At 42.6% G+C, this 126,692-nt stretch overlaps 4 protein-coding genes and 1 long non-coding RNA gene across 12 annotated transcripts; 3 read left to right on the top strand and 2 right to left on the bottom strand.

Annotated features, from left to right (window-relative positions):
• Nucleotides 1-7,534: 7,534 nt before the first annotated feature.
• Nucleotides 7,535-25,804, top strand: LOC139334064 (uncharacterized). Of its 3 annotated transcripts, XM_070966806.1 has the most exons (7): nt 7,535-7,790; nt 19,444-19,536; nt 20,029-20,088; nt 20,782-21,147; nt 23,353-23,592; nt 25,010-25,106; nt 25,428-25,804. In XM_070966806.1, exons 3-7 carry the CDS (start codon nt 20,037-20,039, stop codon nt 25,486-25,488), a joined length of 816 nt encoding a protein of 271 aa, XP_070822907.1. In that variant the 5' UTR covers nt 7,535-7,790; nt 19,444-19,536; nt 20,029-20,036; the 3' UTR covers nt 25,489-25,804. The 3 variants fall into 3 exon arrangements, with proteins under 3 accessions (XP_070822907.1, XP_070822906.1, XP_070822908.1); XM_070966805.1 differs by lacking the exon at nt 7,535-7,790 and having other exon boundaries at nt 17,930-19,536; nt 25,428-25,803; XM_070966807.1 differs by lacking the exon at nt 7,535-7,790 and having other exon boundaries at nt 17,930-19,536; nt 20,032-20,088; nt 25,428-25,795.
• Nucleotides 25,805-38,466: 12,662 nt separating this feature from the next.
• On the bottom strand, nt 38,467-74,688 carry ago3a (argonaute RISC catalytic component 3a). Of its 2 annotated transcripts, none has more exons than XM_070966760.1 (19): nt 74,553-74,688; nt 58,886-59,057; nt 58,511-58,631; nt 58,047-58,255; nt 56,955-57,091; nt 54,291-54,425; nt 54,036-54,123; nt 53,391-53,538; nt 53,036-53,155; nt 51,221-51,364; nt 50,250-50,383; nt 49,444-49,628; nt 48,967-49,126; nt 48,713-48,803; nt 48,384-48,578; nt 47,778-47,912; nt 47,096-47,197; nt 46,495-46,694; nt 38,467-46,304 (listed from the first exon to the last, which is right to left on the bottom strand). In XM_070966760.1, the coding sequence occupies exons 1-19, from the start codon at nt 74,569-74,571 to the stop codon at nt 46,196-46,198; spliced, it is 2,604 nt and encodes an 867-aa protein (XP_070822861.1). In that variant the 5' UTR covers nt 74,572-74,688; the 3' UTR covers nt 38,467-46,195. The 2 variants fall into 2 exon arrangements, with proteins under 2 accessions (XP_070822861.1, XP_070822862.1); XM_070966761.1 differs by having other exon boundaries at nt 51,242-51,364.
• Nucleotides 74,689-75,664: 976 nt separating this feature from the next.
• On the bottom strand, nt 75,665-95,780 carry ago1 (argonaute RISC component 1). Of its 2 annotated transcripts, none has more exons than XM_070966762.1 (19): nt 95,307-95,780; nt 91,557-91,743; nt 88,697-88,817; nt 87,375-87,556; nt 86,649-86,785; nt 86,144-86,296; nt 85,823-85,910; nt 84,572-84,719; nt 84,308-84,427; nt 84,068-84,190; nt 83,828-83,961; nt 83,379-83,563; nt 83,095-83,254; nt 82,650-82,740; nt 79,554-79,748; nt 79,236-79,370; nt 79,040-79,141; nt 78,642-78,841; nt 75,665-78,385 (listed from the first exon to the last, which is right to left on the bottom strand). In XM_070966762.1, exons 1-19 carry the CDS (start codon nt 95,329-95,331, stop codon nt 78,277-78,279), a joined length of 2,595 nt encoding a protein of 864 aa, XP_070822863.1. In that variant the 5' UTR covers nt 95,332-95,780; the 3' UTR covers nt 75,665-78,276. The 2 variants fall into 2 exon arrangements, with proteins under 2 accessions (XP_070822863.1, XP_070822864.1); XM_070966763.1 differs by having other exon boundaries at nt 86,162-86,296.
• Nucleotides 95,781-97,132: 1,352 nt separating this feature from the next.
• Nucleotides 97,133-104,629, top strand: dhdds (dehydrodolichyl diphosphate synthase). 3 transcript variants are annotated; one of them, XM_070967400.1, is made up of 9 exons: nt 97,135-97,168; nt 97,534-97,614; nt 99,125-99,241; nt 99,348-99,490; nt 101,502-101,618; nt 101,744-101,845; nt 101,954-102,068; nt 102,793-102,900; nt 103,893-104,629. In XM_070967400.1, the coding sequence occupies exons 2-9, from the start codon at nt 97,552-97,554 to the stop codon at nt 104,133-104,135; spliced, it is 1,008 nt and encodes a 335-aa protein (XP_070823501.1). In that variant the 5' UTR covers nt 97,135-97,168; nt 97,534-97,551; the 3' UTR covers nt 104,136-104,629. The 3 variants fall into 3 exon arrangements, with proteins under 3 accessions (XP_070823503.1, XP_070823501.1, XP_070823502.1); XM_070967401.1 differs by lacking the exon at nt 97,135-97,168 and adding an exon at nt 97,242-97,260; XM_070967402.1 differs by lacking the exon at nt 97,534-97,614 and having other exon boundaries at nt 97,133-97,168.
• Nucleotides 104,630-105,869: 1,240 nt separating this feature from the next.
• Nucleotides 105,870-109,797, top strand: LOC139334455 (uncharacterized). Of its 2 annotated transcripts, none has more exons than XR_011602377.1 (6): nt 105,870-106,056; nt 107,451-107,468; nt 107,795-107,824; nt 108,072-108,116; nt 108,373-108,429; nt 109,169-109,797. It is a non-coding gene; the product is annotated as an uncharacterized lncRNA (long non-coding RNA). The 2 variants fall into 2 exon arrangements; XR_011602378.1 differs by having other exon boundaries at nt 105,875-106,056; nt 108,069-108,116.
• The last annotated feature ends 16,895 nt before the right edge of the window (nt 109,798-126,692 follow it).

The following is a 126,692-nucleotide window of genomic DNA, read 5'->3' as shown; positions in this document are numbered from 1 at the left end:
AGAGACGATGCAAACACATTTGACTTCACTTGATAATGCAATCAGAAATGTTTAATGAGTTGCTTAAACGGAGATAAATTCATTACGGTTGACAAATCTTTCAATTAAATCCATTCTCAATTCTTCCTGTGGGTGTAAGAGATATATTTAGAATTTGAGAGCAGTCAGGCTGAGCTGCTGAGCCCCAATAAGTAGGGCAACACATCTATATCAAATAACACACATTCACACACGCAGGCCACAGACTGTATTTAATAAGGATGCAGGGACGTACATGAGAGGCTGACCAGTGCTATCAGCTGATCACAGGTTAATGATTCATGTATTGACATGGATTATGGCTGAAACTGTATACATGGTGCAGGAAGAGCACGAGGTAATTTGGAAACAATGGCATCACTGTTTTATTAGACTCCGTAGTTTATAGTAGTCTGCAGCACGTGAGCTGGCAGAGCAGCATATCAGCAGCTGCAGCTGTGCAGATGTTTGTGCAATAAAACACCCTGCCTTCAGTGCATACACTATATCTTTGTCATGACTCTATGATAAGCAAATCCGAGGGATCCCTGCTCTTTCTGTATTGTCCCAGCTTTAACCCACCTGCAGAGTGAAAGGTTTTCCAAATGTATCCTTAAACCTGGCATGTGGATTAGGGTGAGGAAGTATTTTTGAATGTGTGCGTTAAACCAGTCAAAGGGTGGATGAAATCTATCCAGCTGGTGTTATGTCAAATATAAGTCAAGCCAATAGCAGAGTCCCTGTGTCCTGCAGGGTATTTAAGGAACCGCTGATGGACTTAAGATAAAAGGCATGCATGCAGGACATGCAGGGGTCCTTCTGCGCAAACAGCACCATACCTCACCCTGACGCTGTCAAAGGATCAATCAGCTCAACTGATAGATACATATCTGCACAACTAATCACACACTTGACTCAGTTTATGGTAACTTGTCTGAGCTGTCTGTCCTTCACCTGCTGCTCGTTTGCTGCTGGACTAATCCTCAACCTGTGGTTGATATGCTGGGATATTTAAATCTCTTGTCGACTTTACGGCGTGTGGGTTGGTGAGCTGGCCTGCAGTGATGTTCGGTGTAATGCCAAGAGTAGCTAAGGCTATACAGTTTACTGGAGTGTGTGTTTTTACTGCATGCAGAACTATTGCTACAGACGAAAAGAAAACATTCGTCTTCTTACAAATGAAAAGTATTTGGCAGAAATAGAGCGCACTCTTGCTCCAGGCGGCACACTCAGGGGTTTTGCTGCTTCAGCCTCATTTAGACCAGTGTGATCGCTGTTTCATGTTAGTGGTTACACAGTTAATGACTCAGTTCAACTGCATAAAAGACACTTATGATGGCCGTTAATATGCAAGAGTTACATGAGGTGAGTCTCACTTTAAATGAAGAGCTAACAGTCTAACATCCATCGCCTTGTTTTTGTACCAGGATCTTCTATGAAACCCTCCTTCCTCAGAAAAGTCTATATTGAGTCTTCATAAGAGTCTGAAAACTAATTTGTTCACATCGAGGCAGCAGGTAGACAGACAGAGCTGTAAAGACACAAACAGTTGACCAAAAAGCACTAAATGCAACATGAAATTTTCCACAACAGAAACGATTTACAACAAAAGTCATGAACCCAATTTTGTTAAGTATCCCTCCTCGAACTGTGAGGCTTTCCTTTCCGTTCTTGGCTCACATATATTTTTAATGACTCGTGCATCTGCTCCGTTTTGTACGATCATCTTTCTTTTTTCCTGCTGACTTTGGATTTTTTCTGTAACACACTGGCTTAATTATGAGAACTATCTGCAATGCAGTTCGAAGACACAGCTCTTTCTTTGAACTTCTAACAGAAGACGTCTATGCACTTATCCTCTGGCCACTTCTTGTCTGTGCCGTCTGTGAACCTCTGTTTACTCTACAATACTTTGCCGGTGTGAGGTTCAGCGTCGTTGCAGGTCGGTGTGATGTCTATTGTTGCTGCAATTTCATTTTCAGTCCTTTCACTGCAGTGCATTGTGTTCCAACACTACAATATATCTATGACAAATAGGTTTTTTCATTGTTGAATTTTAATGCCGCAGGGGATATCAAAGATCTATTGAAAAAGCTTTAAAATGCAGAATTTCTCCAAAGACGTCTCAGGTTTGTTTCTGATTTATTTTACTGAGGAATACCAGTGAAGGAGCCCATCTTTATTTGAAAGAGAAAGCATGCTGGCAATGTGAAACACATCATGAGACGCTCAATTGAATCAACAAAAGATTACGATAAAACACGAAGCTCTTTGAAGTTATTGTGTTTGATATGTATCCCCGAGGGCAGCAGTTCACCTTTAAGCATCTAAAAACAAGCCTGTGACAACTGAGGATTTCCTTGTTGCTGCACACGACTGTATTTTTTTTTTTTCTTGTCCTTTTTGTGTGCTGGACTGCAGAGAGGAGTAACTTTGCCTATGGCTTGTTTTTTAATTTCAGCACTCATCATCAAAGTTGCACAGATGGCGAAGGCCTTGAGGAGAAAAAATGGTGGAAAGTGATCAATAGATAACGTCAAAAATCCTCTCCCATGGCTCCCCCTTGTGGGATGACGGGGAATAGGGACCATAGCTGCCACAGTTTGGGGGTATGATTTGCATTTGAGACACTCCCATGCAGAGCGATTTACAGTTAGTGAACTGTTGGGGATTCACTGTCCCGCTCAAGGACATTTCCTGGATAGATGGCTGTGGCACAGACTGAAGCTATAAATTCAGGGTCATGCTGTCACACTCTAAAATGTTTAGTATTTTTCCAGCTGCCCTGGCGTGCAAAGTTTAATCATAAAATTGTTTCATTTCATTTTCCTCTGAGACTCATATTCATGCGACATTTCACTAAAGGGGGTCAGTGCACGGGGGCAGTGGGTCCGTGTCTTGCTCAAGGACACTTTGACAGGGATGGACACATGGCTCTCAAAGGACTTACCACTTCATTTCAATGATGATACAGACTTATGAGGACTATCATCACTGACCTCTTTCTTTTCCCTGGTGGCGGGGCAAAATCGCCATCACTGCAGTGAACAAAAAAAGGCGGCATCATGAATTTTCATTCACTTGGAGGCGTTAGGTAATTCTGTCTGGGCCTTATGGTGCCTCCTATGTTATTTCAAACTATAAAATGTCATCAAATCTGCAAAAATATGAGTGCCTGCTGAGCTAGACTGAATTCAAATTAAAATTGGATTAGGATTATATTGGCCATCTTGTGGTATTAAGTTTTCCTGAGCAAATCGAGTGCAGTCTCCTGAGTAAAATCAACACTGGCTCTCTACACACTTGAGTCAGGAAAGCTCTCTGCTACTGTTTGACACCCACCAAACCGAGCATTCATCAATACAAAAAATGCCCTATTTGCAAACACTGCACTTGAGTTATGTTTGCCTGTAATTTATGCCTCCAAAGGGATGCGTAAACAATTACAATTACTTGCGGCAGTCACAGTAAATCACGGTAAATCAGTGTACTAAAACAACACGAGCAGATTTACATGCAAATTGGCCCAGGGAAGGTGGCCACATCAGCGTTTGAGGTTTACAGTGTTTTGTGTTTCAAGACTTCAGAGTGTCTTGTAATTTCAGTTGTTTAGGCCATAAACAACACACTTCACTCCAAAGACAGCAGGAACAGCACAGTATACAAAGTACTGCATTTGTAAAACTGCTCCAAACTTTTCATAAATCAAAGCTTTCATCTGGATCCGGTAGGCAATGCCATAACCTTTTCTAGTACCAGGTACTCAAATGCACTCCATCCCCACTCATTACAGTGCTAGACTACCGTGAAGTGTCTCCAATAGTGAGCAGCAGGACTGTTCATCAGAGGTGACGTACAAGTGGGAGCAGGGGATTGGGAGACTGATGAAGCTGTGATCCAAACACACGCTCTGCACCTCCACAACAAGCCGAAGGAACAGATTCATCTGAAGAGAATCAACAACAGTGCTCGGTGTACCCAGGCGCCATGCATAATTAGCACTATAGACACAGTGAGCGGAAATATGCTCACACTGCAAACAGCTCTGTGATTCAGAGGAACACCAGAATAAATAGGTGCTTTTGTGGTCTGACTTACTGTCAACAGGCACGAGGAGCTATTTTGTACTGAAAATCAAAAGATGCTCCTGTTTGGAAGAATGCATTCGCTTTGAAAAGTAGAGGCAAAATAAAGCCATAATTGTGCATTCTGCTGTGAACAGACTAGACAAGTGACTTCCACTGCGATGGAAATAAGACAAACAATGAGCTGAATATGAAAGTTCTTTTGGTTTTGTTCACCCAGGTTATATGCAAACACACATGATAACAAAAACCTTTATTATTATTCACAACATCAGATCTTGGAACAATTGATAAACACCAAACAATGTACAAATCCTTCCTGAGGAGCAAAGACTAATACTGTGCTTATACATTCTTACATATTCAACATCTACATGAAATATTTACAAGCATTAATTTTCCCAAAACAACGACAATTTTTCAAGGCAGTAAAGTAAATCTCTTGCTCCAGATGTTTGGTTGGAGCCAGAAGATGTGCATTTTGTGTGTATTTTAATATTGAATATTGGCTAAGGTTTGTTCAGCTTATTGTCAGCAAGTTAAAAGACAAAAAACAAGTAAGCATTAGTCCGTCACTGAGCGGTTTGTGGTTCTCAGCCAAGACGTAAACCTTTAAAAACAGGTCGCAAATATACAGTTTTGTTCCAAACAAAGTAATTTCCTGCCACAGTTGGACACTGTAGCTTTTATCAAATAGTGCATTTGTCAGGGACTACTTTCATTGGGGGATTAATACACATTTGGTGCTCTAGTAAGAATTTACAGCAGCACAATGAATGTAAAAATCGACTCCAATAAATTATAGTGTCCATGTTTGATATCCGTTGGTGCAACCTAAATAATCAATTTTACAAGCACTCCCCTGAGTTTAAAAAAGAACATTCTAAATCAATAAATACGTAATAATATATTGAAGTAATAATGACATCCCATTGTCTTTAATGTGCTGTCCATGACCCAGTGGAGACAATGAATTGTTCAGTGTGCTTCTTCAGCACAAAGCCTGGCAGCCCAGGTCTTTGTGCTGACCTCTTTCGTGCACGGGTGTGATTATTTTCCGAGTCATTTAAGTCGCATAAAATCATTTAATTAATAAGCGCCCATCCATTCGTCGGATCCCCTTCATAGTTAGCTGAGCATTACTTCTGAGCGCCACTGAGGCGAAACCCCTTAATTGAGAAGTGTCATGAGAGGCATCTGTAAACAGAAGGCGCAAAATAAATACTTCCACGTACATTAGGACCACCCCCACGGCTTAATTTCGTCTTTCATAAATGTCACTGCTCCCGGGGGACAAGTCCGTCTTGAGCAGAGTCCCTTCTCATTTACTGTCTGTCGCTATTAGATCTTTTTAAGTGTCAGACGCACACAGAGAGTCATGCAGGCACCTCAAATGCATTTTGGCAAGGTAGTGTTGTTTAGTTTTGATGATGAATGGATGAGGGGATGTGAGCTTGGTCAAGAGCTATGGATCACTGAACCTGTCTACTCTGAGCAGGCTCTTGGCAAAGCGTGATGCATGACCGGTGCTTCAGAAGTCAAAATAGCACATGTGGGTGATGGTATCAGTGTGTGTGTGTGTGTGTGTGTGTGTGTGTGTGTGTGTGTGTGTGTGTGTGTGTGTGTGTGTGTGTGTGTGTGTGTGTGTGTGTGTGTGTGTGTGTGTGCATTGGAGAAGGAACTGAATGAGGAGCATTTCTTTTATGGAGAAATCCTTCAGTATAATTTACCTTATTTAATTTAGCAATTTCTAAAAAGGGCAGATCAAGCCTCCTTCTTTGAGATAATATGTCATTTCTTTCAAGGAAAGCAGGACTGAGTTCTAAAAAGTTAAATTTCATCATCCCCATGGGAGACATGTTTATATCTTTTATAAAAAAAAAACTGACTTAAGGACTGAGAAACCAGGGTATGACAGCTTTTTTGAGTGCAGAACCTTGTGCAGTCAGTCTTGCTTGGTGGTATATTGGATCACATCTGTCAGCTGTTTGTTTGTGTCAGTGGATGCGGGACATTGTGGAGTGTAGTCTGCTGACATCTGTCATCATCTTGGTCTCCCTCTGTGAGCCTGTTGCTGGAAAGACACAACAAGCCCTTCATTGCCAACATGTCATGCAGAAGAAGAGGCCGAACCTCTGACACACGATGCTACTTCTAAAAACTGCCACAGTGTCACAAACACTCAAGACTAAATACATTTTTATGGCATTGAGAAGACTGTCAATCGTAAAAATCCAGGGGCTGTCAAGCATCCTTCAAGAAACACGCACTACAGACAGGAGCACAAAGTGTTGAGGAGGCACTGCAGGTAGAGGCAGGCCTATAATACTGCACACATGCAAGAGAACAGCAAGTGTGACACGATATGACAGCTGTAAGTGCTCATCTGAGAGAAAACCGTGTGCTGGAAATCTGCAGTACCGCTAAACATATGGCATCTGTTGGCTGCAGTTTCAAACCATCATGCTGTGTCTCACTCACCTGCCGTGGGTGGGTGAAGTGGGCAGGCTGCCCGTGGCCGCGGGCAGGGGCGTGAGCATGCCTGCCTGCACTGACATGCGTGCGCCCATTTCCAGGATGGTGAAGATGGCTGGCTGGCATCGTGGCAGGGTGGTGCTGCACATTGGAACGCTGTTGTACTTGTAGGTGACGTTGAGCCACTGGTATGTTAACAGGAGGCCTGGGGGGCTGAGGACCTCTAGTTGGAGATTTGTGCTGGGTGTGCTTCTTGGGGAGGGTCTGGAACTGTGCGAGGGGGATAACAGGAGGAGGAGTGGGTCGGTGCTGAGCCCCAGCAGCGGGAGCTTGCACCTGTGGTCCAGGGTGAAGCAGGGCAGCACGGGTCTGCTGTTTCCGATTCTGAAATGTTTGAGCCCTCTCAGTGTGGGCTTTAAGTGTAGCCTGGGTTAGGTTACTGGGATTAGGCTGGGCAGAAGAGTTTGGGACTGGAGCAGTGCCTCCTTGGCGAGGCTGATTGGCACCATGTATGACAGGCGCTGTCTGTGTGCCCGGACCTAGCGGTGGTTTTTGGATCGGTGCTGCTCTATGTTGCTGGGCCATGTGTGCCTGTGGAAGGTGATTAGGATCAGCCAAAGCTCTTGTATCTCCTCCCCGCAGTGCAGTCACTTCCTGTTGTGTCATGGGTCCTTGTGACACAGCGGAGTGGCCTCCAGAGGCCCGCTGGCTCATGAGAGGCCTTGCCTGTGGGTTATTGCTGTGTGTGGCTTCCTGCCTGGGGGCAGTCTGGCTAGCGGGCGAACCTCTGATGTCTCGCTGAGCGCTCTCCCTTTGTGTGCGGGGGCTTCTCTGTATGTGGTGTGTAGCCTCAAGCTGTGTCACATTGCCAGTGTTTGGGACTTGAAGATCAGCTGAACGGCTCCGTGTCCGCCTGTCCGCTGACGGTGCATCTTCTCTGGGTGGAGCTCTGCCTCGCGAGGCGGTTAGACTCTGATGTGGAGGCTGAGATCTGTTTCGTGCTCTTTCCTCTCGTATGGGGGGGTGGGTAGTGTAGTCTGTAGTGTCAGAGGTGAACTCAGGTGATGTCCGTCCTCTTTGAAGCGTGCCAGCGGGATACGCTGGCGTCCCTCTGAGGCGATCCCATGGCATCTGACGATGGGAGGAGCTGACAGCGGTATCACGTCCGCCTGAGTTTCTATCAGTCCTGCTATGAGGCTCTGGCTCCTGCTGGTATGTCTGTGTGTTGGCGTTTCGCTGAGAAGCGTTATTACTGTTATAGTGAGTGTGTCCAGTCGGGATAAGTGCAGGCTGATCTCGGTGACCATTCAGCTGGGGGTCACTACGATAGGACTGCCCACTTTGCATTCTGGGATTTGAGTGCCCTGCATGTATCAAGCTTTGTTGGGTTTGTGAATCGTTATTATTTGCTGTATTACTAAGAGGAATTGAGCTGTCTTGCTGAGTCTGTTGGCCATTGGTTGAGTAGGAGTTAAGATTGACATGAATTGTGGGCATTTGTGCATTGTTGCTTTGCTGGGCAGTCTGTGGCAGCGTGTTAAGGCTGAGGTGGACCACCGGCAGCTGGGCGCCACCCTGGGCAGTACCAGTCTGTATGAGAATGTCCGGATTTCGCTGCTGTGTGTTTGGGAGTGTGTTTGCATTCAGAGCATCAGTGTGTGTGAAAGCGGGGTTGTCAATGCCATTGTGTGGGTATGAATTAGTGTTCTGAATAGAATTGTGTAGGAGTCTATTTGTGTGGGTGCGACCATTGTGTTGGTGTGTGTCGGAGTTATGCAGGCCGTTCAGCGGCACTGTCCGTAGGCGGTCACGATCTTCACGCGGGGCTGTGTATAAGCGGTCAGGGTGGTGCGTGTGTGCATTCAAGTGATAGAGGGGGGGATGGGGACCTTGGCCCAAATCCCTTGGACCATTAGGTTGTGGATCTGGAGGCTTAATGGGAGCAGATGAAAAATGAGGGAAGGGAGAGAAGAGACAGCAAAAGAAAGATGGAATGAGGAGCTTAATTTGTGAAAAGCCCTTTAGCACCATCACATGGACAAGATAGACACAAAATCAATAGTGAACCGTATGTAAACTTTACTGTGGCTTACTGTAGGCCTGGGATTTGGGTTGGTCTTCTGTACAACATCCCGTCTCTGCTCTGCTGTAACAGTAGAAATAAAGAATATACACATATATCACTTGCCTCAGCTGTTATATAAGTATATATTGACATAAAGATCATGTCACAATGTGTTTGTGTCATTACAATACACAACAAAAAGACAAAATAGACACAATGTCCACGATCAGACTTACCCCTCCTCCTTCGCACGAGGAAGACAATGAGCAAGATGAGTAGCACGATGATTATAATCAGCAGCAAACAGCCAATCACAATCCCCGCCACTTCCCCTCCATTTAGACACGTGTCTGAAATAGAAAGAATGGTGTCAAAGGGGGAGAATTAATAAAGATAACGAGTCTGGAGCTCAGACGGACAAGAAGAGGAAGAGATGGAAAGAGGAGAGGAGGGGAAGATACTAAGAAAGGATGATAAAGTAATAGTAAGGAGAGGGAGACAGGGAGAGAAAGAAATGAAAATAAAGGGAGGAGAAAGTATGTGTGAAAGTCACTGAATGACTTTGACCACATTCTCACCAGATCAATCTCCCAGGATACTTTCTGTCCCTCTCCTGTCGAGAAGACAGATACAGGGACGGAGTCCAAAACCAACCGTCATCATTATCAGTCACAGAGAGGTCAGCATCCACCATAACTCACCTACGATGGCCAAGTCTGTCCCCTGCTCCGACGTGCCTCCAGTAATGCTGTTTGTGGCCGTGCAGACGTACCGGCCGCTCTCATTGGTTGAGAAAGTCTGAAGGCTGAGCACCCCGCTGTCCGGCTGTCCGGATGCGACCGGCTGTCCGTCACGTTGCCATGAGAAGAGGGCAGGGGGCAGTGAGTCAGACATGCAGGTGAGACGCACCGTCTGTCCCACCAACACATCCCCTCCCCCGACACAGTCTTTCGGGGCGTCCTTGGTCAGCACAGGGGTGTCAGGGCCATCTGGTTTGGTGATGATCAGAGGACATTGTTATCAGCATCATAAACATTTGGTTCACAGGCAAAACAAGGAAAATCTGTACCCTGAAGAAGCTGACTTAAATGCACAGATTATATATTCTGTTTATAGGCTTATCACTTTGCCAGTTTTGGGTTTAAGTCTTCTCCTCGGGCTAACACATTTTGATGAGCCCTCTTTGACCTTGTTAGCATATTACTCAGCTAATGAAGGAGCCGTGCACTTTCTGGTTGGATGTTAAATCTAAAAATCACAATGGCTGCCACCTCCTATATCAATATGTTTCTCAATGAGTCCCGTTCACAGTAGAATCTAATTGGCGGGCGAGGGGCATTGTGCATCTAAAATCCTGCACAGAGGCTGAAGAAAGTCCTGCCGAAAGAGGAGACGCTTCCCAGGAAAGACTGCAGCCTGCAGTTCAGCACAGTTCAGCGTTGGTGAGCCTACAGTTTACAGTACAGCACTGTCCTTTTTGTGTATTATTACGCTCATAAATAGTCCAAGAAATAGTCCAGCAAATAATCCCCCATGTAAAACCACAATTTGTTTAACATGTCAGTTTTTATACAGATTAAAGAAGCAGGAAATAACGTGATAAACGGTGAACATTTCGCTGCTAGTGGGCAGATTTAGTAACCTTTGGACAAAGACAAGCTAACTGTATCCCCTCACTTCCAGTCTTCATGCTAAGCTAAGCTAACTGTCGGCTAGTTTCAGCTTCATATTGAACGGGCAAACACAGGAGTGGTATCAATTCAGGCAAGAATAAGCACATTTGCCAAAATGTCAAACTATGCTGATCAACAAAAAATCTGCCTGATCGTATCATTCGAGTAATTTATCAAACAAAAAGGCCAAATATTTGCTGATTCTAGCTTCTCAAATGCTAGGATTGTCACCTTAGCCTCTGGGAAAGTGTGAGGGGTGTGCTTCACTATTTTCTGATCATTCATAGACTGAGCAATTAATTGAAAAAAATATCTAAGAAATTAATCAATAATGAAAACACTGCTCGCTGCACCTCCAGTTTTATGAGCTTCAATCAGAATGCAGGACTGCAACAGCCTCTGCGATTGTGTTATCACGGATTCACACCATATGAGCAAATTAAAGTCTGGGATGAACACTTCTGTGGCCACAAGAGGTGGTGGCTGAAAATGAACACGGCTTACAAGTGCATACATTTCTGGTATGCATAGCCCCGGCTGATTACAACACCCATAATCTGATGTTTTTCATCTGGGTAAAAAAGCTTTGATGTTCGAGGACAACGGGCCATTTTAGTATGCTGCTGGGGTGATTGGGAGTGTTGCAATATGACAGCGAGGCTGTCACAGAAATAAGGATATGATCAAGACAAAGCTAGATGCAGTGCAATAAGCTTTTGGGGGAACGTCCTGTGCAATCCAAGTGCAATTCAGTACACTGTATGCATTGCAGTGTGGATAACAGATAAGCAGCAGCATATTAGCTGCCATTTGTCTTGGTCACTCACTGCAAACTCACAGTAGACGGTGAGCTTCTGTGTGGCCGTTTGGGCGCTGACAGGGTTGCTGACGGTACACGTGTACTCCCCGGCATCACCCCGTCTGGCTGGGTTGATGACCAGAGAGCCGCCAGAGATGGTGATCCTGGAGTCAGGGGTGATGGTTGCGCCTCCTTTGCCCCACTGGACTGTAATCTCCGTCCCAGCAGTCCACGTACACCTCAGAGACACATTTTTCCCCTCCACCGCTATCGTGGGAACAAACAGACTCACCCCAGCCACTGCATCTACAGGGAGGCAAAAAAATCATTTGTGTCACAGAGCTGCAAAAGAAGAATTACCCAGAAAAGGTTTCTAAAGGCGCTATTACTATAGGTATAGAGAACTAGAGTGTGAGAGAGCTCACTTCAAAAGTTGAAGTGACAGAACAATAGAGGGCAGTTTTATGTTTCTGTTGAGGATAATTTGCTGTAATCAAAGCAAGTGAGAGCTGAGAAGGGACAGGATTCAGACAGAGGCACAGATGGTGAATAAGGGGGCAGACGGTATGAGTGGTAGCCTAGATGCCTCTTGGCGGGCAGCCTAAGTTAAATAATTGGAGAGGGAGAAGAGGGGGCGTGCGGACCGAGGAGGCTGTGACTAAGAGAGAACCGCAGCAGCAACAGCAAACAAACAAAAACAAGCAACTACCAAATAGCTCTAATCACTTGCATTTTTCCACAGTTTCCGCTCGCCTGTGACTCAGCAGAAGCATTTTGAGCTTTTTTCTTCTTTTTCTTTTTTTTTTTTTTTTTTTAGGATTTTAGCTGGCTCTCATTTCCAGAGTAAGTTATGCGAGTAAGTAGGAGGGTGAGAGTCGTGCTCAAGGACGCGAGATGTTCCGTGACACGAACGAGCTGTTGTGAGTTTGGAGGATGCGACCTTTCAGCAATAACAGGCTAGTGCTTCTACCAATTTGGTGACCCTGCCACCCCATTAGCGCTGATGGTAAGAGGGACGAGGAAGACGTCATCCCTCCAGCGTGGGCTGATAACTGAAAATAAAGAGAGACACTCAGCTGTTCAGTCTCCATGACTGTACTGAATATAAATGCATGCAAATGCTGTATGTGCTGTATGTAACAGTGACGCTACATTTAGACTGCTACAATATCAAACATCTAAGAGCATGAGCACTGCATATCAAATCAGTTTTAATTAGCATAAAGCCCTCAGCCACTAGCGTCATCCCCTCCTCCTATTTCATTAATTTTACCTCGCCTACTATGGGTCACTAATTTCATTATACCTCCCAGACTAATTCTCTTACTCCCCAAATCCTCCCTCTTCTCTCTTAACTCCCTTCTGTTCCTCCTTAACATTATCACTTCCCTCAAAACCTCCCTCTCCTGCACACTTCACCACCCCTCCCACCTTCGCTTCCCTCCTCTTCCTCTTTCTTAAGTGAACTCACAGGCACACCTCTTTATCTCTTACCGAACACCCTCAGCTGTATTGATCTGGAGTTAGAGTCGAGGCCTGTCGTAGCCAGGGGGGTCACTTCTACCGTGTAGTTCCCCGCATCCCGGAGCTGGGCGCCTCCAATTCGGAGCTGCGTCGCAGAGATGGTGACCCTTCCCTGGAACTGGGGCACTGTGTTAATCACCGGGGCTCCTCCGACCCACAGACCCAGAGTGACTCCTTTGTACTGCCATGTCATGGACAGGACCTGGGACACTGTCTGCACCGTGAACACTATCTCAGTTCCAGTTTGAACCAGCACCGGGTCTGTCTGGAACTGGATCTGTACCTGGTCCTGAGCCAGCACACTGGCAGAGACGAGGACTAAACAGGAAACAAAAGGAGAGAGAAACTGTTGAAAGTTACTAAGTACAATAGTTAAAAGTACAAACTTTTTGGGTTGACCACGTCCAAAAAAAACCCAGTGTCTAAATAAGCTGTTTGTTTTGGTGATGACTCTTACTCCCTCTGTGCTGTTTGCTCATTGCATTAAAAATAAAACATGCTTATTTATGGTGGAGGGAGGATCAAGGAAAAAATATTTGTAGCTCTGGCAAAGGCCAAGGCACAAAAACTTCACAAAAGAGCAATTTGCCCTTTAAACTTCTCAGATTTATCATTTAAATAATGTTCACGGCCCAAAAGGTAAAATTAGCAAATATTCCACAACAATATTAGGAATCTACAGCCTGCAAGGAGCTCACTGGTGCTTTAAGCTAAATGCTAACATGAGCATGCTAACATACTCACACTGACAATGCTGACATGCTGATAGTCAGGAGGCACAATATTTACCATGTTCATCTGCTGAGTTTAACATGTTAGCATGCTAACCTCTGATAATTAGCACCAGCACCAATGAGACTGATGGGACTGTCATTAATTTTGCAGGTATTTTAAACCCAAGATTCTGTGAGATGGTGGTCCAAGCTAAAAAGATGAGGGATGACCAAAGTGATAACAAATCATCCTGAATTGCACATGAATGTTTGTACCAAATTTCAGGGCAATCCATCGAATGGCTGTTACATATTTCAGTCTGCACCAACGTGGTGGACAAACCCGCCGACCAACAGTCGCCAACTGTAAGCATAGCTGAAAACCTGATAAGCTGATGAAGTACGAGATACTGTTAAAGATCAAACTGCTTGCTGAGGTCACGACCCATCACAAAACAGCAGAGGCAAGCTGGGGCGTGTGACATTTCTCTGCTAAACTTATCTGATGGTTGCGTCTCAATACCCGTTCCAAGCCAAGAGAGGTGAAATTATCCCTCATTTCACACAAAGAAGCATGGGTTAAAGACAAAAAATGAAAACAAATGGGTGCAGCAAATAATCAAATTATGACCTAACAAATACATGAATGATCACAATCGACTTCTTGGTTGGAACCACTTGACTGTACTTGTAACTGTATATAAAGTAGTTAAAAGTAGCTCCACATCGCTAAAACAGAGTACTTTAGGTACATGTTGCTCATAATACTTCTATACTTATGTAATGCAGGACTTTTATGTGTAATAGAGTATTTTTAAACTAATGTACTTTAACTTAAGCAAAAGATGTGAACACTCCTTTCACCACTGCAGAGAACAAAATCTATAGATACACACAGACTGGGCTCAGGGGGAAAAACCCATTAGTAAGGTACACACTCTTTCCTCCCTCATAGATTTCACACCATGTTTTTTGGATTGTAAGTGATCCCAAGCTAAACATCTATTTTGTGTTTTTGTGAGCCTGACTTATCGTAAGCCCAAAATCAAAATCATATTTGCTGTCTCTCTTCTCAAGAACCACTGGTGCATAGGCAATTTTTCAAAAACAGTGTTGTAAAGAACCATTGATTTTACACATTCAGGCGTTTAACCGTTGTGTGCCGTTTGATCATTTCCGTGAAGATGGAAAAAATCTGTGTTTTTGTGTGTGGCTGCCAGTCCTCCCTCATTTTTGTGTTGGTACTACAGACTCAGGCAGGCAAACACAGGCTGAATTTCAAATGCCCTTTTACTGGCATATAAAGCTACCACGCAAGAGCGCTCTGGCCAATGAATTACAGTGAATCAAATCAATATGGTCCTGATCAGTCTCACTGGACCGCCTTTACATGATTTTCACAGGGGGGCAGAGTATAAAATGACAGCAGCCACCAGCGAGATGGATTCCAGGTCCCCACAATGATTCCTTAAAGTCAACAAAGGTGCTTCGGCATTTGGCCTTGTTGCTTTTTCAGCAGAGACAGAAACATAAAGAGTGATGACTCAGAGGTGAGAAACATTCATGAGCTCAGTATCGATGATGGTTGTTTTTACAAGGCCAGAACGCAAGAGCAATTCAAGTAAGCTGTAAGTATGACTGTGCAGAGTCGTATTTAACTGTTTAATTAAAATAAAACTATAAAAGTGCTTTGGTTGCAGACATTGAATAAATAATGGCAGAGAGCCCAGAGGTCATGCAGTCACATTGGACTGATTAAACTGTGAACCGCACACATTAACTGGCAGCCAGAAAAGTTTTTACTGTCTGTTGCTCAGCTTTGTGAGTCTTTATCTGCTCATTCGAACAATCTGTTTCTTCAGTTTATTCCGGTCTAACTATTGTTTCAGGAAATGTAAAATAAACTGCTTCTCGTGTGCTTTCTGTCAGACACATCCACCACACCGCAGGCATTTGGAATAAAAAAAAGGGAAAAAGCTTTTATAAACTGTGTAGGTTGAATCGCTAATTCTTTATATCAATTGCCGATAGATAGCAGCAAAATGAATATCTAATTGCATGAGAGTGTTGCTGATTATTACTTTAATTATTATCTTTCATGCATGAACAACAACCCTTAGTGAACGAATTAAAATATCATTTACATTCTTGATGCTAATTTTCCGTGCTCATGTTGCTGCAGCAGCACAAATACCTAAAGCAGATCTTTTTCTGCTTGATCTTTTTCATTATCGCGCATCCAACAACATATTATACCAGGGTAAAGAGTAACGACCTGTAAACTCACAGGTACGCTACTCATTTGATACACATAATCTAGATCTTCACAAATGCAGTATAATACATACATACATACATATATGTGTGTGTGTGTGTGTGTGTATATATGTATGTATGTATGTATCTTGAAAAACTGCTCACATTGTTCATTTGGTTTGAAAAGAATAGCTAATTTCCAGCAGGAATAAATAGCGCCTTAGGGCCTACTTTAATCTGCGGAGTAATACACATTGGATGCTCTTGCAGGGATTTACAGCCGGAGGACGGTGCATGTACAGTAGGATTGATTCCCAATAACGTGTCCGTCCACGGTGTGGCTCACTCTTGTGTTTTTAATTGTTTTTGGACGACACAGAGGCACAGAGGAAAAAGCCGTATGAGGCTTCAGAGACACAGACAGTGGTTGCTAGTGGGAGGATCAAATCATTGTTGCTTTTGGTTCTTTCATGGACAATAATGAAAATACTGAATATTATTTTTAAAACTGCGCATGATGAGCAGACCATTTCTTCATATCTATGTGGCCTATTACATAGATTTAAAAAATATTTAAAAGCGCGAAAGCTTGTGTTATTATTTTGTTCATATATTTATGTCATTTTTCATTATTTTATTACCAAGTAGTTATGGATGCGCTCAGTGACTTTTGTCATTCAAAGCAGGCCGACCTGAAGTAAACAATAATAATTCTCCTAAAGTCGCATTTTCATAAACAACAGTGAAGTATCCGTATTGACAGTCGGCCAGTTGTTCATGCATGAACAACCATGTCGACAGAATACCAAACGGCACCGCCTACAGAAACAATAACCTCCCAGTCAGCACAGAGTTCAGATGTAGGAGCCTGGGAGAGGGGCCGTGAAGGCACCACGTCACTCAGCACTCACGGCACAGACGGGAATGCAGCCGCGCAGGTTTAAGAGCGGTTAAAACAAGCTTTCTGCTTCAAATGCAATTGTTTCATGAACGTGCCTGGCATACCACACCTTCTCTTTCCTGGCCTGTTTTTTTTTTTTAGTCACACACAGTACAACTACCTCTACTCTGTTTTCAGAGACATTTGTGAGCTGTTTGAACGTTACTGCCGGAACAGGTGGCGGAAACTGTCAGTGCACGGATTGTTTTACCTGCCAGCGCCAGCCTGATAAGAAGCAAAGGTTGTCTCATGTCGTCAGTCAGGCCGGTCTGCAGAGAGATTAAACTTTTTAGTATTCAGAATCACTTTTGAGTGACGCCTTTTAACAATTGTAGCAGTTTTTTAAAAAAACAATAAAGGCTGTGCATTAGCCCAGCTACTATTAATGTGCTGATTCAATTCAGATTATTCTGGACAAACACAAACTTCCTGTCCTGAGCAGCGATAAGAGGAATGAGCTTTCTGAAACTTACCAAAGTATTTTTCCCTTGTTGTCACGTTCATTTTTGTGCTGAAGTAAAGCTCCGTTCGGTGTGTTTGCTATCTACTGAGTCTACTTCCTGTTGCTCCACTATTACCTGTCAAGGACGCACCTGTTTTCTTAAAGAGCCCGCAGTCACTTGTCTGAACAGACAAACCAGTGCAGGAAAGTAACTATAATTCACTCCAGCGCCAGATTTGAGGTACATTTCAGAGGCAAATAATCTGTTTTATTCCAAATTATATATAAAGTACTTAGCTCATTGACCAGCTACAACAGTGAAGTGTTGTTTATGCACTGATGCTTCAGCCTAAAAATGTAATATGTATTAATATAAATAATAAATGTAGGCTAATAAATAGCAGGTGTCATTTTTGTGCAGAGGGAGTACTTTGATACTTTAAGTTATATTTGCTGATAATACTTCTTTGCTTTTACTTGAATAAGGTTTTGAATGCAGCACTTTTCCTTGTAATGGTGTCTTTTTTACATTGTTTTACTGGTACTTTGTACTAATACTTAAGATAGTGTTGGCATTTTCATCAATAAAAGTGTATCAAAACACAAGATGATGAGGTGTTTTATATGTTTCAGTCATATAAATTTAGATGTATAACATATAAAACAGTAAAGTAAAATCATGTAGTAGTACAAGTACCTCAAAGCTGTATTTAAGCACAGTAGCGCTTGAATAAATGTGCCTTGTTTTTTTCCTCGACTGTGTTTAATGATAACGTTGAGCATGGAGGAGCAAATGCCAAAAAGAAAATTATTAGATGCTTTTACACAACCTCAAAGACATGTTCAAAGAGCATCAGAAGATATAAAGGTTGCATTTAACTTGTTCTGTCCTTTTAAACGACAGTGCTGGACGTTAAGCAGACACCATATCACATTTTGTGTTCTCATCATGGTAATCATTTTGCTTTTAACATTCATGACTGAAGGTCATTTTTTTGTTTGTCCTGCTGCAGTGTTACATGGCAGCTATGATCTGAAGTGGCTGATGAAATTATACGAGGTAACAACGTCTTTGTGCATTCAATTCTTTGCTTAATTACGCAATGATATGGATTAATGTGAAGCAAAACCAGACTTAAATGAATTTGCACATGGAACCAGAAGCACATGATGGTGTCTGCTGCGGAAAAATGAGGCTGAAGCGAGGGCCAAGTGTTGATGTTGTTCAGCTGATGTATCAGTGCCACCCACTGGTTAATTCCAGCTAACAGCACTCCTCTGTAGACAAAGAACTCAGTGGGAGCCACAGCTGTGATTCCCATGATTATTCATAAACCCTCTGCAAATACAAATGGATTTATAATCAGTTTAAAATCACTCGTTAAATCTGTGCCCCAGGATGCATTTCACAAAGTGAGGAACTGCAGCGCTAAACCCCGAATAAGTGATGTCATTATGTTTCATTGCTCTCGTAGTGTGAAAGATGTGTGTAGCTGACAAAACAAACTCATCTGAACATCTATTTAGTAGCTTTTCTGGAGCTTTTCTGGAGCTTTTGATCATACTACTTCATCTTCCTTGTTTCTGAGAGTTCTTCCAACCAGCTGAGGTTTAAATTCTCATTTATATGCGTGAGAAAAGGCCAGAATACGACCTTAATTTTAACGTGACTCCACTAAATCTGCAGCCCATTTATTGTCTGTGAAGTTTGAATGTAAGTTTTTTTTTCCCAATTTCACAGACACTGCTGAACTTTCCCTGGGGAACGAGAATGAAATCGTCTGCATTCCCCTTTATGTGCTCGAAGGTGTTTGTCAGTTGCATGCGAGAGAAAATTATTAGAAAAAATAAGAAGAAGAATGGAGTAATTCATGTATTACCTCGTCTTTACAATCCAAAGCCAAGACAATGTATTGTGTCTGCAGGGCAAATAGTGTTCATGCTGGATAAGAAGCCTGCAGTACAAAGCGTATTTCATAAGACCCAGTTCCAACATTGTCATTGGGTTTCCCTTCAAAAGAATACCATTGCATTTTATATGTGTTTACAAACAGTGGTGTGAACATCCAAATTGAACATGTTTTATTGTAATGCAAGCATGTCTTTGGACAAATGCCGGGGGGGGGCTGGCAATAAGACAGAGTGCCTTTACAATGGAAAGTTCACTTATTTAAAGCACAATGTAGAACGTCTATAGTGTACAGGAAAGGGGGGGAGTCAGGGGGAGGAAGCTGCTTGAAAACAAGGTGACGCCTACAGTATATGACTCAGTGACTGGACATGACAAGCAGAGAAGAGGAAGAAGAAACATTTAGCTTTACGTCCCTTCGAAGGCGCTTGCAGAAACGGCTATAGATCTAGGAAGTGTCATCTTTAACCACATCCATTTTCAGAATGCAATGGCAACTACTTTGAAGATACTGTTTCATTCTGGGCCTTAAATCTGCTCGCAGTGGGCTTTGCGCTGCACCTTAACCTCTGAAGAAGTGAAGAGAAGCGTGGCAGGGCTCTGGCTCGACTGCTTTGTTTGTCTCAACTTTGTACAGGTAGGTGAAAGCCACTGGGGGGGGGGGGGGGGGGGGGATGTGGATGAGTTCAAGGTATAAAGTAGGCTAATGGGAATTCCAGGTTAAATTTAATGCATGCAGTTTGGGCTGTGTTGTTGCACTGCTATCAGTGTTTGCTCTCTGTCTTTTTGTTGTAGCAGCTGTGCTTGAGGGGGTTCATTTTTAGTTTTGGCATTAGACCCGACCCTATTTTGTTCCAAGTTTTGAGTCTAGTGCAGTCTGCGGTGCCAGTGCTGTTGTTCTTTTGGATACTTCGCAATTAAATTAGGAAAAAAAGCGAATACCCTAAACATTTGGATTACATTTTTTTAAAAGAGGGACATGCTTCTTTAATTGTTTTTCTGCTCTCGTTTTAATTTCACACATCTAGAGATGGTGTTATTATTCTTGCTGTAGTGGCACCCCTGCTGCATGGTGTGCTGCTGCTGAGGTCATGAACAAACTCCCCTCTCTGTTCTCTGTCTACATCAGCAGGTGTTATGGATCTCCACTGTTTCCTGTGCTGGGGAGTTGCCCTGCTGCTTCTTTTGAGTAAGGCTTTTTATTGTAACCACCATCCGAATGATTTCTGTTTAAAAACCGGCTTCAACATGTGGGAAGAAAACAAAAGATGTCCTAATATTCTCCTTCTGTTTCTCTAATGTTTTCCCGTATGCAAGATAAGACAGCAGCGTTCTTTTATTCTCTGAGAACATAAAGAAAGATCACAGTAGCCGTTCAGTGTTCATGCTGACACAAATGCAAAAGAACGCCTGTAAACTGACTTCTGCATTAATGCCCACACGTGCGTTATTTTCATCTCCATCAAGTTGAGAGGCGTGATTAATACTGCTGGTGGTATATGCATGGAGGCTTACCGGGTCCACTTCAGCTTTGACACAGATTTTAGGATACTGATGTGGTTTGATGGATATCGCATTAGGCATGGCTGTCATGCACCATAAATCATTGCTTGACATTGTTTGACAGGAAGCAGCTATACATATTCATAAAATACAAGCTGAGGATAGAGATGAAGTATTGTGCCATTGTTTGTTTCATTAGCTTCCCATTCTGCCCAAACACTGCAAACCCTCCGAGGGCCAAGAGGTCAACACTGATGAATATGAAATACTGTGGATCATACTGGTCATCTGAATATAAATACAAACTACGTGAGGCAAGTTGATGTTGAAGCTTCATTCTGATGAGCATGCACTAACAAGCGGTCCAATCTCTCCCCAGTGCCATGTGGGCACCAGTGTTTGTCAGTGCGCATCCTCAATCAGGAGCCCGTCTATGTAATCCCCGGCTCCAGCCTGGTTCTGCGAGCTCGAATCGAGCAGGGGCCCCTGGAGGAGATCTCCATGATATCCTGGGAACGGGAGTCCGAGACTGGAGTCGATCCTGGGAAAGTGACACTGGCCACGTGCCCCGGCTCAAGCCTCAAGTGCGCCGGTACGAGGCCAAATGTCCGCGCGAATGCAGAGCAGAAGGAGACGACACTTCAGATTGATGGATACAGCAGCACAGACAGCGGCGTGTACGCTGTGACTCTGACGGATCACAAAGGGGCCGAGACCACCGCGCACTGCATCGTCAGGATGTATGGTACAGTATCATATGCAGCACTCAAAGAATTTAGTGTCAAATCTGTAGTCAACATTTTACATATTGCTGAAACAATTGGTTGATCAACTCTGCCTGAGAAATTATGTTTATGTACACCTCATTTGCATTCACAAATATGTCGTGCTGACAAACAAAATCACTGTCTGGATTATGTTCAGAGGCAACGTTTGTCTGAGTGAATGAAGCAGCACTTTTTATGTAACGAGCTGGAGTCACAGCGACTGTAGTGTGAAGTGCAGGACTGGGGTGGGTTTCCTCACGTGGAGGGCCAGGGGGGAGCAATTGTATCAGGGTGGACATGACCCCCCCACCACGGAGCAATAAGATAGGCTGATCGGTCACTATCATTAATCAAGTGCTATCAGCGCCTACGCGTGACCATATGAAACTTGAACAATGCTGGAATCACCACGAGAGATTAGTGCATTGCAAGTTTGCTTATTCTGGCAGAAGACAAATGAAATACAGTCCGTAAATGCACATTCAGTATCGACATTTTTGCAACTTCCCCAGAAAGTTAATTAACAGTTTCTCATTATGTTAATACAAAATGAAACTCAGTCAGCAATAGAAAGTACTTTTCTTTTTCCTCTAAGTCTGTCCTCTAGACCCTAAAAACTGCACAAATCCAGAACCCCCCCCCCCCCCCCCCCCCCCCAAAAAAAGTCAGTACGCTGTGCAAAACATAAACATAACAGAATGTGATCATTTGCTTGTCCTCTTTGGCATATACTTAAAAAGTACAAAGACAATATATTTAATGTTTGAGCTCATCAGCTTCATTGATTTTTGTAAATATCTGCTTATTCTGAACTTGATGCCAGCAAAACAAGTTGGGACAGGAGCAGCTAAAGACTGGGAAAGATGTGGAACGCTCCAAAAACACCTGTTTGGATCATTCCACAGGTAAACAGGCTCATTGGTAACAGGTGAGAGTATCATGAGTCGTTCACAAGCGAGGATGGAGCGAGGTTCACCACTTTGTGAACACATGACTGGATAAAGGATGTCACTACATGGGCTCAGGAACACTTTGGAAAACACAGTTTGTTTGCAAATGATTGCATTTGGTTTTTATTTACATTTTACACACAGCTCCAGTTTTGTGGAGTTTGTCTGTAGACTCTCAAATTTCTGTTTTTTCTGGGCACTTTTCACCTCTGTTGGCATAAGAGTGGAGATTCAACGTTCAGTTTTGACATTGGGAACAACATTAGTTATTGAACGCCTTTGGCTGTTTGACTTTCGTTTTTTTTTTTTGTTGTTTGTTATTCTGAAATGTGCTCTGTGAAATTGGGATTTGCAATTGTGCAAATTCTCTGATAGGCTAAACATTTGAATAATTGCAAAAACAGGATGCTAGCCTAACAGATAGTACAAATAATCAGTAGCTGCAGCCCTAATAACAAATGACTGTGTCCTCCAAAATCTATAGGCAAGAAAAAGGTCATAAGGTTAGAAGATCAGTGGATGTTTATGGCTGTTGGAGGCTTCCAGTGTGAAGACGTGAACATAAATACTGCCATCTTTTCTCACTTTGAAGAGCTAACAGAGGCAATTCATGTAGTAAGAGTAATGATATGAAAGTGAATATTTCTATGTCCTGGCCTTTCTAGTGTTAACTCCAACAGCTCCCAACAGTACAGCCTAATGAATGTGTTTTAATTTCACGCCAGTGTGCATTGTTTCTTTCTGATAGCGGATGTCTCATTTTAACAAAACACTTTAAATTAAAATTTGCCTGTAGGCTTTGCTATCTGGGTCTTCCTTTTGTTTTCAGCTCTTCTGGATGATTCCGGTCTCGCCGTAGTTTTCTGGTTTCGTGTCAAAGCTTCTTTGCTTTTGACTCTCATCCGTCTGCTCTAACAGTATCAATTCATCAGCTCCACTCTTCTCTACATCTGCTCTCGCGGCTTCCAGGGTTTTCCATCATCCCATTCGCAGACATTATGCCTCACTCGCCGGCCTCATTATTGTCTCTGAAACTGAGCCAGTTTCTCCTGACAGCATTAAACGTCTCTCATGATTCTTTGTGTTCGACCCTCTTGGACAGCCATGTGCCATTATTCTTATTTTATAACAGATGGACGCCCACGGCTGAGCGCCTCACGTCTCCTCCTTTCTATGCCGCTCTTGAGTTTTTACCTCCATCCTTATCGCTGCTTTTCATTCTTATCCTCACAGAGGCGGTGCACCATGTCTCGGTCAGCATCAACGTGTCCCACTCCTTGCTGGTTTGTGGCGAGGCCTGGGGGACCGAACCACACTTCAGCTGGCTCTATGAGAGAGTCGCCATCACCAAGACTGTGGGAAGCGTCTCCAAAGATGGAACAACATTGCTGGTGACCATGACTCCATTCTGTGGCCACTTCACCTGCGTGGTCAGCAACAAGCTAGGCTACAGTTCAGCCACCTACACCGCAAGTAAGAGTTGACGCCATATTGTCCCTCTGTCTTTCTATATGAAACAAATAACACGTACAGGTAGAGTACAGTTTGCAATAAAGCAGATTTATTTACATTATTCAAAGCTGCACTAATCAGTGTTTTTATGCATATTTCAGCTCATTGTTTTGGTTTTACAGCCCACACCTTTACTGTTTTGGTTCACTCTCGCAGCCATAATAGCATTGTTTGGAGCAGCAGGCAGCTGTTTTCGGTGAAAAAACATAGAAAAAGCACATTGTACACTACCTGCCCGACACCCAACAGCACACACAAAACGTTAGCAGCTAGCTGGTGAACACAGTGGAGCATTTAGCAGCCACATGTGTCCCCCAGGAGCTGGTGGAGAACAAAACTGAGCTAATTTAGATTCGCCAGGTGGGCAAAAATTCAACTCTAAATGAATGCTTTTGTTGCCATATGTGCTGAAATCCCGCTCCTGAAGTACTTCACTTGAGTGTTTCCATTTTTCAGTTTTTCCATTCAGCGCTCAATTCCAGAATAAAATCTTGAGCTTCATAGTGACAGCTGAAAATTGAGATTTTTGCATCCAAAAAACGATCAACTGACAAAATACATGCAAGTCACACATTGTTATGGATTAAACCAACCAGCTGTGTATAAAGTAGTACAATTTACTCAATTTCAGGCAGAGAAAATTACACATGCTGCTTACACCTTAATGCATTGATTATATGATATATGTAACAATAAAACACTTTGAAAGTGGACGTTCTCCAAGCATGCCGAATGAGATAAAGATAAACATCTTTTATGCCAGCAAACATTCTTCAGTGCAATCCTTTGACCTGTGAGGTCTCTCACACTGCTCTGTTGCTACCTTTACTTACATAATTAGACCTGAATGCTTATTTCACCACTGAGAGATTATCAGATCATCTTAACGTTTAATCTTTATTTGTCTGATCTCGTTGATTGGATGAAACGGTGACTATGCCTATTAACGTCTTACTTAAAGTCAGCTCACAGCGCTGCGTCATGGATATTCAGAAATCAGGCTCCTTTATACCGTGCCTTGTCTGTCTTGAACCGTGTCCTGATTGCACTTTGTTCTGTGAATGTATCACTGGTGGTGTTTCAGTGATAAAGGATTTTCCACAGTGCGATCAATAAATCACTACTGCCACTACTGCTACTGCTGCTACCACTGCAGCTAAACAGGCGAGACAAATGCAATTCTTTGCATCTGCCAAGAAGCGTGATGCTCCGAAGACAGTCAGGGTATTTTAGGATTCCTCCTGTTAGCTCTTGCTGCTCCAGTCAGTTTAGTTACTGTACAGACGTAGTGCAAGGGACCTTTTTGGCCTTTTGGGGCAGCCATGTCAGATGACTTGTGTTTTTTCCCCTCATCGGGTGTCTTTTTCCTGGTTGACAGCACCATGTGAGACGGAGGGCAGAGGGACAACAGCTGCTGTAGTGTGTCTTGTCGTCCTGCTGCTGCTTGGAGGAGTGCTGGCATTTCTGCTGTGGAGGTACAGTTATGCACATGCACACTGGCAGCCACAGACACAAATCTCATTTCAGGCTATGCTCTGGTGATAAAGCCATACGCTGCGAGAAAATAAGACACTGGTAGTCGCAGCTCTAAAAGGACAAAAAAAAAAAACTAAGGGTGCAAAATGATAACAGCAAAATGCAACGCAGTTAGTGTCCTCCCACATGAGAAGTGACACACACAAGGCATGACAGGCCAGTGTGTGTCTGCTGACAAAACAATTGTCATGTTAACTCGAGCCAGTGCACGGTTTGTCACTGCTGTTTGATCTAAATTGGACGCTTGGCTCTCTTTCCAGGAGACACAGGCACAGCAGCAGAGGAGAGAGGCTGCACGAACATTTGGATGACACCATCTAAAAAAGGTCTAAGATACACTTCTATTACTCAGAGGTCTCAGAGAGGAGAACAGGAAATGGACTGGAACTTCCTGTTCTGTGAGCAGTATGACCTTTCACTGCACTGGAACAATGTGAAGAGTGAACTGCTTGTTGGTAAAGAAAAAAATATCTAAAAATGGACATACAGCCTGAAGTGCCAGCAATGTCTTTACACTTCCTCCTGCTGGGCTGCACTTTATACTGTGCATTCCATGAAGTAACCAGTTTGTATCAGCTCTCTATTGTATTGAAATATACTGCATTGCCTTCATAATAAAATGCCTCGACTGAATGTGACAAAACTGGGTGATTCAGCAGTTTTGAAAGACCGTTTCAGTATGAAAACTGTTTTGACAAGGTGTTCATTTTTCATCAGGGATGTAATCCCTAACATCCTTTTTCTCATCTACTATCAGATGTTGGATTAGTCTGATGCGTCACTATGAACCACTTTCAATAAATGCTGATGTAGGAGTTTTGGATAGCAAGTTCAAAGGCATGGATGAGAAATGAGAAGAAGATGAAATGTAAACGAGCTAGACCACATTGTAAAAATGAATTAGTATAAAAGTGTATAGTAGCTGTCAAACTAGTCGCATTGTCCCTTATGTTGGGAAGACCAATGCATTCCTATAACACAGGAAGTGTAACACTATAATTAATCCAGTGAAGACTCCACAAGAACAAAGATAAAAAGAGTAAAATACATAACAGTCGGCCCAACAGTAATTTCACAGTACTTAGATGATTGTAGTAGGAACACATTCGCCTCAGACAGCTTGTATAATAACTGCCAGCTTTGTTAGCAGTCAACTGATCACAAGAAAGCAGCTGTAATAAAGAGAATCTGTAGATAAAGCTTCAACAAGGAAATCAGAAAGATGTCACAACTTGTTTTTGTTTGGTCACAGATCTGATGAAACTGGATGTACCAACATCAGTTCAAAACCCTTCCTGTCCTGTCGGTGTGTGTTTGTACAGCTTCCATTTATCAGCCTCTCAAAGCTTCTCCTTTTCTGCAACATGTACATTTTCTTTTTCAGAAAAACAGATGCCAAAATACTTGCATTAAAGATTTATGGCGGATTATATAAACGTGTAGAGTTTAAGGTCAACTGGAAAAAAATGTTGGAAAATTCAGAAGCTGCCAAATATGATAGTCCAAAATGTCAGGAGCGACGAGCTACAAAATCCTAGTAAGGAATGAATAAAACAGGCAAAAATTGAAAGTAAAATAAAGATTTACTCAAAGTAAACTTTTCTCAGGTTTCAAACGATGTCGCTCACCTGTTTGACTTCACAGGAATCGAGGTGCTATAACAGCACACAGGGACAGCTTACAAGCAGCCATGATGGCTCATTCTGCTTAGAAGGAGCAGGGCTATTGATATATTGATTGACAGTGAGATAGACCAGTCACTGTGTGTGCAAGTCTCAGGTAAACAGTGAGCGGGTCGCAGGCGTTGTGCCGGGACTGAAGCTGCAGTGTCCAGAGCGGTTGCTACTAGCAACTGAATGTTCAGATGAAACCTACTACTGAGCAGGATAATTATTTTTTCATTACTTTCCCCCCAATGCATATTTTAAATATTTGTTGTTGTTCAGAAAAAATGCTATTTTGTACAATTTTCTGTATTTGATTTGTCTTTCTTAGGATGCCAGTGAATATGATGAATATGAAGTCTGTATGACTCAGTAATGGATAAAAATGAATGTGGTGCATGAAAGTATACTAAACACCTACTAGAATTGAAATATAAAAATGAAATTTGATTATTTATTGGAGAAGATTTCTTGATATTTGGGTCTTTCCAGCACTATAATAATACTTTGAACTGAGGTTCCTGTAGAAACTGTGCATTGATCAGATGCACCTAAAAATGGGCCTTGATATGTACTGGTTTAACTGACTCACTATGGAAGCACTTTTTATTTTAAGTGTTATTTGTGTAAATCCAAAAACTGCAAACTGCGTGTGAAAGATAAAAAAAAACTCTAGATGCATTACCGTCTATACTGGCGATGTTAACTTTCACAGTACACCCATCACGCCACATGGGAAATGAACCCTCTAACCCCCTACAGTGTCACGGCTGGGCTGTGTGGAGCTGCACGGGACCACGTGGAGGAAATGGGACCAAGGAGCCAGAGGCCAAATACAGGACAAGTTATGTTGGGTGTGGGAGGAAAAAGCAATTGAACATCTGTCATGAAAGTTTAGGGGTTTTTGCCAAAGATCGTTGCTGCTTTCTTTGCCTTTAATTTGAAAAACATCAAGGAAAACAGGCTCCATGTGCAGTTAAAAATTCCTCAATATTGCCAAAACTTTAAAACTGATACAAGAATAGCAGATACAGCTGCCGGAGGCTACATTTATCCTGAAGTGGGAAAGACAATGATGAAATATTATGAAAATGGAATGAGAACTAGAGTGATGGGAGTGGAATGAAAATCAGCCACTACTGAAGTCAGACTTTTTCTAAGTTTCTACGCACCATCTAAAGCTTTCTCAGCTTTGTGTGAGTTTGTAAAGCTGCAAATGTAGGAAATATATAAAACACACATCACCGTGTGCAGATTATCCCTCTCAAGAGCACTTTTGACAATATAGGCATAAAAGGAGGGCAGAACATTTCTCAAATGGCTCCCTCAAACAGGTCTGTGCCAAAATCCCCCCACTGTTCCCATTGTATTGTTCATCTACCCTGTGCTACGTTGCATTCATGTGCCTCCCATCAGACTACAGAGGAGAAGGAGGTGCAGGAGAGGCACATCCATCATGTGGAGCTAAACCTGCAAGCCACAGAGCCTCCTCTGAAGCTGGCTCAAGCGGGATGTACAAAAGGTAATAATACCAAACTACCATTACCATTACTCAAGCTGCAGCCTGGTGAATAATGGTTTAGAAGCTCAGCCACGTAGCTTGGTGCCATGCTACGCAAGGCCTTAAAAGTCAAGATTGAAATTTTTTAAATCTGTTCTAAATGGACAGGCAGCCAGTGAAGGGAAGTTAAAATCGGGAAGATGATGCTTTGGTGATTTAGTCAAAAGTCTGACGGCTGCATTTTGGACACCATGAAGCCGAGTAGTCGTGTTTTGCCCAAGGCAGGTAAACACAGCATTACAGTAATCCTAAAGAGAGGTGATAAAAGCAGGAATAACTCTTGACGATCACTGAAAGTAAGAAAAGATTACATTCTGGAGATATGTCTCAAGTGGGAAAAACACGTCTGAACTGGCCTTTTGACGTTGGACTCGAGATTGAGGTTGTGATCTAGACTGACTCCAAGGTGCTCACCAGTGGGTACAATATGATGAGCTAGAGTGCCACAAGCAGGCAGAACTTAGCCACGAGTGTGCTCAGGGCCATAATAAGGATTTCCATTTTAGATAAGTTCAGCTGATAAATATTTTCCGCCATCCAATCCTTGAACTGCACCTAGGCAACTAGGCAGGGAAGATAGCTTAGCTGATTTCGAGGGTTTGCATGACAAGCACAGCTGAATATCTGCATAGCAATGAAAAGAAATATCATGGTGTTTGATAATGTGGCCCAAGGGGAGTAAATAAATAGAAAATAAAATTGGTTCTAGAAAGGAGCCCTGTGGCACTCCATAATTATATAAAGCCTGAGAGGAGGTAAAGCCATCAACAAACACAGCGAATTTTCTGAGAGAAAAATATGACGAGAACCACCGGAGGGCAATCCCGCAGATACCAACTCGTGTTCTCAACCTTTCATTAATAATGCTGTGATCCACCGTTTCAAAAGCAGCGCTAAGATCAAGCTGAACCAAGCCTCAGCATTCACTTGTATCAGTCTCTTTCAAAATATAATTGGTTAGTCTTATGAGGGTGGCCTTAGTGCTCTGTTGCTGTCAGATAACATTGAAATATTATTACTGATAAAGGCTTCCAGCAATTTATTCGAAACAATTTCTGGATTTTTGAGACAAAGGGAAGCTTGAAGATTGGTCTGTATTGCTAAGATCAGAGGGATCAGGAGTTACGCTATTCAGAACCTCTCATCACAACTTGGTAGGTGTTATGTCCGGTGGACCTGAAGATGCTGTCAGGAGTGAGCTTCATAAACACACTAAGTGTCCAGCTGAGGCAAGATACATCTGATTAAGAAGATCAAAATTCCTCAGTTTTGTCCATAAAAAGTCTAAAAATCTATCAAGTGAATCAGGGTTGACTGATCTCTGAAAAATATTTTGTTCTTGCATCTTTAATTTCACTGTTATAAAACTGAAATAAAAATTTAATCTGCTCATAGAGTACTCAGAGCTCTGATTTATTTCAGAATCTCTGCTCTCCTCTTTCATGCCACAGATTCTTTCAGTAAAAAGGTGACGTTGCAGATTAATTAGATTTAGATCTATGTTTTAATGGGGCAACATAATCCAAAGCAGCTGAGCACATATCAATGAAGCAGTTCACAAAATCATTAGAAAACAGATCTAAGGATTCACCATGCTTCACAAATAAGGAGGAAAATGCATTAAATATGCATGACCAAATTTCCCATTTATTAGGATTTCTGTTCAGATGAAAAACAAAGTTAAAAGGCGAAGATGGTCAAAGATAAAATTGTCTCTTAAAACCAAAGATGATAAATTCAGCCCAAAGTAAAAATCTTACAGCTCCGCCAAGAGGCATAGATTTAAAGGACCCAAAGACGTGAAAGACATTGTATCAAACGATAAATCTGGTGATATTCTATATTTTTATTACAGTCTACACATCCAAAGACAAGACCAAAGCCAACAATGTGCCTGAACACATTGTGACAGACTTGTTTTTGGTCCTTTCATGGGATTTGTTGACAAAAACAAAAGAATATTATATTGCCAGCCTTGTACTTTATGGAAAACTGACAGAAATGTAGAACTTGAAGTCAACAATTGAACTGTGTTTCTTAGAAAAGTTGCGTCAGTAGTTCCCCAAAAGTAGCTGAATTATTTTTGCTCTATAACAGATTGGAAAATATTTGCCCAGACAAGCTGTCTGCAGAGACAGGGTAAAAAATGTCAAACATCTCTGAAACTCTGACTGAGAAATTACTTCATAAATCTGCTGCTGTAAAATCAAGAGACTACAGCCATGTTAGCTGTTCTGAGAGGCTGTACTGAGCCACAGTGGTGCTTTGAGCTAAATGCTAACAGCAGCATGCTAACATGCCCACAATGACAGTACTAACATGCTAATGTTTAGCAGCTAATGTTTACAGCTAATGTTCATAATTGTAGTATAGGACATTAGCATGCTAACATTTGCTAATTTGACATAAACACAATGTGCAGCTGAGGCTGATGGGAATTTTGTGGGTATTTGGTTGGAAAGTATCAGACAAACAGACGTTTTGACCTGATGGTGGCATTCAAGTCTGGATCAAAGACTGCCTATCAGACTGGTATTAGCACGCCACTAGCATGGCTATAGTCATAATATGACATTAACTAACTGTCTTGGATGAGAAAAGACTAGAGTGGGTACGTTCTTATTAATTTTGTACAATAACTCCATCAAAATTATCTGTAAATGATCATAGATACAGAGCCATACTCTGAGGACTGACAAGTGTACAATAACTGAAGAATGGCTGGGAACTAAGTGTTAGAATGGTCCATCATAATTCATGCAGTCCATAAAACAGAAAAGACTGCCTGCTGATCCCTGACAGCTCAATATTATCTTATCACTGTGTCTGCTTCAGTGGCACACGCACACACTCATGCGCACACACCCACACACACACGTGTTTTCATCACTTTTGAGGACACTGCATAGACTTACAGTCATTTCCTGGAGACTTAGCATTACAATAACTCAACTTGCCTAGCCCTAACCCTTATCTTAACCCTTAACCGAAATCTACACTAATCTTATACCAAGTCTTCACTCTAAAAATCAATGATTTACATTATGAGGACTTGCATTCTGTCCCCATAAGGAAGGCAAGTCCCCACAACGTGACTGCATAAACATATTTATGTCCCCACAATGTGACCAATACATGTCCACACACACAATAGCTGAGTCATAGATTCAGACTCTTGTTTATGGCATGCTCCGTATGCTGGAGCTGCATATAACGAGCAGCGCACTGATTCATGAGACACCCATGAGAAACATCAGCGAGCGGTCTTCCCTCGTTTGACCCTCAATTATTCAGTGTCTTTCAATGCATTCCATGTTTGTCTTATCACAGCTGGATTTCCTTCCCAGAACTATACGTATTCATGTTTATAGAGATGGGGACCAGTGAAGGTCTAACAGAAGGAAAATGGGTGGTCTGGTGTGATTAGAGAGAAACGTGACTGGCTTTTTATAGTCGGGGCCTCAGAGTTGCTCATTTCATAGTCTAAGCTTATTATGAGCTTCTTAGCACTTTGTACAACGACATTTTGGGAAATGTGCGTATCAGCTTTTTTTCCCCCAAAGTTAGATTTGAAGATTAATACCAATCCCATTCTTATATATACGGTAATTATGAAGCTACAGCCATTAGACAGTTACCTTAGCTTAGCATTGCATGGCATAGCATAGGGGAGGGCAACATAAGCCCCTGTAAAACCACAACATCATTTTTAAACTTTGTTTTTTGTTTTTACATGTTGTTAATTACCACAATTTAGACGTGCTGCAAGGTAGACATATTTTGTTACTTTTGGACAGAGCCAGACATTCTCCAGAAGGGTTTCAAAGAGCCAAATATTCACTCAGCAGACAGTCAATCATAGGCTATGCTTACATACACAACGGTTGTGGTATTACTAATTCAATATTTGCTGCTGACTGTGCCCAGCAGACGCCAAGTCCTGTGCAGGGATGGCCTTCTGGAGCTGGCGGATCCTCTTTTGCAGGTTGACATCTGTGCTGTGTAATTTCTCATCTGTGGGACAGAGGATATAGTAGTGTGCAGCCTGTGAGTGAAGCTGTTTTCCATGTATATCATCATCCACCCGCCTGTCAGAGCGGAGGTTAAAGGTCAAATAAAAACGTGACTCTCAAGATACAGCACTGACGTCAACATCCTGTGAGGTTTTTAAAAAAGTACTTTGGGAATCATGACATCAGTCCTAATCTTCTCCATAAGTCTCAATCTAACATGTCAACACATCCTTCCATTCTTCTGGTGCCTTAATGTTTGCAGTTCAGGCCTCCTCGTGAGTTCTCTTTGCTACCTGACCTCTGGCTTCACCTCCCAAAACACAGACACACCCTTCACATCCTACACGTGAGCCCTGACACAGCACTACAGTCCTTCCTCACCAGGCCTGGCTTTCTCTTGGTGAACTGCTCCTTCTCCTGGTGAGAGGTGGAACTGCAGAGCAGGTTATAAATCCAACAAAGCAGACTTTACAACTAAAATGAATCGCAAATCAAACTGAGGTTAGAAACAGACATTCCTTCGAGAGGCTTTGTTAATATTTTACTGTAAAAAATACTGCAATTAATACATCTGTGTGTGTGTGTGTGCGTGTGTGTGTGTGTGTGTGTGTGAGAGAGAGAGAGAGAGAGATGGTTTGTTTGTGTGACTGACTCTTGCTGTAATGTTGTACATTGGTGGAAGAAACAGGAATACCACAGTGGACAAAGTTCAGCATTTCAAATGTTTCTTAAGTGCAAAAGTATTACTGCCAAAATTTACTTATAAAAATTAAAACTACTCATTTTGCAGAATGGCCCATTTCAGAATAATGCATATTAAATTACTGGATTAAGATTATTGAGACTTTAGTACTCTCATCACTCTAATGTTGCAGCTGGTAAGGATGGGGCTCATTTTACATTTATTTAAATATATTTTATGTTTATTACTTTACATCCTTTTGGGTAGCTTGTGAATTCCCCCTGATGATTCATAAAGTCTTACTGACATAACATTATCATTTATTTGTCAAGATCGTCACTCAGAACTGTTGGTGGCTGCTGCATGTTTGTGAATATATTACATACATATACATTTTTCTCATGACAACACATAGTGTTTACCAAACAAATGGAAAGAAGGGAAACTTTTTTTTTCCTCAACTACACACATCATCACAATTACACAAGCTTCTGCAATACCTACGATCAGTAGATCTTGAGTTAATTTGTCATACATCCTGTTAAGCTGCAGTTTAGTTTCAGATGAAACTCAGCTCTTTTTCTAGCTCAGTAACCAGGTTCAGGTTAGCAAGCAGCTGCTTTTTAAACCCCTGCAAGTTCCAGTTTAGCTGGAACTGTTCTAAACAACAGCTTGACACAATTTGACAGAAAATACACTTTATGCATTTTATTATTTTTGGCAACCAGAAATCTCCAACAAAACTGCAGTGGGTGAGAAAGACACACATTCTTGAGCAGGGAGCTCCCACTCTTTTGCTCCAAATCCTTTGTTTTATAGCTGCCAGGTCCAAGTGTTGCACAGATGATCATCGTTAGCTCATTAGGGAAAACAAAGAAAAGAAAAAAGTTTTCAGTCAAAACAGCCTTTAAATAGAAGAAAGACGAAACAATAGATGGAAAGGAAATGCAGCTGTCTGTCCCTTTCACCTAATCAGCTGTATGAGAGACACCTGTGTAGTTCAGGCAGTGGTTGTCAGACCTATTTGCACATTCAGATGCCTGGTAAACTCATTTATAAAAAGGGTGATTCTGAGCTATATTAAAGCTGACACACATTCAGTGGGTATTTATTTTAATTAGAATCATTTATGTAGCTGCTGTGGAAATTATGATAAAGTATTGGCTGCCTGAATTGCCAGTGCATCAGTAGTTGACTTTCCAAAATTATGTAATGTGGCAAGGGAGAAATTCTCCAATCAACATGACAGATCCCACCTACACTGAGTGAAAGACTTTTAAAGGGATCTGCCAAACACTTTAATGAACCTCAGCCTCAGAAATGCCTGAATAAACACCTTTGACAGTCTAAAAATAAAAATGATGATGGTTCCTGTCACAAAACAGCAGGGCTTGGCTGCAGTTTTTATTTCCCTCATCATTTGGTGACAGTGGTTGATCATTTCCAGCCTGACTTAGATCTTATGTTGTTTTATGAGATGTTTGTGCAAGTTGTCAAAATCTGCCATGTGGCTATGAGAGCTGACTGACAGAGCCAAATATTTACTGGCATTTCACTTGATATATGAAATCACTAACATCTAACAGTGTCAAGCTGCAAAAATTAACTGTATCCAACCCATCCAGCACCAAATGGCAGATAAAGTTAGCAACTGGCTGGTGAAGATAGTGGAACATTTACTACCTGCTAAAGGACTCGATATGTCTTTCAAAGTTGGTGGAGACCGAGCCTCATCTGACACGTTAGCACTCCGCTAATTCAGCAGACATTAAAAGGTAAGAATTACTAGTATGGCTACAATCCACTGCTGGCTAAAAGTAACCTGAACCAGATGACTAGGAGGAGAGCGCTGAAGAGGAAACAAGGTGCAGTCTGAGGAACCCTGAAAGCTAGCAAGCAGTCAGTGTAGCTAGCGAAGGTAGCTAGCATGTTGGTGGGACATTCTTGTTTTTCCCTGTTAGAAAAACCAACATAGACCAGCATCATTTCCATGCTGGTCTATGCTGGTTTATGCTGGATTGATGTTGGTTTAGCTGGTGAGTCAACATAGCTATGCTGGTACACCAGTATGGTGTTGCTAATAACACTGGTGGACCAGCATGTTGTTACTAGTGATGCTGGTGAATCAGCATCAAAACACAACATATGCTAGTACAGCATACCCTATGCTGGTTTTGCTGGTGGCACCATGCTGGTGTACCAGCATAGCTATGTTGACTCACCAGCTAAACCAGCATAGAGCAGCATGGAAATGATACTGCTCTATGCTGGTTTTTCTAACAGGGTTGTAAGGATAATTTGCACGGGTTTTGCCAAAAAAAACATTTGATTCAAAGGAGGCAGCGATGAGGAACGTGTTAATGAACTGCAAATAGATGCTTGGGGGAACAGAAGATAATTTTGCCATTTTCAGAAGATGGAAAAGAAGCAGAGAAAGTAAGAAGCCCAGAAGCCTCAAGTTCAACCACAGAGAAACGGCTACCTTGTGAGGCAGCTGGGGTAAAACAGGGAGCCGACACTTTCAAAGGCACCAAGGTTTATTAAAAGATGTGTGTCCAAAACCAGAGCAGAATAAAGTGTACTAACAAACAGAGCATTGCAAATAGTATCCAGTTCAATGTGGGGCTGTTATTGCTCAAAGGTCATCTATGTTAGCTTGACAATCCTGCAGGATCTGGGAACATCACATGATCTCCTGATCTCACGAATCCAGCTGCCTCACAAGGTAAGGATAACAGGTGAAAAAGAACATTTGACTTTTCTCTGGCAGTTTCATCATGAAATGCTAACAAAGATAAAAGGAGGCTGAATATTGATATGCATGCACCAAGTATCCAGAAACACAACACCAAATGAATGCTAATGCTGCTCAGTGTCTGCGGGATGTGTAAGTAGGTTGTAATGTGAAAATGTTCTTCTAACAGTTTACAGCTCAAACCCAGCCTAACCTAATCAAATGTCTGGCCTTAGCTGTTGTCTGTGCAACCATTTGTTTCTTATTGGGCAAACCTGATTTGACAGCAATGATGGCCAGAAGTGCAATTACAGAGCTGTTTCTGTTTCACTTTTCTGTTCCATGTGATTAAGTGCTGATTTAACAGAGCGCTTGGTCACAGTGCTCCTGTACCAACGTGAGCGAGAAACTGTGGCAGCTGTATTTAGGCCCACGTAGGGACACCTGTTTGACTAAACAGTGGCTCTCAATGATGTACGGAAATTAACACCATCATTTTGTCAGTTGGATGTTGTTGGGCGCAGGGGGACCGGGCTGTTTATGACAGTTAGGATGTGAACATAATCAGTGTTGAGTCCCACCCTGCAGAGCATCTGGTTTCTCACGGAGCATCCATCTTTTTGTGTTTTTAATGATGGGAACTGTTGCTGCTCAGCAGTTGGTTATGATTCTCTCATTACGCTGTGCTCCAACTTAATGCATCCCTAGTTTCTTACAAATTTCCTAAAGTGAAGAAACGTTTCCACAAAAGAACAGATGATGAGTAAACCAATGCTGATGCAAGCGTGACCTGAATTCAGCACAATTCCACACTTTCATATTATTATACTATCTGCATTCTTCTGAGGAGTTGCTTGGTGTCCAGTACCTGAGGTCTGTAGAAATACATAAAATCAGAGCATGTGTTTAAATGTTAAAGAGCTATCAAATTACAGGGCCGATCCTTCCTCAAAGTGTGAATTTCAGAATTAGCATGGTACAAGGTCTATTCTTCCACCTTGATGGGAAACCTACTGTGAAATGAGGAAAAGAGCTATTTTGTACGACCTTCTTGATAATACTGCAGGGCTGCGATTTCTTAAGCCCTTAACATTAACATTAAGATTTTGCTCATAAAACCTGTGCACATATTAAATGGTTTTCAGTTATTTAAACATTACTATTATTCGAGATTCCTTTCAAGGCAACTGCACATTTTATAAGCCCCACTCGCCCACACAGGTGTTCTCAATTATTGTGGCTGATTAAAGCTCTGCTCGCACTGACGTCGTGTGGTTATAAGTGAAACCCAACTTCATGTACTAACAAGAACAACGTAGGTATAATTTGTCGCAACAGGTGCAACAAAGGCAAAGAGGCCAAAGGCTGTGGGTATTTGCCATGGCTGCGTGAAGAGGCTTTAAATGCAACAGATCTAATAACTGTCCTCACTACTTCTGTACACCGTGCTCATACGTCTCACCTGGAAACACACTGGCTCGTCAGTGGAAACAGCTCTGCAGACTGTCACTTTGGTTGTTTTTAGGTGCTAATTAACCGTTGCTGACTACACTGACTGCTTGCTTGGTTGCGGTCCTCCATTTGCTGCCTGCTGAAATAAATCTGTTTTTAAACTGTATTCCTTTTAAAGTATTCCTCTTGACAGACAGACACTGGTGATTGTAACACATACATTGTAAATATAAAGTGAGAATTTTACATATTTTGTGTTGAAACAACAACAATCTGGTAAATTGAGTTTCCTCCTGGGTAGTTCACTCAGTTGCATTTTGAATCTTCCTGTTTCTCGGTTATTCAAGGCAAAGACAAATGCAAGCTTCATATTTTCATCATTGTACTCTTTATGTGGCTTTTTTTTGTTCTTAGCCTTGCTAAGAACATGGCAGCTGACATCGCCATCCAGTGGAGGTGAAGGGATAGCAATGTATTGAGTGGATTGCCATTAAAATGTGTTTAGACCATTGATTGTCATGGTGTGCAGATGATGAATCCTAATGACTTTGGTGACTTTTCCTCTGGCACCCCCATGAGGTCACTTTTACTTAAAATAATGACCAAATTACCTGCAAAGCTAATATCATTCACATCAGATTTAAACTAAGATGATGAACATGGTTAACATTATTGTTGTGTCCCAAATCCAGTCTACATGCTGATTCTAAGCAGGTTCATAGGATGAAGTGTGTTCACACCAGAAACCTAAAAATATACCACAAAATATAGTTTACTCAAAGCAGACAGCAGTCATACTCAGTACTCCCACGTTGCAATGCATAGAGGAAATATAGGATCTGTTCACAGCTGCGGAGTGGTGGTTTAATAGCTCAACATCAGTGTGTTATTGTCATTGTGAGCTTGTAAGTATATTGATGTTAGCATTTAATTTAAAACACAGCTGTGCCTAAGTACAGCCTCGCAAAGCTGCTGCAGTGTGGGTTCAAAGAAACAAGGTTAGATTTAAATTTACGTTACTTAAGATGAAAATGCACTTGTTATTGTGACAGATCTACATGTTTCTGCTGCTACTGAGTGCACTCCTACATATTTGGTTCCTTTTATTTCTTATTACCTAAAATATTCCTCTATTTTATACATACAAAATGGCGTTTTATATTTCAAACACTTTCTCACCAAGACAAGCAAGGTAAAGCAAAGCATTTTATTGCAAGTATTAGTCAAAGATACACTTCAAACTGAAGCAAAGCAACACTAAAAGGCCAACAACCTATAAGAGAGAATTACAAAAGAAAGACATTTAAAACTGAAAGGAATAGAGCTGTTGGTACAACAGAGCCTTTGCAACATACAGAGAGACTGAGACATGGATCATCTGGTGCTGAAGGTTCGCTGTTCCACGAGTACGTCCATTTGCTGGTGCCTCCCTCAGAGGTATCAGAGCCCAAGATCATTAGCTTGAAATAAAACTGACACAAGAGTGAGATGCTACATTGAAAAAAATTATGACAATCTGAACAATCAGCACACACAGAAAAAAGTTTTAAATCCTTGGCCACTGTCAAATATCTGTCTTCAAAAACCATTATGTGTATACAAGGGAAAAACAGCATCAGGAGCCTAATCTCTTGTGCAATATTTGGTTCAAAGTCATTATTGGAATGCTAATGGGATGAAAACAGGTTAAACATCTGATAGCCATGGGAGTAAACATTACAGTAAACATTTCTTAAACCAAAATGATTTGGTTTAATGGACAGAGGGCCCATTTACTTTGGAACAGGACTGACAACACTAGACGCTCCATGTCTCTGATCCTCCAATGGGGTGAGGGACAACCAACAAAAAGATTACGATACAAAAAAAAGGAAAACGAAAAGAACAGCAATTCACAACACAACTCATCCTTGGTTCATTATACAGGCACAGGTCTCTGTAATCCAGCACTCTGGGGAACGTCCTGGTTCCAAGTCAGGCCTGGGTCAAACCATCTGAAAACACTGCTCTTTGGATTTGCCATCATCGACAACACAATGACAACCAGCAAGTTTACACAAAGACAGGGAAGTGTATCAAAGTCAAATTAGCATAAGGATTTCATGCATTCAGAATTTCTATGAAACCATGAATGTGCAGTGATGGATGGATGGATGGATGGATGAATGGGCGGGCTCTCTGAATTGTCCTGAGGCAGTAAGCACTGCTCATCTGGTTAAAACAAAACGCCAAGAACGGTTTCCAAACGCCGTTTGACCCAGACCTGTTTTCTGTTCAGACATCAGTAAAAACGGGACAATCATCTCTGAAAGCTTACAAGTGTTCGTACATCAGAGTTCTCTAAGTTCTGTAGAAATGTTAGTGGTTTACATGAGAGATGAGAGGAGATGAGGATGCCGGTTGGGGAATCAGGGCAGATCAAGTACGTAGGCTTGTTTTCTTGGTAGGCCACCCAACACAGGCATTGCAAAGTCACACAGAAATCTGACGACTACGTAAGAGCGCACTTAAGGCTGAGGCATGTCTTTTCTTGTGGAATGAGACCTGTTCCTGCTGTAAAATGTTCTGGCACAAGGAAAAAAAACTGACAGGAGACAATTTAAGAGGAAAGAAGCAACACCTACGCTAAAATTTTCACCGTGATCCAAAGAATTCTGCCTGTCCGACATCTTTCCTTCCTTCCCCCGCCGCTTCTTCGTTTTACCTCTTTCACCTGCCCCTTACTGGCTCGGGGAATTTACGTGGATAACGTACCAATTAGCAGCTTGGGATGAGCAAAAAAAGTCAGCTATTCAACACTCAAGTCAGTGTGGTTCATAAATGGTTCCCTTCGTCAGAGATGAGCTGCAACATGTGGGGGTTGACGTTCGGCCTTCTCTGGTGGTAAAAGAAAGGTGGAGGGTAAAAAAACATTCAGAAAAGGAGGACGGAGAGTTGACCTGTGAACATCAACCAGCGCCTGACACACGGCGCTGCATCGCCAGGTCAAATCCACCTCCTCTCTTTCCTCCACCTCGCACCCCCCTCCATATTGTTGTGCTTGCGTGTCGGAGAATAAGGCGTCAACATGGAGGGGGAGGGGCTAAAGGCCTCGTCCTCCTGGCTCCGCCCCCACCATGCTGCAATATGATGCGGAGACTCCAGCCGCTTGAACGCACTCTCAATAAATACACCATAAAATATTCCGCATATATATATTTCATATATAAATTTAAAGAACGACACATTTAAATAGGACAACAAAATAAAAGTCGGCTCAAGAACAATTTCTCAAAATCGGATAAGTGTTAAGACAAAACAGAGAATATTTTTACAGTTATACTTATTTTGACTCTAAAATAGTTACTGTATAAGAATATCGCAATCAGGCATTACTCAAGCATTATATGTCATAATAAAAGCAATTTGCAGTTTTCTTTCATGTAGTATAACATATGCAGCATACCAAGGTAAGTGAGGTGCAGTGTTTTTAGAGATCTCTTGTAATAGAAAGGTTTCACCCCCTGGACTGAAAAGGTACCCACAGAACAACAGACCACCCTTGGTTTTTCAGTCCACACCCTACCGGCTCAAGACAGGGATACTGCTGGGCACATATTCCCTCCATCGGGGACGAGACACATGGCAGGGCATTGCACTAAGATGACAGAATACCATGGGCTGCTACCAGGGCTGGGCATCGTGGGAAAAGCTTCAATACTGACACTGGTTCTGTTGATTGCATCTCTACACCTGCTGTAAAATGACACTTGATTGCTAGCACTCTTCGCTACGCAACAGACTACATTATTTTCTGTCAGTCATGCATTTTTCCTCCTGATGTTGGTTTCCTTAGTAAAAAAAATGCCCTTCAAGAAGAAAAAACTCGATTCCTCAGTGCAAGAATCCACTGCTGTGAAATTATTTTTGGGGATGCTTCAAAATTCTGATGCCGAAATCTGATATCGTGGTTTGACACCCAGCCCTAGCTGTAACAAAGTGTCAAGCGGCAACTCCAGAAGGAGAACCGCTATCCGAGAGCGGGCTGACTCAACCATGCCGCCGACAAAGTCACGAGAGCATGAGGCACACTTTTAATGACCGACTGCTTAGTTTGGTAACGCGCATCCCTTCGACTCCTCGTTTACACTGAGGTTTGGATCCTCTCCTCCTCCCTTCACGAGGTAGAAGGGGGCTGGAGGGACAGAGATCGAAACCTCTTGGCTATGTGTCTGAGTGAGAGTGGCAGTCTCTAAAGTGCTGTGCTATGTTTGTCATTCGTGGGCTGGGTTGCGTCACACCACGCTAGTGTCAGCTACGACCCCCCGACCACCCCGCCGCCCTCCCACCCGAGCTCACATTCCACTGTACCAACGACACCATTGGTCCAAGACACTAAATGCACTAGGAAGCGAAAGCTCAACCACAACCATATACTTGGCATATATTCTACTTCTATGTAGGCTTAATATCTAAATACATGAAACACGAGTTTGCATTTGCTGTCTCTAAAAAAACAAACGTGTACAGTGAGTGTGTGGAAACGCAGCCATTCCTGCGCTGCAACGTGTTCTTGAAAAGGAGATTCTACTTGTTTGATTTTACATTTCATCTTTCAATTGACAGCACCATCAAGAGGAAAGGCACTTTCTGTGGACTTTTTCTCACTCCGTTGCTACCTTCCACTGCAAATAGAGAGCAACCAAAATCAGGGATATTCATCGATTACTCGAAATGGAATACACCTTTACTTCCATTTACAAAAGGGAGACACTGACCTTTTTAAGTTAATTTAGCCATTTCTCTTCACCAGACAGTTGTCACTTTGTGGGTAAGACGTTTGTTCTTCAGCTTCCGTAAAGATTCGTCTGTATTGTTCGCCAATCTTAATTGAGGGCCAAAGGCCACGACTAGCTGCAAGCTGTGAGCTGAGTGTGCCCTTTAATTTCAGTCGAGTCAAACAAATCATTTTAATAGAACCGGAAAGACAAACAAGGACAACCCTGCTGTGCGACACAGACGTCTGTTGAGGAAAAATTGACCAAATGAATAACATCTTCTTATCCCTTCAAGCGTTCACTTCCACAGGCCCAAAATGGTCTTGCTCATGTTAGGTCGCTTCTCTACGAGCTAATATTTGCAAAGCAGAGCTGATGACATTTCAGTTGTAAGCGAGGCAAACACATCTGCTATGTAAACATGTGTTCAACTGCCCTCGAGAGCGTAGTTTATACACAAACTGAACATCCATTACAGACAGCAGACATAGTGAGTTAGAAATGGATTCTCGCAGTCAACCTCCAGACTTGTTCAACTTCCAACACGACCTGCTGCATAAAGTTACCGACTGCTGATCAGGTTTGACTCCTTCCAGATCACACATACTTGAATGACTAGCAGACCCCGCTGTATCTTACTGACCAGACCCCAACTATTGTCCTTTGGCTCTAATCTGTCTTACCTCCCAGGGGGATTGGATGGGATTGTACGGCCATGGAATGTACTCCTCTGGCACAGGGGAGTAAACGGTCAGGAGTAAAGGGAAAAGAGGGCAACAATAAGATTACAGGCTTTGTCACACCGCAGATTTACCGGGAGGCTAACCCTTTGTATTTGTGAGCACATGAAGAGGCTCGGGTAAGGAGAGGAGTCTGAGGAAAGCAACAGAGGTTGCAATCCGACGTAAACCCTCTGAGGCTTTCACACAAATGGAATGGAGAGCTTTTGCCCCTTGTCACGATATTGTTTGATCACACGTGTCCTTGAAATAGATCGACAGCACTCTCAAAACCACTTGCCCGTTCCTTTCCAACCCTCCCTCTTGATAGGGAGCATGCACCAGCTGAAGAAAACCAGAGAACAGAGAGCAGAAACTCTGCTAAATGCATCAACCGGCTCTTCTTCCGTTCTACCGTTTGTCATCCCAACGAGGATGTCTAAATACAAAGCCTGTCGGAGTACAGTATGTAACATCCCCTCTCTCGAGACTCTCTGCGACAAACCTCAGACCGTACGAACATCTAAAAAATAGAGGAGAGAAATAAGCATTCAGCATCTTGCAGCTTTTTTTCCAAACATCAATGCAAGAGGCGGTTTAAGTCCACATCCCTATCGATAACAGTATGACAGTCCAAACACACGTCACTAGTTTTAACAACCCCACCACTGTTCACACATACACTGCACGTTATAGTGACACACGAACAAGTCAACAGTCTATTGCAATAATAAAACTTTGTTATTATCTTTTTAACCATTAATTATCATGATACATTTGTTACTAAGATTAATAATTAGACTACATTGTTTTTCTGTTAGCAAAAATAAGTGGTGTGCATTACATAATTTAAAATGTACAAATATACTTTCGATCTGGCTTTTAAAAAGGCTTTCAGACACAAGTGAATTCATGAAGGCTCAAACCCATTGGCTTCCACACTGGAAGGCTTGCCTACGAAAGGCGGTCAAATGCAACAGCGGATGCAGGACCCTACATTACACCACACTGTCCAAGGGAACGTCTGCCAGTGTACCGTTTTACAGGTTCTCAATGCTGATCGCAATTACCGAGTGAAATCTCGAGCTCCCCCACACCAACCACAGCAGGGGGACCCTCTCCTGCCCGAAGTGAGTGAGGTTTACCTTTCTTTCTCCGACCCTTCCCACCTGCCCATCTAATGTCTCATATCGAGGTTCAGCTTCAGCTTCTAATTCAAACAGAGTAGCACCACGCCTGTGTTCACTCCCGAAACACAGCTTCTTTTAGTGCAGATAACTTTCAAAAAAACAAAAAAAAAAACAACCACCACCTAGACAAGCTTCAGGTAATCAGTGGCACAGAGGAGCTAAGCGGTGACTATAATCATGATCATGTCGACGGTCAGCCGCAAATATAGCTCACTAACTTAACTCCTCGGCATTGTTCTGAAGCCAGACGCAACTTTGGGCCGGTTACATGGACAGGAATCAAACCTGGTACTGGACTCAGACTTGTACTGAAGGAAACAGTTTATTGAAAGAATTAAGTTGATGACGAGGCTGACTCCGTGCCCATGACCCCGGCCTTTTAGGTACAAACACACTGTAGCAGCTGGATACATGTCTGGTGACGATTAAGCAAAAAGACAACTCTGCTGCTCCAACAGCTAACACTGCTGTAAAGGCAAACACCACGAATGTATTGATCTTAGGATGTTCTGAATGAGATGTATAGAAAAGTCAGTAGACGGTTGTTGAGAAGAGGCATCGGGTGAAACTTTCTCGCTTTAAACCATCTTATGCTGTCCATTTGTTGGAATACGCCTTTTAATTTTTATCCCAGTGAAATGGGATCCTCAAAACGAGTTATGCAGCTTTTGACCATTTAACACTGAACTTCCACCAGGCACTTGAATACTACCTCTTTATGGCCTTTATACTCCACTTGGCTGCGGTCAGGTGAAACGCTTTATTAATCTTAGGAATTAAGAAAATCAGCCTCATTAGCAAACTGATGATCAGGAATTCTGAAATTATGCCCGTTGAAAGATAAAGTATTCTCAAACCACAGAGGCGCAAAACATCCTTCAGTTCAAGTAAAAACATGAAAATCACCAAAACTGCAGTTGCACCATTTTTGCCCAACAGCAAGGGCAAACTCATAAAGCACGCTGATCAATCGTCTCACAGAGGAGCAATACATGAAAGTGCCAAGTAAGTGGCAAACTTTTCTCTTTTCGAGGACACTCACTTTCAAATGAAATGTGTAACTGTTCTTCTGAGTCGTTCGAGTCCCCTACAATCCTCTTCCCTTCGCTTCGACTGATTATTGCACGAGAGGAAACCATCGACGTGATCTCTATTTACCCACCATCTCAAACTCAAGAGAGGAAACGTGAGATAAAGCACTGAGGGAAATGAATGCACAACGACTATTAAGATTAGAAACATAAGTGTGTATGATTTAAATGATTTAAAAAAAGTCAGAATCATAAAATGTTTCACATAATGTAGAAGAAAACTAACAACCAGAATTAAATAACAGTGTTATACTTTAAATGAAATCCATAGATGGCTGCAGCTGAGCAACTGATATATCAGCCAATATAAACTGCCCCTGTTTAAATGTGACAGCTGACTGCTAAAGATAAATTTGAGCTGATCTGAAACCTTTTAAGACAACTCCTTGTTGTGACTTTAAGGGGGCATTTATACCTCGTCGCCAACAGGTGGCAGTGTGCTCAAAAGAACATGTTGCTCCATACAAGTAACTGGTGATTTCACCCACTAGTAAAAAGTGACAGAAGAGAGGAAACAAGAGGAGAAAGGAAAAAATAAAAGTGGCAACTAGGAGGACCTGTAGTCCGATAAAATAATTATATTCCAAAATAAATCACAACTTAACAACTCCAGAGTCTGACCCTTCCTTATCTGCTCCCCCTATTCCAACGCTGGGGAGAACCAACGACAAACTACAGTAAAACTGACAGAATGTAAAAGTGCTGCTGCTCAAACTGACTTGAGGTACTGCAGATGGCAAAGGAGCAGATTAGTAGACTATAGAGAATGACTGTGCCAAAGGAAGGGAAAAGTAAAAACAAACTAAAACACCATCTAGGCCGCAAGTAAAGGAGACAAACAGGGAAGAACAGATAGGAGGGGCAATGGAGAGGGGGCCTGATAAGGGTGAAGATAAACTGGTTGGCTGGTTTAATATTGCATAATAGTGCTGAGTTTCTCTCTTGTTTGTTTTTAAAGCAGCGTTTGCATCCTCCGTCCAGTGTGGGGGTGCCTCCTCCCCTCCCTCCTCCCTGCTTTCCTCTGCACAGTGTCAGGTCCGGATTGACTAGGCGTGTGGGGGGGCGGGACTTGCACATATGAGGACTCCTTGACCGGCAAGCCAGGTGTGCATGGTTGTCTGTGTGTGTTTCTGTGTGTGTTAAGGGTGGCGATCGTTGGAGTAGCTCAGGCGAAGTACATGGTCCTCAGGGTGTCGTGGTGAATCTGAACAGCTTTGGCCAGCGCCTGGGGGTCCCGACCGTTACTCTGACCAGACACGTGGCTGCCCTCAGCGCTGCAGAGTGGAGAGAAGAAGACCAGTTTTGATGGATAACAAACAATAATGGCACGAAAGAATGCAGGAAAATTGGATGCATTCTGCAAGTAATACAAGACAGCTGCTATCAAAACACACACAGAGTTCAGGACCTTTACATCCAAAGTCAAGCAAGAGGAACCTCTTGTTTACACTCTCACTTCCTCACCTGTCATGTTCTTTGTCAACCAGATGGTAGCGGGCACGGAAGGCCACCAGGTGGGCGTAGTAGGCTGGCGCAGGGATGGAGACTGAGCGGGTACAGCGCACATAGGTGTGGCACAACTGGTAGGTGAGCAGCTGGAACTCGTCAGCAGTAAAACAATTGTCATCCCACAGTACATGATAGTGGGAGGGCCGACTGGTGCCCTGGGAGAAGGGAATTAAATGACACACAAATGAGACAGTTTGTAGAAGAAATGATCACAGAAACCTCAGGACATCACAAAACTACACTGAGATGTAAAACATCACAAAGACAATGAATTAATGCAACAAACACTTGCATAGCGATGTTATCTGCATCACAAATCAACTATGATGTGTATCACTGTTTACATACCATTACAGTGTCTTACAGACAAGAACAACAACATCAGGAGTTAAAGCAAACAGGATCTGGCTAAATGCTGCTGCAGAACCTTGTTGCCTCAATCTCATGTTGTTCAGTCATTTAAAAGAAGGAGGAAGTTTAAAAAGGCGAACGACCGTGTGATGAAATACAGCCTTTTTCAGCAGGTTGCAAAGAGGAGACAAGAGGCCCGTCTCACCTGTATTCCAGCGTGACTGCAGAGGTAAAAGTCAAACTCGTAGGGATGCGTGATGTCCGTGTCCACGGTGGTACCAGCAGGAATGTTTCCACTGCGTCCAACCTGACAAAAGCAAAGTCCACCTTGGTTAGTCTCTGCTAATGCCCTTTCTTTTTTTCCATGTTCCACCATGAAAGCAAAAAACAACTAGAACAGAAAATGGAAGATGCAGGAAAAGAGCAGCAGGAAAAAAAAAAGCTTTTAAGGCACTAAATGAAAAAAGAACTAGCTGATGCACCGTCCCAGGCAAAGGTTTATCAAGAGCTTCCCAATCAACCAATTAAAAGCCTAATGCTCTGGAGAGCCTAATGCCCCGTATGGGAGTGACTGCACTGAAAATAAGGTTGTTACTAGCTGAGTCTTACTGTTGGGGCCTTGAGTGCCACTCCAGAGCTCTCGGTTTGCATTGAGCCCTAATGCTTTAATCGAAGGTAATTACAGGGGTTAGAAGGGTGAACAGTCCAATTGACAACAAAAGGTAATTAAGGAGACCCATTTTGAGTACTTAACGTGCTGGCACAGGGCATAAAAAAGAATATGGACTAGCACATAACACACTGTACTGACTTAATGGGCCGTGTCGTGTTATACTAAAAAAGAACATGGATGTGCTCGTGTTTGTGTGCGAGTGGCGGGGACTCACTCTCTCGTTGCGGTCGGCACAGAAGAGGCGTGTATGGTGGCGTTTTTGCACAACAATGTAGGTGATGCCTGGCTGGTACTCCTTCTCCAGGCTTATACAGGCCTCACGGATGGCCAGCAGCTCATAGTACAGCACCTGAGGACAAAGAAGTTTATAAAAACTGCCCCTGAAGAACACCCTGTCAACCACCTTCTTCATACATTGTACAATATATATTATTTTGTCTATGTTACATGGATGTTTTGGATCTTTACTCTCTGTACAGTCCTACTGTGCTTCCAATCATGATATCAACTTCATAGTTTAAATCCAATTCAAGTTGGGAGTGTTGTCTTCTATTCTGAAATTGTTTCCCATTAAATTATCTGTGTTTTGGAAAATGTTCCTAAATTCTGAATTGAAGTAAACTACCAGCTCCAGCAAACACATCTTCACCAGCTGCAGAGCCCCCAAACTCTCCCTATCTGACACGTCTAAATTATGACTCATAAAACAGAGAACACAAAATTGTGCAAGCCAAACTCAGCAGAATTTTGGCTGCTGTCTGGTGTTCAGCTATCACCGAGCCTCCAACCGATCCTTTTGTGAAAGAAAGTGGGGGCTGACCTGTCTGAACTGGCCTTCTGAAACTCCATCCCTGTAGAAAATGATCCTGGTGGGCTTGTAGCGTGTTGACTTATAGAACTGGATGAGCAGTTCCCGCACCATGGAGGCCAGGTCCTGGATGACCTCCTGCCTGGGCCTCTGGACTCGCACAGTGGCACAGTACCTGCTGGGGTGGGCGTCCATACTGCCTACCACCTGGAGGAGAGGCGGGAGGAGCAGAAGGGGTGTGAGTGAGGGGAAGTGATGATGGATTGCAAGGAAGGAATACAGTGAATGTCAGATAACGTGACCATAAGTTAATAAATACAACCAACAGATCAGAGACTCACTGCTGCAATTGAAGGCTTCTTCCCATCCCCAGCAGGTGGATGTGTAACATCTGCTCCCAAGAAGATAACTGGCTGCTGAAACACTGACGGTCTATTGATTCAGACACAAAGACATTAATTATATTGACTTACATGATAGCATATTGACCGTTTCCTCACAAGGTACCATGTTTGTCACTATATGCATGTGTTTTCTTGTTTACGTCACACTCCTGTACATGTGTGAGGAGGAGGAGGAGGAGAGCATGACTGACCGTTGGTGAGGTACCAGGATGTTGTTGATGCCTCCCAGCTTCACATTGATCTTGAGGCAGAGGTTGGAGAGGGTCTGAGGTGACGTCTTCACCACGTTCTTCACCTGGACGCACTGCGTGGCCATGCCCAAGAGGGTGTCTCCCACACGCTTTACCTCCGCTACGGGCATCAAAAAAAACAAAGCTTTGTCACCGAACGTAGTTAAGCATCAAAGATACAACAGAGCAGTCACACATGGGATACTTTGGGGTAAAAAAAAGGAACAGTCTGTATATTTCTCTAATGCAATGGAAAGATTATTTTGTTGTAATACATTCTCCTCAGTATGGTTCTTTCATTAACATACATTTGGGAAGCTGATGAAGAGAGAATATTACACCAGCACTCAGTCCCAGAATAGCACTGGTGTTTCCGCAGTAACCACAAGCATATCTCTGGACTCCACTGTAATATTTGTTATGAAGCAGTTTTCTAACCATAGACAGGAGTCTTTCCCGGCAGGATGACGATGATGAGCTGCAGTCCGGCGTAAGTGTTCTTCAGGTGTCTGAACATGGGCTCCACGCTGTCCGCTCCCTGGGCGTATTTACAGAAACATGGCTGGCCCTGGATGGGCATCCCAGCATCCTTAGAGATCTTACGCAGCTGGTCTGTGAAACCCCTACGTGAGGAAGAGGCATGAAGTCATTAGAATGAAGAATCAACCAGAATCAAAGCTCAAAGCTTGCGTCTTAAGATACTTCAAATTTTATGTGTGTTTATTATCTTACAAAGTGAAAAATCTAATTTAAGTACATCGTTGTATTTTTCCATGCAGGTGTCAGAATTTTTCTCTCTGATGTCTCTTGAACGCATCATGCAGTTTGCAGTTTTTAAGGGTACGTTTTTAACATCTGACCAGACCACAGATGTAAACTGTCTTTTTATCTACCTCTGACATACTTATGGTTATTTTCTAGGGATCTGAATTGTTCCTCTGGCATTACCAAGTAAACAAAAGAAAATAAAATGAAACTCAGTTCTGCAAACTGCTGACACAAGAGATGCTACGATTCTTTTAGTATAATTTGAAACAGAAACGATTAATTCATGCCAGATTACTATTTATGAAGACAGAAATATACAAATGAAATCATCTCTAACGACATTACAGATAAGCGATGGAGGTAGTAGTCTAACATGTCTTTTAAACTATCATGAATATACTTCAGGGAGCAGCATCACTGCCCCCCATTGTCAGAAAAGGAGCTTACAGGAATAAAACATTTGTCAGTAATCATACTTTAGGATCTCTTCCCGACACTGCCTCTGTGTGGCGAAGCAGGCGATGGCCCACATCTTGATCTCCACCCCGGTGTGGAACTGCTTCCCCCTCATGTCCCACACTCCGTGGCTGGGCGTGGCTACCGTGCGGTTCTGAAACAACATTGCAGTCTCACCACATGTACTCATGATTATGTAGGCAAACACTCACATTCATACTGTTCATACAGATTCAGTGTGCACGCACTCACATACACACACACACACACACAAACACACGCGCTTACTTTCTGAAAACTCTGGAATCCACACACACTATTCATCCATACCAAAATATATTAACACTCATTTGTACATAAATGCACACTCGATCAAAGAAACAAGCCTCTGCACCAGAGAAATGCTTAACTTTCAAACTGAATAACATATCATTAAGTGGTTTTGATGTGAACCTTGAATTGTATTGAGGTAGTGTGATGCACTGTGTGATGGAATGTATAGTATGTTAGATGCAATTTGGTGTGTGTATCACACATAATGTGCATAATAATATCATAGTCCTCCATAGTACTACACACCAAATGTACAACAGTAAAAGCATGCCTCCTCAGAGAAGGTAAACAGACAGATGTTAATCGGCTCTGTGGTTCAGTCTCAGTAAGTCGCGTCTTTATCCAATTTTTGCATCCATGTTCAACCCTCCTCTTTTTGACTTTGAAAATTATCATTAGGCAAATCCTGGCAAAGTTTTTTGCAGTCATAATTTGGGTATTCCTTTGTTTAATCAAAAGGACCCTTGCGGCAGATGGGAAAAAATGTTTGCACCGCTGAGACTCGACCACAAGAAAATAAGCCAAAAAGACAGACACCATGAAGTACAAACAGAAGCCAGTGAGTTAGTTCCCCTTAAAGACGGTGCAATTAAGGCTGAGGAAGGGGAGAGCGTGTCAGACAAACAGAGAGAATGGGCGTGATTTAAAGGAAGGGTACCATAAAGTGCTCTGTGCTCACCCTGCCGCCGTACTGCAGCATGGGGGCGGGTAGCACTCGCCCCGTCACATGGGCCATCTCGTCACGCACTTTGAACTGGAACTCCTGCACAAACGGGTCTGCTTCGTAGTTGGCACTGCGCACCTGCGTGGAAACAATTTGGCACAGGGTCAGGTCACGGTAGTTAATGACAGCATCATGTAAAGACCACTGCAGTATTGAAATGTGATAGCATATGGTCATGCATATGCTAGCCGTTTCCCTGTTTCTACTCCGTATGTTAAGCTAACCACCTGCTAACTGTAAACCAATATTAATGGAAAGATAGTAGAGTGGTATGGTTCTCCTCATCTAAATTCCCAAAGCAAATCCATTTATTTCCCACAAAGTCAATCTATTTAGAAGAGGAAGAGAGCAACTACTTCCAGACATTGTACAGTAGGACAAAATTAGTGTATTAGGAGACAGCTCTGATTCCTCGTAAGAATGAAACCAAAGTGCAGCAATAGTTCAGTGGGAATTATAGAATTAAAAATGGGATCTCTACAGCCCTCACCTCTGTGTCAAGTGCTTGTGCCATCACTATTTTAAATAGACCTTATACCCATGCTTGTTACCCTAATGAAGCATTGCTTCTGTACTAGCTGGCATACTGTATGTACGGGTATTCATTTCTCTTTCACGTTCATTTTCTCTCTTGCAGTTTTCATCTATATTGTTTTCGTGCTTTTCTAAGATGCTGGTGGATAGGAAAAATGGTGACATGCCAAGAGATGTCAGGTGCTAGCACTCTAATCCAAAATGACTGCAAGCGCAGTGTACAGTACATAATCAGTCCAGCTGGCATTTTATCCAAATTTATTATGTAGCTCTGACAGACACAGTTTATCTGCTTGATTTGTCCTTTTCTGTCTCTGAACCTCTGCTACTCCACCCACACTGCTCTATCAGTTTCAAGCAACTGTGCATCTAAATGAAAGCACCACCACAGTGATGTCTGCAATGATTTCCTGTGAGCAAGTCCAGTCATTTTGCTCCTGAGTGAAGAGATAGGGACACATGGTTTAATAAAGCAACAACAGGTACTAAATGTGCATTGCTAATCTGATGGTGGCCAGAGGCAGTGCACAGTCTGTCAATCTTTCCATAAACAATACGCTGCAGACTCTAGCAGCCTCATACACACATTAAAGCCATTATGACTCTGGCATTTTGTTGACCCTGGGTAAGCCAAATGCAACGGATAAGCATGCAGACATGCCTCTGTTCACAATGTAAAATGAGAATCCGGGAGAGGTGATTACAAAACAGGCAATTTAATATCAAAATGAGCAGCATGGCAACCGAGCGTTGACAAGCTTAGCAACGGGGGCATTTCACAAAGCCGCTGTGTAAATCCAAATGTGACATGGTGAAATCAACACAAAATGCTAAAGGCTGAAATATACCATATAATGAGTCAATGTTTCCGCATACTAGACTTCTACAGGTACAGAGACTTTCTTTCCCTGAATTTAGCCATCCAGGCACACATTTGTCTTCAGCTGTGACCACACACACCTGCTTTTAAGTTAGAGACCCCCAAATGACGTTAAAGCTTAAACCATGTGCAGTCTAACCTGAATGATGGTACATGCTCAGGGCACTGTACAACAAAACATGATGTTCTGCCAAATGGACGCATTTCAGTGGAGAACTGAACAGTATATGATGCACAAATACACTTTGTTTTTGTTTTCTGTTAGTCCACCTTTTAATAAGACAATACATCACATTATGGTAATAATGTCAACCATACTACTGGTCCCAACTCACCAGCCTGCTGATCTCCTCCTGTCTGTCGGGTGCAGAGCGAGCTGTGGCTTTGATCATAGTGGAGGTCTGATTATCAGTCAGCTTCTTGATGCACCGTTGACCAGCTACAATGTTACACACCTGCAAGAAAAAAAAGTTTGAACAATGTTGGAACAACATAACTAACATTTTTTGCCAGTAAAAAAAGTTCTGGGCATACTGCAGGTGCCCGGCTTCATATTTCTACAGTTGATACACAGGCACACCTGGGAGCTACCCAGTAGACCATACACTGCGGATTTCATCACACTTGGCGTTATGTTTAAACTAAAACCCAATTTAAAAAAAAGAGGAATAGCAGCTCATGTTCTCTCACCTCCAGGGGCAGGTAGGTGTGCTTTTGCTCCTGGCCCACCTGTAGACAGGGCAAATGTGGGTACTTCAGCTGCAGGTTGTACTTCTCCCTGAAGTACTGGGCTACAGTACGCTCTACAGTCTGACCATTTTCCAGCTGTAGAGGGAACCTGCGAAAAACGGAAATGTGAAAAACTAGCCTGCCACTCGGGAAAACTAAATCAGACTGCTCTAATGAATGCACGTCAGTCATCATGCATAAAATCATAGCCGCCATTCTGTTAAACCTCACAATCACTATTCAAATATCATTAAATAGCTTTACTGTTAATATTGCAGCAGCATACTGCTAAACGCACCATTGCTTCATATATGGACCATCCTTTCTGATGGTATGGTGATGTAAACGCTGTGTAAACGATAACACACACTACGGTTTTCTGCTATGGATCACACTGAAGATCAGCAGCTGCACACAACAGCTACTTCACTAACAGATGACTAATGTTGACTGCATGGTTGTCAGATGAGTCAGCCATTATCTGGTTTGTTTGGTGGTGGTGAATTGGTGATTGCATCCTCTGCGGTCCACGCGCCCCACCCCCACCCCGTCCACACACTCCGCCCAGAGTCTCCTCTTCCCTCGCCCGCCCAGAGGCTGACTCACGTTTGATGGCTGGCAGGCCGACGGGTCACGTTGCAGACACGATACTTCCTCCGCATGGTTCCACAGTGCGTCACCTCCACCTTCAAACCTGGTGAATAATATAAAGTGTTGGAGTGGCATGGAGAATGTGTCTGTGTGAATAGCTGCGACATGTGCTCTCCCCGCTCTCTCTCTCACCCACGCACATAATGCACTTTTACTCATCTGATTTAGCTCTCTTTCTCAGATGCTAGCACACATTACACCCGTCTTCACCTTTGATTTCTTTGGTGAATTTGACCCGGTGTGAGTCTGTGAGAGGGCGAGGCTGCTCGTCTATGTTGTGGATGTCCAGCACTTCACACATGAACTGGATGACTGGCTGGGCCTTGTAGAAGGCTGTGGCAGACACTGTAAGACAAAGCAAGGACAGGAGTCATTTCAGACATAACGACAGTATGATAAACTACACTACGCCGAACGACAGCAACTTGAGTCTGTAATCCACTGGCCGTAGTTATAGTTTGAATTTGATGGTATACGTGTTGAAACGAAAAATAAAACCTCCATGCAATTCATTAAAGGCTGCCCGAACAACTGCAGCAATACTTTTCACCAGTTTTTAACTCCTTCAGAAGACCATGTGTTCAAAATGACATCTACTGAGACTCAGCTTCAAGTAAGACAGGCAAAGCATGAACACCAGATGAACTGTAACACAGGGATGGAATATGTGTTCCTTTTGTTCTGATGCGATGGGCACGGAGAACTGTAAAATATGATAGGTGACATGGCAGAGCAAGACACTAAAATCTAGGGCGAACAAGAACAGGTATGACAAAACACAAAGGGAGATAAAAAGAAATCCAAAAATGGACACGGAGAGATGAAGAGAGCTTGGTGTTTAGGTTGAGGACATTGTCGAGGAATAATCTGGCTCAACTGCTGTGATGATAGAAATCTCTCTCTGACTTGGATGAAAGCTCTGCAGGCGGCCATCCATGAGCGATGCCTAACGAGACTACAGATGACTGCATTGTACACACACTCTCTTACACCTCTGGTTTGCCTTGTGAGACATGACAGCCTTTCACCAGAGCCAGGAAGTAAGATCACTCCTAACTGTCCTCTCCATGCATTGGATTTAATTTCTCTTTACTATTTCCCATTAATGTCAATACAATTATTTGGTATATGTGTTTTGTATCACTCATGAAACCGTCTTCATGCACATGCATTCAAATAGGTTTAATCGTTTGCTTTGTCAGTAAATTATGCCGTACAGAAAAGTTAGAAAACAAACACTTTGCATACGCTTGAAGCTTTAGTTTGTTTGGCGGAGAGCGGACGAGAGGCTTGAGCCGACCAATTGATTTCCAAGGATGAGAGGGCGGGAAAACGAGACAAAGGGAGAATCAGAGAGTAGAGTGGGAAAGGTTCAAATGCAGATAGAGGCTTCAAGCACTTGGAGCAAAACAAAGGCTGTCTCAAGGAATTGCTCCACACAGCTACCCTCCTGACCCCAGCAACACCCACCAGTCTCGCTCATGCGGGCACAACCGCACACACACACACACACACACACACACACACACACACACACACACACACACACACACACACACACACACACACACACACACACACACACACACACACACACACACACACACACACACACACACACACACACACACACTAGCTGCCTTCTGTCTCCACAGCAACCGACTAGTCAGTTCCCATCCAGCCAAGAACCCACCTTCCTCCAAGTTCCCCGGTCTCTCCCATCTCTCCAACAACCTCCTGCAGTGTGCATATGGCAAAACACATTCTCCACCACCCTTTCTGCCTCTTACTTTCCACAAATAATAACAGACTGAAATCGGAGCTCACTATTCCAGGCCATCAAACAGAGTTTTTTGACGCACGAGGGAGCAGAGCTGAAGCCAATTATCAAACTACATCTTGAGCCGTTCCATTCGTTTCCGAGAAACTGGTTCTCAGCCAAAAAAACAAACGTGACAAATTGGTCGACAACTCAATAACGAGTGATGTCATGTGAGTAGGAGTTATGCCATCACAGCGTAAAGCAAAAATTCGACAGCCTTCATGAGTAACACAAGCAGCAAGTAGAGTTTCAAGTTTGATTTGAAAGAAAAAATATCCATACTAAAAAGAAAATGTGGTGGGTTCACTATAAAAAAATGATCTGGTTCAGCTGCACCGTTCACGTCAGCCTTCAGCCTCCACAGTGACGAAAAAGCCTTGAGAATCCTGCAGACATTCAGCTCCAATGAAATCCAGCCATTAAATTTCGTCAAACATAACATCAGTGAAGGAAAACTGATCATGCAAAATAAATATCTAAAAAAAAGCCTGTATCATGGAGGCGCCACGTCACACTAATCTATCTGTTCAATTATTAAAATCTCATTTCCCCAGCTGGACAAGAGGAATAGAAGATTTCTGTTTTGTTTTTTTAAGTAAGGATCGAAAACACTGTGAATCTCGCACTTATATGAAGATTCTGAAATATGCTGGTATTAGAAAACATAGTTCTCACTGTGTTTGAGGCAGTGAGCAACAAAAACCGCTTTTGTATATACATTGTTGTAGCTGTGACAATCGATACGGGAATGATGGGATGTTTCATATATCCTCTATGAAACATCAGCATCCTGCTTTGACATACAGTATGTTGGTGTTCAGGTTTGCTGTCCACTGTAGTGTAAAACATACGCAAATTGTTGTAAATACCTATTAGACATTAGTTATCCTTCAAACTACCATTTAGTATGACCTCATTACATAGACTGACCTTCCCTCAAATGGTAAATGGAGTGCATTTGTAGTGCTTTTCTAGTCTGAAGACCACTCAAAGCGCTTTTACAACTTAAGTCTGCATTCAGACATAAATGCAAGGTAGAACTCGGTTCTCACCATCAATGTTAAGCATCATCTTCCACATGGCAGGGCGCACAGACTGATGGAAACCAAACCAAACCTCTCTCCCTCCTCCCAGGGGATGGTCGTAGCCCTCTGGAGCCGAGAAGAAGGATCGACCCACCGGAGTGTACCTAAATGGAGAAAAAGCATTGCAGTTATGAAAAGAGCAAAGTGACTGAAAGAATGAAAGATGATGTCGAGGTAAAAACAATGAAAGGCCATGAAATAAAGCACAAGATGAAAAGGAATAGGGGGTAAATGGGAAAGGGCGCACGAGATGACAGGAAATGTAACATTAGTTAACACGTCCTGAATTGAGAATGTAGGTCAATATGTGTTTATATGGTGTCACATTCAGCTGCTCTTCAACGTGGCCTGAAACTACATCGGTGAAATGAGAGGGTGGTGACACTGCCTGGACCTATCGACCTCATATTACTCTGCCCAGGAGACACATTAATAATTACAGGTGGGATACATTTTTCTTGGTGACTCCTGGACTGACACTGTGTCATCATGCCACTGCAATACCGGTTCCCCCGGTGGCTGCAAACAGAGCTAAATGAAAAGTGTCGATATAACCACTTTTTAATAATGCTTTGAAAGAGACTTTCATTAAAGCACTGGTGATATTGCGTTCAGCTGTGCTCTTGCTGGAGCTTAGGAAACAGATATCGAGTGGAAGATGGTGTGAGGTCAAGCACGGCTCTCCGTGAGAGCCCATGTAAGCTGTGTTTGATTTCCGTTGGGATCTGAGTGCTGATGTTAGTGCCACTATGACAAAGCAAATATTTAGTATTTGCTATGAGTATCAGAGGGGTCATGTGTTCTCTATCTTTTGACTTTGTTTGCTGACTGAAGAGGACTGAAGTGGGCTGATTAGGTAAGGACAAATAGACTATTTCCATAAGACTGGATCTGCTGTTCAAGACTTTTAAAGATCATTCTTTAATATTATCTCCAAAACATTTAATAACAGCAATCAATGATATATTTAGACCCCCAGTTGTCATTAACAGACTGAACACAGAAGTGTTAAACATTTAAAAAAAAAACAAAAAAACAGGCCACAATAAAACATCTCACTTCATGGAGGGCAGGTGTCGCAGCACCACATCCACTGCATGCACGGGGTTGGTGCTGATGGGTTTGTCCAGCTCCAGGGGCTCAGGCATGCTGCGGCCAGTCAGCACCTCGTGGAGCATGTGCCAGCTGACCAGAGACACGAACTTGATGGAAACTTTGAAGGGGCGATCTTTCCCTCCCTCACCTGGCAGAGTGACATCCAGGTCCACCTGAGGGGGGAGGCAGGAAAAAGAAGGTTCGATCACAGCAGAATGCATTTGGTGAGGGCTGGTTTCAAGTGGTGGTTGTCAAGATTTTGTGCATTTATATATGTATGTGTGTATATGTGAGGTGTGTGTGATATAATGCAGGTATACAGGATGTTGTGATTCAAGACATCACACAGGGTTTACATTCAGGTTAACGTTTTTGTGTTTTTATGTTTTTATGTATGTGTCTGTGTCTGTGTCTGTTCTCCACCTCACCCCTGTGGGTGCCACAGGCAGTGGGTTAGCAGTGTACAGGCTCTTCTTTCCATCATAGACTGGCCTGCGATCCCCGAAGATTGTCACCTTAAAGTGCTGCACCATAGAGTCAACCACCTCCCTGCACAACACACACGCAACCTGAGTTTCAGTTATACTGTAGAAGGCAGGTTTAAGACTTCATAAACAGTGTTTATACCACAGTTATCATCAATGAATTCTTTAGATTCAACCCATCAACAGCTACTTAACCTTTGGCAAGACTCTGCAACCCTGCGCTCGCTGCAAGATGCTCTATATTAGAGATCAGTTAAATGCCTATTTCTAAATGTACGAGATAAGTTTTAAAGATACTATTCAGAGGGTCCAGCCTACCTGTTGACTCGCCGTGGGCACTTGTCAGGCTTGATATCCACCTCGTAGAGGTAGACATCCATCTTGGGGATCTCCACCTGGAAGCAGTTGGCCAGCAGCTTGATGGGCTTCCCCATGGTGCCATAGCCAGGCCGCCGAGGCATGGAGAACAGGGACTGGGCCCCAACGGCTCCTGAGATGAGAACAAGGAGGGGAGGACAGATGTTAAATAACACTTAATCTACATCTGATTCAGGCATTTTATATAAAACAAAATATGTAAAGCTTGGCTGATCCATCAGCATGCTGACACTGACAGATACAGGCTTATCTCAGATGCTGTAATAGTCTGTGTGTTTAAAGTTTATTGATATGAGATAATATCCTGCCTCAGTAGATATCTCTGTCACAGCAATTTAATACCCAAATGAGATATCCTTGCCAACTGAACACGTGAACATCAAAAGAAATGTTACTTGTTGGGCTCTATAGACAAAAAAGGGAAACTATAAAAAAAGTTAGCACTGAACGATGGCAGCTGATTTAAAAGGTAGTTTTCAGATAACCGGTCAATGGTTTTTAGTACTGGCTCGTAAAAAACACACAGTGTTAACAGGGAAAAAAGTGTCTGATGGTGGAAAAAAACATTGAAATACCAAATGTCAAGATAAGGTGCACACCCACCCACGACACTCTCAATGAAAATCATGCAGTGCCAGTTCTCAGTAACACGCACTTTACATATATGATCTGACCTACTGAGAAAAGAACAGAGATGATAGAGACGCATCAGTGGAATAAAACCACTTTCAGAACGAACAACACGCCCATGATGAAAAAAACAAACAAAAAACAAACACTCAGGATGGTAAACACTCCTCTGACACGTGCATGAGTGTTTCACGGGGCAGCAACTCCAAAGCAAACAACAGCACACGGGCCGACATGTATACTGAAAACACACCCGTGACTCAGGTGCATTGACCATATATTCAGCATCTAAATCAGGAAGTCGACTGCTTGGCGAATGAAGCAGTTTGGACGCATTATGGAGATACAGCAATGCTGCCTTCTACAAACACTGTGACTGTCACATGTTATTTTAAAACACAAGAGCTCAATAATGTGACTTTGGCGGAAAGAACTTCCACTAAAACTATTTATTTTCACTGTGGTGGAAGTAAAATGAGGCTTTGTAAAATGTCAGATGTGAAAATGACTCACAGTTCAGATGCCCTTTAATATTGTGCATTGTATTTTATTAAGAATTTTTCACAATAGGATGTTACTACTAGAAGGCAAAAATCAATGCAAAAAGCTTAAACTGAATAAATAAACTGCTTCACACTTGCTCTGGGAATTGTTCTACAATAGACCAACACAGGGCTACGCTAATGACTGTTAATTGTGCAGTGCTACTCACAACAGAGCACGTGTTTGACAATCTACTTACTGGGTTAGAGCTTTCACATCTGTTCTAAAAACAGCATTACTGTGCATGAACACACACAGGCCATGAGATGTCTCAGACGTGAGTCACTTTGATCCAGAAAAAGCTAGTTCTGTTCAACTTAATGTGCCACACTCATGTTAGTGCTATTTTTGGGTCTGCTGAGGCTTGCCCTCCACATCACACTTGACAAAACAAAAGGCTTAGCTGACGTGCCAGTGCAGTGTTTGGATTAAAGTTCTGCTATCAGATGTTTTGCTATTGTCATGCAAAAGCCATTTTTACACAGAAACTCAGATTAGAGTCATCCATTTGCTTGGCGAGTGTTACTTTGTTTATGCCATCCTCCAACCCCACGGCCTTTTCTTTTTCAAGGCTGCCTCATTGTGTCTCCACAGCCCTCTCCACTCTCTACCAAAAAAAAAAACCAAATGTGTCATTGATAAGCGAGAGTCATAGTTTAGTGTGATTCATCACCGATTTGACTCATAGGCTCACATCTGTGGGTGATGTTAGGGTTGAGGGCCCTGCTGAGGGGAAGTTCATAAAAACCTCCCACCACCAGAACAGAAACCTTCTGTGAGGTAACAGCAGACAACATGAGCAACCTTGTTTGTTTACAGTCAGGCTTTGGAAGTATGCGCCTTGTGCCCTGCTCTCTTTTTTGGTTTCTCCTTCGGTGGACTGTGGAGTGAGGGCTAACAGGGTTGATGGAGGGTGAGGGCCTCATGTTTGAAATAGCCTGCTGGGCTAAAATGATGAAAGAGAGGTAAGTCTGGAATTCCTGCCACGGCTGTCCCTCTCACACTAAGCTATGTGCACACAAACTTTTGTTATGGTAATTCCCTCCAGAGCCCTCAGTGTAACTTGTGAGGTAAGCCCAATTTCACACACGAGCGTGACAAATAGAGGGAAGACATACAGTCTAGTAAATCTTCATTAAAGCTATATAAATTGTCTGCTAGGGCAGGATGAAAAAATAAAATAACAATAGATTCACGTAATAATTTCAGTTCTTTTCTCCGAAGATTCAGAATCAATTCACAAATGACAAAAGTTGATTTCCTAAATCTTAGTTTAATAAGGTGATGTTAGACTGTCCAGCACCTCAGTGCTCAGTCCGTTTAACCTCAGAAACTCTGCACCTGCTTACGTCTTCGACAGTGATGGCTTTTCCCGGAGCTAACAGCACAGAAGAGAGGCTGCTCTCCACTGCCGGAGATATAACGTTATTAACACAGCAGAGAACTCCCCCTCATTTTGTCATTCACAAACAGGCAGGAGACTGTATGAACGCTTTCAAATTAATTCATTAATTAATGCTGTTAACAATCTTAAATGAAAAGTCTGTGGATCATTTATCTGCATTGCCAATTATATTTTATATTGCATTTCATTCATAGTGGTCTATCGACACCAGTGAATGGTTTGCCACAAAGTATACTGGAGCAAGGGATTGAAAAGAGGTCTCCCTTTTCTATTCATTCAATCAAGACGTGGGTTTGAATCAAATCGGACACCCAATACTAAGAACTGACTGGAACCAAAGATTCTCACTCTGTCTCCCAATCCATCTCCTAATTCCATTTGAGGACAGAACTCACTCAAGAAGTCCTTCACACAAACATCAAGCCCCTTTCTGTTACAGAGAGCACTTCTTTCTGTCCTGTGATGTTCCTGGTGGAGTGGACAAGTAGGAGGAGGATAGCAGGGAGTGGCAGGCTTAGAGAGTGGGCAGGGCTGGTGTTTTCCTGCTTTCATCTGCCTCTCGGAACTGGCTTCCATTCAGCATGAGTCACAGAGCCACCACAGGCAGAGAAGCACACAGTGGAGCATCCTTGAGTCCATGCTTCTGGATTCGGTAGTGGATGAACTTCAGCAGCAATGACAGGGTCTTATGGTGAGAAAAAAAAAACCCACACAGGCTTAAGTTTTGGTATTCCACCCACTTGCGCACACACACAAACGCACGCGGCCAGTTGGTTTAGTTTCAGTCTCAAACCCACACACAGACGCACAGTAAGTAGCTGTGGTTTTGCACAGACACAGTGATAGAATGGGTTTATATTTCCCATATTACATGGAGAGTTTATACTTCTGGCATTTTGCACAAACACGAGGGCACGTTCTCCCTCGCGGCTTTCAAAACCAATGCACAGACATTGACAAACTGCTATAAATTCTCACATTCACACAAATTATTCCTGACAGCGCAATTGCCATTGCCAAACCTCCAATAAAACAGTGTCAGGTCGCTCAGGCTAACCCACCACCCACAGTCATGACTTGTGTTTGACTGGTGGCAATCTGACAAGATGCAAGCAGGCATCAAAACAAACAAGTTGTGTGGGTCTAATCAAAAGCCTGGCCCCATCACCATGATATTTGGCTGGCCTGCCTCTGCATTCTTTGGCTCCCTGTGATCATGACAGTCCTCTGGGTGATTCTGCCGCTTGCAGAAATGCTTTCAGAAATTGTGATATTTAAAATTCAGGTTCGCTCCGCAAGCAACACGCCTGTTCATACTTCTTTAAGGACCAATCTCTTTCCGTATGGTGAAATGTTACAGAAATGTAATTTTCAGTCAGTTAAAACGGACTAAAACGTGACTTGTACTTTCTTTACTGGTAAAAAAGAGACTCAAACTTCCTGTGCGGGTTGGAGGATTTCTTATTTCATGGAGCACAGGTTGGCTTTCTTGATTAATCCAGCACACAGCGGCCACTGGAGCAACCTGTTGTTTAAGAAAAGCATTCATCTATGGTGATTACTGCTGGCTGTGAACACAGATGGGACCTTACAACATCACGCACATGGCAGGCGACATGCTGTGATGCTGAAAATCAACGACGCGTGTGTTTTTGCAGGATTTTTCAACAGTCAGGCCGATCCTGATCATTTGGCAACACATCAGCCCTCCCTCCTATCGGCCCTTCTTGGAAACTGCGTGTCTCTGTTCCCTCCGCAAACAGACATAACAAACGTGCTTGTCCTGCACAGCAGCGAGGGGGTCAGGGAGGGAGGTTTAACTGTCACTGGGAGAGCAGGGTACTTCAGTCTCAAGCTTCAACAGATTTAAGTAGGTCTGTCCAATAGTTACAAAATGCCACCAGCAATAAAAGAGATTCAAAGGCAACTCGAGTAGTAATTACTGAAAACTGAATGTTCAGCAGTGTTATTGTTATGCAACTGAAACCTTGACTGTCAAAATGGCCATTCTCGGAGGTTGGCAGGCGCGTGGGAAGCTGAACAAACCCCTAACGCACAAATACGCTTGCATGAGTTTATAGGAACACCCAAATTCTGCAAGACAAAATACAGAATGCTAATCAGGAACACGTCAAGGATACCATGACCTCCGCTGCTGGAAGGTGATGTGTTATATTTGGCAATGACAAAGAGTGAAAACCACAAATCTACTCAGACACATCAAAGGCTTTTCGGATCTTTGTACAGTGAGTGTAAGGGTTCAAGGAAACCTCCCCTTGTTGAGCTGAAAAATGCCGTACTGAGTGTGTGTGTGTGTGTGTGTGTGTGTGTGTGTGTGTGTGTGTGTGTGTGTGTGTGAGCTTTCAGATAATTACAGGAAGGACATGCTTTAACAAACAGAGAGTAGATTTCATCCTCCCCTTGTCTATCTGTATGATTCTCATTTCCTGAGCCTGAACGTACAACCAGTGAGAGACGACAAAGGAGTGCAAACCCTTCTTGACCATGAATAAAATTAGTGTGTTTTAGAGAAATTGCAACAGTTGAGTGTCATTGTGTGGATGGAAATTGCCACTCAAGCTCGAGGCCTATTGGATCCCGCTGAAACAGTATCTTAAGCGTCTTTATTATCTTTTATTGTGCAGGCAGCAAAACATTCATTCTATAACCTACGTCTGGAGCTGCTTCTCATTATACAAGCTGTTGTTTAATGAAGACATGCATTAACATTTTAAGATTCTGTCAACAGCAACAACCTGAAATAAAATGATATATTCATATTTCTTTTCATTTACTCCAACTGCAAAACAAACTTAGTATAATAGATCTCAGGCATAAAAGCAGCTGCATTTAGAAAGGATTATCACTTAGTATGACGGATGCACAATCACAGGTGAAGTAATCCATGTAAATCTGCAAGAAACTGTGTTGGCTGTGTTCTTCATTAAGTATTTACAAGGACCAGAAGAATTCAGCAGAAGATAATTTTAATGCTACCAATATTCTACAAACTTTCAAAAGGTTATATGCCAACTAGAATCTATGCTTTAATATGCTTAAACCCTGCAGGCTCGAAAGGTGGCTGTTAAACATTGATAGTTTCGTCTTTCAGAGAGCAGCTGCTGCAGTCAGCCTGAATTCATGTCACATACACTACTCCAATAGTAGCATAGTTTCATGGCAGAAATACTCTATCAAAACATTGATGGAAACTTCTCAAATTACTCCTACGAGTCCTGCAACATAATCCACTTTCTCACTGTCCAACAGCGTGCCCAATATGCTCCATACTCCTATTTTTGCCAATTTTTTTGCTGAACACACAGCATCAGTTTGCTGCTTGTGCACTGAGCTGATTTTGTGTGTCATTTGTAAGGTTATCTGGCAGCCCTACTTTCGGACATATTCTGTTCCATTTTTGTTGCCGGATCGGTTTCACACAAGTGGCTGGTGTCCTCTACGCTTTAAGGAAACCTCAAACCAACATACACACATATATGACATACTTATCTAGGTTAGAAATGGATTTTTAGCACTGTTCTAACCCCTGCCTGGCAACTTACTGAGGTTTATTATCAGCATTTTTCTGAATTCATTTTGATACACGTCTATGATTTAATTCTACTATTATGAGCAGTTGGAAAGTTTCATATCAGGACCAAACAATCACATAATTCACATGCAAATCCATGGTATGTGGAGCCAGCAACATTAGATAAGTTGCACTGGTGGTCTTTGTATCAAGGGAAAATGTGTGGTGAGCACAAGGGTTGAATTTAGTCAATTAACTGGAACCATAGCTGAGCGATACCATCCAGCAAGTGAGGCACCAGTGCTACACACAATAGTGCACATGGACTAAATAAATCAGACTATGTAACACAGCAATAACTGTGATGCCTTTCTTAACATGTGAATACTCTGTAGAAACATCTCAGAAAATGTGAACCCATTCCACTCTGCTGCTTTCCAACACAGACTGTACACAGTGGGCTGCAAGCCAGAATAACTGGATAGTGAGAAGCCAGGCTGACACACAGTCCCTGTTAACCCCCTCAGCCACGTCCCTCCAGTATACAAACGCTGCTAACGAGTGCACGTCCACACATATATAGGCCCGCTCACCAACTCACACATACACACACAATACAGCTGTTGTGTTTCTAATCCAGAGAGGCCTGAGCTGTGGGAACAGGGCGAGCGCTCAGCGGCGAGGCACAATGGCGTCAGTCACAGCAGGCAGAACCTAGAAACACGCACGTGAGCACGCACATGCACACACACACACTGAAAGGCTGATAGCTGGCAAGGAAGGATTGATGCACATCACACACAGTCAAACTCCTCTCTCCTCTTCCCCTCATCAAGCTCAAGTGTTGCATCTGGCACCCATGGGAGTTGATGCCACTCTCTGCCGCAGATAAACACCCACAGGCAGCCACACGCTGACAGGCTGACGAGGGCCTGGTCAGTCACAACAACATGCAAAAATGTTCAAATCCCCCTCACGCCGAACCTGAGCGCATGTGTGAGAACGAAGGAGAGCACATGGCAGAGAAATATTTTCAGAGAGCAGGAGTGAAGCGGGTGAGGGGATTCGGAGGGGGGTTAAGAATCAACTGTAGTGAGAAGCCAGCTCTGACTCTGAGGCATTATGGAAGGCCTGACAGTCTTACTGACACGCGTAGGTGATGGATGGATACACACACATATATTCACACACTCAAAGTACCGGCTCTGTTCAACTGATCAGGAGATTCTACTCGAGCAGGTTAAATGGAGCCTTCTGTCCTCAAAGTCTCGCTAGTCCGGCCTGAGTGGAACAGTGGACAGGGGCCAGGGGCTGTTGACTTTTTCTGTTGACTTGGGCAGGATGACTGCTCTGTTGCTCTGAGAGTTTACAAGCGCTCTCATAAATTAATGAGAACCAAAACAAGTAATACTCAGAATGTTGCAACTGCCATGTGAACGTCTTCACAGGAATGTCTTGCATTAGCTTGCCCAAGTCAGAAAAAGTGGATATAAGCAATGACGATATATTTGCAGAAGCTTTGCTGACATCTCAGCTGCCACCCTGATGCAATGGAGGTACCTTTTCATTTGTGATGCTCATAACGCTGAATATGAGCGTCAACATGTGTTTCCAGAGACAATGACCCTGTTAAGATGGACAGTCCTCATCCTTGGCTGCATACAGTTTCACTGGGACTTTTTCCACATAAGAAACTGTCCTGTAATTCTTCAGCTGATCACTCACGGTCTACTGACACATACTGGGACTAACGTCTTCTCTCGGTTAAATGGTTGATGGCACTGACAAAATCAAGGTGTGTCCGCACTGCTTAGCAAAGTGCACTTGTTTTTTGGCAAAGAGACAGCCACTCATTTGGTCTGAGTAATCTATTGGCAGACGGATGGAGGGAAGACAATTGCTACCTCCTTAAATGTTTCCCTCTGTTTTCGGTTTGTTGCTGTTAAAACTGAACATGGGAGTAAAAACGGGTACATATTTAATTACAATCAGAAACATTCAAAGTCAAGTCAAACTATCTACAAATACACCTTTAATTTATGTGGTAGTAAATTGCTGATTGTCCCTTTTAAATGTAAGAAAATGTAGGTGCTATTGAACTCTCTTGACGCTGCTAATTTCAAGACTGTCCAGAATAATTAAGAGATATTTGCAATATTTCTCTGCCCATGACAGACTTATGTCTGTCCTCCAGCGAGGCCCCCAACAAAACACACAGACGTCCACTTCCAGGTCTTTTTCTTCCTGTCCATAACCTCCCCCTAAAATGAGCCCCTTGCAGTTCCCCCAAAACACAGATCTCAGGGAGGGGAAAAGCAGGAAGAGCAGGGGGAGGAGGAGGAGGAGGAGGAGGAGGAGGAGGAGGAGGTGGTGGTGGAAAAGAAGTGTGGTCTGGCTGCTCTGGCTTCGAATCTCTGTGACACATCACAACCTTCAGCCCTCCTACTCCTCCTCACACTCCCCCACCACCATCACCACCACCACCTCCACACACACACAGTCCATCCCTTGATTTTCCTCTCTGTCTACCCAGCCCACTTGCAGGAGTTTGCTGTCTATCCCACACTCTGACAACAGCATGTGTCAGCCAGAAGAGATGCCTCTCAGTCTATTTTACAAACACATGATTAAGACCTTCTAGTGAACATGAGAAAAGTATATTCACACAGTACAGAAAATGCTTCTAGACAGCAAATTTGAAGCATGTACTTGTAGGTATTTTCCAGCTTAGTAGAACACTGAAAGTGCTGAGCTGAGACCCTATTTCTTCCTATTTAGTAGGTCAGAAAGCAGAAAAAAACAAGACGAATGATACATCAGTGAGAATTTAACGTCAAGCAGCACCTGCCCAGGTTAAATTCTGGCAACGTTCTGCTTGTCAAATTTAAAAAAACAAAAACAAAAGGAGGCTTGATATCTCAGCCATTTGTAAAGGCTGTCACAGCAAAGTCACATTTTGTGGTAATACAACTGGCAAGCAGATCTGGCTCAACACAAGAATAACTAAGGACGGCAAAAAGAGGCACCATGGGATACTTTTAATTATTCAGAAATATATACAATTAAATACTTGAAGGAACACCGTCTTTGTGGTTCAACTTATGATATTGAACGTCACAGGCAGCATTAACTGTTCAACAAAAGCCAAAGAAATCAACCAGAATGTACAAAACAAATCGGATCATGTTAAAGAAGTGTGTGTTTCTGGTCAAGCGTTGTAAACAAGGAGCAAATGCAACGTCGTGTTACATCAAACGAATTGATATTCATTAAATGTTGAATATTTTCTTATTGAACTGTGGAAATTTAATTTTCCAATACATGATTAGACACTCGTTCTGGTGATAAAATTAGCTTAAAATTGCAGCACAGAGTTTAAAAGAATTTTAAAGGAATTTGGAAAAATGAAAACAGATTTCATGGGGGCCTCTTAAAATGATGGCACGTTGAGATTTGAGTCTTTTCTCAGCAGCTCTCTGTAGGTTCTGCTCCTGAATACTTTCGACTAATTAGTGATACAGTGCTTTTGCTCTGAACACAGCAGGGGCGAAGCCCCTGCTGTGTTCAGTGCAAAGCACTGAACCACTATTGTTCTTCTGCGTGTTTCTTCTTCTTAATATTATTTTTCCTCTTCCGTACCTTTTTTCGGTTCGCTACTAGTCATAAACGATAGGCAGCACCCAGGCAAATTATATATCAAAACGTGCGGCTCGATCGGGAATCGATGGCTATTATTTTTCTCTACAGAATACGCGTTTTTCGCGTCGTAAGACGCGAAAAACGCAAAATGTCGTCCCCACGGCAACCGCTGGATTTTCAATGGGTGTGTATTGCGCGGAATGTTCGCGCTAGAGTGGAGGGGATTAACTGCCAGAGTGGAGAGATGCTCTGAAAATTGTCTGAAATTTTCGTCTTTCCACGCTCACCCAAAGCACAAATCTCGCTCTACGTGCGTGAAAATTTCCAGAGTTGTAGTGCCGCTTGCGCTGATTCTCACGATGTGCCTGGCTAAGCGATAGGACTTATGGTTTTTGAATTGTGAGCTTCTGAGCGAGGAGAGCGCCTCTGACCTTGCCCATAAGGTCCAATACAAATCAAAAACAGGAGAGACAGAAACTGACCGTTTTTTAACTCGCTCTAAAATCCGGATTTCTGAGCCCAGCGGAAAAAGAAAGTGATCAGCTTGTAGAGCAAAGCCTTGTGGCTCTCACGGTGAAGAAATTTCTGGAATAGGAGTTTCGGTCGTCGTGTGAGAAGCGTTTGTTCGAGGGGTGCGCAGAGGCCAAATTCAGACGTTTCTCTGTCTGCCCCTCATTGACTCCACTCAAATGCATGTGTCTGCACCTGTGTCTGAGTGGGTGACATCATTGATCAGGCCACCTCAAGTTGCTGTGGCAACCTCTGAGCCTCAGTACTTCTCTGAGCACTCCTCTCCCACATACACACACATATGTAGCTTCAGCTGCAGTTCAGCTCAGTCAAATGACCAGTTCTCCATTAAGCTCTGTAGTGACATGCTAACCAGCCACAGCCAAGCTATCTACTGGTGAGTTGTATATGTTAGTAATGTAATGAGTGATGTTGGGCTGTTAGCATTAGCCACAATGCTAACATGCTAATGCTAACATGAGGTCCCATGAACTTGGTGGTGCCTGGAGGTTTGACTAGTGATGTCGGTTTGGTGTGCTAACATGCTAATGTTAGCATGCTAATGCTAATATGCTAACTTAGGCTAAAATGAATCTTGAAGGCGTTCTAATGATGGTTCAGAGGTTTTTAATGTGTTATTTGACATGCTAATTTAGCATGCTAATGCTAACATGCTAACATATGTTAAAATGATTGGTAAAGGCATTCTAAGGGTGTTTCAGACCTTTTCAATGTGTTTTTTGACATGCTAATGTCAGCTTAGCATTGTCGCCGATGCTGAAATGGGGTCCTATGAACGGGTTTGACTTGTGATATCGGGTTGCTGTGCTAATATGATGGCACTAGGCATGCGCACGGCCCGGCGTTTGGCACACGGCCCGGCGTTTGCGCACTGTATCACTCTCCAAATTTCCCGCCGAGGGGAATTTGTCTAGTTAACTATTATTCTTGACATTGGCCTGATCTTAACTATAGCATATGATCTGATGGAAAAAGTATTGCAAGTGAAAAAATTCAAAGAGGGGTTAACAGGAAGGGTTTTGAATTTACTTCAGTAAAATAAAGACAAGAGTAAATCTTTCTAATACAATGAGCCTCAAGAGCAACGGAAAACTGCATTCTCCATAGAAACCTACAACAATATGCCAATGGTTAGCCTTATGGGTGGCTGGGGTTGCAGATGGGGGTTGTCTATTGTCAACGGGCTGCTTGAATGAACTGAGCATTATGGGGAGAGACTGCAAATCAAGTAAGCCCTCCCTCAAAGCCGACCCCACTGTCTGTACAAAATCCACAGAGAGCCAACCAACAAGGGGAATGACAGGGAAGGCAGAGTTTCCCACTGAGGCACAGAGAGGGAAACAGAGGCAGTAACCAAGGAAGGGAGGGGGCAGCGGTGACTGTCTGTGAATCAAAAAAGAGCGGGAAATGTGGGAGTGTGAGAAAGAATGGGGGTATGGAAGAGAGGCGGACTGGCTGAAGGACATGAGTAAGACATCAACAGGACAAACAACAGAAAGTAAGCTCTTTTCAGATGTTCTGAAAAACCCCAGAAGGACGTGAACCTCGGTGAAACCAGTACCATTCCTCTTAAGTGTTGTGCTGGGGCTGCCATTCATACCAAGCTGAGTCATCTCCAGCCAGCTCATATCCCACCTGGTTACTAAGTGTAGCATGACAGGTGGAGGGTAGGGGAAGACCCCCTGCTGTATTCTATCTGCCATTTCATTCACTTCCAGTAAGCTGCATCTCCCAGTATGGAAAATACAGCTCAATATGTGTACAGGGGATGTCACCACTGAACATTTTCTATCATGGTAAGAAAAATTGTTTATTGACATTAAACTACAGCCACACTTTTTCACAAACATTCTGAGAATGCTCTCAAAAAGCTCCGAACTTAGCCTAAAAATGTCTGGCATATCTGGTCCTGGCTTAGGAGTGACAGATCTGTGAACAGAGGAAAAGTGGCTCCGCTTCCATCAGTTTCCATGTTTGCTGCCGTTATAGCGTTACTGCACTGGCTTGGAGATATCGGCACATCACTAATCAGATCAACCACAATCATTATCACTGCACGATGGAATCTGTAGCATCATTCAGCGTTTGGAAAATATTTCTCCGATCTCTTTGTTTTTCTGCCATTCTCTCCTCCGCTTCAGTAATGCTTAAGCCTCTTAAAAGTCCTCCTCCCTCACAGTTTTTCACCTTAGGAGCTCTCCAGAGGGCTAAGATGCTTTGTAAATAAATTTTATCTTTGCCAGGATCTAGTCTCAACTGTAAGGGGAAATTCTTAAGAAATGTCATATTTCTAAGAATTGTCTTGGTACTCTGAAGCTTTATGAATACAGCCCCCTGATGTACAACAAACCACGATAAAATGTAATGAGTGCACTAAGACTGCAACAACAGAAGGGGGAATTACAACTAACTTATTTCACCACCGGATGAGTAAGAGGGGAGCCTAAAGTCCCTCAAGGGCTCCTCGAGAGCTAGAGCTCTGAACCAAGCAGAGGAACTACACTGGCTCAGCATAGCATCAACGAATCCTTGGCAAGGTCTACTCCCTAACCTTGTATTTTGTCAAATAGTCAAGAACATCATTATCACAAAATAACCTGAAATATTGAGATATTATTTTGGGACCATATCGCCCACCCCTACTCCAGAGGTAGCAAAATCTTCTTCCCAGCAGCTCAAAAGCTTACTAATTAACATGTTATATCTTGTTTGTCATCACCTTGAGGTTGCCAGATTGCCAACAGAAACAGTCCGCCACATAACACCCCCTAAAAACCACAACCTGACATTTTCACATAGTGTTTTTTGTACAGATTGAAGAAACAAGATATAAAGTGTTAATTAGTGAACATAAGAGGTGTTAGTAGCCAGATTTATTTACCTACAGAGCCAGGCTAGCTGCTTACCCCCTGTTTCCAGTCTGTATGCTAAGCTAAGATAACTGGCTGCTGGTTTAAGCTTAATACTACACAGACAGATGTGAGAGTGGTATCAATCTTCTCCTCTAACTTGCAGCAACAAAGCAAATAAACATACTTTCCAAAATGTCAAAGAATCTTTTAAAGGCTGGCTTGCCACTGAAAATCAGCATTTTGTATATAAGTTGTAATAACATACATATCTGTCCATTTGAGTTTAGGCTTAATGACAAGGAATCCAGTAACATTTATGAGGTTAAACCCATAATTTGAAAGTCCTGACTAATTCTGGCTTTGCAACTCAGCCATAATGTAACATCACATCAATATCAAGTGACAGTCTGTTTGTGGACATACCCCAGGGTTAACACATCAAAATGGATTTGATTTGCTTAAGGCTCGAAAGTCTTGCACTCATTATATCCCCAGTGCTAAGCTCTGCAGAGCCATGGTTTCCATGCCACATGCTGATGCTTAGACTACTACCAGGGAGAAGGGTGAGTCAGTTTCTAAGTACGCTCTCTGGGCCACTGACTTACGGATGCAGAGCCCGCTTTTAATCACTCACCCAGGCATCGGACTCAATTCTTGGCCTGCGGTGGTTAGCAATATGTGACTATGAACCACTATACGCAATATCAAGAGCCGGCGGCGATCTGCATGGACAAACCACAGCACGATACGATAAAATGTACCTCTGTCTGACAATATTAATGTATTAATGTCTTCCATAGAGAACGCATCAACCACGCTCCTCAACACACTCAGTGTAGGGCTGGCTAGAAGTATAATCTGTATGAAACTGCATTTGCTATGCTCACAACCTGCTGCGGAATACTGTGCTGCAAAGCAAACACCATGAAACTCTGGCAAGTCCCAAGGTCTGTTTCTATGGTCAGTGCTGACTTGAGGAGCTTATGATTAAAGTAGACATAACTCAAGTTCAGTAGTATCTGGTTGAACCTAATCGCATAATATTCTTGAACAGTTGCAGCCACAGTGTTGGAGAATCAGCCAACAAGGCTACGCCAAAATTTTGAGTTTAAGACAGAATTTTCACACTTGGAAATCTGGTGCTTCTTTGCGGTTGCAAACTTCTCATTCGGTCTGTGAGAACAGACCAAATTTAATGTTGTTCATTGGATACTGTGAACTAAACTTGCACACCTGCCCCAACACATAACTGTTTTAGTCTGTTTGTCATTACAGTAGGTGCTTGGTTACTGGGAAAATACCTTGTGTCCCCTAATGCTACCGAAGCTGGGAAGTGTCCCACCTGAGAGGAGCAGAGAGGCTAATGAGACAGGAGGCAGGAGAGAGGGATCTCCTCTTGAGAAGGAGGGGGTAGATTAAGAACCAACTGCTGTATCATGTGTCGCTGGCTGATCAAGAGTACCTGGCATTCAGTTTATGGTCACATTAAGTGGAAAGCTTCCGTTACGGCTGAGACAAAGCCAGGCGGTCAGGACAGTTTAACTGCCACTATGAACAAGAAAGAAGCAGTTTACTGGCCACAGCCTGGGTTGACAATTTCTGACATCACCAGGACAAGACAGCAAGGTTTCGTAGTTTTGTTTTTTCTTTTTTAACACAAACTGGTGTGTAGGTGGAAAAGCAAATATGTAAGATAAACTTCACAGGTTAAACTTGCAGCTTTGTTCCAAAAACAACCCTGTAAATAAGACAAACACTGCCTACCTACTGAGGCAAACGTTTCCATTCACATAGCATGGGCAGGGCCAAACTGGTTAAATCTCATACTGGATGTGCTAGAGGAGAATGACACTGCTAAATATGTTAAGGTCAGTTTAGGGTCAGAGGGCGACCAAGACCTGGACCTGGGGGCCTTGAAAGGACAAAATATACCCACTGTCACAAGTTCTCAAGTGACTGGCCATGCTAGGTTTGAGCTGAACACATCTCACCCTGCACCATGACCACTAAAACCATGTCATCACTTCACATTGTGGAAGTCTCTCTGATAAGGCAGGGGAATACCGAGCTTACCCTCAGCACCTGTTCGGTGAAACCGTAACACCTGGCTGATGATGCCACCGGTGAGTGAGACTGAACTAACTCCCCAATACCCTTGGAGAATGGCTTATAAAATGATTTCTTTTGAGTGCAAAGAAGTTAAATTCAATGTCGCAACACCTGGAGTGTTAGGAAATTAAACTATTTTAATTGCCACTAATGGCAAAATAACAGCAGAGGCTGCGAGACTCCGGTTACAGTGACAGTCAAACACCTTCAAGCTTAACCCGCGGCTATCAAGCTCCATCAGCCCCCATCTTCCCGGCGTTTCATCTCACCAGCTAATTGCAATCCTCCAGGAAATCTAACGTCAACTTCCACTGACACATGTACTATAAAAACAACTTATTAAAGAGACGATGAGGTATTATTTACCTGTAGTTCCGATTTCCATTCATGAGGTCCCTGCCCGGTTCACTTCCCGGATCACAGTTGTCAAACGTTTGGGACTCTTCCTCCGTTCAATCCGGTGTCTCCTTCAGCCGTGCACCGCCTCTGCAGCGCTGAATGGCCAAGTACCCTGGGCTCTGCTAGCTCCTCTCCCTGCGGGCTGTCAAAAGGGCCCTTCGGTACAGTCGTTTCGCCGGCCGGGGGTCTCCGGCGTCCCCGCACACGGTATCCAATAGGGTTTCACTAAAACGGCGAAAGCTACTGGTTGCTCAACGCGACCCTGTGGCAGCGAAAGCCTGCTAGTTAGCCAAGTTAGCTCGCTAGCCAGGCTTCGGAAAGTGGCTGGAACGGATGAGAGGAGCTGTCAGGATATCATCACAGCGGGGTCACGGAGTCCAAATGAATTCCTACTGACAGCCGAACATTAATAGAGACGACATAAAGTCGTGTCTACGGCACGGCGAGCGTCGGGTAGCCACAGTAATTAGCTAGCTGGCTAGCTCGTCTGTTGGATAGTTGGAATTCTGACAGACGACGACTACTTTTATCGCGTTAAAAACAGCCAACGACGCGGCCCCCTTTCCCGGGCACCATATCCCGACGACGTCGTCTTCTCAGGTTTGTATCCCGGCACTAATATAAAGCTGTCACCACCGGGCAGTTTTCGCCGATAAGTGTCAGGCTTTCAGTCCAGTTGACAGATCAACTCTGCGGGGCTTCGGCAAGCCAGCTAAATATGGTGAAGTTGCCGTTCTGACACCGACAGGAAGAGGTGGGCTCTGTGTCACCAAACGTCAGAAGAACCAACTCCGCCTTACCCAAAGGTAACCTTACGTTTACAATACTATGAATAAATTAGTGAGGGAATTATGTATTTTTTAAGCCTGTCGTATATTAGAAAAATGATTTTTTGGCTACATTTGTGTTGAGACTGGACGTTTCGGCCTGTTACATTTCCTCTGCTGTGATGTGAAAATGTGTAAAGCTCGAGAAGTTCCATTTTATTTTTGCTCTTGTGTAATTTTTGAGTGTAAATTAAAGTAAAATCCAATCCGAGTGCGCAGGACAGCATTACAGAAAAGAACCAACAACAAGCGTAATAAAAAACAATTTTATTTTCTTTAAAAAATAACCCGCCCCAACAGAGTTCCCATACTATCACATACAGAGCCAAAATAATATGCTTCCATGTCCTTTCATTCAAATCTATTGGGAAGTGCTATGACAAGGACTGTTCTTGATCAGTGGCTTCAATATTGCTTAGTCAGACAGTGAGGCTGTGTGGAGAGGAGTGAACTCTCCCGTGTCCACATGATGCATTTCCAGGGTGACTGCCATTTCGTCTCCCCCCTTTGCAAGGTGCTTTGTGGCTTCAGTGAGTGAAGAACTGCATCTGGTTTCAGTGGTGCCCCAAAATGCCCCCAGACTGATTTTTTTTTCTTTTTTTTTGTTCTTTTTTTATGCACAGAATGAGGGATTGAACACTGACCCCAACTGTGAAAGGCCCGGCAACTGGTGAGCCAAAATACATAACAGGTTAATATTATATATTTATATATACAAATCACCTTGGACACAATGAAGGATCAGTAAAACGGTGTACAAAGGCATACTGATTATGCAAGTTAATAAACATGATTTAAAAATCAAACTCATCTGATCTCTTATCTTTGATCCCTTTCAGCTCAAAGGGGCTCTGACCATCAGACAAGATTTGAGGCGCTTAAAGGGCAACTGAGGTGGAATTTTGAGACAGTCTCTACAGTGCCCTCTTGAGGATACACTCTGACACTAGTCACAATATTCATAATAATAATGACAAAGGAAAAAGCAGTCTTTATAACCATTACACAATCGAGGCAAAACGACTGACAGGCAGTGGTGAGCGCAATGCTCCTACCGCTAAGGAAACCAAAATAAGGTGGCTCAGAATATCCAGTCAAAAAAAATAATTACATGCATTTTTTTCATAAATCCAGAAAGTGACTAGATGTAAAGGCAGGGCATATTAAGTAGAAGTAATAGTGGCCCACCCTGTCCAATGTAGCAATCCCCTATCTGTGCCGCCCATGCACACAGAGCACCAATGGGGATTGGCTAACACAAGCTAGGGGATTGGGGCAGGGGATGCTGCAGGTGTGTGATGTTAAAAGTGAAACCGCGAGGATAGAAGGTGATGATGGGAAGGGTAATGAGTGACAGTTTGGCTTAGAGGGAAATAAGGGGACAAGTGCATTTGAAAAGGTTGCTCTGCATGCTAAGAAAGAGACTGAGAGGGCAGAGATGTGTGTGCTTCTGCTATCCAGGCTGGGTTGTAAAATGCCTGCAGAGGGAAGAGCTTTGTGTAAAAATGGGGATAGGTGTGTACAGGTAAGCACAGAAGTGCGTGGGTGGAAGTTTAGAGTGCACGGTGTGGCGTCATCTCCACTGATACATGTTGGAATGTGCAGAACGATTGGAGCAAGGTCAGTTGCTGAATGGGAGTTCAGCTTTGCAGCACTTGAGTGATCACAGACGTTATATTTGCCTGCATTCAAATCTACAGAGGAGTGTTGACCTTGCCTATTGCCTTAGTTACTTCTTGTTCTGGAAGTTATGCAAGTGCGGGTGTGAAAACTTCAAAGCAGTCCGTGTCAAGCCTCAGGACAGTCTCACCATTCTGAAGTGAAATAAATCAATAATAAAACAAAAAAAAGTGCCTCGTATATCCTAAAAGAGCAATACAGAAATAAGAGATTATCTTCCTGTTTAAGTGCCCCTTTTCCATTGGTTGGCATCACTTTTGGCTGGTTAATAATGCTGGTTTAGGTGCATGGGGTGCAAGTATATCTGATACACTCTATGCAAATGGTCCCTCTATTGTTATGCTAAGCTTGCCTCTATAGGCTAAATCTCTAAGGGACTGGCCAACCAGCACAGAGAGTGCAGCAGGACTTCTCTCCTGCATCTACGATATGCTACACCTGCTCTTCTGTCTGCTAATATAAAGACCAGAGGGCTAGCCTCACAAGTACTAACAAACTCTTATGTGCAGGACTGGTGGCACCTACATGCTATCACTAAGTGCTAATGTACCATACCTCAGACTCCTCAATGCTGTTTAGAAAAATAACATTATTCAAAAACATTAAAAACATGAATGTCGTTCATGACAACGTTAAAATGATACATGTAAGTGTGCGTGCCCAGTACCACCCCTCTGAAGGGTCCCCACACTAAGGGGCTTTGAACACTGGCATCCGGCTTTCGGATGGGTAAAGAGGCAGCATCGTGGTGGCAGTTAAAAAAGTTTTTTGTGATTTTTTTTTTTTTCTTTTTATCGCCTATTTTCTTCCCATCCGTATTGCATACTTACATACACAGGAGTGTGAAGGTAGCGTACAATACAATAACATAATAATACCCAAGTTTTAAAAATTCAACATAAAAAGAGCAATAGTCCTGGAGAAGTAAAAACAATAAAATGACAATAATAATAATAATATTCATAACCTTTTGAGTGCATGAGGCTGTAGAGTCTGCCTGTATTTTACAGGTGAAGGGCCATATGTTTCTTGGATTTGGGTGAATGACTGGCAGGTCTGCGGAGAATGTGTGGTGGGCAGTCATTGGGAATAAGGGATGGGGATGAGGTGGTAGTGGTGGGCTGAGTGCCCACTCAGGTAGAAATGAGGTGGGAGGGATCAATGGTGGTGATGGTTGGTGTAGCTCAGGCGAAGTACATGGTCCTCAGGGTGTCGTGGTGAATCTGAACAGCTTTAGCCAGAGCCTGGGGGTCCCGACCGTTACTCTGACCAGACACGTGGCTGCCCTCTCCACTGCAGCGAGAGAACAGGGAGAGAAGTCGCAGAACAAAGATCAGTGACGCTTCATATTTTACCATCACAATAAAGTCACAAAAGGAAAGAAAAGAAATGGAAAGTAAATGTGTTTTAGATTTAAAGAGAAGAATGCCTCGGTCACACTTAAATTTATGTTACAAAAGGAAAATTTCCCAGTTGCTGTGGTGGCAAACCTCGAGCTATCAAAGTTTGAGAAACCCTGTGTTAAATCTTAATCAATAACCACACTAACCTGTCATGTTCTTTGTCCACCAGATGGTAGCGGGCACGGAAGGCCACAAGACGAGCATAATAGGCTGGCGCAGGGATGGAGACTGAGCGGGTACAACGCACATAAGTGTGGCACAACTGGTAAGTTAGAATCTGCAACTCATCAGCCGTGAAACGATTGTCGTCCCATAAGACGTAGTAATGAGACGGTCGGCTGGTACCCTGGAGACACAGAGAAAGGCAATAAAAATGTGGTGAAACACGCAAGAAAAGAAAAGAAAAGAAAAGAAAAGAAAAGAAAAGAAAAGAAAAGAAAAGAAAAGAAAAGAAAAGAAAAAGACCATGTAAAGCAATGCAATATGTAAGGTTTGGGCGTTGAAGGCATTCAGTCTTATTTTAATCTGTTGCTGTTGTTAGTACCTGTATGCCTGCATGGCTGCACAGGTAGAAGTCAAACTCAAAGGGATGAGTGATGCTGGTGTCCACTGTAGTCCCTGCAGGAATATTCCCACTCTTCCCAATCTATGCAAAGAAAACACAAGATGATATTTATTAAAACGAGTGAGCATGAAAAGAGAACTTGGAAAAAAAAAGTGCTGGAACGCAGAAAGCTCACCCTTTCAGACTTGTCAGCACAGAAGAGGCGCGTGTGGTGGCGTTTCTGCACCACAATATAGGTGATGCCTGGCTGATAGTCTTTCTCCAACTTGATGCATGCATCTCTGATGGCCAGGAGCTCATAGTGGAGAATCTACACACAAAAACATTCTTCATTAGCACCCAGGCTGACTTGGTTTCGCATACAGAAAAATGCTAAAATGTACTTCATGCAAGTGAAGTAAAAAGAAATACATTATTTTGGACAATCCAGTGGAGTCTAGTATATCAACCCTCAAAGAACTCATCATTTTCAACCACCATGACGCCATCATACCTGCGGCAACTGTCCCTCAGGAACTCCATCTCTGTAGAAAATGATCCTGGTGGGCTTGAACCGGGTCGATTTGTAGAACTGAATCAGCAGCTCACGCACCATGTAAGACAAATCTTCAATGATCTCCTGCCTGGGTCTCTGGACTCGCACTGTGGCACAGTATCTGCTGGGATGAGCATCCATACTGCCTACCACCTGGAAGGCGGGGGGGGAGTGACAGAGGTGATTTGATTGCCAACGCATATGCAAAAAGAAAACGTGCCATTGGGTATTATACTTTGCATAGAGGCGTCCATGGACTGTGTGATGGAGAAACAAAGAAAACCACGTTAATGGACGACATCTCAATCTATTTAGTGTCAAAGAGGTTGTTAGTAGGGCTCTAAAGGACTTTTCACTTGTTCGAAAATCTATGCAATAGATGTAAGCATTGCTTTGCAAATTTTAATCAGACAATCTACAATTCTGCCAAAAGTTCTGTTCTGTATGATTGTTCATTTGCTGCATTTAGAATAATCAGTTTGCACAGACAAAAAAAAACATGAAAAAGAAGAATAAGAACAAAACTGTTATCAGTGGCTTGTCCCAATGTGTATATTTGTACACACCATGTACACAGGCAGCCTCTAGTCTAGAAGATGCCTCTAGCTTCCCCTAGAGGCTGCTACTGGGAAGTGTGGGAGGCTCAACATCCACCTTTTATTTTTCTTCCCTCAAATCCTTCCCCAGCACTAAAATCACAATTTTTCACCAGTTTTCTCCTCATTCAGGAGGATCAAGGCAGACCCACTCTCCTCTCCCATCCTCTGCGTCTGTGTGTGTGTGTGTGACTCAAGCGTTTGTCATAATTGCCAGGCAACAACGCAGCCAACCACAGCTGAGCTGAGGTCAAGGGCGGACAAGAGTTGACGTCATTTCCTTTTTGAGCGTGAGTCAGTGATGAGCCATTTGTTTCCCTTCATCCCTCACTAACGCCTCTCTTACTACTCTTTTCTTTGTTCAGCCTCATTTAGTTTGTATCCGAGTCAAAAAGTCAGCCTGACTGCAGATGTTTCTCGTGAAAAGATACTTAGACAGTTCTTTAGGCTCAGTTGCTTGATAAACTTTACGACTCGTCTGACGGGACACAATACTTAATAAAGCTGTAAGTAATCATTGCAGTTAATGACGGTTTTAATGGAAATGTCAGAATGAATTACAACACCAAGTTACCAGAGCCCAAAGTGATGAATTCATCTCATCTATCCAACAAAACTAATAGTATAACCGCTATTCCAAAGTTTGGACACTGTATAAAACAGAATGTCAATTGTTTTGTTTTTTTTAATATCTGCTTACTCTGAACTTGATGCAGCAACACGTTTCAAACAAGTTGGGACAGGAGCAACTAAAGACTGGGAAAGATGTGGAACGCTCCAAAAACACCTGTTTGGATCATTCCACAGGTAAACAGGCTCATTGGTAACAGGTGATAGTGTCATGATTGGGTATGAAAGAGGCATCCTGGAAAGGCTCAGTCATTCTTGTATGAAGGATATTACTATATGGGCTCAGGGACAATTTGTAAAACACGCTGTTTGCAAATGACAGCATGAGCCGAATGGAATGACATTTGCTCTCCAGTGTTTTCATTAACTTTTCGTCTGTGTTAAAGATTAAAGGTGTTAAAGTGCCTCTGCCTCAAACATACTACTGGAGGTGGGATTCTTCTTTTACTGGCATCACTGCAGGCAGTGACCCGGTGATGCTGTCACCTAGCAACCACGACCATGTGGCGTTTGCTTTTCTATGACGTCTTGGGGTCATTCGCTTTATTTACATGCCCCTGTTGTTTTTTGAAGCGCTCCTGCCAACTTAGCATCTGGACAACCACCGGAGGAGCCACACTATCACTGTGGCAGTGTATATATATATATACTTACATACAATGAGCTAACAAAGCATTTTTATGGCTTTGAAAGGGACTGAAACAGAGAGAGCAGGGTTGCAATGCCTGTGTAGGCCACCATCCGTTATTCTTAAAAGCGGACTATTCCCCAGATATAGGCTTGATCCACTTTTAGCCATCTGTGTATCAGAGCTGACAGAGAGCCGCTGTATCCAACACAAACAACAGCAGTGAACAGAACCTGCCTACACTCATGCTGATCAATTCCCTGAAGTGTATAAATGCCTCGCTCTGTCTCGACAAGGTACATCTACTATATTTACTAAGCCAATTGCCTTAAGCTGCTGTTCCTCTTCTCGTGAACACGATTATAGATGCTGATTTTAAACAAACCCTGACTGTATTGAAGTCAAAGACATACTTCTCTTCTCATAACAAGAAGTATGTTTAAAATGTTTCTCAGTCTGTCCACTTTGACCAGGTCTTAATCCTCTGGCTCCAGTCCCTGACAAAAATAGTGACAGACATCAAACCCAAACCCAGTCTTCAGACACATCCCTTCAGAAACCCAGGTAATATCAATCCTCTTGTTTTTCTAGGGCCAATCATCTTTAAATAATGAAGATAACATGGAGGTAGGCGGTTACATAGACACTCACAGAACTGGAGTTACATCCACTGACTATGTTCCTATTTTGCTGGATAGCCTGTTGAATTTGGCGTTAGCATGCTGCACCAGCGTGTGTGTGTCTGTTGCTAACATATGTAAATATATTTGTTTACATGCCCAGTGGTACACTGACTGTTGTACTTCTATACTTTGTTTTTTCTGCCAAATAAATGTTATTGACATTCTTATTCCTACCTTGTGAATGAATCACATTACATTTGCTAATTAACCTAAATATAGGGATGCTACTCCTTCCCTGTGGAAAAAGGCTATTATCGTTCATTTTGAGTGCTTTACATTTGTAATACTGTGATATAATACCGTCACCGTAAAAAAAAATAAGTTTTAAAATCGGCCATTCCTATTTTTGATTAATAAAGTAGGTCTGTAAATAATAATAATGAGAAACGCCTTCACAAGTCACCGTATGCTCTGACTTTTTGTGACTCACTGTCGTTGTACATTCCCCTTGTTTTCCTGAGACACTGTTCAAGGTCAACAAGCATTGTTTAATGAAACCGTTATTATTGAGACTTACAGCAGTAATGGAGGGCTTCTTGCCATCTCCAGCAGGGGGGTGCGTGACATCTGCTCCCAGGAAGATAACCGGCTGCTGAAACACTGCTGACCTGAGAGAGTGAATGGAGGAGGAGATGCAAATTACACTTGCTCGTAAAGGAAGCGCAAGGTTGCTTTTTAGGAGCTGTATTATCGTTACAGGCTGAGATGGGTCAATATACAGTCTGTAATCCAGCAGGACCTTGTGGACACCAAATACTGAAAGTGAAACAATATGGAGCATATAATTCTATGGTTTAACAGTGACATATATAGTGAATGTTGCAGTACAAGTCTTTTATGGACAGCACTGTCTGGCATGAATGGGTTTATATGCAACAGTGGTATTATTAAAACTCTCACTGTTGTCCTCCTGAACATAACTGTGTGCAACTAATTAAAAAGCAGCCCAGAGAAAAGCTCACCGTTGGTGAGGTACCAGGATGTTGTTGATGCCTCCCAGCTTCACATTGATCTTGAGGCAGAGGTTGGAGAGGGTCTGAGGTGATGTCTTCACCACGTTCTTCACCTGGACGCACTGCGTGGCCATGCCCAAGAGGGTGTCTCCCACACGCTTTACCTCCGCTAAAGGGGACAGTTTGGACATAGGATCTGAAGTATTGCAGTTGCACTTTTTTCTTGTAGTGCTTATTTGTTTGTGCAAAAACAATAACAGACTTTCAAAAGTCATGACTTTAACATAGCCTACCATAGACGGGAGTTTTCCCTGGTAGGATGACGATGATGAGCTGCAGTCCAGAGTAGGTGTTCTTCAGGTGTCTGAACATGGGCTCCACGCTGTCCGCTCCCTGGGCGTATTTACAGAAACATGGCTGGCCCTGAATCGGCATCCCAGCATCCTTAGAGATTTTACGCAGCTGGTCTGTGAAATTCCTGAGAGGAAAGCAGAGCAGCTGAGACAAGATTCTGCAGGTTTCTCACACTTCATTGTTGTCTTACACTGTATCCCTGCCCTGTCATTTAGAGATATAATTGATCATATCATAAAGAAATGAATTTTTTGCTAGCAGCTACATTAAGAGTGGATCTGACGGCTTACCAATATAAAATACACAGCAGCCAAAGAGTGTTGTGTGAAAATGACTTAATTCCTCACAAAAAACTGAATTCCCACTGTTACTATTCATTGGTACTTACTTGAGAACCTCTTCTCTGCACTGTTTCTGGGGGGCAAAGCAGGCAATCGCCCACACTTTGATCTCAATGCCGTTATAGAACTGCTTCCCCCTCATGTCCCACACTCCCTGGTTGGGGGTCGCTATGGCGCGGTTCTGTGGGAGAGAGGACCAGAGGAGATAAAGATTAAACCAAATCAGGTCAGGTGTACAGTAAAATTCATTTTACTCATTTTTAAAAAATAATTGACTCATGCATTACCCGTCCTCCATACTGCAGGATAGGGGCTGGAAGCACCCTGCCCGTCACCTCAGCCATGTCATCTTTCACCTTGATCCCGAACTCCTGAATGTACGGGTCCAGGTTGAAGTTAGCGTTCTTCATCTGCGGAGAGTGAAGAACATCCATGATATCTCATGAAATCACAGCGTCGTCCATTCCTACACACTGTTGTTCCATCGGTTGCGTGGTCTCCCCCCACCAGCTGTCTGTACAACTCACCAGCCTGCTGATCTCCTCCTGTCTGTCGGGTGCGGAGCGAGCTGTGGCTTTGATCATAGTGGAGGTCTGATTATCAGTCAGTTTCTTGATACATCGTTGCCCTGCTACAATGTTACACACCTAGAACGAGTAAACCCAGAGTCGGTTATTCACATTCACTAATCGTATATCAAAACAGTCAGTGTTCAGGACACTAATTTACATCTTTAAAGGATAAACTCAGTCACCGCATCACAGTTAAATCATCCTTGAACCCGTCCTCACCTCCAGGGGCAGGTAGGTGTGCTTCTGCTCCTGCCCCACCTGTAGACAGGGTAGGTGGGGGTATTTTAGCTGCAGGTTGTACTTCTGCTTGAAGTACTGGGCCACTGTACATTCTACTGTCTGCCCACTTTCGAGCTGGAGGGGAAACCTGGTGAAAAAACAAACAACAAACATGAACTACTGCACAATCTGGGGAAAAGATGGAGAACTTACTTTTGCTGTTATGGTTTACAAAAGATTTTGAGTGGATGCACGCCTGCATGGTCATGAACGTGTGGCACATTGGTGACAGATGTTACCGTCATTGCAATGCATCACTGGCCACCTCCTGACCTGCTGATTCATCCAGGCTGATGTAAGCTTTGGGTTAAATTCTGGTGAGTATTGGTTTATATATAATGGGGGCGTTTCCACCATGAGACAGCAAGTGAATGAATGAGAAAGGAGGAGTGAAAATGAAAAAACAAAGTGAGTAAAAACGAGAAAAATAAACTTTAGCCAAAATAAATAAGCTTAAAACACTCTGCAGAACATCAATCGTGGAGTTTTCAGCATCCTTTTCACTCTGCATGTCTCCGTTTCATTCACTCATCGCGAATCAGGTGAAAATATTCAGGTGCGAGACAAAAAGACGACTGCAGGCTCAAAGGACAGAGGTCTGGACAATGTTAGGCTCCAAATAAATAATTCATCCCTCTTTTAGAGACAGGTAACGTTTCGATCTGTAAGATCTTCCCACAGGCTGCACAGACACACGCAGGCCTGAGGAAGACTTTAGAGTTCGCAGCATCTGTCTCGAAAAGAGAAATAAATTATTTATTTGGAGCCTGGCAGAGTGCAGACCCTTCTCCTTTGTGCCCTCATTTGTGCAAAATGCATTTAAAATGCCACAATCCTTTTTTTTAATCCAGACTGTTAGCTTTATTTTCATGGTTCTTCAGATACAGTGGAAACACAAACAGCAAAGAGGAATTTCCAGTTCGTAGTTTACTTCCTGAAATTTGTTCCAGTGGCTCCGTGTTATCTGGCACTATTTGTTCGAAACAAGGTCCGAGACTTTCTCAATGGCAAACGTAGATTATTCAGTTCCATAAAGCTCAATCTGAGGATCCTAATAATCCAAATAATGTAGATGTATAAATAAAAAAAATGACTGTATCTGATCTTGTCTCTTCAAATCATTATAAGTCACTTACAAAAGCGTCTGAATAGACGAAATATAATGTAATTTAATGCTGTCTGTATACTTACGTCTGGTGGCTGGCAGGTCGGCGGGTGACATTGCATACACGATACTTCCTCTTCATTTGGCCACAGTGGGTCACCTCCACCTTCAGGCCTGGTTAACACAAACAGACACAGAGAGATAGACATGGTCGTTAAAAGCAAAGTAGTTAAAAGAGCTTCTCCTGAAAGAACAAAACACAATAAAGGTTAAAAGAGAAATGATAACTAACAGCAGTAATTTATGAATAAGATCTAGCAAGACTTTTGAAATGATCTGCCATGTGTAATGTGAACAAAGAATCATGAGACATTGGCGTGTCATAGTGTGTTTGGAAGGCACTTTACCACTTGTTTGCAGCCCACCTTTAATCTCCTTGGTGAAGCGGACCCTTTGCGAGTCAGTGAGCGTCTTGGGCTGCTCGTCAATGTTGCGAATGTCCAAAACCTCACACATGAACTCAATTACAGGCTGGGCTTTGTAGAAGGCCGTGGCGGACACTAGAGGGAGACAGAGAGCAACAGTGAGTCCATCTGAGTCACAGAGGAGCAGCTTAACAAAAGGTACACGGATGTCCATAACTTTTACTGCCATGGCACCGTTTAAAGCATTTATCAGAGCCAAATTAATGTTAGAATAAGAGGTCAAATTAAAGCAGCAAGGAGAGCAGCAGCCAACATTTATGATGTGATTATAAATCATATAAAAGGTGGTTTGAATCCTCTTTGGTCCCAGAGTAAATTTCACCTTTTCACCTTTTCTGTCCCACTGTTTTTCACCCAGTCATGCAATGTCAGTAAAGAACAATGAGATCAGTGACTGACTACACACTCTCTGGTGGGCATGACTCACCATCAATGTTAAGCATCATCTTCCACATGGCGGGGCGCACAGACTGGTGGAAGCCAAACCAGACTTCCCTCCCCCCACCCAGTGGGTGGTAGTATCCTTCAGGTGGGGAGAAAAATGAACGGCCCACTGGAGTGTACCTAATTGGAGGAGGTGGGAAGGTGAAAATGACAAATGTGCAAAATGACTTAACTGAACACAAAGCATGACCTAAGCATGACTTCACATTCAGTAAACTTGTCGTCTCATGTACAAGGTTTCAGAATAACTCTTTGTTGCATAGAAAACTGCATGGAAAAACACCTAAACGGGAGTCATAAGGAACAGCACTGAGCTTTTTTTTCTGGAGCATACAAAAAATGGGGAAACATTATCACTGAACTGACTGCTTTTTCCACAAACATCTCTGGCTTTCCTTTTGGACCCTTTTCAGGTCAAGTCCTCAAGCCAGTTGTCATTATTCCCCTGCTCAGCATTGTGCAGTGGACACTTTCACACAGGTCTCAGCTAACAAGCATCTTTTGTTTAGTGACTCTGACCCCTCGAGCTATGGATGGTCTGCTGTAAGTGAACAGAACAACATGTTTAACCTTGCTAGACTGCACAGTTATAATGTCAAAAAATGTAAACGCATATAACTGATTACGTAACCAAGCAGACACTTTAAAAGGAATGGGAGTGCTTCAGTATGTGTATGTTTATTTGAGGGAAAGGGTTCCTATGGCGTACCTCATAGAGGCCAGGTGGCGCATGGCCACGTCCAGGGCTTGAACCGAGTCGAGGGGGACCTGCAGGCGGCCGCTGACCAGAGTCTCCTGCAGCAGGCGCCATGACACTTTGGCCAGCCAACGGATGGACACCTTAAAGATTCGGTCCTTGCCCTCACCTGGGATAGTTACCTCAAAATCCACCTGGAGAAAGAGAGCAGAAAGGACAGAGAGGAGAGGTAAAGAACAAAGCTGCAGCAGAAGGAGAACAATAACCAGAAGCTGAGTGAAGATGGACTATGAAAAAGAAAAGCAAATTATCAGGTTAACAGTATACCGATAACCCTTCATACAGGATTCATTATTCAAGAAGGTACTTCACATTACAGATGGTGGTTCAAAAACACCTTCTCAACCACTCATAACTTTCAAGATGCCGGTGTATGGGCTCTTTATGTGGCAGTATGGCAAAGCGCATGGGTCTGAATCCTTTAAAAAACTGTTTGACATATCACTTATTCACTCTCTTGCCCAAAGATGGATGAGAAAATCGATAAAACTCTCAAGAGTGTACAATAAATATGAAGCTGTAGCCAGCAGCTCATAAGCTTAGCTTAGCATGAACATTGGGGGGAAACAGCAAGCTTTGCTCTGTCCAAATCCTCCTACCAGCACCTATACACCAGACTAATTAGCAGGTTATATCTTGTTTGTTACATCTGTACAAGCATAAAAGTGCCACGCTGCAGTTTCAGAGGGTGTTATGTGCTCCGTTATATCTTGACCGGGAGCAGTGACTTCCTACTTGTTTTGCCAGCAGAGACTTTTTTTCAACAGAGCCAGGCTAGCTAGCTCCCCATGTCCAGTATCTATGCTGAGTTAAGATAACTGGCTGTGGCCTTATGTTTACCAGACAATGAGCTCACCTAACTCAGCAAAAAGGCAAAGAAGGGTATTTCCCAAAATCCGAAACAGTTTTTACAACAACAGTTTTTAGAAGTTACAGAGAGCAAAACTCTTTGTAGCTCAAATACACATTAAAATTAGAAGTCTCCAACCAGACCACAGTAGCAGTGCTCCATAAAACAGTAGGTGTTTGTGACTGTTATGAATACTGGGATAGACATATGTGCTCTGCAGGAGATACAAACATTAAATACTGCCTTCTATTTAGTGATTTTCAGGCAACCCTTCCTCCTCCTCCTCCTCCTCAAGAGAGAGAGAGAGAGTGTAATTCCTGTTTGAACAGGGCTTCAGATTGACTTTACTGATCCCTCAGGAGTAATGAGTCGGTGATTATGGCACGGTGTAAGAGTGTAACGCAAAACCACTGCAAACAACTACCTTCTCACTCCCAATCGGAAGTGCTAGCACCGTGTAGATGTTCTTCTTGCCGTCGTACACTGGCTTCCTGTCACCGAAGAGCTGGGGCTTGAAGTGTTGCACCATGTATTCCACCACCTCCCTGTAGGCAGCGACACACACAAAGACAAAATGGGATTCACGTGCAGCAAGAGACCCTGCTCGGCCAATTAAACCCATCGCTTCATCAGGATGCTCTGTTGTGATCAGGAGGGGGAAGCAGGTCTCAAGATGATAGAATATTGATCAAGCAGGATACAGCTGGTGGATGCAATATTTCATGGTCACAGAGGGAGAGGCAAGGACAAAAAGAGTGAGGGTGGGTTTTGGGGGGGGGCACCTTTCAATGCCTTGGCCTTCATATATGAGTGGGGGATGAGGATTTGTTCTGAAAAGAAAAGGTCAAAGGGCTCGACCTTTGCATGCCTTGTTGGAACCTTTGTCTGAAACCTAAAAGCAAGAGACTGATGCTCAAAGACCCGCTCTGAACATTAGAGGCGGTGGTCCGAACACATGCAATATTCAAGGACACCTCTTTAGAAATTCAAGTTTTCTGTGCAAGCAACTCTGTTTAATTACAAATAGATCGTGTTCATTTGTTTCTGTTTCTGTTCACATCCTTAATTAGGAAGACAACAAAAGCTCAAGGGCTCTCCTGGAGTGTTCGGAGGATAACCTTGTCTTTCTGCTGAGATCTTCCAAGATTTGAACAAAAGATTGTTAGTTTAATCAGAGTAATGGGTCAGGGCTGGTTTAATAGACAAACATAAATCATGTCATTTCTTTCCATTTAAGAGAAAAGTCATTTATCGGTGTTGAGGAAACATGCAAAAATTTACAGCATTAAAGCTGCAATTAAAATCGCTAATAATGATGGCTACCCAATCATTGTACAATAACATGAGGCTTCAAATAGCCAGGTGGAATTTTTATCCAGAACAAGAAACAGAGAATATATATGAAGGTTTTGTGGATTGAAAAACAGATTCTCCTCATTTTACACCCATCTTTCTAAATGATTACTGACGGTTACCCAAAGGCCCAAGGCTATCAGTACAATGACAATGGCACAGATTGGGCTCATGCCAAAAAACTGACAGAAAGTTCGCTTACATGTATTGTATTACTGCTCCTAGCCTGTCCCTGACACCCGACACATGACTCCACACGAAGAACAACTGTGCAACATGATAGCCAATCATATCCTGTTGTCACAGTCACAAGTGTGATGCTACACTTTTTTTTCGGGAATTGAAAGCAGAGAAAGCTGAGTGAAAGGGAAAATGACATTCGTGCCTCCATAGAGGGATAAATTCTCCTGGATCAAACATGACGAGACGTATGTATTGTGTGGCATGTTCCCATCTCCCCTCAAAGGCAGACGAGACAGTGGTTTTTAAAACGGAACCGGCTCTCTGAGGAGACGTGACAAACGTCGGCGAGGCAGACAGACAGCACATTTCCCCTCTGAATTTGGTAATTTATGTTTATGTACTGTTTGATGCTTGGATTAAAGTAATAAACATGACAAATCATGGCAGCTCTTTTGTGTTTCTTATTTGTTCCAGCTGAAAAGAATATTAAGAGGGGGGCACTAAAAACTGTCTATGGACTAATAGCTCCATTAAAAAATGTTGATATTGAATGAAGCACATAGAAACAAACACAGCAGCCCATGCAAACCTCTAAGAATACTGAATAAACCAAAAGAGGACCCTTCACTGTCTTCACCATAAACAAGATACTACTGACCAACGTGAGATTTTCAAGGTACAATCAACATCTCATATCACGTATGACATGATCCCCTTAAAGTGTGAAAACATAAGGGGTTTTTTGGTTGAACAAACAGTATCATATTAGTGACTTCATCTACATTTTCAAAACTATTCCCATTTAACCTGGAGTATTACAACAACGGTTCAACCGTCCAATAAACGGGCCTCTTCAAGCATGCGTAAACACCAGCCAAGGTGAAAGGGTTAGTTAAGTTAGATTCACTTTTGACTCCACCATCTGTCCGGTCTGGTCGCTGGCACAGCGACTGCAAGGAGAGAAGGCGTCCTACTGCTTAATGTGACCTGAATGTGTTTCATTTTTGCCTGATTCTGCACAGATGCAGGTACTTTTCTCAAAATGCTTTTTGCTCCTCAAGGCCTCACAAGGAGCTGCATTGCCTTCAATATAAAGCAAAGCAATAATTGAACCCAAATTTGGGGAAATGCACTTTATTTGCTGACAATATCAGAAGGAGGTCATAAGGTTCAGGTATTCTGCACCCAATGTGAGTACTTTATGGCTTAATATCTATTTATACTGCACCAAACTAAAATATCCTACATAACAGAGCTGCATGGTGCAAACATAAAGCTTGTTAAAGCTAGCAAGACCAATCTAGGTAAGACATAACAGAGCTGAAGAGGTCTGCTTTAGCTACAAAAGCTTTGTTTTTTTTTATTATCCCCACTCCAAAACATGGTAATCAGCCTGTAAAAATAAATAAATAGCTGTAACAAAGAAGTACATTGAAATCTCAGTCGCATTGTTCATGTTGAAAGTAGCTGTTTCTGCTGCCTCCTGAAAGACTGACAACACAGTGATTACGAGTGACTGTTGGGCTTTCATTATCCAATTTCAAATGGTTCCACACTGCAGGCATTTCAGCTGCTTGTTGACTTCTTAAAATGCACGTTGCCACAAATTTTTAACCGTTTATGACACACGACAACTGACAAGTACTGATCTTGCAGATTAATGAGGGACATCACAGACAAAAAAAACCCACAAGAAACACAGAGTGTGATCAGATGAAGGTGTAACCACAGTCTTCATGTCTTATTACCTGTTGACTCTTCGTGGGCACTTGTCGGGCTTAATGTCCACCTCATAGTGATAGACGTCCATCTTTGGGATCTCCACCTCGAAGTAGTTGGCCAGCAGCTTGATGGGCTTGCCCACGGTGCCCATGCCTGGCCGGCGGGGGGCATGGAACACCTGCTGCAGGGGTGGGGGGAAGACCCCCATGGGCACTGGACAGACAGGGGATAAGGAGCCATTGCCGAGGAGAGGTGACAGAGGTGAGGAGATTCAGAGCACAGAGGGAAGGAATGAGGGAAGTGGATGTGTATACAAACAACAGCGAGGAACAGAAGAAGAACAAGTCAAAGCAAAGGAAGGGCAAAAGCAAAGCAGGCAGACAAGAGATAAAGAACGGGCAAGTGAGGAGGAGGCAAAGGAAGTGGTTGTGAGCAGCAGGATGAAGAGGGCAAGAAATGTGGCATAAGGCGGGAAGGAAGCGTAGGCAGAGGCCAAAAGGATATGATAGGTGGAAACCAGAGTGAGGGCCAGTAACAGGAAGATGGGATGTGGGAAGATAGGAATAGAGAGAAACAATGAGAATGGAACAGTTAAGTAGCAGAATGTGCATTTGTGGCCAGAGAAAGGGAGAGCGGTGTGTTATATAAGCATTAAGATAAAGGGTGAAGGAGGAGGATATTGACAAGGCATAAAGAAGAGCGGGAGGACCAAGCAGATTAGGTCAAATGAGGAGGGACAGGGGAGAGACGGGGGGTGGACAATGGAAAGAGAAATTATGGAGAGGGAAGAAAAGGATCACGTTAGAAAAAAATGCTTGTTTATGGAGCAACGTAGCCAAGCTCGTAATTCAGCTCCCATTCAGTTATCACATGAGCTTCAGTTTTGTTGTGCTTCCTTTCTGATCACACAACATTCGAGGATTTTCAGCTTCTCTCTGTTCTGAATTCAGGTTTCGGACTGTTTATCTGACAGAACGGTCATCTTGAGAGTGGCACAGAGGGACCTGGGGTCATATGATGACAATTTCCTCCATCATTTGACACTTAAGAGGCCAAGTGATCTATCAATTAATTGAGAAAATAATTCATAGATTATATTGATCATGACAATAATGATTAGTTGCAGCCCTCAACACATTTTGCACTTTCAAAATAAGTCTAACATCTGATCTCATTTCATCCAGCGCACACTTCATGCGTCAGTTACTACGTCACATCAGGAGTCCACAGAATACAACTGAAGATAGAGACTATCTGTGTGCACACTGGCATCATGTCTTAAAAACAAGCCTGAGCCGGTCAGGAGGTCTAATATAGAGGGGGTCCTCGACTGGGTGCTAGATGTGAGGCTAGCTGTGACTCCTGCCTGAGAGGGGCCCAGTGCCTTAACCTCTTGGTCCCCAGAGACCAGCCCTCCTCCACCACAACAAAGACCCCAGCTGCCCTGCTCCTCCGTCTCACACTCACACAAATACACGGGTGTGTGACAGAGGGAGCGCCCTTGCTACGGCGAACACACACACACACACACACACACACACACCCACACACAAACACAGGGGGCCCCTCTACATTCCCAGCCTCACCATGGAGACACCACGGCAACACAGCATTGTCATGGATATCAGGGGACCAGTGTGTGTGTGTGTGCGTGTGTCAGGCTGTTGGAGGAGATGGGAGGAGGCAGGGTGCTTCTGTGGTCATGCCGAAGAGACCTTGGCCTTTTTGGTCCTGCGCTGAGCCTGTTCCCACATCGGGCCAAGGCGCCTGTGTATCCCAAACTGGGAAAGCCCGGCTTTAAATAGCTGCTATGGAAATCCTTAGGTCAAACATACCACTCGATCATGTGTTCACTAAGCCTTCAGAAGAGTAACATTACCCACAAAATACGCAGAAAGGTGCTCTGCTCACAGTGCTTACTGTGTGTGTGTGTGTGTGTGTGTGTGTGTGTGTGTGTGTGTGTGTGTGTGTGTGTGTGTGTGTGTGTGTGTGTCCATGTTTGAATCACACTTCACTACAACACATCTGACAAACACCACAAACACAGACATCAGACATGTGCTGACCACACAGACTCCGTGTGCGAGAAAAGCATGTATGTTTGTGAATGTGCGGGCGTCTAGAGTGCGCTGTGATTGTCGCACAATCACACAATGACACACACTTCGCCCTTGTGCCAGTAAAGGCAGATGGTGAGAAGCGGAGCCAGCGCTCTCACATATCCCGAGACAATAGCAGTCTTTCCTGGGCGGTAAGACTTAAAGCAGAGCTTTGGTGCTGCATCACAACATGAAGATGCTCACATCTTACTGTCTTCACAATGACGTAACAAGTAATAAGCCCAGGTCACATGGGAAGGACTACTTTAAAAATATATCAAGGGGAACATAGATTTCTTGCAAACTTCTGGTTGATTAATGGCCTTGGTTGTGGCCTAAATGCAAGCCTTTAAAATCTCATAATAAGGAACAGTAGTGGATGTTTACTAGGAGACCCCTTCCCTCATCAGGAGATCACAAGCCAGTGCATGAATGAGAAGGATCAGCCAATTATGCATCAATTGTTTTGGCCAAACTAGTTGGCTCTCTGAATAATTGGCTGTTGACCACGAGCTAAACATGGCAATCAGCTCAATCTTGGAAAATAGCACATTGAATAATCAAACACAAAAGCAGACTTTGAGATGAGGGGCCCCAGGGGCCCTTCACCCATCCTAGAAAAAAAAAAAAAACTCAACTGAAGGTTAAGTATCGAGACTGACACAGTAATTTCAAATCTCAGGCCTGCTTTAGCAAACAGCCTGAACATATCCAAAGATGATTCAGAGGAAGTTAACTGGGTGGATGAGTTCACAACCCCAACACTGTCACAAAAAGACAGCATTCAATACAGAAACCCTGACTTCCAGACATACCAGCCAGGGTTCAAAATGTTCCACAATCAGTGGACTTTAGACCTGGGCATGAAGATAAACACTAGCCAGTTTGTGTTCTAACTGGCTGCCTTCTACACCTCAGTGTCATCCAAGAACAGTGCCAAATAAAGATCATCACTGGCACTGATTAGCACTAGCTGTAAATCAGAAGCATGTTGAGCAAAAAAAAAAAAAAACACAAACACACACACACACGCAAATGCAATGCACTGCTCCACAGTCGCCCCAAGCCTAAAACAGATTGTGTCAACTCTAACTGCAGATTAGCAGATATCACAATTTATGATTATTTTTGGCACCACAATCAATAATTCATCGGCAGATGTGAGGCCTGTGTCCCTCATGTGCGCTTGTAACGTATCGGTGTTAAACACTCTTCAGACACCCTGAGCAACCGTAACCTGTCAGTGAAAAGGGAGGCTGGTCTGCTGTGAGGGGAGTGCGGGGTGCAGCCAGCTGCTGCTGCTGCTGCTGCTGCTGCTGCTGCTGCTAGAAGGCGGGCTTCACCTCGTCCCTCCTCACCGAGATTCCCACGACCTCCCTGCCCCCGCGCATGGCTGAAGATATTGTCAGCGCTACCAAAGGCTTGTCTATACCTATGAATTTGGATAAATCACGTTCTCCGCGAAATGCTGTGCATGCAGACAGCAAGGGAGCCCCCCTCCATCTCCCACTCCCTCTTCTGGAAACGTTGCGATGCAACAGACGGTGTTGTCACCAAGCCTCCTTGTACATCCCCCTGACGCTAAGGCCAGGCTACGGTGCCCCGTTTTAATATCTGCAGCCACGACTCGGGTATCCGGACTGATAACGTGTAACGTTAAAGTAAAAATAAACCTACCAGCGCCAGACGGTCCCGGCTCCATCCCATTCACTTAGCCGCGCGGGTACAAGCTAGCTAGTCCGGGGTGCTGTGGCCAAACCGCCGGCCCCTTCAGGCTGGAAGCGTCTCAGACTTCCAGCCCCCTCCTCTCGGCGTGTAGTCTTCTCCTTTCTCGGTGTACCCCCGCCCCCTGCCCCTACCAGAACCCCCCAGACCCACAGAGGAGTTGAGGCTAACGGCGATAGCTGCCAGTTGCCTGTCTGCCCGTTGACCCTGGAGCTAGTAACGGCAGAGCTGGAGGGAGATGGCGTCTTATTTCTGAACACTCTTCCTTCGCGGAGCAGTGTGGTCCCTCCCGGCGCCGTGATTTCGCCGATGGTCCGCGGCGCTGTGATTTCTTGTCGGTCTGTTGTGTTCAAGCAGGATTCTCCAGCGGAACAAAAAAGGCCAGCCCCTCACCCCCGAAAAATCTGAAACTTCTTCTCTGCCATTAAAAAGTGCAACGGAACTGTTGATGAAGTTGCTGTCACACCCTAGAGGTCGTAGGCGGAACTACACTGCAGATATGCAAATAAGGACAGCTGTCGGGGCAGGCACGTTGTTATGACCCAGTGTGTCCAAAACGTGATAAAGAAACAAGACATTATGTAACGTAAGTGTATGCAATAGGCAAGTAATCACATGAAAAACTACATACAAAATACAACGTCATAAAATTGTGAAACATTTCTGAATATTTTAAAACAAATTTAATAGCATGATATTCATCTCATGTTTATTATATATACAAATATTTACTGATGGTTTCAGAATTATTTTACTGTTGTCTCTACATTGATAAAAATCAAATTTTAGTTGTTTTATTTCTCTATTTGGTGAGATTTTGGATGGGCACATTGCTTTATTTGTTTATTTTGTGTCCTTAGATCCTTTAATGCATTACATTTTTTCCCTTTTTATACTTTTGCAAATAAATAAGAATTTATTAGTTGTAGTTATTTTATTTGAACCTTTCCTCTTACTCTTCATCCTCTCATGTTGTTCACTTGCAACACAAAAGAAAACAATTAATTTGAAGAAATAACATGTGAAATAAATTCAAAAAACAATTTTATTATAATAACATTTCATAAAATAAGCTGAGTTTGTAAATGTATTGCATTGTTTCACAATTTCATGGCTATGTTATATATCCTATATTTATATTTCTTTAGCAATTAATTGTTTTCTGGATTAACTGACTCGGTGTCTGGTCTATGAAATGTCAAAGAACTGTAAAAAAAATAATAATAATACACATTACAATTTCCTGAGGCCCAAATTGAAAACAACTTTTTGTTTTGTCTGACTTGTAGTCCAAAATCCAAAGACTATCAGTTTACCTGAGAAGCTGGCACTGGGGAATGTTTTGTGCTTTGGCTTGAAAAGTTGATTAATTGAGTAGTCTTTCTTTTTATAGACGACACTACCCAGCTAAATGAAAGTTAAAATTGCCTCCATCTAGCTTAAAGCAAAATGCTATTTGCATATTAATGCATCAGTAATGATGATTCAATAATATAATACCAAGTAAAATAACATTTACAGGACGAGTTTTTCCTCATTATTAGCACTTTTATTTTGATACTTGAAGTACATTTTGCTGATAATACCTCTGTAGCCTACTTTTACTTAAGTACCGTTTCAAATTCAGCACTTTGACACTACGATGACCTTTTCTTTAGGCCGTCAGTGTCATTTTTGGTCAAATAACTGACTCAAATCCATCGACGGAACGTCCATCCACATGCTTTAAAAATCGGCCAACCCCTGACAGGAAGTCGTCACCGCGCTGCTACGTCACTTTACTCAATGCGGAAGAGATCGTCATCGTAAGAGCTGTGAGTTGGAAGGTCTGAGAGATGTGATAAGATTACAGTGATTTTGACGCGTGGGTCAATAGTTTGAATGAGTGAAGCGGTTTCCAGTAAGAGTAGGTGTTTTCTGGTCATGTGTGAGTAGATTCGTGCTTTTTTAGCCTCGTAGCTGTTGAGTTCAATGCATGTCTCGTGAACCAGTTACCGGAGAAATCAATCACTTGCTGCAGAGAAGATGAAATATATCCTCAAATGGCACGTTATTAAGACATTCAGATAATTCTCCAGCCGTATAAGCAACAATTTGGTCAGTTTCTTCTGTCTAGTGTCGGGTGGGTAAAGCTGACAGTCATAAACCTATTTGCAATCATTGAATCGCTTATTTTTAGACGGTTTAAAGTCCGAACATGTCGTGGATAAGGGAAGGTGAATTAAACCTGCTTGAAAAGATTGCAGCCAATATCCTGAAGGTAAGACCAAATCTGTATATTCTTGAATAGCAGCTGCCTGTTTGTCGAGCCACAGTTAGTGCCTCTCTTGTGTTGCCGTGACATGTGAGTCACAAGAGCTGGGAATCAGTTTTCCGGAAAAGAAGAAAAATACACAGCGATGTCTGAGGGAAGCGGAGGGTCATTAAACACCTCTCAGCGCAGTGCTGGAGGCTTTCCCCAGAATCCTTAAAGAAGCTTTTAACCATCAAAATGATAAAAATGTTCAGTTCAATGCATCATTAAAAAAAAAATTTCTTAAGTTGCAAAACTGCACAAAGTTAGTAGCTGCAAATTAAATATGAGTACGCCCTGAAAAAGAAGTAACATTTCAATGATATTTGTCTATATGCATCTTTCATTGCGTTATTTTATATTTTCATGCAGAGTAATGTGTTTATATTTTTCTTGTGTTATACAAACATGTACTTCTGGCTTTTTTTTCTTCAGTTATGATGCAGATGGAACATTTTTGTCATGCAGATGGTCAGAAGAGTCTTTGAGGATGCTGAAAATGCCTCCAGAGCAGTGTGAAGAGTTTAACTTTTTGAAGATCGCGAGCTATTTATTTTTCTAAAATTCCACCTGCCGAGCTCTGTGACTTGAACATAACGGTGATACAGGAGGCACAAACCCGGGCTACTGTCTGTGACCTAAAAGCAATCCGCAAAACTGAAGGGCTGCAACTAAGCGTTACGTACATTATTCATTATTTCATCTGCCGATCATATTCTCGATTAATCAATGAACCATTTGTTCTCTGTGCTAGACAATAGTGCAAAATGCGCTTAACAATTTCCAAAGTGTCAGATCACGTCTTTAAGTAGCTTGTTTTGTTCGGGGAAAAAAAACAACAAAAAACGTCAAAATGCCAAAATATTCATTGTGAAACTTTTTATCCCAGCTTTCATCTGCATTCACAGTCTTCATCCACTGATGAAGACTGAGATGCAGCTGAAGGCCTGGAAAAGCCTGCAAGTGGACCTTGAGTGAAGATTGTTTTTTCAAAATACTCTTTCTAATGTCAAGAATAAAAAAAAATAACGCATAACAAAGATAATCAGCATCTTATCATGAAGCTTGAACCAGAAGTTATTTTGCATGTTTTCTTTAAAAATTGATCAAATGATTGATTACCTCAATCGTGAATCAACTGCATTCACACTCTTCATCTGCTGATGAAGACTGTGACATGCAGCTGATGGCATGGAAAAGCTTGCAAGTGGACCTTGAGTGATGATTGTTTTCTCAAAATACTGTTTCTTATGTCAAGAATTAAAAAAAAAAAAAAAAAAAAAAAAGACGCCTAACAAAGATAATCAGCATCTTATCATCAAGCTCGAACCAGAAGTTATTTGGCATGTTTTCTTTAAAAATTGATCAAATGATTGACAATTTTCTCTTGATCCACTAATCGTTTCAGCTCTAAACTGTATTAGAAACATGACTTAATGTCTCTGTCAGTGTAACCCAAACCTCTTGTGTCTCTCAGGCTGGACCCATGCCTAAACATGTGGCCTTCATCATGGATGGTAACCGTCGCTTTGCACTTAAGAAAAACATGGAGCGGCAGGAAGGGCACATGCAGGGCTTCAACAAGCTGGCAGAGGTGAGGTCGTGCTGGGATTAAAGGCCGCCTTCTCGCTTACACATGCCATCTGGTCATAAAATACGTTTTGCTCACATATGTGTAACCCTTGTCCCTTCCACACCAGACGTTACGCTGGTGCAAGCATCTGAACATCCAAGAGGTGACCGTGTATGCCTTCAGCATCGAGAACTTCAAGCGCACTAAAGACGAGGTGGACGGGCTGATGGAGCTCGCCAAGCAGAAATTTGAGAAGCTGTTGGAGGAGCGGTGAGTTTCGAGTTCTGAAGATTTAAAATAGCTTTTCTCTGCTGTTTGTGGGACAGGTCACATTTTACACACCATATGATTCACAGCTTCCTTAAAGTTAAGTTGAGAGGAACCAAATGCAGTGCTGGAGCTCTGCTGTCTGCACAGCAGCTTTTTCTTTGCAAGACTGAAACCTTCGTGTTTCAGTTTCAGGCTTTGCAAATGTGAATTGAAATGGACTTTTAGATGGGTAATAAGTAGCCGATTGTAACAAGAGCTTTTTCAAACGACCTGCTCAAAGGTTTTAAATCAAATCATTTCAGAGTATTCACAAAGTGGAAATATGTTTTTGCTGCAACAGTAGCGACTGTTGCATTGACCATTGAGTAAGATGCACTGTGGACTGATGCCAGAAAGGTCAAGAGGAACAAAGACTGAGACTATCAGTTATTTCCATTGCTATTTTGGTCGATGCTGATTTTTTTTCCCCCAGAATATCTAGTTTACAGCTGTATGATTGTGAACAAGCTGTAGCTCTATCAAGCTAATTAGGGTCAGGCATCCTGGTAAAAGTTATCTAAGAGCTCAAATGTTGAAGACAATGTTCATCTTCTACTCGTTTAACTGTTCACAGTAATAGAAATTTTGCCCAAACTTTAGCATGTTCCTTAGTACAAATATAGCTGTCCAGAAACACTTATTATACAACTATCACGGTGACTGTTTGAGCTCATATGGAGGCACGTTAATCTGCCTTTCCGCACATGGCCACTGGATGTCGGCCCAAGACAAATGTAATCTTGGATTTTCAGACCTTTCTTCGTGCTTCTCCACAATGGAGCATATTTGCTTGGGTGACAGGTTTAACTTGTCACACTCGGCTTTGCTGCTTCCCACTTGTTCGACCCACCTCATCTCTGTTCTTCAGCTACCAAAATCACATTTTTCCCTACAGCAGTAACTCTGTAGAAAATGTGGTTAGTCACTGCGTGTAAATCACCTTTCCACAAGACGCTGGACAGCAGACCGCTTCAGGGAGCCTGTCCTCAGCGACGGCTCGGCGGAAACTCCGATGTGTCGGCACGTTTGTGTGTCCCTGGGTGGGAAATGCTGACGGACACGCTTCAGCGGCCTCTTGTTCCTCTTTATGCTTATGATTTTTCTACTCCTCCACACACCCCTCTTGTCTCTCCCCTTCTTTGGGTGGCACGGTGGAACAAGTGGTAACACTGTCGCCTCACAGCTAGAAGGTCCCGGTTCGAATCCCGCTGTGGGCGCTGGTGGCGTGTCCTCCACCATGCCTTCAGTGCCTGCTCGAGGAAAACGGGGGCCTGTCTGTGTGGAGTTTGCATGTTCGGGAGGGTTTCCTCCTTAAATAACCCCCAATAAAAACATGCAAGAAGATCACCACCTGACCCATGGTGATGGAAAGGAACTGGGTCCCCAGGCGCCGCTGTCGGCTGGCACGAAGACTTACCATGATGGGATAAATGCAGAGAAATAATTTCACTGAAGCATGTCGTGTGCAGTCCCCCCCCCCACCCATAACTCTGCATTGGGGCCCTTGGTTTTTAGCTGCAGTGTTTCCTAATGGGGGCCCCCCACACTGGGAGCTGCTTTTGGTCTACTGATGGGGGCGCTGCCGAGGGGACAGCTCTGGCCTGGATGGCTGGAGGCCTCTGCACCTCGGTGTGGGGCCTCCTGTCTGCCTGGGTCAGGGTGGTCTCAGCCAGCGCTCCCTAGTCATGGGCTGGGGGCCCTCTCAGTGTGGATGGCCCCCAAAGGTGGCTTATTCCTTGCCTTGTCCATATGGGTGTGTGCGCGGGTGTGTGTGTGCGTACGTGCGTGTCTGTGTCTCTATATGTCTCTATGTGTATTTATGGGGCCGGGAGGGCTGGGTTTTCTTTTTTGTTGTTTTTACCCTCTGTGAGGCACTTTGTGTTGCTTTTAAGTATGAAAAGTGCCATATAAATAAAATTTGATTTGATTTGGTGTGTGAATTGTGACATAAAGGATGTCTTTCTTTCTTTAGGGAGAACCTGGAGAAACATGGTGTGTGTATCCGCGTGCTGGGCGACTTGACCATGCTGCCGCTCGACCTCCAGCAAGTTATTGCCAAAGCTGTGATCACAACCAAGGCGCACAATAAGTATGTGTTTTATGAATTTGCACCACCTTTTATGACCCCTCATCATTAGAGACTAACTAGCCATATGACAGATTTTTTAGCATACATGATAAATGACTACTGCTGTACCAACGCTTGTTTTGCAGATGTTTCCTGAATGTGTGTTTTGCCTACACGTCACGATATGAAATCACCAATGCGGTCAGAGAAATGGCTTGGGGAGTGGAGCAGGGCCTGATCAAAGCAAGGTAAGCAAACAAAGATTAGACTGAGATGTTGATATCGTACAAACATTCATAATGAAGCGGAGAACGTTGCTTTAACGAGCTGTGTTTGTGTTGTTGTGTCGTGCTCAGCGACGTTTCAGAGGCATTGCTCAGTGAGTGTTTGTACAGCAATAATTCTCCCAATCCTGACCTGCTCATCCGCACCTCTGGAGAGGTGCGCCTCAGCGACTTCCTTCTTTGGCAGGTGAGGATGAGAATGACTGCGCGGTAAAGATGAGAGTTGTCTTCAATAAGCCCATTGAGAGATCTCACTTAAACTTTGAAACCGCTAAAGTAAGATTCAGATATGAATTCCTAAGATTAATTGAGGGTTTAGTGATCATTGCAAGTTAGAAGCAAAGCCTGTTTTTCTGAAACAGGCACAGCACCTGTGACCCTGGCTGTTCGGCTTGTATTTCAGGTTATGTTGCTCAAAGCGTTTCACCTCCAAACACAATTTTAAACAAGGCTGTCGGTTCATGGAGACGTTGCTAACATTTGCCTTTGATGCCAACAAAAAAGAGTTACATGTGGCTTTTAAAGCAAAGCAGACATGATACAAGTCTGCTTTTTGTTTTCCACCAAGTCTTTGTGGTGATCTTCAGTATTCACGAGTTGTCATGTGGCAGCCATCAGAGATGAGACTTGATACATGGAGTTCACCAATAAGAATGTGATTTTTAATGAGGGATTATTTCATAATGGCATGATAGCTACAGTATGACTGACTCAGCTGTCTCATCATATTAAGATTAGAAACAAATAAAGGAGATTTTTTCGTGTGTTTTGCATTTCTCTTTAGATCAGTAGACTTCTAGCAAAGTCATTCTGGGTGAAATCTGCTGTAGACCGTATTAACCAAACATCAAACACTTTACTTCTTCTGCTCTCAGACTTTTATTGATTGCTTTTCATCTTCCATTCTGCAGACGTCCCACTCCTGTATAGTGTTTCAGTCAGTCCTGTGGCCAGAGTACTCATTCTGGAACCTGTGTGAAGCCATACTCCAGTATCAATTAAATTACAAATCCATTCAGGTAAGGCTTATATTGAGACACAGTTTGTTTGCCGTCACCAGTATGGGACTCTGCAGTGGAAAGGGTCATTGACTGGTAGAAACTAATACCCTCTGTGGTGTCTTTTCAGTCCATGCAGTGAATTTTCTGTATGCCAACATGAACACAGCACTTTATTTTTTAAGGTTCCCCTCCCCGCATTTGAAGTTTTCCATCGTTGGAAAGTCTTTCTGAACTTCAGTGGGTTGCCATATCTTGATTTCAAAACTGACCAATAAAAACGGTCACTGTCAGATGCGTATTAAAATGGAAACACACTCGTAGTAGGACTCTGTGTGAGTATTAGCTGTGTGATCTGTTGGTTCATCACTTAAACTCTCACAAAATAATGTAATAAGGCATGGAGCAACATTGAAAATCAGGAGAACATATTCCATATCCAAATGCGGGAAAACTGATCGGGCAAATGAGGAATAACTGGTAACGGGAATATTTATCAGCATTATTAAAAGGTACTTAATTGGATATCTGGTATTTCCTGACAAATGACTGAATCAGCAAAGCATTGCCAGCTTTATCAGATAAATATTTACAGCCAGGCTATTGTACTGCATGTTGATTATTCTGGTGCCCAACGTGCTTTATAAAAATGAAATTAAAGGCTATTATGTGTTGCATGTGCTGTCAGAAAGCGGCAAAGGCTGTGATACCCTTATTACTTTATCTATATGGCTTCAGCTTAATTGGTGAAAAGCATAGTTGTTTTCTTCAACCAAATATCCTGGGATTCAAACCCAGAATGAGCCAGTTTACAGGGGAAATATCTTGGGCCAGTGTTACAGTAAAGCAATCTGTGTTGCCTACCATCTGTCACATACCGTGCTTGATTTTAATACACTGTGCATCTACGTCATTGTCACCAAAACACAGAAGCACACAGAGCATTTCTTTAATGGTAAATTAAACCATTCCCACTTGACTTGACTGATTGGAATTTTAATGTTGTATCTTAGAAAGCCAGAGACCTCCATCGAGAGCACCAGGCCTTACAGCAGCTAGAGGCGGATCGAGTCTGTGTAGCAGAGCACCTGCAGCATCATGGGAATGGAAAGCCTGCCGACGCCCAGAGAAGACACGAGGCGCTGCTGCACTACACCACCTGCCGGGAAGAACGAATTCAGGACTTCCTAGAAGCACTGAAGCACAAGAGAGACTCTTACTTTGACGATTTACGTGACAAAGCCGTCTTGGCCTAAGAAGTCTCTGAAGAGCAAACCCCATGTTGAAGTGGGGATTAAACCTCTCCTGTCCTCTTCCCAAAAGGGCTTCAGTGGAAAAGGGAAGAGTGAACAGTATCTGCGAATGGTTTCATTGTTTTACTAGTTTGTGCCAGCTGAGAGGGCAATTTTACCCCTATGGGGCTGTAGAATAATGATATTTATGATTGTAGATTTAACAAAAAGTCTAATATGTGGAAAAGCCTGGTCAAGATGTAGTTAAATAATCGTGTAAACTGTCTGTCAGATGCATGCCATTGGGAGATCCTGTTCTGTGGGTGCAAACCAGGGATCCTGTGTTTTGAAAATGTTTCTGAAGAAGCCATCCAGATTAATCTAAATCAGTCCAGTTTTACATTCTTGTCGAGTCCCAAAGACAGTGTCATATGTTGAGTGTGATGTTAATGACATAACTAGATTTTGACCAGCTTTCTTAAGCAGAATAAAGTGATTGCTCTATGTCAGTTATGAGTAAATGATGTGTGATTCACTTCTTTGTACTCAGGTGACACATGTTAATGTTATGGCTGTCTTTGAGCAGTTGGCCCAGTCCTTGCCTCCATCTGGCTTGTAACATGTTGGTCTCTAAAGTCTTAACTTGTGAGGCAGGAAAATATCACTTTCGTCAGGTATTATATGTCAGGGGAAACCAAGCCAGAAAATGGGAACGTTTTCCCAACTGTTAGACTGACGTAGCAAATATGTAGCTTAAATGAGAACATTTATTGTCTGTATGAAGTCAATATGATTGTATGTCATTGATCGGAGCAAATAGTTAATAGCTGTAATGTAAGTACACATGTAAAGGTGGGTAAACTGAATTGCAAAGCAACACTAATGTTTCGTTCAAAACTAGATTTTCTCAACTAGAATGAGATCTTTGAATGTCGTTCCATTGGCAATACTAATGTTATATTTCCAACTTTCAAAGAGGCAGACTACATTTACCACCTGCATCACAATGGAGGAAGACATATGAGATCTTTTTATAGCAATACTACACTATATAAATACTCCAGTACAAGTAAAACCCCAAAGTATTAGCAGCAAACTGCAGTTAAAGTATCAAAAGTCAAACATTTTCAAATGAGAATGCATTTTAATTAATTATTGTAATATTTGGCAGGGTTGAGGGGTGGAAATGGGGAAGTGCACTTAATCCTACGAATGAAGAAATCTAAATGAATCCTATTTTAAAAATGTTGTGATATTATCATTAATGTATTAAGTAAGTAGCAGTTTAATGTCATCAAAACTAAAGTAATTTTAACTAATTTATACTATATGCTTTATACTTTTGGATAGTTTAATCCACCACGTTGCATAATAATATAAAATTATCACCTGTTAATTTATGACTATATCTGTGAAAAAGATTCAGTGGAATAAAAGTACAGTGTCTCCCTCAGAAAGCACACGTCAGTATAAATTACTTGGGTAAATGCACTTTGTTGTTAGTTATTATGATTACTACATGTCTTATGACAAGATATTTAGCCATGGCGAGATTTGTCAGCACAAAACTTTGGTCAATGAGGTTGAAAGTCCGAAAGCGATGCGGTGAACTGGATCAACTCTTCGTTACAGCGCCCCCCCGCGGCACCGGTCAGCATCGTTCCAGGCTGCTTCCTGCCTCTTTAACAAATGGGTGGTGCCTTGAATCACGTGGCCTATTCTCATCCAATGACAGGCATCGACATACAAAACTGGTTCAAACCGGTTTCGTTCTTATATTTCAGTGTATAAACTACAAAAACATTCTTTTGCATTATACATTCGCCATTTTACTCAGCGAGCGACCGGTTGTCGTCTGTTATCTCTCCGGGGAAAAAGCCCGTTTTGTGGTTATATTTTGTGAGCTTTCTGGTCATTTCCTGTCAACAACATGGGTAAAGCAAAGGTAAGATATTTATTTTATTTTAACTTTTAAGTCGGTGCATTAGGTTCGTGTTTTTAACTTGGGGTTAACATTAGGTTGCGTTTGATATTTCTGCATCAGAGGAACGTCATCATGCCGAACTAACAGTACTGTTATAGCGATGGTGGTCCGGCAGGAGAGACCTGCTCGGGCATCCTCCCATTCGTCGAAAACAAGTTTGTACTGTAGGTAGTGACGTGAAACTATCCCTTAATCAGTTAAACACGACGGAAAATGTACGTAGTTATATTTTCACGTCCTGCGCCAAAGTTCTGACTCGTGCAACCGTTGACATTGCGTTTTGCAAAATGTCTGGCTGTTGGGCTTTTCCCTCGTTGACAGTGGGCTTGGGGGGTGGGGGTCTTGACAGGTTAAACGCAGCAAACTTTCGATACACGGCGCAAATGCGTCGCTATCAGGTTAACGTGAATGCACAACTTATCATCTAAATTAAGAATGTTTATTTAACAAACAAGCGAAACAAGTTCAAGCACAACCTGTAAAATTGAGGAAGGAGTTGGGGGAGGGGAGGTGGCTGGCTTTTTTTTTTTTTTTTTTTTTTTTTCCCTCTCCACCGTCTGTTTTGAATAAGAAAAGTCAGGCTCGTTCACGCAGGTTGATTCAAATCAGGTTCAATATTTCGGCCTCCAGTTTGCACGTAATCAACAATGGGTTTAAAATACCGAACTCTGTTGTCATTACCGTAAGTGACACCAGTACGTAACGTTATCAGTAAATTAAAAAAAAAAAAAAAAAAGCGATGTGAATTGTTTAACTGTCAATATGGTGTCCTGTATCCTGGTGAAAATTACATTTTATTAAAACTAACGTTAATTTTGCGCGTTGCAATTGCGCATTTGTCGCGGATTGTAACGTTATTGTTTAGTGTGTGTGTGTGTGTGTGTGTGTGTGTGTGTGTGTGTGTGTGTGTGTGTGTGTGTTTTTAACATATTTAGGGGGCGAAATGTTATAAAATACAAACGGTTTCTCGAGGAAGTTTCACCTTGAATGTAACTTTAAATAGCTGCAATCTCCGCAGTGTTCGGTTGCATTTATTATGCGGTGCTAGCTCCAGATTAGTGAAGGAGTAATCTTATCAGTTTCACAACAGCTGTGTGTCGGCGCGCACTGATACAAAACAAAGGAAGCTGTCAAGGCGCCAAGGCGCTGTCATGGTGACGGAACTGCCCACATTTGAATTCAAATAAGCGCGGGAAGGCGGTCAAAAACAGCTTTTAATTTGGCTTTTGATCCTGTGGTCATTTTCTGTCAGTACGACATCATATTTCCATTTTAAGATTACAGTGTTGTCATTATGAGACCAAATGCTGTGTATAGTTCAAACTGTAATGTGTTTTTGTTTTTCTCTCTTTCAGCAAAACGTCTCCACTGAGGTTTGTAAAAATAACCGATGATTCATGTGACATTGATCCTCTGTTATTGCAAGAATATTGAACACCTGCACATTCCCAGAAAGCGATTAACATTGTTTTTTTGCTTTTTCAGTACATTGATAGTTGAGATTTGTGGTCAAGTGCTGCTTTTAATTAAATTTTACTTAGAATTCAGTTTTCTTTTTGAAGTAATTTTGACAAAACAAACTGTGTGATGCCCATTTTAGGGCTGTGAGTATCATACTTAAGTAGGGTCATATGTTAAATTAAGAAGGTTAGTTACCTCTGCAATTATTACTAAGACTTTCTTCCTCCCATCTCAACAGGAAAGAAGAACTTCCAAGCGGCTGGCCAAGGTGAGCTTCAGTCAGTCATTGGAAAAGACAACTATCTTTACTTTGTGATTAGTCTTATTCCTCATCCAGAACTTAGTTGTTTCCTAACAACAGCTTCTTCTGACGATTACCCTAAGCCTTGAAGTTGAAACGTTCATAAACCTATCAGCTGTCTGTTTGCATAGATGCATGCTACATACTGTCATTTTATTTAAGTGTCATAATATTCTATCTCTCACTGTTGTGTGAACTGTTTCTTGTTTAGCAGAAAGGTAAAGAGGTACCAGTGGAGAAGAAAAAGGTTGCTGCAAAAGTATGAAACTGACACGACACAACACAAACAGAACATCTCCATATTGTGTGTCAAATGTGAAGCTGATTCATGGCCTTGAGTTACTTGAAGGGAAATTAAGTTTGCCCTAGTTCCGGGGCAAATGGGAAAACACGTTTGAGAACCAGTTTAGATATTTTGGTGCACTTGATTTTGCTTATTATTCTGAAGCATGTAATTATTATGTGATGGCTGGAGAGCTCTAATCTGTTAGTAACCAAATGTCTTGCATTTGCAGAAGGCACCCAAAGCAAAGAAGGCCAAACAAGCTGAAAATGGGAGCGCCAAGGCCGAGGTTTGTTTCTGTTATAAGAAAACACTTCTATTACAAATCTTACACAACAACAGTTTGTGCTGTTTAACGAATGAATAATTCACGTGAGCTAATTAACAGAAGATACTTTTTAATTTTTGTTTTTAATCCTCCTGTCTCAAGAGCGTTAAGAGGACGAGAACAAATATTATTAATGTGATAAACTAACACATGAACATGAAGGAATGAATTCAGTATTTGTAGGCTCCTCAATACTAAAACTCAGCTGCCAGCTTGCCGTTAAACTTTGCCTTTAATTTCTTTTGTCACTGTAACTTCACGTTCATTCTAATTCAGTTATATTCAGTTTTAATTTGAGGACACACAAGTTAAAATCTCTCACCTCTTTATAAGCGATTAGAAAATCTCACGGTCCTGTGAGCAAAACCTAGAATTATAAGCTAAAATATACACACTGCCAATCAAAGGAAGACTCTGGAAAATGAAGTTGTGATTGGTTGGTGCACATATTGTTTGTCAATAAAGGCAAATGGCAAAATGATTTTTATGACTTAATAACTAAGCTTTTCCATTTTATTTGGTATTGAAAGGATCTGGAAAGGCTTTCTGACAGGATGAAACTTGCAGACGCCCTGTAATATACTAAATGTGATAAAATGGATGAAATCGGATGATGACGATCACTGTGGAGGGGTGTTCTGTCATACTTCTGAAGTAAACGACATAAATAACGTGTCGCTGTCTTACTTTCTGTCCCCAGGAGCCAAAGGCCGAAGCCACCGAAGCCAAATGAATAACGGTTCATGTGCTCACTCTGTGTACTTGGTGATTGTACAGTTTTAAATAAGTATTTTTTACCAAGTTTTATATTACAAATGTCATTTATAGGTTTGTTTTGGGCTTGCACTTGATGTAACAAAAGTTTGTTGTCACATTCATATCCATTTAAAAATGAATACCGTCCATATCGTGGATGTGGCAGTTTAGTCTAATTCTGTTTGTTTTTTAAACTGCTGAGTAATACATATTTTCAACAAGTTGGATTCTGAATCTAATTTTAAACATGATAAGGCAGCTAAAGCATATCGTTAAAATTTGAGGGAGAATAGGAATTTTGCCTTTGATCTCCTTATATTTTAATGTTAAACTAATAAAACATCGCTTACCAAATGCTTTGAAACACTGTATGTCGGCATGAGATCGAGTCATTGAAAAGGCCACAGAAGGAAACTCATTAGGTCAAAAGTCTCATACATCCTTAAAAGGTATGATATGATGTGAACCTGGTCATCATGAAAAGTTAAGTTATGTTTCTGTTTGGGGAAAAGGAAGCTTTTCTGACTTCAATGGTTGATCTAAATGTTCTTGAATAAAAATTGTCAAAATGTCTTCTCTTGCACTTTGTTGTTACACAAAATCTCAAAGAATGCACAGTAGCCTTATTTCATACAGATAAACTGACCGTCCAGTGTCCCTTCATGTGGGGGCCAACCACTCGTCCCCAAGCCCACTGCAGGGTCCTCCATCTTGGCAGGCAGGACATCCATTTTAACGTAATTCTGACCTGCTTCAAGCGTCAGCTTTTATTTTCAACCTGCTGATGTGGAAACATCATATTTTCACATCATTTTTGTCCAAAGTGGATTTCTTCTTCAGAAATGTAGAAATGTACTTTTATGTACCAAAGTTTCCTTGGAAAAGATATAAATCCTTCAGCTAAGTAGAAGTAAAAGTCCTACCTTTGAAAGATCACTTTGGTCAAACTGAAGTGTTGAGAACAAAGTGACAATTACGTAAAAGAATCATCTTTTTTGATCGTCTTAAGTTTTTAATGTACTGATGCTACAAGAGGAGTTCATGTAATCCAGGGTGATAAATAAACGCATCAAATCTTATGAGCTGTTCAGTCTATGTGCTAACAGATGATGAGTGGTGCACAAGTCCAGTGTTTCCCTCTGAAATAGTGGAGGGGATTTTTTTTAGCAGGTGGAAATATCTCAGCAATAATCAATAATCATGAGTTTGTCCAATTCATACACAACAACAGAGACACTCATACCAACCATCCTCTTCATGGTCTCTGTTGGACTTGATGAGCAACAACTGAACACAATACATATAGTTTCTACTGTATGTTATATAATATATATACATACAATGTTCATACTATACTTAATGATCTTACTCTGAGCTTTGCTGCTGTACTTCCTTTATATGATAGTATAATATACAGGTGTATGCCGTCATGTTGTTCTTACATGTACTGTGCTTTGTTGCTACTCATCACACCTCTATGAGACTTTGCATTTGATGGTATGGCTGTGTAAGATCAAATCTGACAGCTCGTGTGTCCTGTAGCTATGTGTAGCGCTATTGGTTGTAAGTTTTATAGTTACTATTTTACTCTATGCTTCTTTTTATTGGATATACTTGTAATTATTTTTGAGTTTCTATTTATCTGTATTTATTTCTGTCCCAGTGCTGCTGTAACAGCCGGATTGCTAATAAATCATTCTGTTTTTTTATTGACTTCGCCGCTCCTGTGCACCGTCAGTGTCTTTGCTCAGCAGTGCCAGTAGAGGGCAGTGTCGCATCGCTGAAGTTGCATCAGATAGCTTATATTGTATTCCGGCGGGCGTCTCCCTCCCCTTGAACACGTCACAGCCAGTGAAACGAGGTCAAATATGACACGTTTTGTTTTCATAACTTTAATCAGAGAGTTTGCTCACATTACTGATGGTTAGAGGTGCATTTAACATCCGCAGAGCTCCCAATAAAGATACGCAAATATATGTTCAAATATGGCTGAAATGTACCTTTTATATTTATTTTTTTCAATTAAATAAAGCACAATGAATATATTGGCACTGTGGGTATAGATTGAGATATAATGCAAGAAATGCTGTTCATGCTTATTTTGTGTGATAACGTCCCCCTGCTATCTATTTGATCCAATATGAATGTTTTAAACGGGTCTTTCGGGAAATCTTCAAATCTTTTTCAAGGGTTATTTCGGATTATCTGACACACAGTTTGTATATTTTTGTATTTGTATACACAGATGAGAGGTCCTTAAAGTGCTCATTAACAGCATCATTTGAACATCATTTGATGTTGAGGCGAACTCCATCAGCTGAGGAAGAAGAGCAGCTAGTGAGAAGACCTCGTGGTTCTGTCTCCAAAACGCACAGAGCTGCGCGTTATGTTTCCATTTCCAGTTTGATATTAGTTTCATGGTGACTACAGGCCAATCAGACAGCATGTGCAGCAGAGCACCGGGATCGCGTGTCGGATCAGTGCCACTTGTCATCAGAAGCAGATGATGTGTAAATGTCGAGGAAATATCTGTCAAGGAGACTCCTGCTGGGTGGGGTCAGTGCGTTTATGGGCATTCCTCAACTAGAGAAGGTATGAAGCACACAAAGGCCTGCCGGGGAGTTAACACATACTTTAAATCAATTTACTGTCACTGCATGTGCGCTGGAGCCGGCGGGGGGTGGGAGATGACACCATGGGGGCTCTATGAATATGTTGAAAAATGCAGGGACAAATGCCTAAGAGGCCATTAATGCGCCAGATTGATGTCATCTCTCCATAAAGTATACTCACTAGCGGCTCTCACCCAAAATTTCTTAAAAGTTGGGATAAAAATAGAGCCAACATGGATGAGAAGTCCTCCGAGCTTCATGTTTCCCCGCTGGACTCCACGCGTGGAGTGACATGACAGCTGACTGATTTACACTATGTGTGTACTCTAAGTATGTGGAGCTGCAGTGTGGAGGACACCACCAGCGTGAGCCCAGTCCAAAGGATGGAGAGTGTTTCTACACTCACCTTTTTATGGTTTTTATTGTTTTTCCTCTCTGATTCAATTATTCAATCTTCTTCAGTCAAAGTGATGCTGGTTTCTCATCCATACTCCCAATTAACCATTTATTTCTGTACTAAACATAAAGCAGGGCTGATCAAGATGATTTACAGGATGGAACTTCATTTAAAAAAGTGCTTTACTTTTGATGCTCATTCACGTGTTCTCTCTCTCTCTCTCTCTCTCTCTCTCTCTCTCTCTCTCTCTCTCACACACACACACACACACACACACACACACACACACCAATGGCAGCCAACTGGGAGTGATTCGAGGAAGATCGTGTGAAAGCTCCTTAACATCTACAAAATGCATCCTGGTTTTAAGAGTTTTTGGCAACAACTATATTCGCAAGGTCCAGCTGACTTTGATGCAAATATCTTCTGGACTCTGCAGTTATAACCATTCTGCATCACTTTGCCAGAGTTATGCATTTTGCAGTCCAGCAGCCAAGCAATGCTAACACCTCAGAAGTGCCGGTTCGCTTCGTGTTTGGCAAAGAGCAACCAACCAACGCACATGATGCGCGCGGGTTCTGTCAAAACGTTGGTATTTCACGACACTTGGAATAATAATAATGATAATAATAATAATAATAATAATAATAATAATAATAATAATAATAATAATAATAATAATAATAATAATAATAATGGAGACAAAATGTTCCAGCTGACAGTACACGTGAGCTAATGTGTGGACGAGCTCATTACTCCTGGTTGTGGGGGTCCATGTATTTCACATGCATACTCACATGTAGCGTGTGTTGAGTGCCCCACCCCCCTCTGTACGCATACAACATGTCCCGGCCTTATAAAGAGACTTTACATCGCGATCGCAGCGTACTATCCATCCAAACGCCGGCTGACCACCAGATACCAGCTCAGCTGCAGGTAAGAGTTCCGCTTTGCAGTTTGTACTTTAAAAACAAACAAACAAACAAATAAATAAATAAAGGAGGAAGTGATGAAACACCGCCCGCAGCTGCTTTTGCAACAGTTTGCGCCCGTTTTCCATAAGCAGAAAAGCGTCCTATTGTCTGTGTGTGTCGATGTGGCGTCTTTGTCAGCTTATAAAACTTCAGTAAAACGCATCCTGAGTTTGACCACGTGTTCTCAGATGCAGGAGGTTTTTACGGTTTTGGTCATTTTTGTTCCCTTTAAACGTGAAAAAGTTTGTGTTTCGCTGGCTTTCATTGTTGACTGTGGGAGAGATCGTTTTGGGGCTTGAGGAGGTTTTAAAACTATCAGAATAAGAAAATAATCAGGAATTGAATAAGTGTCGGTCCATGTGGCTTTTAAATTTAAAGGGACAAACGGGCTTAAAATGAGCTGCGCTGAAGAAGTTTATCAATGACTAATTGATTAATTAGACAAATTAACAGTTTCAAAAGTATACTAACAGTATGTTTGTTTTGCATGTTTTACCAATCTCAGATTAGCATTGGACTTTTTTTCTTAAGTTTTCTTGAACAAGTTGTTAGTTTAGAGATAAGTTACAGGTTAAAACTTTTTTTTTATTATTATCATTTGGCAGGGTGGCTGGTCATTTGGATGGCTCTATATTTTGGTTGTGTGATTTTAATAACTTAATCTTCAATGTAAATTGCAAGTGTAACATGAGCTAAACTTATAAAAAGCTTGTTTTGTTGCTTTTTGCATCCAACAGTCTTGCAGATATTAAAACTGGACTCATCTTAAAATGCTTTTTGGATTCAGTTCGTCTGTGTTGCGTTTACCTGAGGCTTTTTTCTGCAGAGGCCTTGTTTATATTGAATGTCATCTGTACATTCTGTACCCTGGTAGCATGGAGACTAACGCAACGCCCAACTGCAACCAGTTTGAGCCTGTGCCCGAAAAGATGCAACTGAATAGAGCTTTTATTTTGATGAGTAATCTGCTGCAGCTGAAGAATATTTGACTCCTTTGAGTCAACATGACGGCATTTCTATTGTCACAGAAAATCTCCGTCACTGGTTGGATCCAATTTTGGACTTTTGGGTCACTTTCCCTCCTTGATTAGATTTACACTCATTTGTCAGGTTAGTGGGGGTCTTTCTAACAGTAGGTGGGCAAACAATGCTAATCAGTAAGCTTGAGATTTGGCTCATTTAACTGACAAAGCTTCATTCATCCATCTGTTACTCTCCCAAATCCAACTTCTTTGTTTCTGCGGGTCGGCCATGTTGGGGCCTTGAATAGGCTTGTGTTTCTTTGTCATGTGCACCTTGACGAGGCCACAAATGGAAAAAAGAATTTGTATGAACTTGTTAAACTCTGACTTTCCTTTTAAGTGTCCCTTAACTGGCAGGAAGAAAACCACTTTGCTCTGCTTACTATACACCAAATACCTGCATCTGCTTGTTCCAGCCACAAAGCGACGCTCATAACTGCAGATTCTTTTTAACATGGCTGCACCGTAATGCAAACGTGCCATGAGCGTCATTTCTAGAGATGACACGATGAGATCAAAAGCAAATTAATCAAGATGACAATGTTTGTTCCTTGTCAATTTACTGACTTTGTGGGTGTGAACAGTGTTTAGCTTCACAAAGGTTTTGCATTGATGGTCTCTGTTATTGAAGTTTTAATATTCAATAGGCCTCTCTCCAGCAGTTGCTAGTTACACCATCATGGCAAGACCCCCCTGGTGACACAGGGAAGCCATGGCAGCAGTTGTGGGCATGCTCATGGATGTGGAGGATTTCCAGATAGCAGAGCGGAGCGATGGCACAGCGAGTCAGGCTGATGATGTAATCCTGGGCCGGGGTTTTCTGTAGTTTCGCTGCAGCTATGGATGTCTCCGTCTTTCACACGGCTTTTGTCCATGCTCGCTCACAGGAGATCCCCTGCTGTAGGCGGATGAGCTGCAGAGGGGAGCAAAAATGACAGGAGAAGGCGGGTCCAAGAGGGGGAAAGGCGGGCTGATGGTTTTCCATTGGCTGTTTGGAGTAAAGTACACAGTGTACCGAATAAACGCTTAGGGGTCTTATGCGTTCTGATGCCGATTTTTGTCTTTCAGGGTGGAAAAGATTAAGCAAATTGGGGTTAATTTGCTTAATCCTCCCGATGGAAAGGCTTCGCATTTTTCTGCCATCACTGCAATTTCTTCCTACGAATTAACTTAAGATCAGAACACTGATAACTAAGAGTCATTTGCATTTAAGACAAGCAGGAAGTCGTTTCCCCACAAAACAAATGTCACCTGTTTTTATTGACTCAGCTGGTATTTTGAAATGTGGTCACAAGTGATGCAGAAATGTGGAAACGCCCGTGTGTTTTCATGTCGGGCCTCAGATATATCTAAATAGTTGGCAGGTGATTCACCTGGACTCCAGCCGAAGCATGTTGTGAACCACTCCTAAGCACTGAATCAGCTGCATCTTTTGCATTCAGACTGGTGACTTGTGATTCTTGACCCTTGCTGTACACACATGAGGATTAAGATAATCATGGCACAGCCCAGTATCAGGGCAGTCCCTGCAATAATGACAAAACTGAATCTATTAGATTCATGTGCACGAAAGTTTCCTTTTTCATGACAGCATGACTTTCAAACTAAGGACAAACATTGTAAAAGAGCAAGAAAGTCCACGCAAGGAGATGAATGAATGGGTCAAACACAGGAGACTGGAGTGAAACACCGTTCCCTGAGATGTCCCTTTCATATGGCGACTTAGTTGGCAATGAGCCCACATCAGCCTGTTGTTAAGTCAGATTATCATTAGATTGCCAGTTTACACTGGGAAATGGTTTTAAGACAGCTTCAAATAACCTGTGTTGGACATTTTTTCCTTGATCTCCTAATGTGCCTCCACAAACACAAAGATGCAGGTTAAATCTTTGCACAAATTACTATAAAGCCACCTAAAAGCGACTTATGCCAGATTACTGTATCTGCTGTAGACTCACTTTGAGGCATATATCAAGTTTTGACTTACTGTAATCTCTTAATCATACTACTGTAAAGACGTCCAATAATGAGCCAACATTGTTTGTTGCACCTGTTTGGCAATGAAATTAGTTGCTCCAGATCACTCCTTGTTGGCATGGGTCAGATGTCAATTTGGAGCCAAATTTGAGGTTCAGGCAAATTCTTGTCATGTTTGTTCAAGGTGTGACTCGTATATGTGTACCAAGCTCTTCACTGGAAGATGGCCAAATGTCCTGATAACACCTTGTGTGATGTTGTACTTCGGTTGCACCACTCCAACAAAGAACCCTTCAGAAAGAATGGAACTCTGGGACCTCAAATTGCATGATGTAAACACTGGCTGAAGATCCATGGAGAGAAGTTGCAAGTCTTTGTTGATTGAAGTGGAAACAGATTATATAACAGAAACAGCAATTGGACCAACTGAAACACAACTAAAATGATTGTAATCTGGAGGTTTGTCAGGTTCCTGATGGACAGTCCTGACGTCCAACAATTAATTTCTGCTCCGGTTTGAAACCCTGTTATGTAACCCTACACTTTACCATGCGTGCTGCTTTAAGAGCGCCCTGTAGCACTGTATTGTTTTGTTTGTATCGTCCCATTTTACCTTTACGAGTTGACGGAATAAGCAAATCATACCTGACACTTCTCAAAGGGTTTTTCTTTTTTTGGAAGAGGTCGGAAGGGGCGTGTTTGGGAAAGCAACCCACTGAGAGTAATGCATTTTGACAGCGGTGTGTATGTGTTTGAGGGTGGGTGTGCGTTGTAGGCAATCCTGCAGATCTGGTTGGGTGAGAGCAGGGTGTATAAAAAGGCGGAGCGCAGCACAGAAGCTCTCAGTGTTTGGCATCTCTTAGGATTTTCAGCGTGGCTGGGAAGTAGAGGGTCCCACTGATCGGTTTCAGGCTTCTTTTTGCCGTCAGAGGGCCTCTGGAAGGTGAGGAATAACAAGCTTTTGGTTTTTATGAATAAGACCGACTTGTCGCACAAGGATCAACTTTGAAAACTTGGATTACATTTCTTTTCTCATCGGGGTAGTAACTCCGACCAGGTTGGCACATTAATATTGACCTGCCCCACAATCCTCCTCACCTTCCCTGGAAGCTTGATCATGCAGTGGTCAATCCCAGCTGAAAGTGGCTTTCCTTGTTGTTTATCAAGCTAACATGAAGGGGTTGTGTCTTAAATGCACAACCTCTTCCGCTTATGATCTTTCAGGGATGCTTTTTGAGATGACCCTTTTCCCATCTTTGCACCAGCAAAGACAATCCAGCTTGAAAATGTTCAGTTTTGGCTTCTCTCTGTTGGGTACTCTTTGTTCTTTCTGTCATGCTTGGATGGACGGATGTCCATCCATATGCTTTTCTTTAGTGTTCTTACACAACACTCAGTGTCCAACAGTTATGAAACACCACGTTCTTCGTCAATTATGCATGGGACTGCCCGTGTGTGAATGAATGAAATTGTTCATTTCTTTGCTGCGTCACATTGTGATGTACCATAAATAGACGTTCTGCTGCCCTGGTTTAGAGGTTTGGATTTGGGGGCATTCAGGGTAGAAATGGTGCCAGAGGGTCAGATCTGAGAGAATTCCAGATGTGATCCGATATCTGCACTAATATGTCAGGTCTCTCGGCATGGGGTTCACGTTGGATCTGCACTCAGGAGTTTAGTGCCACGGCTGCAGGCGAGAGACGTTCCTTCCTCGTGCACTGATCAGATGGTTTTGCTTTATTTGCAAGCCAACGGCAATGTTCTCTTGGAGAATATTTGGAGATGCAACTCCTGCTCATTTCCAGCGTTTTTCTGTTAGATTGCTGCACAGTTACTAAGTGAATTCTCCTTCCTCTCTTTTTTTTTTTTTTTTTATATTGCAGGTCTTGAGAGCCACCCAGCTCTTCTCCGTTTCACCCCACCTCACACCACATCAACAGACATGATCATCAGACTGGGCAGGCTGACTCCTGGATATTTCCGCCTCCTTCAGGTATGTGTTGCTTCTCCACAGTTTATGCATCCAGCAGTCGTCGTTGTGCTTTGCTTATGCTGGCATTAACAATGGTTCTAATCTAACCCACTTTCACACAAGGGGCCCAGACCTGCTCTGTGACCCACAATCCGCTTTGATCGCCAGTGTAATTAGGGGTGACACTAATCATCGTGATATCATTTCCTCTTTCTATTGTTCCTCCTGCTGTCATCATAATCCGCTCATCAGTAGTGACCCTCCATATGTCTCGACTGCTGTACAAACTTTTTGTTCATGTATTAGCACTAACCTGGAAACAAAGGCTGTCTCCTATATGGATTCACAGCGACTCAAAAACTCAACAGACCGAAGAAAAACGAATGGCTGTTACATAAGATGTCACACGTCGGCGCAACAGTAGATTTTCATTGTTAACGCTGAGTAGTTGCTGTATAGTCGGGATTCTGCAATCAAGGACTACTTTTAGGCGGATTTAAACTATCCACATAAGGACAGAGTTTGAAATTTTAAGAAACTTGCTGGGAATGTTTCTTTGTTGACAGCAGTATCTGGAAAAATAAAATCCTAATCGCAGTGTTAAAAAAAAATGCCTTTTAATTGTCTGTGAAGCTGCCATTGGCTCTGAAAACATTAACGCGTCATCATGGGTTCTATACTAAGTGTGGCTCTTTCTTCCAGCACGGATAGGTCATGACTTATCTGGCGTGGTGTGTACGGACACTTTCTTAAAATGAAAGGGGGTATTTTGGAGTGTCGGCAGCTGAGCGTTTAAAATGCTCACATTCCCACCTCTCTGCCCCGGGCTCTCATTGGGTCACAGAGCGCGGAGGAGCTGCCTGTTTAGAAACCACATACAGTGGCCACGATCTAATATAGCTCCTTCTGCACAATACAAGCTGTTTGGTTCTTGCACTCTACTGTGTGCACAGGACATTGTGTTCCCGATCTGCTGAAGTCGCTCCCCCTCCTAAATGTTTAATAACCGTTCTCGTTAAAGGTTTGGTCACATGGCAGAGGGTTGTTGAACTAAAATTGCAGATGTTAGATGTTTTAAGGAAGAGGCTTCTTAGGATCAAGTATTTGGTGAAAGTTTGCTCTCTTTATTTTTTTACAGGTTTGGTCAGTCAGGTTTAGCATCTTTGCTGACAAACATATCTTGAATGACATTCATTGTTTCCACTGATGGCTGACCTTTGACCTTTTCCCCTGTTTGTTTTTACCTCTGCAGAGGCAAGTTGCCGGGGAGGTGCAAACACAGCCACAAGACCGTGCTGTCAACCAGATAGCCATGATGCTGGCCATCATGGGCCTGAGTTTGTCCTACTACAGTGCCAAACAGATGACGGAGAAGGTCCAGGTCCAGCCTGCGCCCTGAAGAGACTTGACCTCTGATGGATGAGCCAATGAGAAGTGAAGGAGGGTGGAGCATGGAGGCAGAAGCAGAGAACATGACAGTGTCTTCCAGGACTACACTTTTCTCACCTTACAGTCATAGTCGCACACAGACACTGAATTTGTGGGATCCCTCTCTCACCACGCGCAGAGATTTCAGGGCTGCTGTTAAGTGTTTTCTATACTTTGTGTCACCGGGACCTTGAGGGGTTTGTGGGGATGGCTCACTTGGGGCCAGGGGTGGGCCTGATTTGGGTGGGTGATCAAAACCAGCTGACTGCCAACTGGGTCTGACCACTAGTCGTTACGAAGGTACATGCTTGCAAGATGCTGTCAGATACTGTTCTGATCTACAAAGAAATAGAAAAAACTCTAAATAACTGTGAATTTTGCCAGTTCTCAAAGCTAGTCCAACTAGGGTTAAATAATATGAACAGTAATGCCTCCTAAGAGGAGGCTGACTGCAGTTGAGATGCACCTTCTAATGAAGTGACGGCAGGCCCAGGGCACAGTTGAAGTGGATGAAAACTTAGCTCAACCCTTTAAGGTTTTCTGTTTGTTTTTTTTCCCTCCACAAGAAAACGTTGCAGAGCTTTGAACAGATCAGGAGCTGTAATCACAAACTGTCGGGAATTATACATGTGAAACGTATCTGTCAGCTGTCGCAGGTTCACTGAATATTTGCACAAAAGTGCAGAAACACTTTTAAATACTACAATGGATCTGCAAAGGGACTCAAAACTACTCACTACCTTTTTTTTATGTTTTTTTGTCTGTGATTTCACAATGTTTTAACATGAACCTTTAAAGTCCTGTTAATAAGACATGTGACTACCTAGATGAGCACCCTGGTTAAGAACCCTTCCTGCAGTATCTACTACATGTTAATGCAAACATTTAACTTTACTGAGCATTGCATGAGTGTGCAGACTTTTAAAGCAACATTTGTGAGTCTGTCTTGTTTTTATTGATGAATGAATGTATGACTTTATTTTGTAATGATTTAATAAAACTGTGAATATTTTGAATCGGACATACAGCGGATATTTAGTGATATTGTCTCAAATATTGAAAGCTGACTTCTATTTGTCTGAAGCTCTGATTGTTCCTTAGCTGGCACTGGAGGCTGCAGAGTATTTCCTGCATCAGAGAATCTGTGGCATGATCTGCCCGCAACAGGAAGTGGTCAGACTGATGCACCTGTTCTGTCTCTCTTTATTAGTGAGGAAGCATTCTTTTTACCCATCTGCTAGTGTGCTCTGTGCACACGCAAGCCTGTAGGAAGCTCACGCAAATGTGTCTCTGATAGCAATAAGCATGTGAGAAATGAAACCGAGATGTAAGGAGAACAAGCCCCTTTAGTCCATTTCCAGTTAGACCCTGAGCATTTCCTGTGACTCAGATTACAGACTGGCAGTTTAAGAAAAACTTAAAATGGAAAGTGTGGTCAAAGGGACAGTTGATAACAGTTGAAGTTCTAAAACTCAAGCAAATAGGATGCTGGGAGAAATCAGGGAACATTTTGTTTGGTGAGCTTGTCAATATACCTCAATGTATGTCTGTGGTTGGAAAATTAAGGAACAAATAAGTCTGCGAGGTCGGTCTTCCACATTAAGCCTTCATTATTAAGTGGCAGCCATTTTCATCACATCACAGAATATTTATGGAGCATTCTTCATGTTTTTTAGATTTCCACTTCCTTCATGACATTGGGTCACATCAGCAAGTGCGAGACACTTTGACATGCTTTCCAGACTAAACTGATTTCTTGATGTTTCCACACTTGATTCCCGTCCTCCTGTGCTGCACAGGCAGGTTTGAGGCAGATTGGTGGCTGCTGTTCCGCACGTCCTCTTTCTCTTGCAGGGCGTGGAGTTTAGGAAGTGCGCATGCCTGCTCGCTGTCTGATGTGATGCCCTGTGACAGGATGAGACCTCGTTGGGCGCCACGTGCCCCTTTGCCCACGCCACAAGCTCCTCCCCGTCGCCCTGCCCCCTCGCACATCACTGGGCAAAAATCTCACTTTGCCGTCTCAGTGAGGCCGGGCCCAGGACATAACCCTTAACGAAGGAAGGCCATTGGCTAACCGTTGATGCGTCACCAAAATCGGCCTGATTCTGAGCCACAGAGACAAAAGGATGGGGATAAGGTCATTGGTGGGGAATGTGGGAGAGGAGGATCATTATTTGGGATGGGAGTCGGGGCTTTATTCCCTTCATTTTATTTTGTTTGAACATCTGACCAATTCTCACAAAGAGGCAAATGATCAGATGGAGAGAGGTGGCCTCAACAGTCAAAACCAAGTGAAGCTCTCTTTACGACACCTCTGTGTTGATGTATGTGAAAGCCCTCAGTAAAAAAAAAAAAAACAATTACTCAGGAATTAGTGGAATTTGGGGCTGCAGGTTTGAACAACAGACCCAAACAGGACTGTGAAGCTTATTCTCAGATGACTGTCGCCTTTAATTTTCCCAGTCACTGAGTTCATTATGAGAAATATAAATCTGTGTACTGTATGGAAATGAGAGATTTTTTTTTTTTTTTTTTTTTCGTGTATCATGTTGTGTAATAAATTTTACCTTATTCTTGACAGGCTGTATAACAATGAAGAAATATTGTTTAGGATATTTAAACTGATTCAACTGAAAATAAGGTGAACTAATGAAGGAGAACTAATGAGGGAGCCTGCTGTCAGAAAGTACTGTATGTACCCACATGTGAGCATATTTTATGTTTTGTTGCTGCTTTATGTTCAATAAAGATGTTAAGATATAATATATGAGATGTGTATTTTTATGTGTATTAATATACTGCTGAAAAGTCATTTGAAGTCATCTCCAATGTAGGTATTCAGCATGTAGCTGTGAGCATTTGATGCCCCCGTTTGATCAATTTGAAAAAAACCTTTCATGAAAGAGTGAAATGTCTTATCAGCACGTTTCTTAAACCACAAAAACACACATTAGACCACATCCATCTCACAGAAACAAGGACATTAGAGAAGCAAAAGAAAGGTTATTTTAGATGATCTCTCAGCACCACTGGATGCTAATGCTAGCTAACGTTATCGTTAGCAAGGGAGCTAATTTTGCTAAACCTCCTGGCTCTGTCTCTTCACAGTTTCCACTCTCCACTGTTTTCATTATCAGCTGTTTTCGTAATTTGTTCCTTGAAATATGTTGTACATCTTTATATTATATCATATTATTGGACATATTTTGCATTTTTGTTTACATTTCTGGGCCCCACTTTTAGGTGAAGCTGCATTCGTCTTGGCGCGTGTCACAGGATTTTCAATGAATGCTGAGAGCAGGATGCTTTACAAACAAAAATTAAACGTCATTACATAAACACTCAGTGGTTTAAGTGAAAAATGGCAGAAATAGTTGTGTAGTGAATGAAAAGTGAGACATGAGAGACCTCTGCACAGCTTGCCAGTCGTAGCATAAAGTAGCCGCTAATGTCAGGTTGTCAGTTTCAGAAATGATCAGACAGATCCTCCAGTTTTCACATCTGAAAGGTGTGGCATGGCTTCCAGAACTGTTCGACCAGCTCAGATGAAGCACACTGGCTGCTTAACACAGCCCTGTATCCTGTGTGTTGAATTCATATGATATGTGACATGATCTGGAGCTGTTGCACAGACATATTTGTTAACTTACAGTCAATGCACCTGCACATAAAACAGCACACAGGAATCACAAAGGCACACATGAAGACTGTAAACCTCCGCTGTGCTCAGCCATGCTCCTGTTTATGTGCACAGACCACATGAGGTCACATCTCAGCATCCCTGGCAGAGTCAGACTGAGGAGACGGCAGGGTGCACGTGCCCTGCTGGAGCATGTGCTGGATGGAGGTTCACTGGGGTGGCCTCTGCCTGGGGAGCCAATGTTGTGACTAGTGTCCAATGTGCAGACTGCAGAGAACACAGTGTCTCTTAGATCCCAGACACCCCCGCCCTGCAGCGCCATCAGCAGCATCTACTTTTATCTGCTGCCACATCAAGGCCTCCGATCTTTAAAAAAGAGATGTTTATTAAAAACACCTTCTAATGATGAAAAGACTATTTTTCAACTGTTATAAAACTTGACTTGTTTTCCAATCACTTTCAGGAAAATGGTTTTAACCAGAATACAAATAAGTAAAAGCATTTAATTCCCAAATAAGTAAAGTGCTGTATAAGTTAACCTGATGGTTGTAAAGTTGTAGTTTGCTTCCACATCTCAGCCCTTTAACCTACCAGGTCAGTGATGTAGGACGCCATGTTCTGTCTCCTAATCTCACTCACTTTTTTTTTCTATCTCCCCATGGCTCCCTTTTCATTAGGATTTACTGAAAAGCGGCTTATCTCTGAACTCGAAGGCTGTTTGTTTCTCTATTTATGGGCTCAAAGGTTTTTTTTCCCCCCACAGGGTTTGTGATCGTGACAGTGCGCAGCGACATATTGCCACACAGGCGTATTGCCATTCCACCACACATATCAATAAAGTTGCATTTGATAGACCCGAAGACAAGTTTTACATATTGCACAGATTCAGTTTTTTCATATTTTTTAAACATTTCTCTTGACATGCTAACTAATGACTAAATGAATGACGCTCCTGTAAGCCTCAGCTGTGTGTTGTGCTATAAGCAAATGTTAGCAACATGCTTATTTATTATCATTTATTTTGTGAGAATCTTAGCATGGTGCCATGTAGCTCAATCCACAGGGACTGAATGAGAAGCCTACACCTCACGCTGTAGACTCTTCGGCTTGTTTAAACTTTATTAACAGCTTTTAATTAAATCTTATAACCATCCTTGCTCTGTCACACAACCTGAAACTACTGACTGATCATCTTTCTTCATGCCACAAGGAAACACATGGAGGGCATCATTTGCAGAACCTGTTGCAAAACTTAAACTGGACTCATTGAAGGAGGAAGTGGTGACTTGGCAAACCACAGCTATTTGACACTGTCACGCTAAGTTAGAGCCTGTGCTGTCATGAAAAATCTGATGCAAGAATCTGCATATAAATCAATACTGCACTTCATTTCAGGGCACATGTTAGGTTGTGTGTTTTCATCCTTCAGCTTTGCAAGTAAGGGATGACAAATGGGACAAACACCAAAACAAACAATAAATTGTTTTACACAATAAATAAAAAGATTATCATTTGATTTGGTGAGAAACTTTCAGTTATTTCAAATGTAATTCATCATATCTACAAGATTCACATAAATCAAATGATAACTAATGCTGTTTTGGAAGCAGTTACCTCCATCAAGTGCTGTAGTGATGGAAAAGCTGTCCCACTATTTTAGCAAAATAGTGGGACAGATCATTATTTTTGCCGCAGCCTGAGAATGTTGTTTCAACAGCCCGCACGGTTTTCATGGGCACATTTTTTTGCTGAGCTGCTGTATGAGAGGAGCCGGGACAGTGAGCCGCTGATTTCCTGTCTATATCGGTGGGGAATGTTTGTGAGAATACCAGCGGCTGTGGGAGCCAGACCTGGGAACAATGGTTTGGGAATTACAGACTCTGACCCTCAGTTTGAAACTGGTGTCAGTCAGTCATTCATTCATTTCATTGTTTTTTTCATTTGTCATGAGAGGATTGTTCTGACAGAGTGGCTACATGTGAGGTGTTTCCACAGATTTCAGTCATAAAGATGTCAGTTTGACAGCTTCAGTGCTGGTATTTAAAGTATTTATATGCACAAAGTATGCATGGGAGGTTAATCTCCTTACTAACTAACTCTAGTTAGTAACTCCTAACTCTTTCTTCATCTCTGTTCGGCTTTATGTTCACACACTTTATGCCTTTTTCCAAACAGCAGTGCATTACTCTGAATTAGCTCGGTTAGAGGATATCTGACCCAAACATTTGAAGGCAAGGGAAGCATTGCTGAGAGCAGATCACCTTTCACAGCTACATGTAACTGACAGGCCTTGACACACACTATATCGCTCTGAGGGGTATGCCTGTGGGCCATGCGGCCTACTTCTCAGCAGTTTTACATAAGTTGTGACATGATACAGTGCACACCTGCACACAGGCATACTGTTTTTCTATTGTGTGCCTGTTGACTTCGAATGGCACAGTCTTGAAATATGAATCTTTGTGAAATGAAACAATGTTTTGCTTCATTTAAGGAAATAAATCTGTCTTCCGCAAGTCAATCTCACCTGACCAATTAATGTGTCTTGGGCCAAAACTAGAACGAGCAAAAATTATAACTCAACATATCACCTCTTCTGGGGATAGCTCTGAGATACCAAAGGCTCCTGCAAGTTGTCTTCTGTAACTGACTGAGACATCATTATCCTTATTTTTCATTTTGTGAGTAATTTCCTGGTTATGCAGCATTGAATGTTTTATCACAAGCTGTAAGAAACACGCAGGAAACATTTGCCAACATTTTGCAGCCGCAGTGTTCATGCAGTTGCCTTATGGGAGTAATTATGGGTTAAATGTCTTGTTCAGTGGCGTTTTGGGATGACATTACTCTCTAATACTCCGTCACAGTGCAGATTTTTCCCACTAGGTCGAGGAATTTGAACCAGCAACGTAACGCAGCATCTTTGGTATGTTTGGTGCTCCAGACTCCTTTTAGATTTTCACTGATTTCCTTCAGTCATACGTTGTTGGGCTTCTATGTGCTTGCTGACGGTGAACAAAGATTTAGGCCCTGAATTCCCTGCAGTGCTACTGATGTGTGTTGTCCCTGTGTCAGCATGTTGTGCTTATACTCGCATCTTTACGGGCTTTTTTTATTGGGCTTGCATGCTAGGGGGTGTATTTGGTGTACATTCAAAAGCGAGTTGTAACTTGGCTTACAGTAAATACATGTTTGCTGCTGCACATGTTGTGTCCAAATGAAACACCCACTGCTCTCTTCACTATCATGTCTATCTATCATTCCTTTTCTGTCACTGCTATATCTAGAGCTCATCCAGCAGCTGATCAAGTTCCACTTACGCCAAAAGATGTTCCGCAGCTCCACACCTAAGACTGTTTTAAGTCTGAACTATATAATCCTTTCCTCTCATCCCTCCGTCTGCCTGAATACCTTTATCTAATCTTCCTCTGGCAGTCGCCCTTTCT

Source organism: Chaetodon trifascialis, chromosome 7 (assembly GCF_039877785.1).
Source record: "Chaetodon trifascialis isolate fChaTrf1 chromosome 7, fChaTrf1.hap1, whole genome shotgun sequence".
Taxonomy (NCBI): domain Eukaryota; kingdom Metazoa; phylum Chordata; class Actinopteri; order Chaetodontiformes; family Chaetodontidae; genus Chaetodon; species Chaetodon trifascialis.
The sequence above is the reverse complement of the archived record's forward strand: the minus strand, read 5'-3'. Positions and strand labels throughout refer to the sequence as shown.

Bases quoted from the DNA above. Each gene is read 5' to 3' on its own strand.
- LOC139334064 (XM_070966806.1), top strand. From the start codon at position 20,037: ATGGATCTCCACTGTTTCCTGTGCTGGGGAGTTGCCCTGCTGCTTCTT. The intron at 20,089-20,781 runs GTAAGGCTTTTT...ATCTCTCCCCAG, and splicing joins TGCCCTGCTGCTTCTTTTGA to TGCCATGTGGGCACCAGTGT. The intron at 21,148-23,352 runs GTACAGTATCAT...TTATCCTCACAG, and splicing joins CTGCATCGTCAGGATGTATG to AGGCGGTGCACCATGTCTCG.
- ago3a (XM_070966760.1), bottom strand. The intron at 48,579-48,712 runs GTGAGTCTCTGA...CCTCTCCTCCAG, and splicing joins AGAAGCCTTCAATTGCAGCA to GTGGTAGGCAGTATGGACGC. The intron at 46,695-47,095 runs GTGAGACGGGCC...CCCTTCTCCCAG, and splicing joins GCAGTCACGCTGGAATACAG to GGCACCAGTCGGCCCTCCCA.
- ago1 (XM_070966762.1), bottom strand. From the start codon at position 95,331: ATGGAGCCGGGACCGTCTGGCGCTG. The intron at 82,741-83,094 runs GTGAGCTTTTCT...TCACTCTCTCAG, and splicing joins ATCCTGGTACCTCACCAACG to GTCAGCAGTGTTTCAGCAGC. The intron at 79,142-79,235 runs GTGAGCTTTCTG...TTCTTTGCATAG, and splicing joins GTGCTGACAAGTCTGAAAGG to ATTGGGAAGAGTGGGAATAT.
- dhdds (XM_070967400.1), top strand. From the start codon at position 97,552: ATGTCGTGGATAAGGGAAGGTGAATTAAACCTGCTTGAAAAGATTGCA. The intron at 101,846-101,953 runs GTAAGCAAACAA...TGTCGTGCTCAG, and splicing joins CAGGGCCTGATCAAAGCAAG to CGACGTTTCAGAGGCATTGC. The intron at 102,069-102,792 runs GTGAGGATGAGA...TCCATTCTGCAG, and splicing joins GCGACTTCCTTCTTTGGCAG to ACGTCCCACTCCTGTATAGT.